The 141119-nt window shown below is 45.6% G+C and overlaps 4 protein-coding genes and 1 long non-coding RNA gene across 12 annotated transcripts in view; 4 read left to right on the forward strand and 1 right to left on the reverse strand.

Annotated features, from left to right (window-relative positions):
* Positions 1-625: 625 nt before the first annotated feature.
* On the forward strand, positions 626-2496 carry LOC310899856. 2 transcript variants are annotated; one of them, XR_014584717.1, is made up of 3 exons: positions 626-760; positions 1091-1211; positions 2342-2496. It is a non-coding gene; the product is annotated as an uncharacterized lncRNA (long non-coding RNA). The 2 variants fall into 2 exon arrangements; XR_014584718.1 differs by lacking the exon at positions 2342-2496 and adding an exon at positions 1457-2328.
* A 6416-nt stretch (positions 2497-8912) lies between these two features.
* GALNT16 (polypeptide N-acetylgalactosaminyltransferase 16) lies at positions 8913-76695 on the forward strand. 6 transcript variants are annotated; one of them, XM_083836812.1, is made up of 17 exons: positions 8913-9188; positions 41549-41724; positions 44748-44846; positions 48758-48825; positions 50769-50834; positions 51923-52044; positions 53662-53749; positions 54856-54940; positions 56305-56408; positions 60979-61105; positions 61791-61883; positions 62897-62980; positions 63899-64040; positions 65434-65550; positions 66245-66409; positions 73064-73203; positions 75496-76695. In XM_083836812.1, exons 1-16 carry the CDS (start codon positions 9018-9020, stop codon positions 73199-73201), a joined length of 1845 nt encoding a protein of 614 aa, XP_083692938.1. In that variant the 5' UTR covers positions 8913-9017; the 3' UTR covers positions 73202-73203; positions 75496-76695. The 6 variants fall into 6 exon arrangements, with proteins under 6 accessions (XP_083692938.1, XP_083692937.1, XP_083692942.1 ...); XM_083836811.1 differs by having other exon boundaries at positions 8914-9188; positions 73064-76695; XM_083836814.1 differs by lacking the exon at positions 66245-66409 and having other exon boundaries at positions 8916-9188.
* A 15538-nt stretch (positions 76696-92233) lies between these two features.
* Positions 92234-100157, reverse strand: ERH (ERH mRNA splicing and mitosis factor). Its single transcript, XM_083836824.1, has 4 exons — positions 100019-100157; positions 96400-96487; positions 95110-95230; positions 92234-92731 (listed from the first exon to the last, which is right to left on the reverse strand). The coding sequence occupies exons 1-4, from the start codon at positions 100019-100021 to the stop codon at positions 92629-92631; spliced, it is 315 nt and encodes a 104-aa protein (XP_083692950.1). The 5' UTR covers positions 100022-100157; the 3' UTR covers positions 92234-92628.
* A 130-nt stretch (positions 100158-100287) lies between these two features.
* Positions 100288-119651, forward strand: SLC39A9 (solute carrier family 39 member 9). Its single transcript, XM_083836818.1, has 7 exons — positions 100288-100584; positions 104423-104531; positions 108350-108541; positions 110886-110954; positions 112048-112133; positions 114504-114638; positions 114932-119651. The coding sequence occupies exons 1-7, from the start codon at positions 100489-100491 to the stop codon at positions 115160-115162; spliced, it is 918 nt and encodes a 305-aa protein (XP_083692944.1). The 5' UTR covers positions 100288-100488; the 3' UTR covers positions 115163-119651.
* Positions 119652-119804: 153 nt separating this feature from the next.
* The window catches only part of PLEKHD1 (pleckstrin homology and coiled-coil domain containing D1), a 32834-nt gene continuing 11519 nt past the window's right edge, over positions 119805-141119 (forward strand). For both annotated transcript variants that reach the window (XR_014584719.1, XM_083836817.1), the window contains exons 1-5: positions 119805-128382; positions 134329-134422; positions 134935-135024; positions 135523-135599; positions 138956-139047. Coding sequence is in view for 1 of the 2 variants with exons in the window: in XM_083836817.1 (XP_083692943.1) it covers positions 128234-128382; positions 134329-134422; positions 134935-135024; positions 135523-135599; positions 138956-139047 (502 nt within the window). In the remaining variant the exon portion in view is untranslated. The remainder of the gene's footprint in view (positions 128383-134328; positions 134423-134934; positions 135025-135522; positions 135600-138955; positions 139048-141119) is intronic.

Genomic DNA, 141119 nt, shown 5'->3' on the forward strand with positions numbered 1-141119 from the left:
CACAGCCAGGGGGTATGAGATGTGGCTCTTCTCCTTGGTGCCCCTGTTCAGAGCAGAGTTTAGTGAAATTAGATCTGTGCTCTTGTACTACCAACCATGCTAAATTTGAATCTTGGTTTTGCTCCAAACACCGGAAAAGAAATAAATGCCCTTGGGGGGTGACACAAAGAGAGGGACAGCTGGAAAACCCAGACTTGGGAAGTAAATTTTAAAGTTAGACTTAAAAGTTTCATTTCAGGGATGTGGTGCGAGTGGTCTCAGGTGGACCAGAGCTGAGTGGAGCCACCACCACCGAGGTCTGAGCAGCTGCCCAAATCCCCCAGCGCAATGAGGCTACTTGCACAACAGCCTTCAGAGATGAATGAGGATGTGATGTTTGGAGAGCAGAAGAGGTAAAATAAAATAAAAAATAAAGCAGATAAAATCTATTTTATCCTAGATTATGTTTGTGGGGATGCAGAAATCTCTGAGGGCTGGAAATCTGTCAAAGCAAACCCGTCCTTCAGAGCTTGGCAGAGACCGAATGGCCCTACAAGATGCAGCTGTCCTCTTTGGCCACAGCTGCCTCTCATTGAGCTCCTCCCTGCACCAAATGATAAAGGCAAGCGGAGGCTGCTTTCCCTGCTCTATGTGTTCCTTCTGCAGTGTTTCTCTTATGTTAATGGTGCAGTTCCTTAGTGCTTTGTGCTTGCTGGTCCCTGTCTAGCTGCCCTGGGGACAGGGAGTTGGGATGAGCTGCATCCCATCCATGGAGGAGTGGGTATGGGGCTCCTGCTCAGCTGGGTGGAGTCATGGGGTGTGTTTGTGGTGCTGTGTCAATGGGGTCTGAGCTTGAAGAAGGAAAGAGCTGGACTATGAAGTGTAAATATTGGTAACATGCTGATGAATGGTGGTGTGCCTCCCAGGAGGCTGAGACTGCACACAGCTCTACGTGGGGATGTAAAACCTGGGAGCAGGGGGCTATCAGTATGGTTATTTTTGTCTGCATAGACTTTACTGTGCCAAAATAACGTGTAAGTGTTCTTCAGTATTCCATCAGGGAGTATGATTGCAATTGTTGCACACAGCCTTTTTCATCCTCTCTCCACAGAGCAAAGTATGTTGCCGTGCACACATTTAGAGAGGAGCTGCATGTGCCAATGATCATATATATTTTCTGGAGATGGCACATTTCTTTAATCTTGCTGTGACCTTCAAAGAGAAATGGTCAGGTTTGTGATGGCTTTTAGCTCCTGTGGGAGAGATTTTCCTTGTCTTCAGCCAGCAGCAGAGGATGCGGTGTTTGCTGGAAGCTCAAATTAGACTTAGAAGCTAATCTGAGTGTGTGAAGCACGTGTGCACGTGTATATGTGCGTGTGATGATGTATCTCTGCATCTGAAAAAGCTGCATGGATGTGCTGAGCATCTCTGTAGACATGCGGGCTTTCAAATGAAATAGTATTGCTTCTGTTCACAGTGGCTTAAGCAGTTCCTCCCATTTCTCACTCCTTTTTCTGGCTGCTGTGCTCCTGCAGTGACAGCTCTTTATTGCCAAGCCTCGCATTCAGGTATTGGAGATAATTATGAGCAAAAATGAGGGGTCATTTTTTAAACAGTGGAATTTCTTTCTCCTTAGTTCTTGTTCCCCTCTTCTACATGAGAGTGGGGCAGGTCATTCTGTTCATCGCTTATAAAGCACTCTTCTCTTTAGGGAGAAAAACACTTGTCCTAAAATGTGAATTTCTAAAGAATGTGAATCTGACTCATGTTAATGTTACAAAGAAATTTCTATTAGATAGCCTTATTGTATCATATGGGCCATAAAAATGGCTTCCTAATGGTCAGGCACCTTGCCTTTAAAAGGGAAACAAAGTCTGAGATACCTCAGTTTGGGGAAGGGGAGGCTGGCTGAGTGGAAAAAACCATGAAGGCAGTGGTGAAGGACATGGCAAAGTGTTGGACCTTGCAGACACTACTAACAGATTCAGAAGGTTATAGACTGTAGGTCCATGAAAGGATCCTATATGGAACAGCAACACCAAATGCTACTCTTTTAGCAGTCCCTTGGGATGCTTTATAATAGGTATGCTCATGATGAGGCTGTCTCCTCAGACACCAGCGTTGGGGAGCTTCAGAGGAAATCTGTGCCCTCAGGTTTGCACCTTAAAATCTTTTTTTGCTCTGTGAGACCTTATCTGGAAATCAGGGAGCCCCATGTGCCTGCCATGGGACTTGGACAGGGCTGGTGAGTGCGGAGATACCAAATAGGGTTGATGCAGACTCACTGAGGCAAATGCCCTCCAACCCTCATCACCTTCAGCTGGGGCCAAGTGCTCTCAGAGCCTCACAGTGTCTGTCTCAGGCTGTGGCCAGGGAGGTTGTGGACCTGTGCTGAGGCCCTGCTGCCTGCAGTGAGGCAGCTGCTGCCAGTGCTCCTGACAAAATGAATGAAAAGAGTTCCCTGCACAGCTGGGTAAGGGGCTGGTGGCTGCTTCACATGCAGCCTCTGCAGTCCCACCACTGGCAGGGCCTGGAGGGGCACCAGGGCAGGGGCTGAATCCCCCAACTTGTGCTGGGCAGAGCTGTCGCTGCTGAGAGCTTCTGCAAAATGGCTGGACCTGCGTGATCCCAGCACGAGGGGTTTCTGTGCTGGAAGACTTCATAAAGTTCATGAGAGGACATCAGCTCAGCTTCTGTGAAAGCTTCAGGTTGGCAGTTTTCCTTGGCTATGGTTCCACTGAGGCTGTGATTTCAATAAATATCCCAGAAATCCCTTACTCCTGCCTTCCCGTGAGTTACGATGTTCCACTATAACATGAACAGGAAAAGGTAGAAACTGGCAAATCTTCAGTGCTGCGTTGATCTGGCTGGAGTCTCAGGGACTGAAAGTGCTGCAGATGGCAAGTGCTGTGCTGGTACTCCTTGCACTACTGCCAGCCAGAGGCAGCGGAACAAAAAGGGGCATCCTGTGACCTTGGGAGGGAGCCTTGAGCTCTGCTGAGGGTACCCCACTTGCTGCAGTGATGGTGGCTGTGTTTTGCCCTTGAACAGAGTTTGTGCTGGGGTGAGTTTGCAAGGCCCTCCTGCCTGCAAGCTCAAGAAGCTGGAAAGCACTAGCATGCTGGACTTCTGCTTCTTTTTCCCCCCAGCTTAATGTGATGGATACTTGCTCCTGATATCCTCCAGATTCCGACAATTTTTCTTGGCTTTTTTTGCCCTTCCCAGCTCCCACCTGGAGGTGGGTCTGGACCTTACCTGGCCAAGGTTGTGGATCGGGGGCATTGTGGAGCCCCTGGGACTGTCAGATCCACGGCTCCTGTTTCTGGCCTCCCCTCAGCCTGAGGTTTCTCATGCTCAGTGCCAGGGCTGGAATGTTTTGAGAAGTGTTCTGTTAATTGTCTGGGTTATTTTGAGGGATGGAGCTTCAGAAATAAGTATGTTGCTGTGACTCTTAGGAAAGTTAAGCATTTTTTCAGTGCACTTGACTTGAACCCAGCTTGCTGTGCACGATGCGAGTCACTCTTATGGGATGTGTGACAAACTGGGTAGGATATTTTTCACAGTTATTTCCCAGACTGCAGTGGTTTTTGTCTGGAATTCCTCTGTAGTGGGAGACTGGAGCTTCATCACTTTGCCAGATGAGCACTGCAAGCTGCTTCTGCTTTGCAGCTAAGAGGGCTATTATGGGCACTAACCTGGTGGCTATATTGAGCTTTAAAAGCTTAGAATTTCTATGAGGATTAAATTGCAGTTCAGGTCACATTCAGCACTGTGATGTGCTGCCAATAAAGGAGAGCAAATAGTCATCAGATTGTAATAAAAAGATTTTATTGTTAATTAATTCTGAGCACAAGAAAAGTGTTACGTGCTTTACCATAAAGGTGGGAAATAAATCCCTGTCCTAGGGAAGTTAAGATACAGCATGTAAGAGAAGCGAACGATCTGGGGCGAGAAAGGCACATAGGTTCTCATCTTCCCTTCTACCGCTTTTCGTAAGTCAGGCTCATAAAGCGGATCAAGTTGATTATAAGTGGATCTTGTAGTTTAATCATTTGCATTAATATGTAACTTATTCTACTTTAAATATTTATTTTGTTTCCACACTTTCAAAAGATCTCATGACGGGTGCATGACTCCAGAGTGAATTTTTTTGTGTGTGTGTGTTGATATCTCCTGCCTGATTCTGCCCTAACTCCATTCCTCTTTATCCTTGATGTGTTGAGTTGCTGCACAGGGGTTGCCCCAGGACTGGCTCGATTGTCTCCAGAGACCCAGCTGCAAGATGTGGCCATGCAATTCTGACTGCAGAGGCTCAGCTGCACCAGGGTGTGACTATTGAGCCTCTGCCACAGGGAAAACTGAGATCTTCATGTTGAGCTACATCCCAAGAGATGAGCGAGCTTCAGCACAGAGCTGGGACGGGAACAATTGCTTGGCCAGTTTTGGGGCGCTAATGGGAACCTTTACTTGCCACAGTACTGCTCTGAGCTAGAACCTGGATTCAAAGGGCTGCAGCAGCCCGGTCACCCTCCTGAACCCATCAGTCCCTTTACCCTTTTGACTCCCCATGCTGATCTAGGGAGCCTCACTACATGAAGGATGTTCCTCAGTGGGAGCTGGAAGAAATCCACTTCACCAAAGGAAGGGAGAAGAAACGCAGACTGGAGTAACAGTGGTGAAGGTAACACCGCTGTCTTCTCTAAGGCTGTGCCCAGTTGTGCAGCTGTACAGTTCCGGCAGCGATGGATGGGTAGGTTACCTCCCTCAGGGAGGGTTAATGGCACCTTCTCCCAGGGGTCCTGTGTCCCAGATAATCATCTCTGAAGACTTCCTTGACTCCTTCAGACTCTCAAAGGAGATTCATCTGACCATGGTTAGCCTTTTAGTGGGTGCTTCTCTCTTGAGAAACACGAGTGCATTGCAGAGCTGTTAATTATAGCTTATTGGGGATTCTTCTGTTCTCATTTTCATTAAGAAAAATCTTCATGAAGATAACCTTAAGGTTACACTGACCTTAAATACCACTTAAGAGAATGTTTAACAGTGCAATTTAATACAAAGCAATTCAAATTCCAGTTCCCGGTTAACTGTATACTCTTTGCCCTAACTTTGAGCTGGGTCATTGCCCTCCACCACCTTACTGCTTGGACGTCAGCCAGAAACCATGAACCAGAAGATATTTCTGTCCTGGTTGGCAAATATGCCATGCTAGGCAGCTCATCTTCTGTTAATTGCAGAAATAATCAGCATTCACCCCCTGTGCCTCTTCTGGCTGGGCATCAGAATAAATTAAGGATGGAGCCACTCCTGGGGGAGTAATTTCTGTCTGGCCTTTTTGTGGTGCCTGTGGAGGTGATCAGCTGGAGGCCGCCTGAATGGTACCTAGCTCTATGCCGTGTTTAAGGTGGTCTGTTAGACTTCTGGCATACCTTGTGTTTTTGTGGTGCAAGTGGCTGAGGCCAAGGGTGTGCAGGGCGATAAATGATCTGGGGCACTGCAATGTAGGTTTTCAGAAACCCAAACACCCCCGCAACCTCTGACCAGCATGAGGAAGCTCTTTGGAAATGGAAAGTATTTGGGGCAGTTTAGGAATTTGGCCAGTGTAGATGAGTAATGCAGATAACATTTTTCTTTTCCAGCTCCAGGCAGTGGAGGCTGGTGGCACACACTTTACCATGTTGGCACTGCAGCATGGGTAAACACGTCTCAAAGGCTTGCAGAGGAGTGGTTTGGAACTGGGTGAAGAGGTGAGGTGCTATGGTTAGACCATCAGATGGTTCCCCATTTGCTGTGGGGGAAGGACTCCACGGCTCTTTCTGCCCATTGGGACAAACACTTCTCTTATTCTAATTTTTTCCAAGGGTCTTCCTGAATTGAAATCAGGGCTGAGCTCAGAGTCCTTCAGTAGGTAAACTGCTTTCACCCATGCCTGGGCACTTGTTTGAGCACCTGGAAGCTGACTGACCCTTGCTTAAAGACAGCAGGAGCTTCACCAGAGAGGGTGAGCCTCCAGCCCAGGGATGGAGTGGAGGAGGAGGAAGGAGCCACTTGGTGGCAGCAAGCTCAGAGAAAAGCACCCTGAGATGTCTTGCACTCTTCTCCCAGCTACTGTGCTCTGCCCATGTAGAAAGAGCTCTCTGAGGAGAGGTTTTGTGGGAAAAGTTCCTGAGCTGGGGCTGCTCTTTACTTGAGTGACTTGGCTAGGAGCCATGACAAGCTTGTCTAAGAAAACTACCAGAGCTGTCTCAGCTGAGTGTATGGATGGGCTTTGAAGTGAGAATTAAGAGAAGGAACCCCGGTGGATGAAGAGCTCCAGGGAAGTGAGCTGTGACTGTATCCTCAGTCCTCGTGGCTTCAAGATACGTGACTTTCTGGATCTTCAGCCTGTAGTGCTTTCAGTGAGCAGGCAGGAGCCCAGCTGGGCGCGGGGTACTTCTGCATGAGGTGCAGCTCCATGCCTGGCTGGTGGGCCATGGGTGAGCAGCGCTGCATCTCCCTGAGCAAGGCCCCACATCCCTGCAGGACAACATCATGCACTCCTTTCTCCCCCTTTGCTGTTCTCCTTGCTACCCTGGCGGCTGCTGAAGGAAGCACCCAGATGGGGAAGTGTCTCCTGCCAGCCTGGAAAAGTGAAACCTCTCTGTCTGGCAAGGGTGCAGCTGCGCAGCCCAGCCTTGCGTGACCTGCTCCAGCCCCTGAACTCTAATGCTGATTTTCCTTAAACGTTATTAGCTAAACTCTGGATGACTTTGTCCAAACTGTTTCTGGAGTCTAGACAGACTTTATGTTTATGTTTCAGATGGCACTTCCGTGCCTGGAGGCCACAAAAAACAGTGGACCTGATTTATCAGATCAGAATAATGCTAATAAAAGCCTTTTTGTGTTCTCCAGATGTCCCATAGTTGAAAGCTCAGCTACATTCATCAGTAATCTGACAAACGTTCTCTGCACCACAGCTATAAAAAAGACATGTTTTACTTTTTATGAAAAGAAGTCTAGATGATGCTTTTTTTTTCTTTTTCTTTTTTTTTTTTTCCATGCAATGAAGAACCCTTTAATTCTATCTGGGCAATCTGGGATACCAGATTTGCTCTTCTAGCTGTTACCAAGGCCATCACCCAAAAATACAGAACTGATTTCTCAAGCACACTATTCAACATTCATGGCTCTAGGAGATCCCTTCCTATTGAAAATGATGCTGGGTAAGGCCTTGGTGATTATAAAGAAAATAAGGTTCTTAAACACCCCCCCCCCATAAACTTCTTCCACGTAGTTAGTCATATTCCTCCTTCCCATTACTGTATCAAGATTACTCACTGAATACTTAGGCTAACAAATCAGCCGCTTGAATTGGCAAAGGGTCCCTTATATCATTCCACTGTACAAAACTGAACTGTCTCAAAAAAGACTTAACGTCTAACATGGAAGTCCCAGCTATAGAGGGAACAAAAAAAGAACAGTTGTGGTGGTAAGACCCCACAATTCTCCTGTGACGCTTGTACAAGACTGATTTGTTTAGTTTATTATGTTTCTCAGGTCACTTCTGTTAGGCAACAGAGCTATTTATTGAATTACCTGATGCTTTTGCAAAGTCAGCAATGCAATATTGTCACAGTTAATGTTCATTGTGTGTCTGCTCTGGAGGCCACATTGAGGTCTCTGCTAGGCTGCTTCTGGTACTCTTATTTCTGATAAGGCAATAGCTGTATACAACCTTGCAGCTTACAGTATAGCCACAAATGAAGAATTTGAGTTGTCAGAGGTCCCTGTACAAACACAGAGTTCAAAATACGTCTTTTAAATGAGAGGTGAGATTTTTGGAGCAAAGCTCTGCAGTTGGAGGTTTTTTTCTTTGCAAATTCTGGCTGCAGAGCGCAGAACCTTGGTACTCATAGCTCGGGCCTAGGAGCTAATGGAGCATTTGGGCCTCGAAGATGAAATATGGCTGGGGACATGTCTTCAAAGCGTGCAGAGGCCTAGTGCTGCTGAAGTACGCGTCTCGTGGTGGCTGTGCTGAACAGGTGCTGTGTCCCCCAGCACAGCAGCTAGCACGCTGTCAGCACTCCCTCGACTGTTCGGCTCAGGTCCTGAAGCTTAGGCGACCTGAATAACAGGTCTCTGTGGATCTGGTTTATCTGTGTCTAGTGGGGTGCCTCAGGGCCGGTGCAAGCAGCTCATCTGATGGCTCTGAGGTGGGAACTGATGCTTTTGCTGCACCCCTTGCTGGGGCTGCGGGCTGGAGCTGCCAGGTGGGTCTGACTGTGTTTCTACAGGCCTCACCTGCAGGGGAATAATGCCCCGGGGCTGGCTCCTGGGGTGGCTACCAGTGACTGCCCCCAGGGAGGAGAAACCCCTTCAGCTCCAGCTTGTCACCCCTGCTCCTGGGCAGGGGTCTACCCACTTGTTTCTGACGCTTTCCGACAGGGCACCCAGTGAAAGGGGTTTGGGGCCTTCAAAGGGAAGGATTAGCTGATCTATCTTGTGGTTTCCTTACGATCAACACAGGCAGTTAGGGATGGTAGTGATTCTGTGCAGGATGCTTTCTGTCACTCCTTTCTGTACTCAGCAGGCCGAGTTACCCAGGTGGCACAAATAAACTCTGAGTTTTGGGGTTTCCTGAGCCAGGTACCACAACTAAACTCTTGAGTTTTGGGGTTTTCTGTGCCGTTTCCTAAAACGCACCACCCTGGAAACGCTCTGGAAACACCAGGACGCAGCGAGGGCGAGGAAGCAAAGCGGGCTGGGCTGTGTGGTCTGCAGGCGCGGGGGGGTTCTGCTGGGACCCTGAGGGTCCCGGGGGGGGGCGGCTCCATTAAGGGGCTGTGTCGTTGCTTTCCTCCGCTCCCCTCCTGCCGGCGTTAGGACCCGGCGGGGCGGCCCTAACCCGTCCCTCCCCAGCCCATGGAGGAGGAGGAGGAGGAGGAGGAGGAGGAGGAGGAGGAGGAGGAGGAAGGGGGGGCCCCAGGCCGCCTCCCCGCCTCCCTCCGCCGCCGCTGCCCGGCGAGGCAGCGCTCCCAGGCTCCACCGGGGCTCTCGGCATGAGGAGGCTGCGGGCCAATGCCATCGCCGTGCTGACGGTCGCCTGGATCCTGGGCACTTTCTACTACTTATGGCAGGACAGCAAGCCCCGCGCGGCGGCGGGCGGCAGCGGGCCGAGGGCGGCCGGCCGGCCGGAGCTCCGCCGGGAGGACGGGAGCCTGCCCCTGGCCGTGAGTGGGGTGGGGGGAGCCGTGCTCGGGCGAGGAGGGGGATTTGGGGTCGCTTTGGGGGGTTTTGGGTCGTTTTGTTTTGTTTTGTTTCGTTTTTTTTTTTTTGGGGGGGGGGGGGGTTGGCGTGCCCGCTCGTAACCATGGCAGCGGGAGAGCGGGGCGATGCTGCGCGGGGGGGAGGTTGGGTCCCCTTCAGCCTGGGCACAGCGGCAGCTCTCGCAACTCCAGGAATAGCTTGGTTAAAAATAATAATTAATAATAATAACGGGGCAGCCCTGGGGCAGAGGTGGCCCGGCGGTGAGGCGGTTCGGGAGCCGCTCGGCGCGGCCCCGTCGGCAGCCGGCAGGCAACGAAAGCGGCAGGGGCAGGGGCAGGGGCAGGGGCAGGGGCAGGGCTCGCCCTTCTCTGGCAGAAATACTCTGGCAGGGCTCTGTGCCTTCGGGGGGCGTTTGGCAGGGCAAAAGAGCCTTCTGCTGAGACCCTCGGCCGCTGCTTGCAGAGGGGGGCAACTCGAAAGTCAAAGCCGAGGCTCTTGGGTTTGGTGAGGCTGTTATTTGTTTCCAGCAGCCGGGGCATCTCCGAGGTCCTCTGAGGAGCGGGGCTGTGGCCATGCCTGCGGTGCCCCCGGGCTGTTCCGCACCCCTCTGCAAAATGTTCCCGTGCTGGTGAACAGCGCGAGGGTTCGGAGCACCGCTGTCTGTCGGATCCCCCCGTAGCGTGGGGAAAGCTGCCCCGAGCCCCTGATTTCTTGCGTGTGCTGAGCGTGCGGCTCCGGCAGTTTATTTCTCAGTTCCCCCCGCTTACCCTTCTGTTGTTATTGTTTTAATTGCATTTACTTCGCTCCCCCTCGCAGGCTTTGCGAGATTTCCTGGATCTGCGTGCCCTAAAATCCCTGGGAGGAGGATGCCTTGGAGGTGCCGCGCGTTGCTGTGCTGCTGCTGCTGCTGCTTGGGGGAGGCGGTGTGTGCTCGCCGCTAACCACGGCGCCTGGCTTTACAAGCTGTAGCGCCGGGCAGCCGCCGCTCCGCATCCCAGCCTGCTCGCAGGTCGCTGCGAAGCATCCCTTACCGCTGAAATCCCGTACCACGGGGAGAAATAATCGTCCCTTGCCCTCCTGTCCCTCCGTGCTGGGGTCCCATGATGTGCCATTCCCCAGGAAGGCAGTGGCTGGGATTGAGGACCTTCTCCTGACATACCTGACCACATCGTGGTGCGGCGGCAATACCACGTCCTGACCTGCAGCAATTCCCTTGCATAGAGGAGGGTGACAACGGGGTTTTGTGGCGTCTGGGCTTCCCCTCGTGCATGCTGGGGACAGCATTGTCCCTGCAGGGGTGGCATCTAGCGAGAGTCTGAGCAGGTGGTCTTGTGTGCCCGATGCAAGTATGCGGGGTTGGTTACGCGTGGCTGTGGCTGTGCAAGGTGGTCTCAGCGTTTGTCCTGCCTCCTCCTGCTGGGGCTACAGTGCTGCCTGCCATCTGCCCCCCGTCCAGCCCAGAAAACGTGCCGTTTCAACCTGAAATTGAATCAGGAGGGAGAACCCTGAGGGAGAAATGGTTATCTAGAGACATGGCTGTCCTTCAGCTGTGCAGAGCCCTCAGCCCTGAGCTCGTTCCCTGAGAAGCTGAACTACTTGAGGTAATAAATAATGGCAGTGTTGTGCAAGAGAAGGCGTGCGTATCCTCTGCGTGCTGCTTGGGTCCCCTGGCCTTCCACAGAGCCGCCAAGGCAAGCTGCCTGTTTTCAGCCAGCTTTTGGTCTGCTCTGCTCTGTGTGACTGATGATGCTGGAGTTCAGGTTTGGGTTCATCTGCAAGTAAGGGTGACTCATGTGACTTGTGGTTCTCTGGAAAAATATTTTTGCATTTTTCTGCAATTGGCTGCTTTTCTGTCTGGGGGAAAAATTGTGTCTCTTTGACGAGCAAGTCCAAGAGCTCTGCTCTTGCATCTATGCCGTGACATTTCAGATTCTGGGTGAAATACGGTGAAGCGCTTTCTGGGCTTGCAGTGAGATGTGGTTTTCTTAATTATTCTCTCCTGATGAATAAAAATAACTTCAGGTAAAAAAACATAGTTGATTCTGAGTCTCATCTTGAAGCTGGGTTCTTATTTGTTTACCTCACATTTATTAGCACAAGTTTAAACTTAAATTCTGGATGCCTGACTCTTGGAGTCAGCAAGGGAAATCTTTGGATGCTAAAGCTGGGCAGTGGGGCTGTCAGAGATCAAACAGCGTCCCAGAAATAGCTCATGCATTAATGGCAATCCTACAGATCCCTGTTTCTTATCCAAAAATCTAGCAACTTGGCCTCTATGCAACAGCCTCTACCCAAACAGGTTCTACAGATGCTTGAAATAAAAATGCAGCAATTGGGAAACTGGAGGCGTGAATCAGTGTGAGCTGTGCCCCTGGACGCTCCCTGTTCCATCCACCGTGGGCAAGTGTCAGAGTCCAGGGAATGCTCTATTTCTGTTTGTCTCCTGACCCTTGGAGGCTTCCCAGAGGCAGAACCTGTGCGATGTGTCTTCAGAGGGGCTTTGGCATCGTTTCCACAGGCTGTTAATCATTCACCACTTGCTGCTCATCTGCTTTTGTTTGGAGCTGATGGCCAGAGCCTGACTCCGTCCTCCTGCCACAAAACGCTGCCGGGTGGGAAGCTCGCCCACAGCACTCCGTCCCACCTGCAAAGCGTGTTGGTCAGAGGGATGGCTGCCAGGCATCCCTGAGGAATTTTTCTTGTTGGCTGATGGTGTGTGCTGAGGATTTATTCGCTCCCACTCCTGAGTCAAAAGCTGGATGTGAGGCTGCCCGAGGGCTTCTCCAGCTGTCTGGCTTTCCTGGGGTGGCACAAAAGCAGCATCTTTGGAAGATGGACCGTGTTAGGTGGTGCCTGGTTGCTCTTCGGAGCGGGTGTGCTGTCTGTTACCTTTGTCCTGCCAGCTTCTGTGGCCTGCGCAGCTTCTCTGTGATCCCACCAGAGACTGCTTGGCAGCCGACAGCTCCGGCACGGTCGCGCTGCCTCACGTTCCCCGGCGTCAGCTCTGGTGGCTGCCCGCTATCTCCGTGTTCAGCCACTTAAAATGAACACCAGGCAGATAAGATCGCTGTGTCCTTTTCCCTTGTAGCAAAGGATTTCTAAATGCTCTGCGAGCGGCACCGAGCTGAGCTCTGCCTGCCTGTTGTGGGGCTCTGGGCTGGGCTGACAAAGCGCTGCCTCTGGGTGCTGAGCGAGTTGGTGAGGAAGGATGCCAGTCGCCTGTCCTCCCTCTCATTTAGCCAGGTATTAGGTATTGGCTGGAGTCACCTGCTTCTCTGGGTAGCCAAACTGCTGGCTTCTTTCTGTTTGCTACCAAGGCTGCCTCGACGTGCTGTTATTTATTTAGGGAAGGGGGACAGCCCTTGGAGGCTTGTGGTGGCAGTTCCTGTTGTGGATGAGCCCCTACAACACACTGGTTCTCCGTGGGATCTCTGTTATCAGCGGCAGAGGAGAGCCCTGTGCCAGGAAAGGACCACTGCGTGCCTGTTTCTCCAAGACTAATGTTCAGGGACAGTTCGACAGCCTAATATTTTATTTACAGCGTTTATCTTAGAAATGTGGGAATGCCATTTGCCTAACTGGCAGAAAATGATTGTATTTAACTTGTCCCAGCGTCCCGTGTGAGACATTAGGAATCAATAAATAATAATAATTTTTTAAAAAGGTTCACAGTGATGTTAATTAAATCCAGTTGGCAGCGCTGGTGATGTCGATGTGTGGCACAGCAGTTCGGGTGCTGCCTTCTGCAGGGGAGCGTGGTGACCTGGGCAGCTGGGATGGTGCTTGGAGGTGGGGGGCCGAAAGCACAGCACTCCCCAAAAAGCGTCTTATAGCAGAGCCTTGCCTTTGAGTAAGTGGGTGAAGCAGCTGCAGGCTTTAGTGAGAACGCGGTGTGCTGCTGCTTCCAGAGTTAGATTTCTCCTTGTGTTTATAAAACCGCCCTAACAAACCTCCGTGATCTAAAAGCTAAAAATTGAGCAGCGTTTGCTGGGAACAGAAGCCGTTCTGTGCTGCCTTTCAGTTTCCCCAAAATCTAAAATGGAGATTTTACCTGCTTTGCAGGGCTTTCGGGAGACTTTACTTGCAAGTCGTGTAAAGCATTTCAGATGAGATACCCTTAGCAAAACATTTGATTGAGCTCACTCTTTTGTGAACATTTGAACCAGAAACTGGATTAGCAGAAATGCACGGGTCAGGAAGGATCAGCTGCAAAAGGGCGATGCTGTGGGCACAGCAGAGTTTGCTCAGTGTGCTGAGCAGCAAGGAGTGAAAAGAGGCTGTCTCCTACCTGCTGCTATTCTTCACCGCATTTTTGTGAGCATATTTTCTTGCAGCTAATAAGAGACGAAGGACAGGAGGTGGATTATTCTCATTAGACTTTCCAGCTCCAAATTGGGCTTGTGGCTGTATGTTCAATGAAGTATGTAGGAGTACGTTAAAAAATAATTTATTCTGGACCAGCCAAATCCTGAAACAGCCACAGCCAGAAAAGCGCTCTTGCCCAACAAGGTGTCTTTAGCAGGTCTCTGAAAAACTCTTCCTGCAGGACGAAGCTGGAAAACACTGATGCTTTCCATCTGCTCACGTGCAGAATGCCCTGCATGAAGGATTGTTGTGCTGTACCTCTGTGCCTTTTGGTATCAAGTGTACAGTTTACAAAAAAAAAAAAAAAAAGATTATTAAGTGAGCACTTAAGAGCTGCAAAAAGCAGGTCCTTGGGTAACTTGTGAGTTGGTTTCTGAGTCTGGGAACAGTGATACAGTGGCAATTCAAATGGTAACCATCAAATCAACTTGAAGTTTTTTTTTTTTTAAGTAAATTAATTGTAAAAATTAATAGTAAAGTATCGAAGTTAAGAAATGTAAGTCTTGGAAGTGCTCAGTGATGTGATCGTGCTCTATTTCCCAAGTGCTACAATAAGTATGTGATACCTTCGTTTTCCTTTGTACCTGGAAGACATTTTGGATCCAGTTGTGCAGTAGGAGGAATTACCAGCTACACCAGGCTGTTGGTGCAGTAGGCTGTGTGTTTCCTGACTTCCTGGGAGGTCTGTTTGCCTGAAGTGCAAACACCTCAAGTTGCACCTGAAGCTAGGGCACAATCAGCCTCCCAGTGTGATTGCTGGGTGGGTTGATAGGAGCAGCAGCAAATAGGGCATAACCTGTGGTGCTCTGCCTTGGCTTTGTGCTCGGGAACAGCAGAGCCGGCTCCTGGCAGCATTAAAAGCAGGCTGAGGGGAGCACGGTTGCGTTTCTTCCACCTCTCAGAGCTCAGCGTGGTGTTCACACCGAGCCTGGGTTGACAGCAGAAGGATGGATGCTCTGTGGTGAGGTAGCCCCTTCCAAAAAATCTCTTGGAGCAAACCTGTGCCTGTCTGCATCCGCTGTGTCTTTGGGTGGTCCAGGTCGTGCTGTGCCATGCCCTGGGATGCCCGGCTGCTGAGCCGTGCCTGCTAGCCAAACACTTCCAGTCTGTGCTGGGGAAACTGGTCTGTGCTGGCCAGGCACACCCAGAAATTTTGGGGAGGGCTGGGAAATCAGTGCTCCTTCAGAACAGCTGTGGTTGGCACAGAGGCTCCGTCAGGTCAGGAGACGAAGTGCAGCAAAGGGAGGTCTAGCCTCAGAGGGGTTGCCCCAGCATGCTTCAAAAGCTGCTTTTGGCAGCGCGTGAAAGAGATGCAAAGAAAGACCTGCTGGGTCAGGTCAGGTTCCCGAACAGGCACAACTCTCACGCTGCGATGTTGGGTGAGCTGGGAGGAGGTGGTTTGAAGTGAAAGTGAACGGTGCTGTGCTTGCAGTGCAGGACACAGAGCGAGTCACATCAAGTACCTGGGAAAATCTGCTGATGTGCTTGCATCACTTATTTTCAATAATGCTGGAAGCTAATTGCTAGTATCACTTTGCTTCCAGCGGTATTGAAAATAATTGCTGATTGTAAATTATTTCTCATTGATTTGTGGGGGCCCAAAGCCTTGCTTTCAGGACGGATGTGCTGGAGCTGAAGGGAAATGTGGTGGGAAGCTATAAATGACGGTGCTTGGCAGGGCGAATGACACAGGTTGTGCGGTATTCTCCTCTCCGCTGCTGTTCAGCCGCTGGGTTGTGCAGCTGTGCTTTGCCATTGGCACCACTCCCTCCCTTCCTGCCCCTTGCACCCAGGGAGTCAAGGAGCTTCCCGAGTGCTCCTGCAGCCCCCGTGGCTTTGGGCACACCAGTCTCAGCGTGGCAATGCCATGGCAGCAGAGCCCGCTCACCCACCGCCGTAGCAGCAGGGGCTCTCCAGCTGTTGCTTGCCATAGAAGAAATTGCAGGGACACCATCCTGCGTGCACCTCATCGGAGGCATAGGATGTGTGCGAAGCTGAGCCCTTTAAATCTTGGTGCCCTACTTAACAGGGATTTAGTCCTCCCAACCTGTCACAGCCCATCTCATTTTTCCTCTTTTTCCTTTTTATTTAGAGGATTATGACTGTTGCATTGAGCTTAAAGGGGATCAGAATGCTCTGTGTCTTTCTTCTGCTTCTCCCCAGTGTCTCCCGAGAGACACCACAACGAAGGGGCAGGAGCGGATGAACGGGCATTAGCATCACTGCGAGTGCTGAAGAAGGGCTGAGGAAAATCCTGTGCCCTCGCCTCTTGGGCTCACGTTCTTGCGGGATCTGCAGGGGATGCTCTGTCGCGCTCGTGTCCCCAGATCACGCCCGTGCAGGAGCAGGGGCTCGCAGCAGGCTGTTGACGCCTGCAGGGGGAGAGTGCAGATGGGCAGCTGTGTCTGAAGGGGTCCCCTTGCGGCTGTTCCGTGCCTCCTGTACCCCAGGAGGCATTATTCTAGCTCACAGGTGTGCAAAAGGCGCTTGGTGCTGCCTGCGTGTTGCATGGTCAGAAAACAAGGTTTGCAGACGTACCTGGTTCCTTCAGCTGCATTTCAGTGGAACCCAAAACCGTAACATCTGAATTTCAAATGAAACAAGTGTTAGCAAGCAGAAGCACAGGGTGACTGAACTCACTAATTTATATAGCAGTGAATTGGAGAAACTAGGAAATAATGCAGCACACAGCATTTATTAAATGTCCCGGAATTTGCTAAACCAAGTCTTGTGGGAGATTAATAAAAGCTAAGCAAGCTTTGGGGATCCACATTACATCATCTGTTGTTTTTTTTTTTTGTCTAGCTTTCTGCTAATGCAGTTATAATTCCACTAGAAACACACCTCCTGCTGCTATATTTAACTTGCCAGCCCTGTACGAAGCTTTAATTGTGGTTGTCACCGCTCCGTGGCAAGGCTAGTCGGGAAGCACGTTGCCAGAAGGTTACGTGAATCATGAAAGGGGGTTCTTCTCTTTCCAGATTCGAGTTGTGACTGAATGGGAAAACACTTCTGTTGAGCTCAGAATTTGCCTTATCAGCTCAATGTTTTTCTTCCCAATGTAAATTCCCATATCACTGTCAGTTGGGAACATCTGACGTGGGTAAATTTTGGTAGGTTTCAGTCACTGCCTGTCAGCTGGTTTACGTCTGAAGTTAGAGAAAGCAGCGCTGGCTGTAAGCCTGTGTGCTTAGCCTGGCTCGCTGCTGGGCCCGTGCCTCCGGGGCAGACTTTGCACATGAGGGACGTGTCTGAGGGAGCCCCTGCAGGTGGGACAGCAGGGCAGGGACTTGCGTGGAAGATCAAACCATGGGGGGCTGCTGCAGGGCTGCCCGTGGTCCGCAGCCGCCTCGCTGCCCTTCTCCAAATGGCTGCAGGTGAAGGCCGCGCGGCCTGAGGCCCACAGGCACGGCCCTCAGGCACGGCCCCTGCTGCTGGGTCCCTCGTGCTTGTGGCTGGGGGTGTGGGGATTTCCTACCCTCTCGTTTACCCCAAGTGCTGCCTCAGGTTTATTGTGCATATCTTCCTACCTGTTCGTTTGTGGGAAGAAGCAGCGTTTGAGAATAAGCTGCTGGGAGTGGGGATACAGGCGGGAGAAGCTTATAAATGGTTCCTCTGCGCGATGGTGTTAATCATTAAACCAGCTACCGCTTCACTGCATGACTTCTTGCCAGGACGAGCTGCCTCTCCAGGCTGAGTAGAAATAAATCTCGGGGTGTTTGCTGAGCTTGGAGGTGAGCGCTGGGAGCTGGGCCGCAGTCTCCCCACTGCTGACCGCAGGCTGAAGGCTCTGTCGCTGGCAGTGCAGCACGGCTCCTGCCGGCTGCTGCCTCACTTATAACTCTGGCTTTGGAGAGTTAAATCCCCGACTTCCCCCTGATAATGTGAGGTTACCCAGCTTATGTTGCTTTTAATGTAAAGTGACAGCCGTAACCCGTGGCTCAGGCCAGTAGCCTGCGTGATTCGTGCTTCCTGGGGGAAGAAATCCACTGTAGGCAGTCTGAAGATCATTCCCTCTGCAGAAAAAAGCGTGTTTGTCTGGGAATGTGCTCCTAGCATTTGTAGTATGCATTTGTTTTTTGCCTTGTTAACAATTTCTTTAAGCAGCTAGGTAACAGTAACGTCAATGCCTGCATGCTTAAACATAGGGCACAAGGTATAATGGGCGGTACTGGCTGATGGGGTACATGGCCTTTCTGCCACAAGTTATTAATAGTCAAATGCAAACACAAACTGCAGCACTGACTTTTGCAGGAGCAGAATTTTGCAAGGATAAGCTCAGCTGGTTGTACTTTCCCCCAGAACAGAAATCTGAATGTTGCACATCCACTTCTGCTACTGCACGCTCCAGCTTCGATCAAGGGGGGTCTAACTGGTGCAGGCTAGACAGTCTGGGCAAATTCTGCTGGATGACGAGAAGAAACATGAGTGAGCAGGCATTTAGCCCCATTGTACTGTCAGGTAATGCTGGATGTATGAGCTATGGTCTGTGCCAGAGCTGGGTGAGCTGCCCTGCGAGGCTCCAGAGACCACCTCCCTGATCAGAGGGGTGCAGAGGGGGTTTTTTGGGGCAGCAGCAGCGTGCCACCCCAAGGAGGCTCCTCACAGCCAACAGCAGCACCATGCCCTGAGGGAAACCTGCCCTGTCTGACACATCCTTGCTGTTTCTTCTTGAACATCTCCTTATGGCTCCGTGAGATCTGCACTTCGGAGTGGCTCTGCACTGTAAGCAAAAATGGGTTATCCAGAGTTATTTGAGGGGAAGAAAATGACCCAAATGGACTGAAAACCCTGCTGATTTAAAGAAAAGCTCACTAGCTAAATACCTTTGCCTCTTGAGAAAGGAGAGAGTGGAAAATCCCCACTGCTTGATAGGACTGTTCAGGTCCCCCATGGGCTGTGCCCCCAGAACTAGCAATTCTTCTGCCAGCTCACTACCTCCAGCGTTACCAAGGTATGTGTGAAAAGCGTCTGCCCAGGAACGTCTTTGGTGTCATTTGGAGGGCAGCTCAGCTATCTGTCCTCTGGACAGACACCGGGTCTGGCAAGGAAAAAGGCATTTATACTGTGCTTTACTAAGTGTTGACCTAAAAGAGCATGTCACCGCACATCTCTCAAACCTGTTAGCTAAAAAGTAAATCTCTCAGTTTTTAATTAAACAGATTGAGTGGATTTCTGAGAATTTGAAGGTGGACAGCCATATGCCTTTTGGTTTGCTGGAGTAGCTTGCATGAACTTGGAGGAGCTTCCCTGGTGCTCACAGTGGATGAGAAAGAAGGATGAAGTACAAGGACTTTTTTCTTCATTATATGCTGATAAAGTAGGGCTGGTGTGAAAGTATTAAAATAGCAAACATTTGAATGTTTTAAATATGAATCTTAATATTGTCCTTAACTTGTCACTTCAGCTATTTGAGTGTATTAGGAAAAAAGATATATTTTTTGTATTTTCTCTTTGCACACATGTTGCTTGCATCAATCACAGAAAGTGGAGGTGTTAAGCATTGTGTTATCCAGGCAGTCTCCCCACAGATGCAGACTGCTGTCCTGTAGTAATGCCTCATGCCATATCTTGGAGCCTCTTGATTGTTTGGAGAGGTACATAGAGGAGGAACAGCTTTTGGACAGCTTCTGTCCCATTAAAGGGATTGATAAGATAACGTGCAGGGTGTGCAATGCTGTGGTGTTAGCTGTGCATTGAGACAGATTGACTGCTCAGTGTCCGAAAGCAGAGGAAATGAGTATTTAGAGATGCTGGGACTACAGAGCAGGATTCAAGGTCAGTGGGCTGGAGCTGGCTGTTCTTGCTGTAGAGGCCACGTTCCCTCATCTGAAGATGTGGGAGGAGAGGACCGCTGTTAGAGGCCTGCCTGCTCCCCCAGAGCTGATGTAGTGGACTGCCTCCCCTTCAGGCAAGGGAAATGCGATCGCTGGAGCTCTTCCTGTTACATCAGATGGCCGACAGACCTGGCTGTGCGTCGTGGCCTGATGGTGTTATTGTAGGGAGCAGTGGGTAGAGGATGACCTTCCTCGAACCTTTTCTTTGCTGTGTGGGCAGGGGGCAGTTCCCATCTGATTCAGCTGCTGCGCAGCCACGTTTCTCTCTGCTGGTCAATGAACAGAAAGTGCTGCTTTCTGCATGGGGAGCTGGGATACTGACTGCTGGAGTCATGTCTTAGCTGCTAACGTCACAGGAATGGGGAATTAGGTATTACATCAAGCCAAGGTTCTATCTACTAAGGATATACAGACTGAAAGGGAATAAATTTTTCTAAGTTAAACAAATTTGTAGTAGCATCTGTTTTACCCAAATTTTTATTTTTTTACTGGGGTAAACAATCCAGAGACAGTAAGACTGAGACACTTCAATTGTTATTTTTGGCACTAAATATATTTTGTATTGACACATCTGTCTGGTGCACTTCACTTAACACATTTCTGAAGAGCCCTTGAGCATCTTCTTTTACAGATCAGAAACCTGAGGCTAAGAAAGGTTAAAGTCTTGATTTACACTGGTTGCTCAGGCTCTGACTTTCTCTTTGAATGTCTTTCACACCGGGCACTTGGCTGACACCCCTTTCTCTAGTGCGTGTGTGAATAGTCACGGCTCCATTGTGGGGAAGGGCGGTGGATTAAGGAGAAGGGAGGTGAATATACGCTACTGGTGTGTGGTGCCAGGATGCTTCATCCCCCGAGGATGGTGCTTCTCCTGCTGATGTGTCTTTGGATGCAGCATTGAGAGAGCTCAGGTCTGTAGGCCGGTGTGGCATCGTGCAGGGCTGCAAGGTGAAGCCCCTAGTAATGAGTGGCTCAAATGAGACAAACAGTAACGAGCTGTCCAGGGATGGCTCATTGGCTTCTGCCTCGCAGAAGGAAAAGCGTCACCCTGACTTGTGCTCACCTAGCCACGCAGCTGACTTTTATTCTTGAACCAGATTCCTAGCTAAGATAAAGTCCCTTGGGCGAGACGCTTGCCATTTGCATGGGGTTCTTAATTAGACGAATTCATCCTAAACATGGGCATCTTTCACTCGTTAATATGGCAGGGGATAGAGATTAATTACATCAGCAGAAACGTGTCTGTTGTTGTTTACCATTTATATGAAATGTGGCGGTCCTTGGTGTCTGCAGGCAGGGATGAGGTTCCGTGTGATATTGCTGTGCTGCCACTATTGTGTTTTTAATTATTTAACAAATTGCTGACTTTGAGTTGAGGTAGCTCCACAAGGCTTGCTCTCTGCTGATCAGGAGATGCCTAAAACTTGCCTATTCCAAAGCTTCTAGATCTGCAGTGATAAAGGGGGAGAATCATGCCATGTTTAAATTTTTAATGGCCCTCTCCTAAAACATCTTTGTTCTCCTCTCCTGTACTGCCACTAGTAAAGGAAGGGATAGGGTGCAGAGAGGTTTGCTATGATAATTTCAAAATCAGCAGCTTAGTTTGTGGCAGAATCAAGATTAAGCAGATCTTGTATCCTGCTTCTTTCCCCTCTGCCCCCCATCCCCTCCAGTTCAGCTGGCTAAGGGATGCCCTTTCAAGAGTATGGAGAAGAGAAAGCACAGGAAGTACTGTGCCGAGCTAAAGAATCGGAGATGAAAATTGCCCGTTGGATCCTTCTATGTGAAACCCGGCTTCTAGTGCCAAGGATTGATTGCCTACATTTAGGTTTCGAAGGGGCTGTGTCGTTCACAGAGAATAATGCAGGAACAGCTCGCTGGCTCTGAAACACGTAAGCACGATTTGCAATGCTTGCCAGTGGGGTGCAGCAGGGCTCTCCTCTGAAGCTAGTGGGAGCAATTAAATCACCGGAGAGGAGGGTTGGTGTCCCCCCCCTCCTTTTTTTTTTTTTTTTTTGCTAATAATCCCATCCATCTTTTTAGTGGAAAATTTCTTTTAGCTGCCTCAACTCCTTTCTTCCTCCCCCAATACCTGTCACGGTGTGAACATATTGCTAAGGAGAACCATGTCCTTCCCCTGCCTCAAAGCGGAGTGAAGGCATGCGAGCTGTCTCATAGAGACAAGTCTTAAGCTTCTAACCTGGCTGATTTTGAGATTTTTTGAGATTTTGCTCTCACCCCAGGAGCCTTGGGTGCCCATACAGCTACCCCAGGTCCCGCTGGGGCTCTCTCTGCATGTAAAAGCTGTGATCTTCAGCTTCTGTCCTCTATGTACAAAAACTGGGAGATCTGTGGCATTATGAGAGAGGGGACGAGTATTTGCCCATGCACTTAGTTAAGACCTGCTCTTCAGTGAGTGTTTTATTGCAGGTGTTTGCTGAACACTTCTTGCACTTTTCTTTTGGGATTAAAGTGTTAAGAAATTTTCTTCTTCCCCTTGTGCTCTGTGCTGTCTCGCCACGAGTTAGGATGAAAGTGCCTCTTCTGCCAAACAAGATCTGATGGAAGCTCGTGCCTGGAAGATTTCTTCGAGTAGGAGGTTTTTCAAGTTTAGTGGATGCTCAAAGTTTAAAGAAATATCTCAAAATGAGGGAAGGTAGAACAAGCATTTTTGCCTCTCCTTGTTCTCAAGTGTGTAGTGCAAAGAAATCAGAAGAGGAAAGACTATGGAGTTTTTAAGGTGACTGAAGATTTGCTGGTTTGCTGACCTGTGGGCTGTGGTGCCTTCTCTGCCTAGAAAAGCCCCCAGAAGAGTTTCTGTGCAGTTATCTACATGGCTAGCTTGTAGTTTGAGGCCCCAGACATATGCTTTTCCAATCTGCCACGTGTCTGAGGACAAGAGTTACAGCCTAGCACTTCAGAATGGTCAAGAACTTACTGACAGTCCCTGGCTTATTGGATTCCTCTGTGTAAAATCTTATATACAACACTGATGACTAATTGACTGAACTCTTGTCTGGAAAAGTTTCTTGTGAGATGTGAGTAATGTAAAATTGCCTTACTGGCTCCAAAAAGCGTAAATATTAGTTTAAAATGACTGTTGCCAGGCAGAGAACGCTGTTATCTGCTTTTAATTACAGGACAATATTTTCATTAAAAAGTGAATCCAAGTAATTTTTATCCTTACAGTGGATGGAAGCAGTTACTTAAACCAAACACGTTGGGTTTGAGATTTGCAAGGTCTCTCGGTTGAGGACGTATAAAACACCTGCTTCCAGGTGTGCCCGAAGCTGCTTCTGGTGTTGCAGCTCTCCCTTGGAGCTGAGGTGGAAAGGAGGTGTTAATCCCTCCTCAGGGGCTCTGCGAGACATTGATGCAGCACTGTGAACGTCACTGACTGTGTCCTCCAAGAGATCTTGCTGGGGCCATTCAGCTGGAAGAAGGGGTGGACAGCTCTGATAGCTTGCTGAGAGAAGCGAAATATTTGATTTAAAAGCCTGGGGACGCTTCTTACTGTTCCTCTTGCTCCGTGAAGGTGAGATTCTTATATTTTGTTCTTCAGATTAACATAAATTATGCCATTCCTACAAATCTTGGTAGCTGCCAGTAGAGGCTGTGCATGGGAGGTTGGGAGAAATTAGCCTTACACACTTGGGGTATGCCCTTCATCTGTCTGCACATTACTTGTGCTTCCTTGACCCTGGGTACTGCCTCTCTTTTGGGCTGTGAAGGAGGCAGAGGCTCTCCCAAAGTATTATTTAGTCTTTGACTAGTTTAGTTCTGGTGACCTGAGGAGATTCCTCTGGGTGCAGATAGCTCAGGAGATCATGGTACACCAGGAGGAGAAGTTGAGCTGGTAGCTCACTGGCTTTTCGCGGTGCTCCTGCTTGAAGCAGCAGGTATTTTCTGCTTCCCCAGCCGATGTGAGCACTGGGGTGATGACCAAAAGTGGGACCGGTCTTCTTCACGAGAAGGAAGGCGACAGACAGAGGACGCAGTCCCCAGTAGATCCAGGGGGCTGGCTTGTGTGCATGGCAAACTTGGCATCTGCAGCCTGAGCAATGCTACCTCACCCTAGAGGCCTTGCCTTGTGCTTTGAGGGAGTGGATTTAAGTCAGGGCAATGCTGCCATCAAAGGCTGCTCACGTCCTTGCTGCATCCAGAAGCCCTGCTGTGCTCACTGGCCTGACTGCATGTGCCACTAACCAGGCAGGAGTGGGTGGTATGGAGCTCCTGGTATGTCTGCCCTGTCCCTGCTGCAGAGAGAAGAGAGCGTGTGTTGGGTCTGGATGCAGTGGGAAGTGTCATGTTATGGAGGCACCAGTATCGAGGGCACCGATGCCAGCTTGTGCCATTGCTGCCACTGACAGCAGGTCACCCCGCTGTGGGATCTTTGGGGGCTGAGTGGAAAAGGAGTAGCAGGAGATGGGTTTATTTTGGACAGAGTAACCTGTGACTCATCCTCAGCTTCCTAGAACCCACTGGTCCAAAAAATGTAATAATTTTGCAAGACTTCAGTGTCATGATCTTTCTTTTTGTTGGCGGTGTCTTAGAAAAGTCATAGAGTATTGCTCACCCTACTGCTTCAGCAATAACTGCTGAAGCCACTGAAGACTTAACCTTGCAACCTCACGTCAGCAGCACTGCTCCAAATCTTCAGATGGAAAACACTGAGCACAGAGGGGGCAAAGACGATTAATTGCCTTATGGAGGTGATTCAGGGAAGCGTATGAGCACATCTCCATTTGCTGCCAGCAGGTACTACAGGCTCGCCTTTGCTGGAAATTACAGGCTTCGCCTGTAGGACTGAAAGTCAACTGCTCTGTTAACCTGTGAAATCTCTAAACTTTTTCAGCCCGTCTCCGTATGGGCACCTTGCTAACCAAGTTTGCTTCTTCAGAAATCTTATGTCTGTGCTAGAAGAATTCAGCAAGGTTGCTGGCTAGTGTTATGAAGTACAGGACTTCAATAAAACCTCCAGTGACTGTTTGCTTATGTAAATGTGATGTGAAGCTTCTCTGTTCTCCTACCCTGCCTCTGGAAAGCAGAACATGATTTACTCAGGGCATCTTCCCTCTTCTCCTCCTGTCTACACACACCTCACATTAACCTGGTCACCCATTTAAACCTGTGACTTCCTTGAGCTCTAACATTTATATAAGCCAAGTTCACTCAGCCCGTTCATCACAATCGCATCAAACTTAATATAACATCCTTGTCAATGAAGACTAAATTAATTGAACTTTTTTCTGTGTCCCCCATCCCCCCAGTATTTGGATTTTTTCTTTTCAGGACTAATCTTTTAATCTCTTTAGTGTTTGGAATTTGAGCATTTCACAACAAAGGTCACACCAACCATGCATACCTACTATGATAGAATATAACAGAGATAATAAAAACATGAGGGAGGGGCTGAGTTTAAAAAAAAAAAAAAAAAGTGGCCTCTTTGTAAAACCTCCTCCAAAAGCAGTAGCAAAGAGGGATGTACCATAGTGTCAAAGGATATTTGTTTAAAAGGAAAAAGATTGTAAAAATAAAAAAATTAAAATAATCCACGTTTGGAGTCTGGGTGACTGCAGGTGAGCTGTTAAAAATGTCTGTGCATATGCTACAAATGGCAGGCTGGCTGCCATCTTTTTCATCTGTTTCTCCTCTCATTTTTGTGTCTTTTCATGCAGAAACTACGTGCGCAGTTTATGAATGAGTCGTTTGGGAGATGTGGATGTGTAATTTACATGTGTGTATATTGGCAGGCTTGAGGTTCATATTGCAGCCCAGCTATGAGTGCATACTGTAATGATATTTTAATTGTGGCAAGTTCTGGAGACTTCTTTTCAGTGCTGAGGATTTTCATTATATTTGAAAATAAGTATTTTCCTGTTTTATTGCCAGTAGCGGTTCAGAGAGACCTCATATTTTTCTTGCTGCTCTGTGGAGCGGTACAGACAAAGTGACAAGCTGTTTGACCTCTTGAGCAGAACCACAGGAGGTCGGAGGGATGCCTCTTGGTATCTACCACAGGAGCTATCTTACCTATCTAATAACAGACTAAACCAGACCACTTTAGCTGCAATGGGAGGTTTGCTGGTGCGCTTTTGTCCTCACTGAGCAGAGGTCCATCTTGGACACCTTTTACTTTACAAGCGCCGGAGCCCTCCATCAGAAAGGGCTGGTGCCAGGTGGCTCCTGGGACCAAGCTGCCTTCACTTCTCTTTGGTATCTCCTCTCTGAGACATCCCCAGATGGGACTTGGGGATGTCCAAGAACTGAGAACAGACAAGGTTACAGTCCCCTCCCGTGTGAGGATGGGGTGGCATTGCTGATGAATTCACCGGGGCAGCATTGACTTGCAGCAGGTAGAGCCCTCTTTAATTAGAGGCGATGTGTGAGCTGGTAGCACAACCAAGTGTTGGATTTCCAATTTGTATAGCTGCTCAGAGGCAGTTTTCACTATCAGATATCTCCTGCAGGGCTGCCTTGGTAGTGCAAACTGCCCCGACTGTTTTCCCCATCTTTATCTAGAAGTCACAAGGCAGGCCAAATTTTCAGGATTTAGCCTTGCATCCCTCTCTGTCATCTTATGCATATGAGGTGTACTTAAGCTTTTGAACTTCTTGATACAAGCCTACAGGCAAATCTGAAATTGGATCAGTATTGGCAAATCCCTGAACTATTTGGTACGCTGCAGTGTTACCGAGTGGCTGTCCTGATTCAGTCTCCATAGGCCAGGGGAAACTGAGATGGAAAAGCACTTGTGGTTGAGCTGGAGGGACCAGGAGTGGGACCAGGAGTTGGAATTACAGGGTTTTACCCCTGAGCTTTGCAACTTGTAGTTGCTTAGGTCCTATTCCCCTCACAACCTGCCTGGCCCTCTGGTCCTCACCCCACTGGGGCAGGGGGGTGCCCCCACCAGCAGCCTGCCTCTGAGCAGAGGCTCCACCAGTGAAGCACTTTCAGCTCTGCAGATTAAGACTGCAATAAATGAACGTTTGCTTGTGATGGCTAAGTGAAGAGGCAGTACCCTAAGCCACGAGATTGTTAGATGTTTCAGTGTTCCCCAGTTAATGAGCTTCTTTGAGATAGGTGTCAAGAGAAAATAAATCCTATCATGTCTCAGACCTTACACAGTAGGATTTGAACTGTGTAACACTGGTTAATGCAGAGAGATAAATTGCTGTTGCATTACCCTCGCCAAGGTACCTGGTTTGTGTCAGTTGTCTCTCCGAGGCAGCCATTTCTGGAGCACTCGATCACACGCTACAATTACACTTTTAGTAAGGAACACAACTGACTTTTCTGCAAAGAGAAATGTGATTTGTTCACTAATCTGTGATTAAAGATCAATGGGCTTTTTGAAAGATGCCTTTCTACTTTCCTTTAATGTAATTATTCATTCTATTGCTCTGCGTGATTGACAGATCTGTATCAACTCCCAGCCTCTAGCATCACAGTACGAACCTTTATTGCTTGTGTTTAAGGGCTGACTGTTCATTTGCAGGAAGAGTACCAGGCAGTTATCCTCTGCAAACCAGCACACACAAGCAAGTAGTGTGCAGTTCTAGCAAAGTAGGGGGACAGGTGTTCAAAAATTGTGCCTTTTTGTGATGAATGCAGATTACAAGGACTTGATCTGCTAGTTTCTAGTGAAGAATGTGCTCCTGAGATCTGCTCCACTTCACTCGGGACATTGTTATAAAGGATCAGCTTTCCAGAATTGCCTGAATGTACCAAGAGTTTGGGTCTTTTTGAAAAAAGGATACTTCTCTTTCCCCTTCTGGAGGGGTTCTGCTTTGGGTGTCCTTTGGTCTGAACACGACCGCAGTTGGTTATACTTGGGGGAGGGCAGGGAGCCAATTTCTGGCAGTTGGCTTGTTTCATTTTTGTGGGTCCTTTGGAGCAGCCCGCAAATGACACGTTGAAAACCACGCTGGTAACCCATGTATGTTGATACGGCAATTCTGTGTTTAGGCTTCTGTAGATCGTTACCAGAGCCTTGAAGTAGGTGCTAGCAATGAAGGAAAAGCCTACTTTATTTGTGCTGGTTTTGTGAGCTGCTGTTGGCCAAGCTGTTTGGGAAGAAGCTGCAAGTGGATGCCCAAAGCAGTCTGATGATTGTCCTGAAGGAGGCTGGTCAGAAGAGAGCTCCATGAGGAGCTCTGGAGGTGCAGCAGTGTGGGTGGGCAGTGACACCATGCTGGGCTCAGGCATCAGCTGTGGCTTGGGTGAACGAAGCGGGAAGAGCCCCGCAATCGTGGTGGGGCCTGAGGCAGGAGCTGAGCGTCTCCTCCCAGCGCCCTGCTCCCAGCCAGCAGGCCCTGCTGAGTCTGCAGCGCACTGCGAGAGCTAATTCCCTTCTCACACATGGGAACTGCCTCTGTTTGCAGTGGGTGAGAACCTAGCTTTAAAAAAAACACACACACAAAGGCAACAAAACAAACTAAAAATTACTATGGTATTGCTATGGTAACAAACATCTGAAAAGCAGGCAGATCTCTGTGTCAATTGCAGGCTCAGACTTTATAGCCTGTGCCCTGGTGCTTGCATATGCAATCAGAGGCAGAAATGAAGCTGTGAGGGAAAACAGCAGCAGGCTTATGATACCTTGGGGTCTTCCCAAATGTGAGAATTACTGCTCGCCCCACCTGAGGCAGGCTAGGAGCGGCTGCAGGCTGTTGGTACAGTCTGTCGCTGCCGGTTTGCTGCCCAGCCAGGCCGTGAGGGATGAGGGGACAAATGCACTTCACGGCACTGGTACAGCTGAGCAGAAACAGGTGATCGTGGGATGGGTATTGGAATATCCTGTGTTTTGAGTTTAAGAACATCTTGGCCTCTCATAAGGTTTTTGGAGAAGGCATAGATCCAATTTGCATTCAGTTCAACGGCAGGCCTAGCATCAAGGCCTGGGATAAGGCAACAGGAGCTCAGCTTCTTCTCTGGCATGGTGTGGTTCTGGGTTTTGCTTTGTTTTCATTCTTTGCTTTCTGTTTTCACTCTGTTATTGGCAACATTGGGCCCTTTAAAATCATTGATGTAGCAGAGGAGGTACCAACAGCAGCGAGCTTTGATTCTCCGGCTGAGATGGAGCAAGTTCTTCCAAAGCACCCCTAATGCATGGGGTATGGTGGTAGCTCTTCCCTTCCACAAGGAACTCCAAAAAGTACAGCAGGACCGGGCAATAGGGCAGGAGAGAAAGAGGAGTAACTTCCACCAGGGCAATTGTGGAGGTGCATGGGAGCCGCACTATGTTTGTGGAGGCTGGTGTTAGGAGAGAGGAAAATCCACCCTGAGACAGCCTGGCTTTGAAGAGGAGGCGCTAGCCTAGCATTGGTACACCTTCAAAACACTGCTGAGGAAAAGAGCTCTCATTTCTCCCCAGCCCTCCCTGGGGGATGATCCTGAAGGGAGTACGGCACAGCGTGCATGTGGAAGGACGCCGCCTCTTGTCACGCAGTGAATTCTCTGCTTGTTGCAGCTCCCGCTCCTCAGGGACCAAGCTGCAGTCTGATTCCTCCTGAACACAATCTCTGGCTTCAAATTAGTAGAAGCTATTAAGTGTGAGATATCACTGGGGACGTGGTCTGGATGCTTCTGGCATGCTGCTCGTTTCTGGTCTACCCTGTGTGTGACTGCGGGGAGGCAGGGGAAGACACTGTGGTTAGTGAAGTCAGGGAGCTCTGTCTCGTGTCAGGGCACATGCTGGCACGTCATTATGCACAGTCACACCGCTGAATGCTTGCACTGGACATGTATGGCAGAACTAACGTTGTGCTGAGACTTGTCATTCGGGATTGCCCTTTGTGCTGAGTGCTCGACTCTACAGCTTCAAATGTCCCTTTCGCTATTGGTTTGGGGAGAGATCTCTATGAAGTACTGTAGATACTGACAGACAGTGAAGTGCCCTTCATGTATGGTAGATAAATCCTGAAGGATGGGCTCCTGTAGAAGTTCCGTACATCTCTCATCACTGACTTCAAAAAGACAGAGCAGCTCCTGTTGCTTAAGCCGCTGCTAATTAGGGAGAAAAACTGAAAAATGCTGTCCCGGCAGCTGGCTGAATCCTGAGCGGTGTCACTCGGTGACATGTGGGCTGCTACGTGTGGCTCACACGCTGCGGCTGCAGAGGTCTCCATGGCAGCTGCCTAGTGTGCTAACCAAAAATCAGATTTCACATCTCATTTGAATCACTAAACCCACTTTATTCACTTTGTTCAGTAGGAGGTGCTGCGCTGCTAAGGCTTTTTGCTCTCTGTTTGGCGTGTTGCTGTTCAGGCCATCTTCAGCGGCGGTAGGCAGGCCGCGTGAGCTGGGGTGCGTGGGTGAGGAGATGGGTTGGTGCTGTTGGTCCGTCGTCCTGCCACGTTCAGGCTTGTTACTCGGAACGCCTTTTACACCCCACCAGTTATAAGAAAGGGTTCTTGCAGACTGTAATGCACAGTTACAAGCCAATTCTTCTTTCACACTTCTCTTTTCTCATTTAGGAATACACCTTCCAACTCTTGTTCCCTCTTTAACAGTTCTTTCAAGCTTTTGGTGGATGGTTTTCTGTTTTTGTTTTTAATGTGGTATCTTTAGTGCTGTGTGTCCCCATGCTTGCAACCACAGCTCTGCTGTATGCTTTATAATTATTTTTTTTTAATCTACTTTGAACAAACCTGTCAGCGAGTTTCCTTTGTTCATGTTTGTTCATCTCCATGCTACCTTCTGGAGCCAGAAAAGCTGAAACCCAACAAGAGTGAGCCAGAACTGTGAAAAATGTCTCTACATCTTTTTCTGTTCGGGAGAAAATGAGTTGTTAGAGACTCCATGTCTCTAACAAGCTGTATTGCATTTAACCTTTAGCTCACCACCACAACCTCCAGCTAGAAATTTATACATTACTTGTCTTTTCTGTAATGAAGGCTATTTAACAACATATTAATTAGAACGTTTTCTGAACATAACCCCTTTCTAGGGCAAGCATAGCAGAAAATTGGGGCTTTGATTAGTAGAGTGTGTGTGTTTCTGTTTATATTTTCTGTTTTGGCTGAGATACTGTCCTGCTGATGTGACTGGGAATTTTGCCACCGGGTCAGGATTTCACTGGTAATTTACAACACCCTTAGCTTTTACATTGTGTTCTTCTGAATATGAACAAAGCGTTTGTGCTTCATGCTGCTCTCTGAGTAACTTTGGAGAGGAGAAAGCAGAGCTCATCCTCATGTGTAACCCTGTGATTTTCATGGAGTGGATGACAGGATTATATGTATATAGTTTTTCTTTTCCCTACGTATTTAGGAAGGCTGCTGAAGGCCCAGGCAAGATTCTCTGACCACCACAGCACTGGTGGCTTTTTGGAGCTATGCATCTCTTTGGTGAAATAAATTTGAGTGGTGAAAAATGGAGCCTGGTGCTCCAAGGCAATGGGAGGAAGCTAGACTGTCGCACTGCCCAAAGACATGAACAGAGCTCACTTGATCCTACTCTCAGCTGCCAAGATTTGGAATAAGAATTAAAAATTTAAAAAATGCACCTGATGGAGCTTAAGGAGGAGAGAAGCCATGTTTCTTGACCACATTGGTTATATTCTCACAACACTCCGCTGGGAAGCAAAAGTTTAAGGTCGCAGCTCCAGGTGTGGGAGACAAACAAGTACATTTTTCTTATGACAAATGCACAAGCTTTTAGTTTGAAAACTTGCTTGCAGTTTGGAAACCGCTGCCACTGGGCTAAGCTGGCGGATGGGCTGGGAGGCTGTCGGCACTGCAGCCGTGGCAATGTGAGGGAAGTGGCGTGTGACTGTGGGGCTCCTGCAAGCTTTCTGGAAATGTCATTTGGGCAAAAACTCCCTACTGGAGTAAAATGTTGAAGTGTCTTTTAATAAATGAACTCAAAAATAGCAGTTCTCAAAATCTGTCTGATCAGGCCTATGATTTAGCCAAGCCAAAAACCAGCTGTAGGCCAAGGTTTCTGCATAGCTGTGTTTTTGCTGACCACAAACATTCAAGCATTACAAGATTAGTGCTGTTTGTATTGTATGGGGACTGATGCAGTAATGGATTTTAAAGATCCTCACTGGTCACATTGCAATCATTGAGTTTGTTTTGCCGCAGTTTGCATCTGCAGGATGAGACGAGTGGCTGCGTGAGGGGCTGCGGGGCTCCGTGCGTGGGGGAGCTCTGGGTTTCCATGGGCAGTGGTTTTGAACATGACCTGCCCTTAGTATTTTGAGACTCAGGTGTATGCATTTTTGTTGGTGCCTGGGTCAGTGGTTCAGCTCTTCCTTATATGCCCAACTCTTCCCTGGCTGACAGTGATTAAAAAGGAGAGCAGAGAGGCTGTTGAGGAAGCTGCTATTAATAATGTGATGGAAGTCTAGAATGACAGAGGCCTGCATAGTGTAACACAGTTTTTTTCATATTTGACAGGCATATATGAGCCCATTGCATGATTTTTCATTGGTATGCACTATCCTTGATTAAATTTGCTACTGGGGAGGTGAATTTAATGTCTTTGCAAATGGAGACCCAAGGAGGAGCTGAGCATGGTTCCGAGGGTCTTGTCAGTTAAATTGATTGCTGAGCCCTGGAATTGGAGTAATGCAGTAACTGAAAAATTAATCAATTAAATTGGATTTCATTTGGCTTCTAAACAAAATGCCAATGGCCTGATACTCTCAAATCTTCACTGACAGGGGATGGGTTTTTGCATTATCAGAAGACCGTGTTGCAAGCCGCAGAGCTGGATGCATGGTGGCAAACACATCTGAGTGAACTGCCTCGTGCAGGACTAATGTTTGTAATAATTCATGGATGCATATGCACCATCCCCACCGTCCTACCCAGATGTTATTTCCTGGGAAGGAAGATGAGTTCCATGCAGTTTTCTTATTGAGCTGACGGGTGCTGACGGGCTGGGTTTGTCCCTGGTGGAGGATCCAACTGTCCCCCGGTCTTCATGTGCATTTCTGCGGAATGGGAATGTTGGCTAGTTGCAGAACTATGCTATTTCATTCTTAATCTTCTAATTCCCGTTTTAAAGCTGTGACTCTTGAGGATGAATGATTAAAGAGGTGCTTCAACTCCCCTTTTCTAGTCTTAGCAAAAAGCCCTTGCAGCATGATCTTGAAGGCAGAGAAAATGAGCCTCAAGCTTAATATAATTAAATATTTTAATGCTTTTGGTGAACAGTGCCAACTCCTTAGTGCTCGCTGACCTCTGCTTGTCTCTTAAGTAACTAGTTTGCTGCTGCCTACATTAGCAAGAAGCAGGCAGCTGCTGCCTGAGTTCAGACTAAGATGTTTCAGGGAAGCAGCGCTGTTATTTTCTTGACCATTGGAGCCTTTCTGCTTTTATTTTTTTTTAATAGCTAAATCTTTGGTTTCACTGTTGGGGAAGCTTCTTCACACAGCTTTCTTGACAAATAGTATGGAAATGTAGGCTATATTCTTAAGTTTAGTCTGTATTTTATGCTGTATTTTCTTTATGGAAAGCTGGGGATTAGTGTAGCTTCATTTCCTCTCTTGACATGAGGCATTCAGCAGGTTAAAACAAACAAACAAACAAACAAAATATCCTGATTTCATCAGGAGAGGTTATTTTTCCTTAGAAATTTCAGCTTCCTGTTCTCAGCCTCCTGTTCTCCATGCCACTTAACTTCTACTTTCTGATGGCTTGGGAATAGCACAACGCTGCCTCGCCGTCCTCAGCTTAGCAGACCTGAAGCTGCTTTCCCCTCTGCGGAAATATCTGTGGCTGCATCTGTCACTCTGGACAGTTGTGATTCACTGGGAGGAAAAGGCTGAATGTAGGTCACTTGAGTTCAAAGGGAATGGATTGGTGCATCAGCACAGGAGGCACATGCACATGTTGCATCTGTGCAGACGGCATAGGTGGGGGAGTGGGCATAGGGAAACAATTAGTGATGGATGCATTTAATGAAGACCTATCCCACCGCCATTTGCACTGTCTTATTGGCCTCATAGGTACTACCAGGTAATCAAGAGGGCATAATCTGTGTCTTGATATTGAATGAGGTGCTATAAATCTGGGCTCAGGTAGTGATTATATCTAACACTTAGAAGACAAATAAAACTGTTCCTTTTTCTTCTTTGTTTTAATGACTCAAAATTACTTGGAAACCTGGGGCATTTTTAATGTATTTAAATGTCTACAAAGACAGGAATATTTTGCTGGAAGAACAAATGTAACAGCCTACAGTGCCTGACTGAGAGACCTCGAAACCCACTTTTACAAACTGTATGTGTATAGCATTTAGCAGAGCAGTGCTCCTACATACAGTGAGTAGCCAAGATGGATTTTGCTAAGGAGGTTTTCTATGTGATACTAAACAGATGTCTGAAAGCAGACAGCTTCATATTCATGTGACCATCACTTCTTTGTTCAAAACCTTCATTCCCAGAGGTACTGTGTCTCCAGCTACCCTTTGGGATCTCTTTCTGACTATGCTGTTGTTCTGGTAAGGGTGCCAGTATCAACTGCCTAGTCCCTTAGATATTGAAAGAGCATGCTGTCATATGTCTTCTCGCTGACACTAGATGTTGTCATGGATATTTATGGATAGAAATAGGTGTGTTTGGAAAACAAGTGCTGTTTCAGGGAAGAAAAACTCACAGACCTCTCTCTCCTCTTTCATGCTGGTACTCGGTAATTTTGAAGACTTTCCCCTCACTCAGTTTTTCAGTGTTTTTTTCACATTGGTTTTCTCCTAGAGAGAAATGAAAAGCATAATAAAGGATTTCTGTCGCCAAAAATGGTGTCCTTCATGTTACAGTAAAATTTGCCAAGTAGAAAAAAATATCTCTACCCCAGGAAATGAGATGAAGATCAAATGAGCACAAAGCCAGATGTGTCTGGACATGCATGTGTTTATACAAATTCAATGTATACAAATGTCATAAATATAATAAAAGCAAAAATTGTCACAGATTTTCAGTTTTGTATAATGGACATCTGTGTGCATTAGACTTCAAACTCAGGGAAGAAATAGGCATTGGCAACTTCATCACCTCATCTGGGGTCTGGATTTCCATGCTTCTGAGCAGCTTTATTTCCTCAAAGTTGCTTATAAGGTAGTGCCCTCAGGCATCTGTCTTTGAAGCTCTTTTGGCTTCCACTGTTGCTTTGTAACACTCCTAAAAACAAAAATCTAGAAGGATGCCCCAGGGCATCATGTCCCCTCCCTCCAGTTATTGGCAATTTCTTCTTGCCTCTGGTTAGCTGGGCCAGAAAGCTCTGTGGGATGCAGCCCTTACTAACTGCTCCAAGGTCTGTTCAGGGATTATATGGCTGGATCAAAGATGGACATACTTAAAAGGTTACCTCCTATTAAATGTAGGGAAAAATCTGTCTTGGCCAGCAGTAGAGCACAATAACTGACAGTATCATGCACTTGTCTTGCGAGGTTGTAGAATAAGTTTCATCTTCTCAGGTTACCGTTCAACAATGAATATACAGCAGGGAAAATGCCTGTAGTAACATAATTGTCTTTATTTTTATCTCCCCCCACTCCTTTTGTAAATTTCTCTTGCACAGATTTCCCTCTCTTGTGTTGCCTACTTTCTTCCCCAAAACTGTCTAAAACAAGACCAGCTTGCCAAACCATGGCAAGTCTGTTTGAAAGCTAGTGGCCAAGCCTTGCCCATCAACTCACTGTTGTGACCTGTAAGTTGGCATCATCCCATTTCTAAATCCTTTACGCCACCAACCCCCAAGGTCCAGCTGCTTGTGACACACACCACAGGAGGATATGATGTTCGCTGCATCCAGGCTGTAGGCAATAACATAGAAAACACCGTGCCATCTTCTGTGTCTCTTGGAGGAAGCTCTGAGATTGGTGTCCAAAAAGTGATGGGTGTGGGGAGAAGGTTGCTGTGGAAATCAAACACAGAAAAATAGTTGCTTTGCCTTTCTTGCATCATACAGGGTTTCTACCTTTTCAGGCCACATGCTTGAGGACGCTTTCCTTGTCAACAGCTCACAGTCTGGTGAAACCGAGGGAAGGAGAGAAAAACAAAATCAGAAATGCTTGATAGGATCCTGTGGCGTCCTAGCTGTGAAGCAGGGACAGAGAGAAATGGTTTCTGAGGGATAAAACAGAAGAGTAGAGCAGAGAATGGCCTCTGCATGCACAAGTGGCAATAAAACCCAGGAAGAATAGGGGGTGAAGAGACATCTTGGGCAAGTATCAGTGTTGAAAAGCAAGCCTAGCAGACTCCCTACCTCTCCCTCCCACCGTCCCTTGGGATAGAGCACTGAGTGGCTACAGCTCCGTTTGTCACAGACCCTAGAGAAAACCTGTGAGCTGGCAACCGCAGCTTGCTGGCTGCAGCCTCTTTAAAGGGGGGCATTGAAAATAGCCTCTGCTGGGGACCCACCGCTGGTCTCTCCAGCCCCGTTTGGAACTGGCAGCAGGCCTCACGATAGCATAGAGCTGATGCCAGTAGAAAATCTCTTGTGATTGATTGCTGGTGTGGGAGCTGATCAATTCAAGTTGCTTTACTACCTCCATCGTGTTACTCCGGTTTGTGCAATATACAAACTAAACGTGAAAATCAATTTCAGAGTCCTCTGTCAGCGCCTGCACTTCTCAAAGAACAAGGGATGGTTCTATTTAATTGTGGTAACTTTTATTAACATTTCATAACAGAAGTTCTGTAAGAGCACGGTTCCCAAACCACATTTAAAAAGCTTTACACAGTTAAAGCATGAATAAAATAGGGCCTATTGCTGTCAGGCACGGCCTCTTCTCTTAAAGTATTTTGTGCAATTTAACAGAGAAGTTTATGGGTTATTCCATGAGGAGAAGGAGCTAAGTGCACACTGGGATTCCTAAACCCCCTTTGGGAATGCAATACCCCCTCTAAAACAATTGCCATTGGTAAAAGGCATTCGAGACAACATCTCACATATTCAGCCCGTTGACAGTACCATGGTCCCCAGCAAGTAGGATTTCCTGGGAATTTCTTGGGAGCTGCTGCAGCTCCCAGTCCTGCCCTGCCTGTATGCTGTGCCATTCGGAGCCCATCACTGTGTCGGTGTAGGGGCTGCAGAGCAGCATGTGTCTCCATAGCATCCCCAAGTGCTGTCGTGCCCAGCAGCTGGTTGCTGGTGGCAGTGCTGTGCTGTCCTCTCTCGAGGCTTATCTTCAGGTCACTGGGGCAGTGTGTGGAGCAAGTGGAGTAAGTCCATTCAGAAGAAAAAAAAAGAAAAAGGACCCCAGCAGTTCCACTGTGTTTTTTCAGAGGTAACTTGGCCCCAGCTTGTGCTCTGAGAAGAGAGGATCTGCTCAGCCAGCCAGATGAGCAACAAAATCCCAAGAGCTGAAGCTGACATTGAACTAGTTTAGAGGGGAACGCCTCTGATGAAGGGCTTTGGGCCTGTGGGGTTAGAGGGAGAGAGGCACTGGCAGAGTTGGGATCACTGTGGTGGTGGTATGTGGGGGCAGTGGGATAAATCCCCGTAAAGATCACCCAGTTCCAAATAACCCGCCATGGGCAGAGACACCTCCCACTAGACCAGGTTGCTTAAAGCCCCATCCAGCCTGGCCTTACAGTCTCTCTGGGCATCCTGTTGCAGTGCCTCACCACCCTTTGAGTGAAGAATTCCCTCCTAACATCTAATCTAAACCTACCCTCTGTTAGTTTAAAACCATTACCCCTTTTCCAATCACTACACTGCCTGGTAGAGTCTCTCCCCATCTTTCCTGTAGGGTCCCGTTAAATACTGGAAGGCTGCTATAATGTCTCCCTGGACCCTTCTCTTCTCTAAGCTACATAACCCCAGAAAGATATGTAAGAGCTGCAAAGTATACATCCTGTCTTAAAATTGGTGTGAGGCTAACTTCAACTGCAAAATGATTAATTATACTTACCCCCGTTGAATAGTGATTCCTTGGGGCCCCTGGAATATGGTTATTCTTTCTAAGTTTGGCCAAGCCAAAAAAAAAAACATCTTGGGACTCTACCTTCCCAAACTGCTCTGGTTTTAGTGGCTGTTTTCTCAATGTTGGAATTGGTGTGTATGTGTCTGGTGGCAGATGATGGACAGAGGTGAATGGTGCTGTATATTACAGTCTGGCTGTCTTACAAGTGATCAGGCCTAGAGCTATAGCACTGTCCTAGTTGAGAAATGAGGCCCTCACATGTTCACGGATGTGCATGGCATTAATTCCTTTCCCTTAATCCCCTGCTTATGGCATTAATTTTTCTACTTAAACAGTTGCTGGTCCCTCGAACCATGTCAAAACACACATAATGATGTGCTTTCAACATCCAGAAGAGTAGCTCAGTCCATCCTGTCACTGAAAGGTTGGAACATGTGTGCAAAAGAGAAATGGTAAAATGAGATTAGAAGGCTTACAGTATTTCCTAAAATTTTGGTGTGTGAATTGTGCTGGATGTTGCAGTAATGTTTGGGTCAAATCTTAGTTTGTGCAAACTACTTTGCTAATCCCTAGTCTAGACACTCAAATTTCCAGTGCCTATTAATCTTTTTCTGCTTTCATGTAGCATTTTTTTTGGGTCTGTCATAGCACATCAGTCAAAAGGAACTGGGTTCTTCTGCTCCTGTAACTCCCAATTGTAGTTCCAGCCTCAAGCATGGGGGTACAGAGTGTTTAGCCATATAGTTTATGGCAATGAGCTATCCTGTTGGTTTGGTAAAAACCCTAACTGAACTCAGCTGTACATAATGTGCCTTTAATGTACCTAAAGCTCATATATGCTTATATTGACTTTCTCCTCTAGTGAGAGGTGTTAATGCAAAGGGAGAGGAAGGAGGGGGTTGATGTCAGTCTGCCCAGCTCAGAGGAGTTTGTGGGGGAACTGATTACTATTTCATGGAGAATCTGTGCTGTTCCTGTTAAGTATGTTTTGAATTAACAGTGATGAATGTCCTATAGTCAAACATCTGTGCTCTAGGGAAGGAATCTGATAAAGCAAGTCAGTCCTTTAAAAAGAAGCTTTATATTCACTTTGCTAGGCTTTTATGTAGCTGTGTAGACACCACTGAGAATGGTGTTTGCTCTCCTCTGTTTATCAGGCTTCGCTTTTGTGTTGTTTGTAATGAGCTGTAATGTCTATGGCTTTTCTGAGGAACTGCTACCATGGTGTTTCTTCAGGTTTTTTTTTGTACTAGTTCAGTCCTGCTGAACTCTAGAGGTTTGAGTTCCTTTATTGAATTACAGGTATTGTTTTCAGATACTTTTTACATGCATTGAGATAATTTTGAATTCTAATCTGGCTCCCCAATGTCTCTGACACCTTTTGCTGGATTTCTTTGGGGTTTGATAAACATTCTTAGTCTCAAGATCCAAGCTATTTATGAAAATACTTAAGAGCCCTGGATCCAGCACCCCTAAAACCTGCCCTTGCCATAGCCTCTCTGCTCTGACAGTGAACGGTTGGTAATTGTGCTCTGACAGCAGCTTTCCAGTCGGTTTCAACCCATTCTCCTGCAATTTAATCTAGGCTATTATTTCTCTAGCTTACTAATGATATCTTATAAGCCTGTATCAAAAGGCTTCCCAAAGTCATGATGTGTCATATCTATTGCTTTTCCAAACCCCTAAGACTGATTACTCCATCACAGGAGAAAATTATCTTGGTCTGACATGATGTGGTCCTGTCAAATCTCAGTTGGCTGCTATTTATTACCCTCTTCTCTTCCTGGTGCACACGCATCGGCCGTTTGATTACTCGTTGCAGGGTCTTTCTGGGTGCTGAAGCTAGGCTGTCTGAGTTATCATCCCCCGAATCTTCCTTCTTCCACATTTAAAGAGAGCATGAAGAGATACCAGCCGAGTTAAAATGAGACGTGTTCTTAACTGATAACTAATTCCTAGTGCTTTTTATGTATGCATCAAATTTTAGAAGTAGTAATGTGAGAACCATGCTAGTTAGTTTAATTACCTACAGTAGTTCAAATTCAAACGTGTTGTGGCCCTGAGGACAGCGATGGGCCTGCCTGTCCCTGCCCACCCCTGGGGCTCTCACTCCCTGCCCAGACGCCATGTCAGCCCCAGGGCCGCCAGCCCCAGCCCCAGCGAGGCCGCAGCAGGACGGGGCTCCCGCTCCCCACAGCCCTGCTCGGCCATGGACCCCACAGAGCTGGGCCCATGTCCCGGGCCTTGTCTGGTCCCCAAGGAAGGTTCCGGGGGCTGAGGCTGCCCCGGGGCCCCTGTCTGCGTGCTCCTGGCTGGGGTGGTGGGATGGGGTCAGGCCCTGCCCCGCTGCCTTCGCAGTGCCCTGACAAAATGGCTCCCGCAGGCTCGCTGCTGCTTCCAGCGTTTTGCACAGTGTTCGTGGCAATATAAACCAAACCCAGCTGTTGCTTTTCCAGGGCTTGGGGAGACAGAGATGAGTAGCAAAGGGCAAGTGAGTGACCGCAAAATGTTTAAAGGCGCAGGATTAGCTGGGGTTTTGCTACACAACATTTTGTTTTCTAGGATGAGAAAGAGAAAGGAAGCTCCATTTGACATAACTTCAAATATAAATTAGAGGAGGAAAACATTTCAGCTTTTAAAGGAACCAAAGTAACTATTTTTTCCTTGTACTGAAAATACAACCTCAGGGAAAGTTTAAGAAGCAAGGGAGGCAGGGGCTAGCATCCCCACTGAGGTGCCTGCAGTGGTGGAAGAGAGGCAGGGTATCTGCCAAAGTGTGCCTGAACCTAAGCTGGGTAAATCCATGTGCAGCAGCTTGAGTATGCTGCGTTTGATAAAGTTTCTTGTACTGAAAGTAGTGTAGCTTTGTATCCCATGCCAAGACGTTTTCTCCATTCTTGTATGGTCAGAAAGGGAAATCTGAGCATCAGGCTGACCTTGGCTATAGTAGGCATAACTTTATGGGTCTTCTTCCTTTTTTCCTCCCCCTCATTTCATTCATCTTCTCTCCAAACTGAATAGTTATAACCTTTAATTTCTCTTCATCCTCCAAAAATGTATTTCCAGAAACTGGTTTGACAAAAACTGTGCTCTGGCCACGACTGCCGAGCTGTCACTGATTTTATATTACAGCATTCATCATAATTTGTTTTCTCCGTCCTGTTCTAAGTCTAGACGTTTGCTCTCAAAAGCATTTGGACGATGCTCTCAGACACATGGTCTAATTTTTTGGGTGGTCCTTTGGGGACCCAGGAGTTGGACTCAATGATTATTGTGGATCCCTTCCAACCCAGGATACTCTGTGATTCTACTTTTTGTCCTATATTCCACCTCTGCAGACCGAGTGCTGAGGTTTCATTGAGCTGTCTGTGGGGATGCTCAGATCCGTAATGCAGGTGGTCACGTTGAGTTTGCAGTCCATCAGTGTGTGTGAGTAGTTTAATTTGTTTCTTCTAATGTGCATTACCTTGCACTTGCGTACACTGAATTTCATTTGCCATCATCTTGCTCAACTGTTCAGGTCTCTTAGGGTTGTCCACACTGCAGAGCAGCCCTTCTCAGAGACAGTGACCCTACGGGATGGTCTTTGAGTTTTGGCATTGTGTTGACTCCGTGACCTGGGAAAGGAAATTAAGAAGCCTTTAGGGAGTGGAGAGGGATAGCCCTGTTGTTTTAGCTTGTGTGTGGGACTGGGGATGGTCATACGCAGTTTCCAGCTTTATCGTGGACTTCCGTGAGACTGGACAAAGCTGAGCAAGGCAAAGGGGGAAACCTGTTAAATCAACTCCATCTGCGCTCATAAGCAGTAGTGAATGATGAAAGGCTGAAAATTTTCCTCAAAGTACTGTGTTTCAGCCATATTGGCTGGAGGTTGTTCTCAAGCCCATGCTGTCTGAAAGGGTTTCCAAATGCCTGCAGTCTTGCACGTTCTGTGTAACAAGTGCTACAGAGAATTTGGCTCCGTCTCCCCTATCAGGAAAGCAGCTTTCAACTGAAGCTGAGTCGGTGAGGATAGTGAGGCCTGCAATTTTCCTCAGGGAAGGCAATTATAACATTACATCTGTGAGGGTTTCCTGCTTACCTTTCCAAGCTCTTGCCTGTCTTGCTTTCTGCCATACCCGAACTACTTGCAGATAATGTGGCAAAAAGCCTCCCTTAGTGTATGCATCCAAACATGTTACATGTGTCTAAACATGGATCAGCTGCTATCCCTGATGCTCTGATGCTTATCTCTGCTCCAGATGACAAGGGCTCCCCAAGGAGAGAAGAACAGCCGGAGGGGTTTTGATGAGAAGGCTTACTTGTCCTCAAAGCTGCTGAAGGCTGGAGAAGACCCCTACCGCCAGCATGCTTTTAATCAGCTAGAGAGCGACAAACTCAGCAGCGATCGGCCCATACGGGACACCAGGCACTACAGGTACTGTGCAGCCCTTGCTCCACACCATGGCTGCTGCTTGCTATGGGGAGTCCAGTGCCATGCTGTGTTGTTCTGCAGTGTTAACAAAGGATGCCTTTAGTTTTTCTTCGCCAGGGTCCGTTTGTTACTTCACTTTGTTTCATGGTTAATCCGCAAAGGTCTCAAATGCACAAAGACCTCTGACTAATTCAGTCCCAGCCCAGCTTGTTGCTTTTCTAGTATATCTTCTCCTAGGTCTGAGCACCATCCTGTTATTTCAGCTTTTGGGTTTCAGCATAGCCCCTCCATTGCAGCTTAAATTGCTCAACTGGCAGCTGTTTTTTTGTATAACTCCCCCCACACTCCTGGCTTCTCAGTGAGCCACTGTCCTGGCTGCAAGGTGCACAGCTGTTGCAACATTGCTTTACTTCGTTTTTTCTCACCTGCTGTGTGCCCTTGCTGTCTGAACTCATTTGCTGTGTTCTTTCTAGCCAGAGTGTTACATTTTGGATGAAAAGTGCTGAGGTGGGGATGAAAATAACATGATTTTCATCTTCATACAGTGAATATTTCATGGCTTGCAAAGTGCTGGTTGTTCTGTCCTTGTTTCACTGGGGGTGAATTTATTCTGCTGATTAAACTCATCCTTAAGTTACTAATAGTGCCCAGGTAATTATTTTGTACCTTCTTCAGTACAGAAAGATAACATTGTACCTTGAAGATGATAGGTTTGATAGCGATAGGTTAGTGCAGAACAGCCTACTTCAAAGAAGAAAAAATAGAAGCAGAGTAACCATGCCTGAGATGATGGTCTGTCTGGGCTGGAACCTAGACCCAGTGTTGCAAAGCAACACCTCTTAGCTTCTGGGGAAGGGAAACCAGGCATCCAGTTTGACTGAAACTGCGAAAGGGATGTCAGGAGAAACGGAGCTTTGTGAGTTTGCCAGCACTGACAGCCATCAGGGTGCTTTGTGAATGTAAGCGGTTGGAACCTCGGTTGTGAGATGAAAGTCTTGTGGTCCCATTCCCTGACATAGTGCTAGGGATTGGCTTGCTAGTGACTCAGAGGCAGCGGTGCATGTCCTCCCTTGCTGACAGATCTCCCTGCCATGCAGAACTGCTGTTTTCTGTTAATCTGTTGTCATGTTCTGGCCTAAAAACAGCTTCCTTCAAAGAGGAATTATTTATTTTGATCTATGATCTGTGGTATCATGCAGAGCATGCTTTTTGTGAAAAGCCCTGTCTGTGCACTTCAGTCTGCAGACAGACATATATGCTATTCCATGGAAACGTATGGCCGCTTCAGGCCCCAGCTTTGCAAACATTCCCTTAAGCAACGGGGAGTCCCTAAGCAGTGTATAATCAGGGCAGATAAACCTATTACCATGTTCCCCTTTTTTGCAGGGAGGTCAGTTTGGAAATGAGGGAGTTTTTGAGTGCCTTACATTGTAACAACATTGGAATGGTTGATGTGATGGCAACTTAGGATGAGGACTTTTTTCAGCTGATACAAGTTGGATGTGGTTTGAGAAAGCCTTTCCTTGTGTCACAAATGGCTCTAGCCTCAGGTTAAGGAGTCAAGGGGTCAGCAGGTCACTACCACATTATTTTTTCCTCAGGCACCCAGGCAGAGGTTGGGCGTACTTGAGTCCACATCCCACGAGCTGCTTCTAACCTAGCATGTAGCTGTTTCCTGATCCAAAGCAAAGGGAGACCCAGCTTTCAAGCACAAACTTTATCCTTGTCCTCTGAGATGCTGCAATAATGCTGAGATCTTAGAAGGTCTCTCTCAAGTAACACACACACCTGTCTCTTTTGTTTTTCCACTTCCTGATGACTTAATACATTTTACATTCATTACTTCATGGATCTATTTTGAAACAGTAATAAGTGCGGTATGTCTCCTGTCTGATCGCATGTTTTTCACTTTAGTCTTTTCAAAGCTTCTTTATATGTTTGAAAATTGCTGTAAGAAGTAGTCGTCCTAATAAAATATTGCAATGAAAAATAGTAGTGATTTAGAATAGTTGTAAACCAGTAGGATTGAATGTAGTGATAAAAATAGTTAACAATTTTGTAATAGCCATGAAAAAATAGTAACTAAATGTAGGAGTACAAGTAGTGGCTATAAGAAATGAATTATATTCCTTCTAGCGATGTATTCAGTCTAAGCTTGGTCTTAAGTAGTTAAGAACACCAGGCCACAGTTTCAGGGGTGGGTTCTTTGCCAGGCAGGAAATTAGTGCAGACTGACTGCTGCTTGATATTGGCTGGAAGTTAAGGTGGCAGCATTCTGGAGGAGCAGATCAGCCCAAATCTGCCATTTCTAATACCTGCCGGAATTGGATCCAGGATTCATATTTGTGAGTTGTTCTCCTCCAAGAGCCTTTGTTGTCCACAGGGTATAAGCAGCCCTGGTGCAAGCTGATTCTGAGTTAATTCTTCGTTCTGAGTATGTGAGTGAATATACATACCTAACATTACAAAGTCGGATAAGAAGATAAGAGGAATTATTTTCCCTTGCCAGCTGCAGTACTAGTGTTCAAAAGAGAAGCTGCTGAACCTCAGCAGCTCTCTGGTGCAGATCACAGTACTAGGCAGTGTTTTCCCCTCCTATAAATGAGGGGGGAAATGTCCAAATAATTCAAATTGATGTGTGGATCTACCATCTCCATGCATCCTTAGCATGTGCATGTCCCGTGCATGAAGAAACAAGAGGTTACATGAAACACAGGTGAATCCTCGGGCTGGAATCCATGTTACTGAACATTTGTTCCGTATGAAAGCCATGTGCTCTCTTCAGCATGCAGCATTATGAGTTTAGGTACCAGGGCCTCAAAACTTTGCCTTTGAACAGGCTCAGCTCTTGTTAAGCTCTTCTGACCCTGGTACAGGGGCTGCTGAGCTCCCCTTGCTGCATCTCCACTGTGCTGTTTCTGGTTTTAGCATATTATTCTCTTATCTTCTAGAAATTCTAGATGCATTGCCCCAGCAGCTGCTGGTAGATGATGTTTGGCTCACACTTCTTCTCTTTCATGTTGCAGATGCACCTCTGTACGCTATGATCCAGACCTGCCAGCTACCAGCCTCATCATCACCTTCCACAACGAGGCCCGCTCCACCCTGCTCCGTACGGTGAAGAGGTGAGTTCAGCACGGGGTGCTGTGCCCAAACCACGGTGCCTGGAAGGCCACCACTGGTGGGTGTAGACATTTGCAGTGGTTAGGCAAGCAAGGTTTGCTTGCTATTTTGTACTAGTGGCTCTTGATATCTGAGTATCAGAAGTGGCCAAATCTGACCACTTAAGTAGGTGACATAGGGCTTGGCAGCATCCCCAAGCAGATGGGACCATGCAGTTATCTGCACCACAGAGCAATGCTACAGCTGCTCCTTCCCCTCCCCATCACCCCTGCAGAACCTGGGGAGGCTCTTTTCCTTTTTATTTTTACATAAAATATGCCCTTTGCCCTCTGACTTATCAAGCATTTGCACAAATGGTCCCTGAAGCCTGCAAGCAGGTCCAGGAACAGCTTGTGAAGGCTGAAAGGAGAGTGAATTGTCCAGGTAGAAGGTTGAACTCATAGTATCACTAGCAGGAATGCATTATTCATCATCATAACTTCTCTTGTCAGGTCCTGTGGGCTTAGAGGAATGTGCTTTGTGAATAAATAACAGGCTTGTTCAAGTCAGCCTCATGGCTAGAAGGCTGGGTTTCTGTCTGCCAGGTTTGGTGCTGCTGTGTTTCCAGAGGCCTGCATATATTGCATTAACACATTCTGCCTTTTTACCTCTTACCATTTCCTTTTCTCTTGAACCATAAAATTAGTTCTGCGGAGCCACTGTTCAGAAAATGAGCAGATTTGTTTGGAACTACAGTGCTGCTAGGGCAACAGCAGATTTCTGCTGATTACATCATAGGTCAGACAATAAATGGCTAGGTGCTCAGAAGCTGTAGTAGTGTGATCCTTAAGAAAGATCTCAAGGCAGTCAATCAAATAGCCAGATGCTATGATAATTAAAATGTAGAGAGGATGACATTCAGAACAGCAGTAACCCATAAAGAGAGAAACTGATATCCAGGTCCTATGGGGGTGATATGTACTAATGAGCAGATGAACATTGCCAATGCATTAGCAGGCCAGGCTTGCTCCAAGCAGGATCAGCTTGAGTAGGTTGCTCACGTCTGTGTCCAGTCAGTTTTGAATATCTCCAAGGGCAGAGGCACTGCAACATCTCTGAGCCTTCTCTTTTCAAGGCTAAACAATCCCAGCTCTTCCAGCCCCACTTCATACATATGATGCTTCAGTCCTTAAATCACCTTACTGGTCCTTCACTAGACCTGCTTCAGCACGTCCTTGTTTTTCTTGTGCTGTGAAGCCCAGAACTGGACATAGTACTTAAGAAGTGGTCTCACCAGTCTCTCAGATGTGGTCTTCTGCAACCCAGAGCCCCCAGCAAAGGCCTTGAAAAATGGATGCCATAGAGACCAGGCCCATGCATGAATAGGCCATGCTGCTCTAAATCCCGCTGGTCCCATGTAGAGAGCCCTTCAGATGAACTTTGGTTTTCAGTGTAGAGGAAGAAAACTGTTTAAAAATATCCAGCAAGTGACTAAGAAGGTGTGTAGGGAAGAAAATGGGAAATGGGCTATCCACCAGGACCTGTGAATGTTCCATAACAAATGGCTGGCATCCTTGGTCCGGCCACTGCTGCGAGTCCATCAAGAGCTGCATGCCTGCTTGATCTCTTCCTTGGCAGGCCATAGCTGTCACTTGCAAACCAGTTACTTGCCTGGCATCCTGTTCTTCTTGGAAATAACTGTCACTCAAAAGCCATTTTGAATAATTGGTGTCTCTGCCTGATTAGTTGTTAAGTGATACCATCACGTGTGTTGCAGTGATGATTTTTGTAGAAGGGAAGATCAACTGCCCTTTCTTTCTGTTTATTTCTGATTTCAGTCTGTATTGCAGCTACTGTTTGTCTGTGTAAATGCAAAGGTGAATGGTCAGGCTTTAAGTCAAGGGGCTTGAACAACTGTTGGTGGTTCAGTGCCTATGCAGGCAGCCTGTATAAATTATGCATAAAGGATGCTGTTGCAATGCTAGAGTGTTTCGTATTGTAACTTGTTATGATGACAATTTAAATAATGGCAAAAGAGGAGACAATTTTAGAGCAAAAGAAAAAAGAGATGGTTCTCTGCTAACATCTGGAATAAACGAGTATCTGTGAACTGATGAGGGATGGACAGATCAGCAGAGAAAAAAACTATTGCCAGTTGCTGATTTGGTGTCGTAGGACAGAGTAAGGACACTGAAAGAACAACAAAGCTGTGAGGAAAGACGAAGGTGGTAAGGTATCTTTGAGATGAGGCAAAAGTCTGTGTTTCCACTGTAAAAGGCAACTGTCATTTGGATTTTGGAATCCTAATAATACACTTTGTTCCCAAGAGTAATTGATTGTCATGCCAGTCTCGGCACCTCACTGAAGGGAAATAGTAGGATTACTGTGTTTGTTGTTAAAAAACAGGCGAGATGAAGCGCAAAGAAGATAAAGTACCTTTCCCAAAGATCCACAGCAAATTATTGCAGAGCTGAGAGCAAAACTAGACATTGAACAGGAAGCTGTGAACTCTTCAAGAACGATTCCTCTACTGGGGGATCAGTGGGCAACTGAGGAAGGGAGAACAAAGTATTGGCTTTTTTGCCAGTTATGTTAACTTGGAAGACCTGAAACTTGTGGAGAAAATGTGAGCAGCGCTAGCAGTCGAGGTAGTGGGAGAAGAATTAGAATACCATTTTACAGCTGTTATGCTGCAGTATCCAGCCAGTCTGGATTGCTAATGCTTTGCATTGAGTTTGCATGGACAAGTATTTCAGGACAGGGCAACCTTGTCTGTAAAATATGCAGATAATGGCTGTGCTGGGAGAAGCTGCAGTCATAAATGCAAAGAGGAACATCTCCCACCTCCCACCTCGCTATGCAATGCTAAAGGATCCAGAGAAGTAAGAGCCAAGAACAGCAAACAAGGTTCAGCTTTGAAAAATGCAAGCTCAGGCATCCAGGGACATATAAGCTCAAAATACAAATACTCTTGAGACGTATGAAGCAGCATACATCTGAAATAGAGTGGGATGTGATACTGAACAGCAGAGCAGTCAGGATTTTGCAGTGTGAGACAGCAGAAAACTAAGGAAACTTTGGCTCTGTATGCAAAGCCATCATTGTTGCTACTTAGCAAGACAGTAACTTCTTTCTCTACGGCCTTAGTGGGCCATTCCCAGGAGTATGAGATTATGCTTGTTGTGTTTCTTGTATAGAACAACAAAAAAAGCCAAAAAAAAAAAAAGAAAAGAAAAAGAAAACCGAAAGTACTTAACCAACACTTTCCCCCAAATTACTCAAAATCAGAAGAGTAACTCCCACTGGAATGAGATGGGTTGCTAGAACCATGAGGACAGTGTTGACCTCTGATTTTTAATGTTGAAGTTTGCATAACTGTCCTCTTCACTGGGGTGCCCAAGTGTGAGGGGCTTTCAGCATATAGGCAGTCTTATTGGAGGCAGTGAGGACCTGCCTGCACATTTGCTGAAGGAGGCTCGAAGAAGGAGTATGCAGTGTGGTTGTAAAGCCAAGGGAGGGATTTGAAGAAGGTCATAAAAAATTAGTTCAAGCGTTTAAAACAAACGGAAAAGACAAAAAGTAACTCCAGAGTACTGCAGTATATCAACCTCTGTAGAGGGTGGAAGGTCTTACCACCTTTCCTTGTGTGCAAAAGCCTCAGCGTCCTGCAGACACAAACTCACTGCATTTCTGGTGGCGTTGCAAGGCACAGTGGAAGCCAGCCCAAGGAAAGGTGTGTCTCAGCAGGTGTCATGGCTGTTTTGAAAGAAAGACAAGTAACAACCGAAAGGGGTACCAGCACAGGGTTACCTCTTCCATTGGCGTTTGTTATTCCTGCTGTAATGCATGGTACAGCGGACTTGTGTCAGCCCTGCCATTGTCATTATTTTGGCGACTCACGGAGATTGTCTTTTTCCTCTCTGGATCCCTGTAGCGTCCTGAACCGCACCCCTCCCAGCCTCATCCAGGAGATCATTTTGGTAGATGACTTCAGCTCAGATCGTAAGTATGGACCCATTTCCCTTGCACTTGTTTTTTTCCCCCATGTTTCCCATATTTTTGTTTGCTCTATTTAGTCCCCCTCTCTCCCAGAGATTCCATCATGTCTGTGTGCAAGAGAAAAGCACAAGGGAGGTCGTCTTTGTATTTGGTTTAAGCACGTGCATGGCAGAGGCCAGAGCTTCCTGCTTTTTTTGTCCAGTACAGGTAGCTAGGAAAGCCTGCCTCGGCCTGCTGAGATATGGAAGCGTTGCTCTTTTGATTTTGCAGCTAAATACTAAGTAACTTTTATTTTTTTTCCTTTTTAAGTTGAATGCTGAGGTTGGGGGTTTAAGACTCCGAGAGCCTCAGTCTGATTTAGATAAGGACTGAGCAGCATCCAGCTGTTGGGGTTGGGTGTTTCTGAGCACCTCTAAACAGTCCTAAGTGTGTCACATTCAGCACCTGAAAATTCCAGCATAACCTCAGTGGCCAAAGTGTTCCAGATCAACGCCGATGGATCTCTGGCACCAGTACTGCACAGGGCTCAGCCAGAAATTCCCATTTAGGTTCCTAAGTGGAAAAAAAAAATCAAAAAGCCCCATCCTAGGACAGTTCTTATTTTTCTCGCTGGCAGACAGATATCTGTGGTCATACAGCTACTCCACTGAGGCACCTCCATAGGGACACTTTAGTACCTGTTTGATGACTCTTTGCTTTAGTATCTACCTCAGTTTCTGCAAAAATACAGAGAGTCTGCCAGTGCTGGCAACTTGTTAGAGTGATGTGCTCCACTCCTGGAGAGTGAGTGACTAGATAAAGGTTCTTGTACTTACTTGAAATGGTGACTTAGCCAAGATGAGTGATGCTTTCTGTTGTAGCAGCTGTCCAGCAAAATCTCAGTAGACTTTGAGAGCACCTGCCACTTTACTTGGATGGTGCAGCAGCTGCCAAAGTGCCCACACAAGAGCAGTATTTCAGATCGCATGTGTCCTTGAGAGTGGAAATGCTCCTGCAGGACTGTGCCAAGAGATGCACTTTGGATGACGGCTTTTGTGTTCTCCCCAGAGTGCTGAGTCTGTGGGAGGATGAAAATGGGCAAGGGGGGATGTAAGACATGAAAAGGAGTGTGAAATAAACATGGAAAGCGATGAGGGCTTGGTGAAGCAAGGGAAAAAAAGTGTGTTAGAAATTGTTATTACTGTGACTCCTGCTAGGGCAGGAGTAGAGAGAGTGCAGTTCTCAGGCAGTGTAGCCCATGGCATCCTGCAAAGCCCGTGCAGTCTTGGGAACTTGCATGACCTGGTGCTTTGCTATGGCTGGGCTGGACATGGTAGCTGCTGCTCTCCATCATGTTCCCTGGGCAGTGGAAATGAGGGATGGCACGAGATTCTGGCAAGCTGCCAGCAAAGCCCTCAGTTAGGCACCCGTGTATTAATCTAATAGCATCTCCAAGGAAGCAGGTCAGATCCCTGTGACTTACATTAAATAAAATCAAGCAGAAACTGCCTTGAGAATAAATGTTGGGAAATGCCCAGATGAGCCGCTGAAGGCAAAGAGAATGGATGAGATCACTTTATATGACAGGCCTCTCTTTTACTTGGCACTTCTGCAATTTACAGCCCAGGCTCCCTACAGCCCCTCAGTTTTATCATCTCTCAGTGCCACATTGCTAGCATATGCCCTGTCGTTCTTGTGAAATGCTGAGTTGTAGGAGGGCGACGGTCTGGCCCATTGGAATATCAGCACGCAAAGCTTCAGCTGTCTGAGGTGGACAGCAGGCAAGCAGCGCTCTTTTCTGTACCCTTTAGACAAGAGAACTAAGGCCATCAGGCTGCATAATGTGATACCAAGTGAAAACAGAAATTCCCCTCCCATGGAGATGCAGGAGAATAGTTAATTGGAGCTCTCTGTTGAAGCCAAGTAATTCATGCATGCGTGCCAAATGTTTTTTTGCTTTCCTTAAGCTGAGGACTGCCAGCTCCTTACCAAGATCCCGAAGGTCAAGTGTCTACGAAACACTCGTCGAGAAGGTGAGTGTGGAAACTTCGTAGGTGCAAAGTTTTAGTGGATTTTCCCACGTGGCCCTGTTTGCCTGTCAGCTGCATATGTGTTGTTTCTTACCATTACAGTTTTTTTGTTCTGTTTTGTTTTGTTTTTTCGATATAAGGGTTTGGTGTCCTAATGTTGTAGGTCTGTGGACAGAGAACCTGTCTTATCAACTCTAAGGCTCTCGTTTTATAGTTTAAATAATGACAAGTGGTATCCAGAGGTCCTGGCTAAAACAAGGACCACATTTTAAGATCTTTATGAGTATAGGTGCAGATGGAAGATCTGTCTTTTTAAACTCAGAGTGCAAGGTAACAAGCCATTTAGGAGATGTGGGAAAGGGAAAAACAATTATATTATCATAAATAAATACAATTAAGGAAAAAATTGTTATCTCCTTTGTGCATAAATAGTAATACTGACTTACCCAGCTGCTCTCTAGTTTGACTCAAATGTTCTGGGTGGTTTCTAAAGCTGTCAGTGCACAGCAGGCCTGGAGCAAGGGTCTGAAATGAGAGACAGGAGTCACTGTTCCATTCATGAAAGTCATCCCAGGTAGTGGGATGGTCTGTAGGAAAGTATGGAGATGTCTGAGAGCCAGACGGACACCTCTGACCACGGGGCAGAATAAAGGAGAAAAGGGAGTAGATAAGAAGGAAGAAAGGCAGCAAGAGAGTAGAGCTGGTTCCTGTTTAAGTGGTAAGAGAGGCAGCGGGGTGCTCTGAGGGGAGAGACACCGGGCAGGTGTGGCCCAGGCAGCAGCAAGGTATGTGTGGGAAGGGCTGGAGGGGAAGGGGACTGTCATCAAGGCAGGAACCAGATGAAAGTTCAGTGGCATGGACAGAAGTGGCAGATTAGGTCATTCTTTGTGTGCTGGGAGGGCTCACATTGTGGTGTGGCCCTCAGCGGATGCCCTGCTGTAGCTGCTTTCTGCTCCTGACAGAGGTGTGATAGCGGAGAATCATCTGGTCTTCTCATGCTATGGCCACACAGTTAGTTTATTTTCTGAAGGAGGCTCAGCTGTTTCCCTCCTTAACCTTCTGGCTCCTGTGCCGTCCTTTCCTCATCGCAGGGCTGATTCGCTCTCGGGTGCGAGGAGCTGAAGTGGCCACCGCCGACATCCTCACCTTCTTGGACAGTCACTGTGAAGTCAACAGCGAGTGGCTGCAGCCAATGCTTCAGAGAGTGAAAGAGGTGAGCACCATCTCCCACTCTGGGCTAGCTGGGGCTGGCCTGCCTTGTGCTGATGAATCCTGTGCCCTTGTGTGCTGTGAACAGCGTCAGCAAGGACAGAGCCTTCCCAGGTAGTCCTCTTTTCAGGCAGGCTGTTACAGAGGAAGGTACAGCCTGAGCTAGATGCGCAACAGATCCCTGATGGCCTTCATACATTCTCCTGCCGATGTGACCAGGCAGGAGGTGCTGAGTGACGGGAGCTTCCCAGCACGGAGGAGCTGCCTGTGAGTGCAGGGATGTCCTTTTGTTGGCTCACTTGGGAAAGGATTGTCATGAGTCTGGAAGAGTGAAAACGAGACAGGAATATTAGCAACTGTCACCCTGATTGCATTGCTGACTTGTATCCATGTCTGGCTTACAGTGGAAGAAGGTGAAATTTCAGGGCCAATGACTTAAAAGATTCTGCTTTTTAGTCATGCTCAATAAATCCTCCATCTTGGAAGCCCATAAATATTTACTTTACTAATTCTGTTTAAGTCAAGCTACAGCAGTATGGGGTTCCTAAGCAGCAAGAACCTTACTCTCTTCCTCAGGGAAGGATCTAAGTTGCAAGTGGTAGGGTGCGAACTCCAGCGTTATTTACTGAGCAGATTTCAAGTCAGCCTGTTGCAGACCTACTTCATACATTCCTGGTGTGGGTCCAGGTTTGGATTTCAGTTTTACCCTACCCGGTCCTAGAGCTGGCTGGTTGGAGCAGTGGCTGGAGCATCGAGCTCAGGCACTGCCTACGTACTCTCTGTGCAGCTGTCACAGCACTAAGGGGATATGCATGAACAATAGGCTCTTGCTTAGGCTGTGCCATGCTGGCCAGCCAGGCCACAGCAGGAGGAGCTATTTCAAGGCACAAAATGGAGGTTTGGTATGAAGGCTGGGGAGGTTGGCAGGTGCCCGATAACCAGATGATGTTTCTGGAGTTGCCAGCTCTCTGTTTCATCATAGATTTCAGCTATCACAAAGCTGTCTTTAATGCTCTGTCTCATGATGAAAACTTGTTATAATCTCAAGTTCCATTTACTAAAAGGATTGCAAAATAAGACTGTAAACATCTATACATCTCAAGGCCAGTAAAGTATCCCCAGTTCCTTAATATTACATTTTTTTTTCATTTGGCACTACAATTCTTAATTATGGAGCCTTGATTCATAACACTTGTTAGGGAGATGTTTTTTTTGTGGGTTGATTGTTTCTGGGCTGATGGCAATGAGTTAATTCAAGGATGGCTGAGCAGGAAGCATGCTGTCAATAGATATCAAAAATGAGCACAAAACCTTAGGGACAGTGATTCACATCCTGTGACTTGGGCAGAAAATAGCTATTTCTTAGCAGCACTTCTGGGTATCGGGGTCCCACGCTTCATTCCCCATTTCCATGGTGTACACTCGGCTAATACCCACCATCTCCTTGTTTGGATGTTGTGTACATCCATCACTTGCCCAGCTGTCAGAACTATGCTGGAGAAGCCAAACAAAAATTTGCATGTTACATGTGCAGCTTTGAGTTTTTTATGATCTCTGGCAGTTTTACCAGACCCTCAAGAAGAGCCTGACTGTTTTTTTCCCCTTTCTCTATCTCCTTCAGGATTATACCCGAGTGGTGAGTCCAATCATTGATGTTATCAGCCTGGATAATTTTGCCTACCTGGCAGCATCAGCAGATCTGCGGGGAGGTGGGTATAATGAACGGCTTGTGTAAGCTTGGCCTGAGGGATGGTGCATGAAAAATAATTGTTGTTCTCTTCAGCTTTACAAGAAAATAGTGAGGCTCTTTCCTGATGGGTTCTCTGTCCTCATTTTCCTGCAACTTGCTAAGTCAGATCTTTTGCAGAGTTGAATTAAAGCCCAAATACTGTTTTTTTCTTGAGCTTACATCAGTGTCATTGTATCTTGCAGTATCAGGGCTTAGTTAACTGGTTAACACATATCACCATATCCTCTGGCCACTTTACCTCCTGCAAGTGAACAGCAGGATTTTTAGGCTGTGGCACTCAGACTGAGCAGCCAGGCATGAAGCACTCTTCTTCTGAGCTCTGTTTTTATGTTCATAAACCAAGGAGATCACTCTTTATGGGTTCTGGTAAGGAAGGAAGGTAATAGGAAAGAAGATCGGTGAAAGCCACCCCTACAAACTCTTCACTCTTCTTGTGCTACTTGTGGTCCTTTTAGCGTCCAGGGCTGTTTCTGCATGATGCAATCTGCTCCCTGGGAGAGAGCCACTAGAGTAAGGAAGAGGAGATAAAACTCTTTATTAGCACAAGTGTCCAGGCTTTGTTCCTATGTGGCTAACCTTAACAGTGGTATAGTGCTAGTGACTGCTGTGCTCAGCTCTCCACCACAGGCCAACTGTAAATAAATGGTAGGCTCAGAGGGGAAAATGGTTAAAATGATCTGCAAGCCTTTGTTTTCACAATGCGTCGTGTTCCACCCCACAAAGTGCTTTGATTAAAGCCTCATAACTCTGGTACGCAGGGAAGTGTAAAACAAACTGGCCAAAATGCAGCAGCACTAATTAGTATATCTCACACTGACAGTACTCTCCTGAAAATGTAGAGTGGAACTGAGCAGAGACCTGTACTGCTAAGGGATGAGGACGCCAAGACAGTAAATTGTCAGCTTCCTAGCTACATTAAGATAGACTCTTACTATTTTGGGTAGACAGAAAAGGGAGGTCAGGGAAGGAAAGGAGGGTAGCTTGTGATGTAAGGGTGGAGGCTATCACTAAAGCTAGTAGAAAACCAAGAACAAAACCTATCTGGTGTGTTTCTTTTCTTCACAGGGTTTGACTGGAGCCTTCACTTTAAGTGGGAGCAGATTCCTATAGAGCAGAAGATGTCCCGGACAGACCCAACTCAGTCTATAAGGTAGCTGTCTGTGATGGACTGTGTGCAATCCTCTAAATGCCTTTATAAGCCTTCACCTTCATGACAAGCAATTCCCTTTATGGCAAACCTTCCCTTTAAGGCACAGGGATTGCCTTGCTGAGGACAAGATACCACAATGTTCACTCAATAATGACAAAATCCCAGAATCATAGAATATCCTGAGTTGAGGGGACCCACAAAGATCATCAAGTCCAACTCCTGGCTCCCCACAGGACCACCCAAAAATCAGACCATATATCAGAGAGCATTGTCTAAATGTTTCTTGAACTCTGGCATGCTTGCTGCCGTGACCACTTCCCTGGGGAGCCTGGTCCAGTGGCTGACCGCCCTCTTCGTGAAGAACCTTTTCCTAATACTCAGCCTGAACCTCCCCTGATGCAGCTCCATGCCGTTCCCTTGTCTTGCTCTCTAAAAATCATGTTAGTTCTGAAGAAATCTTGCAATGCATTGGTACACTAATCCTGAGAGTATTGTTCCATGAATATAAGAATAGTAATTATATACTGTCACAGGCTTGTAGTCTTGCCATCTCTGCAAGCTACCTATTCTTGTTCTATATGTTTGTTTTTGTGATCTCCCTCACTCAACACTCTGAATGCCTCAGAAATCCCTTTTTTTTAATTACCTCTGTCTTCCAGGTGGAATTAAGGAATTAAGGAATGAAGCAGCTAAACAGTCACCTTGGGAAGTGTAAAGCAGACCTGGGAGCTGAATCTCACCTAGTAATTTGGGCATAGAATTAACCTCCTCTCCTAAATAAGTGTGTCCATGGACAAAATAGATTGTGTTGGCTGGAGCAGTTTATTGCCAGCCTTGCTGCTGTGTACAGGGTTCTCAGGAATGTAGAGTGTGACAAATCCTGATATAAAAAGTCAGTGCTTATCTGTATAGGTAGACAGCTTGCTGTTTGTAGCATAAAAGTATCATTCAATTCCTTTGCATAATTTGTGAGCCTCTGTTTTGCACTCAGGAAGCAGCCAATTTACTGATTGCAGAGCAGTACATGCAACAAGGCCCCTCACACCTTGTCTGGCTGGTGAACACAGTCATCAGACAATACCCTTGTCATTCCTTCACACTGCACATATTTGTGTAAGTACAAAAGACAGCATTTTTCAAGTAGTCCTTGCAGCACCATCTGAAAAAGGAGGAGGAACTAGTGAGGGGCATCTCAGAAGTCTCCTGTTCATGCCCCAGCTCGACTATTTTCTTGTTTTGGATAGATAGGATTTGTTGGGTCTGAACAAATTGTCTCTTCTCTAAAATGTAGATGGTGATGATGGTGGTGTTGCATGCACTTGTACTTGTGATTATTTAGTGTGGGCTTGTGTTTTCTTTTCCAGAACCCCTGTCATAGCCGGAGGCATCTTTGTGATTGACAAGTCCTGGTTTAACCACCTGGGAAAATACGACACTCAAATGGACATATGGGGAGGAGAAAATTTTGGTAAGCTTAGGGTGTTTCAGGTGAATGATACTAACTAAGAACCACTCTGCAGTGTTCGTCACCTAGCTGAACTCTTCTTTCAAGGGACTGATCTGCATGTTGATGTAAGGCTACGGACATGGTCAGGTAATCCCCATGTTGGTCAGAATTGTATCTGTATCTTTGTGCAAAGTAAATGGAGGCTCTTTGAGGTCCGGACTATCACTGTCTTTCATGCAGATGCACTATACTATACTTATGTACTTCTATGGTACGAATAAGTAAAAAACAAAACAAAACAAAAGTCCTGATATTTAAATTGTTGCTTCCTTTTGGAGAATACTTCTCCAGTCCTCCTTCACATGACAGTCTGTGTCGACCCAACTCTGCAAGGGACAGTCACTCTGAGATTCTCTTCCTATAACTGTTCTTCCTTCCTAGAGAAGTCTGAGTTACTCTCCCAGCTTCATAGCTCTGCAGAATGTTTTTCCTAATAAAATAAGCCTCTTTGTAAGTGAAATTTGTGTATAAATACACTCAGAATGAAAACATTTAGAAGCAAACTAGAGCGTCATAAACATCTGAGGAATTCACAGGCCCAGGGTGAGCTGTCTATTCAAGGGCAGTTACCTCAGGATGTGGTGCTGAAACCCATCTCCTTGCACCTAATGGCGGCACAGCTATTCCAGGGATCTCTCTTTCTCTGCCCCATGTGAAGGAATGCTACACTGTCACTGGGGATTAGTGACAAAAGGAAGAACGACATTGAGAAGATGTTCAGGGAGACCTCAAGTATTTGGGGCATTCATTTAGAAATGATGTAGGTGGAGCAGACATGACAAAAGCTTTCCTCTGTTCTTCAGTCAAATTGACTTTTCTCTTGCTTACACTGGCAAAAAAAACCATATTCTGTTTCTACAGCTTCCATAACTATCACAGATTTGTAAATAAATCCCTTTAAAGAAGAATTTATATGGCATTTTCTAGCACCTGAAGGGCCAATTAGGAAGACTGAAATAGTAAGAAGAAACTTGTTTCTCTGAACACAGCTGGGAGAGGTGCCATTTTCTGAAATTCTGTCTGAAACCAAGAAATAATATTTTTGTCTAGTAACAGAATATCAAGGTACCAATTTTTAAAAACAAAATACTAATAATGCATGCTTATGCTCTCAGTTTGCTGAGGTCTTGCTTCAATATTGTGATATTCATGATATTAAAAAGAGTTGTTCAACTAGCAGTGCTAGTAATGTCTGATAAGTGTTGTAGGCAAAAATAACAGGGAGCATTTACCTAGGCATGAGGATCTGTTTTCCTGTGTCCCTCTGACTCCTCTGCACAGACAACCTCAGCTCCTTGCTGTCACTAGCCCTGCTCCAGCTGCAGAGTCAGCTGCTTAGCCATCATGCCAGCCTCTCAGCTGCAACTGTGTAAAAGCTGTAAACCCCAAAGATAGTGAAAGAATATTTATTTAGGCTTTTCATTGTCTGCTGCTGCCTGCCAGGGAGCCTAGCATTGTTGTTTGGTGCGTATGCTAGTAGCTGGTGCTCAGCAGAGCTCTCTGCCATAAGTGGCAGTAAATTACCTGCACACCCACAGCCCTTCGTGCCTATACAGATGACAAAAACCTCCACAGAATTGCTTCATTCTCCTCCTTCAAACTGCTCTTGTACAGCCTGACAGTGGCTGGGCCAGGCTGTGTAGAATTGGGCTAGGTGTTCGGGGCTTGCCAGTTCTGCCTTGTGCAGTTCCTGTGTACATTTGTCTCCCATCACTTGTCTCTTACCCTGCACCTTGATTCTTCTCTTCAGAAGTCAAGGCTAAATGCACAATGCTCTGTGTAATGGGGCCCGTCCCTGAGATGCCTTGCCACAGCCCCAGTGTGATGATAGCAATGGGAAAATATTTTTAAAACAAGACAGACTACTTTTCTTCTCTAAAGCTAACATTTGTTCAGCTCGTTGGCTTAATATGAGGCAATGATTCAAATCAGTGGCTTCTACATTCAGCCTGTTGCTGTTGCATAGCAGAAGGGTAGAAACCAACCTGTATTTGACAACAAAAAGTATTCATTTTCCTTCAAAAAGTATTTAGAGTGGTGAATTTATACCCTGAAAAAATGTTTTCCATACGTAATTGAAAATTAAATTCTGTGATCAAGGAAAATGTTGATAATGTTCTGAAACTTTTTACTGCGAGTTACAATTTTGAGTGGAAAGGAACTGGTTGGATAAGGTCACCATTTGTAGGAGGGGTGAGAGAGTAGCTCTGACTAATTTGGGTGGGTGAGAATGGCCACAAAGGCCATTTTTAGTGTTTCTTTTTTTTAACTTTTTTTCCACACGGAAACAGTAAGAGAATGTATTTTAAGAGCTGGACAAGCCCTGTGCACACAGCAGGTAAATAGGAGTGTTCTGGTAGTGATTACCAGCTGCCAGAGTATTCTTCCAGCTGGATGTAAGCTGGTTAAAAACTTTTTTTTTTCCACTGCATGGGGAAAAGCCACAGTGATTAAATCATTTAAAACATATATGGACTAGGCCAGGTTCTGGAAAGCATACAGCAAAAAATTCTCATATGCTTTTCATCAAAGGATGCATGAAAGTCCTTAATAAGTTACGCTTGATCTCCATTCTCTTTTCTGTGCCAAAAACCTGCATCCTTTCACCCCTTTTCTGAAGAATTCTGTCATCTGCAAACCTGGTCGTGCAAAGTCTGTCTGTGTGCCTAAGATACGAATATGGCATGAGGATACCTCTCTTGGGAAATAGACATTGCTTTAAGTTAAACCTACTAGATTGAGAATTTTGTTTTTGTTATGGGCCAGAGTGAATCAGAACCTCATTTCAGGAGAGCAAATGCCAGCTGGACACAACACCAGACAGAAACTTATGTCTTGCCCCCCCCCCCCCTTTTTTTTTTTATTGGAGCCCTTCCTCTATTTGAAGCTGGAACTCCCTGTTGAAAAGAGACTAAAAACAATAAGCTGTAGGAAAGGGTCAGGGAGAGACTAGAGTTAGTAAGAAATGCCACAAAATACAGTCCACTTATTTAGAAGCTGGATTAAATATTTCTCCCCCCTATTCACCCAACCAACCGAGTGAGAAACACACTACACAATTTAAACAACCTTTCCTAGGAGCTGGAGAGGAAAGCTGTGGAGAAAGATGAAGAGCAAAAGGGTGTTAGTGTGTGTACATGCTTTGAAACAGCCATTAGATGTGGATGCATCATTTCTTTTTTAATTTCTAAACATCAGAGCTCCATAATTCGGGCATTACTGGAGGGAGATCCCAAGTGAGTAATTTTTTGAAGTAATCGGTCTACACAATCTGAAGCCCTTTTGTAAGGACTTGATCAGAAATCCCAACCAACTACCCAGCTAATTTTCCTTTTCCCTCTTACTTCTTCTCTTCTCACCGACACATGAAACACAAGCAGAAAACCCCTCCGGTGTGGCAGTGATTAAACTTGTGAGGACAGACCCATAAGCCTGAGCGAGGTCATCTCTCTTCTGTGATGCAAATAAGTGCCTGCACATCAAAGCTCCATGTTCTTCTAATCCTTTAAGAAAATGTTGAATTTAGCTTCAGGACCAGCTGAATTTCTTCAGGAAACAGGGTTCTCTCCATATATTTATAATCACGCTATTAGACTGATTTCTGCTCTCTGTAGCTCCCCCAGCAGGGGCAACAGGTGACAAACTGCAAACCAGTCGTCCTCTTTCTATTTTATTTTTTTGACATAGCCAAGCAGAACAAGAGCAATGAAGCACCTTAAGGTGTATAACATGTTGACACAGGATATACTGCCATTGCTGGAGGCTTGGGAGAGGCCAGTGGCAAAAGTAGAGGGGCTCCTTGGCTTGTGGTACTCAGTCTGCACAGTGAGTGTTCTGGGCCCCAGGTTAGGGAAATGTGTTTGCCTGTGTGTGTACCAGTCTCCTCAGCTGTGCTATTATCACATTGCGTGATGTAGAGAGGACAACCGCAGATCATGTCCAAGCAGTGTTCAAGGTATTCTGCTTTCAGGTGGTAACTCAGGTGATGTAGCTGGAGGTATGGGGGAGAGGACTCGGCCCTAAGCATTGCCTTACTTTCTGTACTCTCATATTGTTCTCTTCTTTCTCCTTTGTCTCCCAAGTCCCTTCTCTTCCTCACGTGATTTGCTTTACACAGTGAATTCTTTTTTTCCCTCCATCCACATGTTGGGTGGGAGAGTTAGAGAAGTCCAAAACAAGATGGGCGTGGGGGTGATCTCAGTCTGTTGCCGAATGCTGTCCTGAAGGCCTGAGAGCATCCACTAGGATCTGGTTAAATGGAAAGGTATCTAATTGAATTGCTCTGGGGACCAAAGAGAGGAACGGGACTGGAGAAAGTTAAGGGAGTCTCTGAGCCACAGGGGTTGCCTCCATTTTAATGAAGGGAGGAGAGTTTTTTCACTCTCACCATGGCATCACTTTTCCTGTTTTTGCTGTTGCTGGAAATACATCTAGAGCAGAGGGGCAAGGATTTCAGGCACATTGCTGAGGTTGCTCTTGGAAATGCTGATGGCCTGGCTGCAGCTGTATAACTCTTGGGGGTTTCTTCCAGAGCTCTCTTTCCGAGTGTGGATGTGTGGTGGCAGCTTGGAGATTGTTCCCTGCAGTCGAGTGGGACACGTGTTCAGGAAGCGCCATCCCTATGACTTCCCTGAGGGCAACGCGCTGACGTACATCAAGTAGGTGCTCAGGAGTTCGTGGTAATAGACAGATCACCGTGATGTTGAGCATGTCTAAATAAGTCTGAATTCTTTGTTGTTTTTCTGCCTGATGACAGAGAACAGCTTGTGGTTGAGCATCTGTTCTCAAGGGTAGGATGAGTCTATGCACAAAACCTGTTCCCTTCTCTGTTTGTGTTCCTGCAGCTTGTTTTTCCTCACTTTGCGGTGGAGGTGGGGAGCAGTGCCCCGGGGAGAGACTGTGACCATTTGTGGATACTGCCCTAAGACATGTGCTAGACATGAAGCTAGTCCTGCTTTCTGTGGGAGGGTTGGACTAGGTGATACCTAGAGATGCTTTCCGAGCTGAATTATTCCGTAATATTATTCTAACGTGGGGAAGGGGATCAGGGTGATGGTGACAGTCGGTCCAGTTACCTCTGCAGAATGAGCGTGTTTGAAAGAAATCATGCTGAATTCTGGCTGTTAATTTCTTTTTCTTCATTTTATCTTCTGAACTGTAACATCCGTGCAAGACTTTGTAGAGTTAATACATTCAGTCTAAATCTGACCATACTGCTCGCTTTGTTTCATGTTTGGTACTGTCCCCCACTCCCTCCTGGCAGGCTGGCAACCCTGTGCTTGCTCTCCTGGAGAGCAGGCTCTCCGGCAGCACTCAGCAAAGCGTCTCCTTGTCCCCATGCAGGAACACTAAGCGCACGGCGGAAGTGTGGATGGACGAATACAAGCAGTACTACTACGAAGCCCGGCCGTCAGCCATTGGCAAGTCATTTGGAAGGTAAGCTGCTCCACAACCTCAGGAGGAGAGCTCTGGTAAGCCGCTTGCTAGCAAGAAATAGTTACGGGATCTTCTCTGGGACTTAGTGTGGGAAACAGAAATAGAGGTGTTCTGAATGGCTGGCTTGCCAGGAGGGTTGGAACTCAAGTGTCTGGCTAACGAGGTTTGCTTCTAATTCACTTTATTTTTTCCCTCAGTAACCCTGCACAAATCATTTGTTAATGGAAGGCCAAAGGGATCTATAATGAAATTAAAATGCCAGACTTTTTAAGTGGATAAGAATATTTTCTAATACAGCATGCAGCTGCTCTGGAAATGTGAGTTATGCAGTTACTAGAGCTTGATCCAGAGCTCCTGTGCGGATGCAGAACTGAGGGCCAAGCACAGAGAGCTGGCACATGGGGAAGGTTGCTACCTGGTGCACTCCTCTTTGCTGATGAGTGAGTGTTTTGCCTGGTTTATAGGTCAGGAGAGAGCATGGCCAATAGTGAGATGTTATACTCCTCTTCTTTCCCAAAAGAACAAATATGTTTTTAAGGTCTGCAGCTCAGATTCAGCCTACAGCTGCTGCCATGTCCCCTTAGCTGTAGCACACACATATATATCTGAGCATAAACACTTTCTAGGCCTTTTCAGGATAGTTGTGCAAGTTTTGTGGTATGCTTCTACAAGGGTATCCTGAGGCTGAAAAAGCTTTCTTGGTCCTACAGTAGCCTTACTGTGCTCTATTATTTAACACTGTAGGATCTGGGCTCCGACACCTTTCTGAATTGAAGTGCAAGAATTGCTCTCCAAAGGCATTTTTTTCTTCCTTTTCTCTTTCCCCCCTCTTGCCTCTCCATTTTTATTCACCTCAGGTCACTGGTAGTGCTCTGAACCCAGCAACAACTAGGTGGGAGAACGAGTGAGGGGGGAAAATTCATATAGCCTCCCTCAAACCTCCTGGTTGCTCTCTGTTGCTCGCTTTCCTCCTGTTCACTGTCTTAAATACAACAACCTGCCTGTGTTTCCAGTGTTGCAGAACGAGTGGAGCAGCGCCGCAAGCTGAACTGTAAATCCTTCCAGTGGTATCTGGAGAATGTCTATCCTGAGCTCAAGTGAGTCAGTTCTCAGCTTGTAAAAATCTCTGATCGGGGAGGTGGGTCCCAATGAGAAGCTGAGCTGTGGCAGCAGCAAGGAATAAAACAGACTTATGCTTGGAAAAGGTTTTCCTCTGGTCTTCTTTGTGGTAAGAAACCCTCAGTGATTTCCTGGCTTGTACCATTACCACTCTGCGAAAGGTTTGTTGCTTCTGCCTCTGTTCTGCCCCATACAGCTGTTTCAGGCTTGGTCTCTGCCTGTTGGATGTTCTTCCTGGAGGTAGCTGAGCCAAGTAGAGCTGGGCTGCCTCAGTGCAGAGGTGCAAGTGGTTCAGAGAATACCCTGGTGAATGCCCAACCCAGCTTGTCTGTGTCTTCTACTGCAGTGGGTCAGGCTGTGGTAGTGCTGTGGCACTGCTCTGCTGGGAGGTAGCACGGGCCACTCCAGAGCTGTGTTGTTAGCACTTGCTAGTCAACACACCTTCACATCCTAGTCAGCAAAGGCTGTAGCTAACATGCATTGAGACTAAAACATCTAGTTGTAGTCTGGCTTTGACAGATCTTTCCTGTATTGCTACCAAAGAGGCAGTGAATACTACCACTGGGGGGAAGAGTATGGAAAAGGTGGAGGCAGATGCAGGATAGACAGGTGCGGATATGGCTTTTTACTGGCAATGATCTCTTTCAGAGGAGGCATCACACTGAACTGCTTTCTGAAGAGCCTTCTGAAACAAGGGTACTGGTCCTCTGACCAAGTTTTCCCTTGACTTTTGCCTGCTCCTGACATTTTCAGCGTATAGTGTGACATCTTGCATTTTCTGTCAAATAAAGGGGGCTATGTCTCACACAGGGGCCAGTTATGCCCTTATAAATCTGTGAAAGTGCTTTGGACTTTTCTGTGTATGAAGTGCCTTACAATTGTTGTTTTGTTTCAAGGGTTCCAGAAAAGGAGTTGATTCCAGGGATAATTAGACAAGGAGGGAATTGCCTGGAGTCTTGGGCGCAGGATACCACTGGGAATATGTTGGCTGGCATGGGAAACTGTAAAGGGACAGTGAACAATCCACCTGTCACTCAGGTAAGGTGGGCTTCAGCTTGGTGCTTTGCTCCTGCCTCTGCCCTTTTAATTACCAGTGGCCCTGGTGGGTTTGTACAGAAGTGAATGAAGGAAGAATTTGGCCCTGTTAATGGTATTAGCAGTAAGCAGGAAAAGAAGCTGTGTCCATCTCAGAGCTCCATTGGCTTAACAGACGCAACAGTCAGGCACGGAGTAGGAAGGATTTCATCGCTTGGAAGCAACAGGTAACACCTGAATGCTCAGAGGTGTGACTAGTCTGTGCAGTAAACTCATGACCAGGGTTTGAATCACGTGGCTGTCACCACTCAGGCCATCGCTTGGGTGTGCTCCAGCCCATGCGGCTATGACTTTTCCATGAGAACCAGTCCAGGAGTGTACCTGGCTAGTACCCAGGCATGTGGGGGAAGAGATTTCCTCAGGGTCAGGAATGTTCCTCGGTCCACCACTTCAGCTGTAGCTGCAGATGGATTGAATTTTGCTGTTTTACAGATGTGTTTCAGTATAATGCCCAAGTACGGTTTAAAGTAGCCAAGACCTCAGCTGCAGTAATTGGGTGCAGCTTCTCTAACTGCAGTGGAGCTGTACTGGTTTATACCAGCTGAGGAGGATGTGCACTCAATCTCTTCTTTTGGTAGTCAAAGCAGCAGAGAAGCAGCTTGAGAAAGTTAAGGGTTGCAGCAGGATATTTTATGCCAGAAAATACATAATCACATCTGTTAACTCTTGGAAACCAGTTTTCAGACAGCATTCGACATGCCATTAAATCTGACTCATTGCTCCTTGTCATTACCATTTAAAGTCTCTGAAACTTACTGTGTTTTGTGTTTCTTCCTTGGGGAAAGTGTAATAATAATAGTTGATTGGGTCAATAGTTGAATGGGTCAGGCATCCGTCTAGTGAGAGGAAGGAAAAATGAAGTAGTTTGTGCTTTATGTGTACTGGTGAAATTTATTAACCCATAGATATGGTTGCATGTGTTTTGCTTCATTTGACAGTCTGTAGTCCTGGTTACCTGTTACAGAACATGTTTGTTATATAAAATATGCAGAAGCAGTTGCACATCTTGTAAATCAGGGGGTTGGTGGCCTCCCTGCTTTGTAGGCCAGACTCTGTAAAGCTGCAGAGCATGGAGTTGCAAGGGATCCAAGGTTAATCAGGCAGCTCAGAAGGTCGGGGAGTCAGCTGCAGCTTTTGAAATAGTCATGATGCACCAAGTCTGAGCATAAACTTCTGATCAAGTGAAGGCTGCTTCCATAGTTTTCCCAGGGAGTTATTGATAAATGTTGAAGAAAATATTCAGGTTTTTGAAATGTATGCTGGTAAAAACTTTCTCCCTCATCTTGTCAACGTTATGATCATAACAGAACCTTTCTTTTTCTTTCTTATGCCAAAGGAATGGGTATTCAGTGACCCTCTAATTAGACAGCAGGACAAGTGTCTTTCCATTACCTCCTTCTCTACCGGCTCTCAAATCGCACTGGAAGCCTGCAATCAAAAAGATGGCAGACAGGTAACTGTGCACCTTTATTAATCCCTTTGTTGTCACATACAGGTGTTCGTATATCAGTGCAGCTTATGGGAGTGAACACAGTACTATCAAAGTGTGTAAAAGTCCCTTCCACCTCTACATCTCCCTCTCTGATGTGTTTCATAAGCACAGATGTATGAGATTGCCTATGACCAGAGAGAGAGGGTGAGGGTCTATGCTCTGCCTGGGCCCTTGGCACTGTAGTTAGCTCCAGCCCAGTCATACCACCATCTCACTCCATGGAAACATTGATGTTCAGCAAGGTTGGTTCACGGATGAAGAACAGCATCAGAGAGGAGTAGGTAAGCAGCAAATACTTTGAGATACCTGAGAGAAGGGCAATGTATGCTGTCATTTGTTTGCTTATTTCATAGAACAGTTCGGTTAGAAGGGACCATCAAAGATCTAGTCCAACTGTCTGACCACTTCAGGGCTAACTAAAAGTTAAAACATATTATTGAGGGCTTTATCCGAATGCCTCTTGAACACTGATAGGCATGGGGCACCAACCACCTTGCTAGGAAGCCTATTCCAGTGATTGACCACCCTCACAGTAAAAGCATTTTTCCTAATTTAGAAGTGAGAACTGTGTTCTTTGTGCTGTCTTTGGACACGTTAACAGGCCTTTAAAACTGAGCGTGCGCAACTCATTTGAGAAATACTGACTGGCATAAAGCACCATATGTTCTGTCCAAGCTACTCCCTGAGGAGAAATACACAGCAGCAGTATTGGCTTTGCAATGCTCTCGACAAAATGCAGCTCTGTGACTGTCATGCAGTTTCCAAGACGTATGTCCCTGATCTGTCAGGACGCCGAAGTCATTTTGCTTTACAATACAAGGTGAGAGATAGTGTCTGAGATGGCCACAGTGCTTTTGCAGATACATGATGTGTTTTGTTTTTTTTTATCAGAACTGGTCAAAACACAACATTTGACAACACAGCAGTGGCAGACAGGGAATGCACAGGACTTATTTCATCTCTAGTTCCTGTGCTTCCCTCTACACCAAGAGAGAACCATTTTTCTGTCATCTAGGGCTATGCTGGCTCTGTTGTGTTTTCCTTTCATCTATTGTTTTGGTAGCTCAAAGACAGGAGATGGCTCAGCTTGCTACCAGTCCTGAGCATCATCCTTTTTTGTCAGTACTTTTTAATGCCATATGAATTTCTGAATTAGGTTCTTCCTGAAAGAAAGCACTGAATTCCAGTCTTGCCCATGTGTTGAATGCCTGTGTAGACTTTCCTCTGGAGGTTTGGTTAATGCAGAAATGTCTTGAAGAGTTGTCACCATGAATACATTGGGAAAACTCTTAGTTCAGCTTAGCATTGCAAAGATATCCCAGGTGGGCTGTGCTCGCCTGCTCCTTTTTCTTGTTGGTAATCACTCAGCCTCTTGCTGTGTAATTAGGTCACTTAACTTCCCCTTAGGTGCCTTGCAGCATTTTCCTCCCTGGCAGCAGAGAGGACTCTAGCAGCTGCCAAAATCAGCTCTTTCCCCACCTCCTGTGTCATGGAAGGACAAGGGTCCCCTGGAGGGGGTGGAGTACAGGCCCTATTAGCCAGAAGAGAGATTAATCCACACTAACACATGCAGGTTCATTCTGCTGCTGGAGTTGGATTTATCGAGCCTTGACGTGTTGATTATATACAGGCTCATTATAAAGACATGCATGTACACTTAAGGATGTGAGCTGTTGTTTTCCATTACCTTATGTGAACAAACTGCGCTTAAATCAAGGACTTGAGCTAACAGATGATTTGGCCAACTGACTGTAAGCAGGGATTTTGCTTAAGCACTTCAAAAAACTAGAGACTGATTTGAATCTCAGCTGCCATTCCAAACCCCCTTGTGGTGGTGGGGATGAAGTAGCAGAACTGCATTTGAATTTTTAATCTAATTTGGGTTGAAACGCTCTGAAATTTTGGGGTTGCTTTGGAAGTCCCAAACTCCCATTTCAGATTTCTGCTTAGAAAGCCAGTTCCACATGCAATGCTCAAGTTTGTTGTGTTCTTGGGGAATGTTGTTATGGTATATTCCTTCCATAAACACATTGCGTTTTAATTAGTTAGAAGTCAGTCGTCTTTGCAAACTGGCCCATTCTCTTTCCTCTGCCTCCCTTCTAGAAGGACCACATGAATCTAATGCAATGTGTTGTCTGCTCACTTTGGGAACCGACTCTTTCTTTGCCAAATCCTATCTGAAGTGAGAAGTGAAGTTAACAGCTTGCAGGGGCTCATCTGGGTTAGCAAGGCAGGGTTCTGGCAACAAAGAGACAAGCAAGAGACGGAGTCTTGTTCTTCCTGAGCAGGCAGTTTGCAAAACCCCCTGTCTAGGATGTCACCCAAGCCCAGCTCCCAGTACTTACAAAGGTGAATTTCAAGGTGACATCCACTGCTGTGGAAACTTTGACATATTGCCTCAGTTTGCCCTACAGGATGCCTCTCTCCCCATGGGTGCGAGGTGTTGGGAGGGATAGCTGCCTTTTCAAACTACACGTGGGCGTAGCCACTCCTCAGTTCAAGCAGGCTTCTCAGAGAGCCAAAGGGGCCGAGCAGGAATGGAGGAAGGGAATTGAACTACCTCAGAGAAGTGGAAGTGGCAAGCAAGAGATAAAGAGGGCAAGCCTGGCAATGTGCAACGCATGCGTTATTCTAGGAGGAGATGGTGGCATGATGAAAGTCTGGGTCTGACCATCTCTAGTGTCATTGTCATCAGAGGTCTGTGGTGGAAGGCATTTGGACTTTCCTGGATCTAGACTTCGTGTCTGTGGCTGAGTGACTCAAAAGCCAAGATTTCTGACAAAAGATAAGACAGGTGATGGGTTCATTGTTTGGTGTCACCAGAGCAGATTGGTTGGATCTTTACAACATACCATATAGCTCCTAAAGCTGCTTTCAGCTTTCAGACATACTGAGTCTGTGCTCACGCTACACAGCTGTTGTGGGTTAAGCCTGTCCACAGGGAAGAGAATTTTGTTGTTGTTTTTGAGTGCTAACAACAATCTCATGTCCATCTGACGTGTATGTAATACTCTAGCAGAGGCTTTAAAGTATTATGAACAGTGTATGTAGGGTATTACCTCAAAATAACTCTAGAACCTTGCAAGCAGGATACTAGACAATGCTCCACATGTAGATGATTTTTGACTCTGTCAGACTTCTCCCTTGGACTGAAAGAAAGCAGGAACAAAACCTATTTGGCACCATGATCCTTGTTGATCATTCAACAGCAACAGCCAGCACTGCTAGCACAAGACCAGCCAAGAGCTATTGTGCATAATCAGAACTAGATTTCAAAGCAGATGGATGTCATCCATAATGTTATTTGGAGAATAGCATTTTACTTGAATGCACAATAAATTATTGCCTTTAGCTTTTGTTTTGGCTCTGACTGATGGTGGGAGTGGCATTTTAATTTGTATTATAGTGAGGGCAAATAGGAGGCAAAGTGAGAGTCAGACACTAAAACAAGAGAATAAAAATGAGAAACATTGGCACAGTATCTCCCAAAAGAACAAGAAGCATGCTGAGAAACCTTATTAAATGGACATATTTCATTAAAATGTGCTGAAGGAACATGACCCCAGCCTGAAAATGAGGACATCAAGCTTTCTTGGGAGACAAACAGTATTTGAAGTCCTATGTTATGTGCCTTTGGACATGATTGGGAATTTTTCCCACCTGACTTCTCAGTGTCTCACATCACTTGCAATGCAGACAAATGCAACTTTGTACAGACTTTCAGAAAAGAGGACTGAAGACCTGTCTGTTCTGGAAGCACCCGACTCAGCATCTTCCTGATAGTAAGCAGGTAAAATGCTCCTTGCAATATGCCAGAGCTATAAAGCAATTTTCAGGAGACAAGAGTCTCTCTCAGTTCTGATTCTTTGTTCTACAAATTTAAAATTAAAATTTAAAATGTAAGAGTTCAAAGGGAGAGACAGTACTTGCCGGATGCTGACGTGAGCTTTTCTATCATACTGTCTCTGCTCATATGTTTAAAAATGAGTGTTTGTCATCTTCAGTGCCAGCTTTGGGTTGCCCATGGCTCTGCAAATACATTCAATTACAACTTGCAGCATCCTTGTCTATTCCAGTTATCAGTTCTCCATACATCTCTGTCTGAGGCGTCTCAGCCCTAACCAACAACATCTGCTCTTCCCAGCTGTGTTTCCTAATCTTGGCCAACTCTGCTACATTTCCAGGGTTACAAGGCTATTGTCAGGAATTTGAAATAAACCCTGGACTGATTGGATTGCTGTGGGTTAAAAGAAGACTTTTGATTATCCTGAGAAATTACAGTACTGTAAACACTTTCAGCTCTTATATATATCGGGCTGTTTCTCACTGACTGGTTAGACGAGAACTAGCTGTTTCAGACTTTTCTCTTAGTAATTTCACATGGAGTGCTTCTATCCCACCACCTCAAGGTACTTTACGATGATAGATAATAAAGATAGAGAGAGAGCTTTACTAAAAAGTGGGGAAAATTTTGATTGACATTTGGGGAAGACGTTCAAGCAGAGTGGGACAGTATTTCAAAGAAAATATTGCTTCTTTTTTCCATCCCCACTTCAAACCTGCTGTGACCAGTAAACTGTATTAGCTCCATTTTTACAAGGAAGGGAGACTAAGGAAGATTTTCAAGTCAAAATTTTTCACATCGTGGCAATGCTTAAATTTTCCAGAATCTACCCTTGGTCCAAGTACAGGCTGATCAAACTGTCTGTGAGTAAGAAAGAAGACTCCCTGTAAAGTTTGGCTGTATGCAGGAATTATCTGCTCTGTTAGTACTTTTTTTTTAATTCTTCTAAAGATGGCAATCACTGCTGCAATTTAAAAGTTAGCTGCCCAGGTTCCCCCTGTGGTCTTTGGAGGAAGCCGGGCCCTCCCAAAAAGTGTTTGTACTTTGGACTCCTCCATTAACATGTCACTAGGGGACTAGTTTAGGCTAAGATGCCCAGCTCTGAGGTGGCTGAAGGTGGGAGCATCTTATCTTCTATTTCCACCCCTTCCTACTGCCCTTCCTCCTTAAGGTCTGAGATATGGTTTGTCCTTGCAGGGTTAGCTATTGGGCTGTCCCTGGCTATTCTGTGGTCTGGCAGTCAGGCAGTGGGGTCTTGTGAAAGGTTCGGGTGAAGTCAGAGGAGCTCATCAGGTATGTCGTGGAGGACAGCAAAACACGGTTTCTGACCAGAATGAGTAGAATCCATCGTTTTGAAAATAGCACTTATGTGAAATGAGGGAGCCCTACCTTAGCTTTGGCTGTCAGTATGCTTTATAATAGCTCCATGCTTGCATAACCAGCCAACCAGCTAACTCTGTCACTTTCTCAGTATTCCTCCCAGTTCTCCCATCCTTCCTATACTGTCTGTTGAATGGAGGAACACAGAGTGACTCTGACTCTGGGCCTTCCGGTGGTGCCATTCACTGAGATTGATTTGGTGTAGTTCATTAGCAGCAGAAAATGTGCTCTGGTGAGTGTTTGCTGGTGTCTTGCTGTGTCTGTTGCTGTAGACTCTTCCTGCAGACGGCACAGCGTGTGCCTGCTCAGCATGGAGAGATCGCAGCAGCAGGTCTCTGATCTGGAGGAATAACATGCGAGAGCCTCCCGGTAGTGCCAGGTTTCTCCTGAGCAGCTGGAAGAAAGAAGAAAAAAAGTGTCTCTTGGTAAAACGACAGAGGCAGGGACAAGGGTGGAGGGCAAGGAAGAGTTTCCCACATTGAAGCTGGGAGTCAGAGAAGGGCAAGAGGCTCTTCACAGAGGTATCTGCGACCTTGGGAAACAGTGGAGGGGGGGACATTGCTCAGAGATCACACCAGATAGACGCAGTGTGCTGCCTTATGGTATTAACTTCTTCCTCAGCTCTTTGCAGGGAACCTTCTGCCAGATGAGAGCCAGATGGCTCCAGAACCCATGCAGACACTGGGATGCAGCAGCTGGTGAGGGTATTGCAGGCTCCTCTGTGTGCACAGACTGTGTTGGATCTTCCTCTGCATCATCACTACATTCCTCTTCCTGCTTGCCTGTTAAAACCAGCTTCTTCCTGCTGTTACCAACAGTTTGCCTCTGGCAGTGTCCCATCAGTCAGGGTTAGCAGCCATAGCACAGTGATTCTCCCCCTGGAGTAACGTCTTGAAGGAATATGTGATAGAGAAGTGACATTACTCCAGGCTTTGCAATTGCCCAGCCCTCCAAGAAGCATAACCAGCACACAGATTTGGAGGAGAGCTGCCAGCGGTATGTGAACATAACTGATTGTCTTAGAACACACAGCATGTGGCAGTCTAAGCTGTTTGCTGCGTTACTTAACCAAGAATTAAAATATTGGTAGGTTTTGACATTGCCTGGATATCACAGGATTTTTTTACTCCAGTTTGCATGCATTTCTGCAACAGACTTGAGGTTCATCAGTGCTGCCAAGCTGTTTCTTCTTCTCATCAGTCACATGGGTTAGCCAAAACGTCCTCCTCATATCCCTAAGCTGCTGACCGACTGAGTCATCTGTGACTGAGTGGGAAAAAACCCAGGAGCCTGGAGCACTCAGTCCAATCACCTGCTGATCCCAGCAGTGCCCCGCTGGAGGGAAATGGCACAGCCCTACCTGGGAGATCCCAAGTTCACAGACTCATTTCTCTTTTTTTTCCCTGGGCTATCAGCCCAGCAGGGATGGAAGGTACTGCCTTTTCCCAGCAGAATTTGCAATTCAAGTTTAGGAGCTACGTTTTCATACCTGAAAAGCAGCACAAACAAATAGGGCCTTCAGGAAAACTGGGTTGCATGTGGGGTCTTGTGCATATGCTTTGGTGGGAGCAGACCCAGAGGACATCACTGCAGAAAGCAGAGTGATGTGTGCTGAGCAGCTGTCAAATGTACACTTACAGACTGAAATGTTGGTAGGGCAGATGAGATTACGAAGAACCAGCTGAGGAGGATGCAGAGATATGAAGAGCTTTCACTGTAGTGCTGATAAAAGTCTTGACTTGATGAGAGGAGAGATGAGGACATGAAAGAGAGAGATACAATCTAGTCAAAAGAGCAAGAAGTGTGATTTTTGTGTTCTGTGAATGGTATGCTTTCTGTGCTGGGAGAACTTTTTGAGGATTGGAAAGAAACTGTTAGAAGGGTTTCAGGTTTTGAAAGGTATCTGGGTGCTTAGAGATACAGAGCAAATGTGATTTCCTACATTCCTACAGAACGGTAGGGAAATTCTGGATATAACATGCTTTTGAAAATCCTGCTGGTTGATGATTTTGTGTTGCTTGCCTTCTGGATACTTCTGAATATCTAACCCTATAAACCAGCTAAACTCAAATTCCAGATATCATTACCACAGGAAGCCGGTGCTTTGGAGAAGCTGCCGATACCCAGATTTTCCAGTTTCCCCAGTTGTTGAGGTTTACAATAGGTTTATGCTCAGCCTTTCTCCTCCTGTTTGAAGGCATGGTTACCCGGTGAAATGACAGTAACAGCGTGTTTCTTCTCTCCTCACAGAAGTGGAAGATGAAAGGCAGTTTCATTCAACACTTTGTCAGTGGTCTCTGTCTGGAAAACCAGGCTGGGAGAGTGGTGACCAACCCTTGCCAAGCAGATGTACCTGGCCAACAGTGGGAGCTGCTACAAGCAACATGATGGTAGCACAGAGATCTCCTCGTTTCTTTGTGCATGAGACTTTGGGAACAGAGAGGGATGGGAGGAATGGCTTTGTATGTCTGACCCTAAATGTTTTCATTGTGTCCATCAGCAAGCCACCATTTCAGCTGAACGCTTGGTGTTTTTGAGCTTTCCAGAGAAGAAGCTGCGGGTGAGAGAAGGATGAGGAGTTGTTGAAATCGGCCTGTCTGTTGTCTTAAGTTCTCCTCTGTAGCTGATGTCCATGCACAGCAGCACCCAGAGAGGGGAGAGCACCTAGCCTAATACTCGAAATGGTCAGAACTGCCTTGCAGCTCTCCCCCTCTCCATTCCTTCCTCTGCATCCAGAGTCTGTGACCTTCAGTCCAACACTTTGGACAATGCTTGTACAAACGTTGGTAGCTCTTTGTCTTCCCTGGCTTTTCACTTTAACATCATGCATCATTTATGCATGTGTGTGCTGGTGTGTCGCAGCGAGGACTGGCCAGAAGAGGAGCCATCGAGATGAGTGGAGGGGCTGGGGAGGAATGAGCAGGCCCTGGGGGCAGGTTTGTAACCTCGTTGTGGTAGACCCACATCTTCCTCTGCCTTACAGCCAAATGGGCTGAGGTTGGGAAGTAGGGTACCATGCTGATGAGATCTGGGAAAGGGCCCTGTCTGTTTTAGCAGTGTAACCTGGGATTTTTTCAGGAACTATTCCCTGCTGAATTCCTGCTTCCAGTTTTCTACAGGTGGAAGGCCAGCACCATCTCCACGAGTAATCCAGTCTGCAGGCAGCCCAGCTGCACCTGGGTTCAGGGTACGGTGCTCCTGTGGAGCTGCCCTTGATGGTCAGAAAACGGGTGCTGGTGCTCGGGGATTCCTGACAAGCCAGGGCCATTACCCGGCTGCTCTCTCTGGTGCTATCAGATGCTGCCCACTGCACCCCGTATCGAAGGCAACGTGTAGCCCCTGTGAACATGTCCCAGTGTGACAGGCCGCCCAACCCCTCTGTCCAGTCGATCTTTCCCCTCTCTCTGAAAGAGGAGGTGAAAAGGCCTGGGGCTGCTCTACTTGCGAGGCCCAGCTCTCCTCCCACGGTCACCTGGTGGGGGTTGGCTGGTGGAGCTGGAACTGCTCTGAACAGACACTGCCACAGTATAGGTCTGCCTGGGAGCTCTCCTCTGCATGCTGGAATACTGAGGACAGATGGTGTTTCTAGCTGACGTCCCCTTCTTGCTCCCAGTTACCAGTCAGCTGTGTCTGAGTTTGTGTTTTCAGACATGCCAGGGGAAGCCTACCAATTGAAACAAACAAACAGAAGTCTCCACAACATTACCTTGGAGCACGGTTTTGTAAACCAACCCTCCTCTCCAAGAGCCTGGCAGGGGAACCATATGGTGGGGCCACCTTCAGGAGGCATTTGCTCGTCTGGGTCGTTCCTAATTTGGTATAAAAGAAACAGAGGAGGATCATTTGGGTTCTGAACAATGGCAGCTTTTGATCATGTTTGTAACCCTTTTTAATTCTTTCTTCTACCTTGGTATTACTCCGATTTGTTGACAAAAGAACAGTTACTGTTCTTCATATATATGTTTGCATGTGCTCGGAAGTGCTTGTGTGAGAACTGGAGGATTTTTTTTCCTGTTCTCAGTTTTTCTTTTATTTAAAAAATTAAATATCAGTGAGGTGGCAGGAGCTCTTTTCCTGTTTCCCCCTATATTTGACATCAGCTCACCATCTTGACAGATGGTGATGAATGACCTTGCCTGCACAGTGAAGACTCAGGAGGCAGTTCCCTCTGGCCCCAAGCATGCTGCATGGTATAGCTGCACTTCTGTGTGGGAACAGAGGTACTGACTCTGCAGAGACTTCTCTTTTTCTGTAGAGGTACTTTGAGCCTGAACCACTGAGGCCACAACTCAGAGAAACAGGAAAGAGCTGAAAAGGAAAGAAAATAGCCTAGGAAAGGAAAGAGAACAGGGCAGATGGACCCATCCTGGGGAGAGACGCCATCCCACTGACAACTGCATTTTTAAACAAGAATATGTAGGAGGTGCTACTTACAGAAAAGCATTATTAGGCAGTAGGAGACATGAATGGTCAACTTCTCAGACACCTGACTTGAAAAAGTTAATGCAAAGACAATGAAAGGCCATTGAGCAGGTACTGTATGTAAGCTCTGTATACAATGAAGTGTTAAGGGATTATTTATTTTCATCAAAATGTACCTAAGTGAACCATCCGAGCTTCCCCCATTTCACTTTCCAGCATCTTACGGGTTGCAGCTAACAGCATCTTCGCTCCTCCACCAGGTACTGCTTCCTTCCTTCTTGCTCCCGCTGTGTGTGTGCAGCTTTCTTGCAGTTCCTTCTTCATAACCCCACTGGGACTAGGACCCCGCTCCTCTACAAACAATCCTCCTGACTGCTGCAGACCACAGGAACTCTGCTTGTATAGCCTCCAAGCTCTGGGCCAGCCCTGGTTCAAAGGGTTCTTGTCAGCATGCTGGCTACTGCCCTGGACTTTGTGCCTGGCTCCAATGTTTGAGGTTCCTGATGGGTCCCAGAGCAGTGGTACCTGGACTAGCTGTGCTGATTTGTGCCTCTCTTACCACTGGTCACCGCCTGGCAGAGTGTGAACTAGCAGCCATTTGGGGCTGTGAGCAGGTGAAGACAGAGCACTCTTCTTCAAGTGCTCTGGCCTGGGGGAGAAAAGGGAAAGGGTGGGCAGATGCTAGATGTCAGTAACTTAAATTGCCCCTGGAGTTAGGGGCTACCAAAACCCTAAGTATACCTGGTTTTGGACATGTTATCCTGAGGTCCCCTGCCAGCTGCTGTACTCCCCTGTCAGCCAAAGCACAGCTCACAGGGCCTCCCCCCACATCACCTTCTGGAAGTTACTGGACTTTTGCAATTGCTGAAAAGCAGATGCATCACAAAAGGCCGCTTTTAAGCGTGGGGAAAGTAATCTTCTCAGAATAAATGAAGGCTTGGCCAAACTGGCGTGCTTTCTATTTCCCTTGCACGGAAGGGAGGAGGAGGGATGTCATCTATGTTTTCTTTCCGCAAGGTCCAGCGGTGCCGTGCTTTGGAACAGGACTCCAGTGGGGTTTTTGAAAGAAAACTGACTGAGCCCTCAAATTTGGTTGATTTGTTTCTTCAACAGTCAGAATAAGCAGCTGCTCACCCTTGTTTTCCTGTTTACTTTAAACAGACCTCTAGACTGTGAAGACGAAACATTTGCATTGGTAATACCCTTTAAGAAAGCTGTTACTGTTTCAGATCATCCAGTGTAATTTCATGTGCTATGAACCAATGGGGGTTTATTTAAGAGGAACTGAAACTACTGTTGTACAGAAATCAATTTCAAAAGGTTTATTTTCCCCACTCAGTTGTGATTTGCACTTTGCCAGATGTAATTTATGTGGAACCCAGATTTGTTTTCCCTTTTCTTGAAGAAAGCATGTGCCAGAATCTCTCTAATGCCTGGAATAAAATCCACTTTGAAACAAGTGTTTCAGCCTGTTCCTGTTCCCCTTTGTTTCCCATTGGAAAAGAGCCTCCCTCCTCTTGTGCCTGGTCCCTGCCTCTGTTTCTCCCTAGGTTTGTGTCCCCCCACTTCTTTGCGTGGGTTCCTGGGTTGTTTCTAGAGGGGCACTGCAGGAGCTGGCACAGAGATTTCCAGGTTACAGTGGTGTATCAGCTGAAAATGACTGAAGAAACCCTCCTCAGCTGGCTGAGCGGGAAAGTATCCTTCCTGGCAGAAGCTAAGAGCAGTTATAGGCTGGCTTTTGCATGCTGAAAGAAATAGCCTGGTTGGGTGGGGGATGTTAGTTCTTCCCTTAACTCCATCCTGAATCTTCCCTTCAGGCTATTGGCCTGCCTGTTCCTTACTCGACTTCCCAAAGGCCTTTCTTCTGCCTCTAGCTTGAGGGCAGGGCAGCATCACCACCCACCGCTGTTTGCTAGCAGGCGTGTTGCTGAGCCTCAAGTATTGTGACTCCAAGCAGGCTGGTAAACTTCCCTAATCTCACCTGAAAAAATCATCCACATAGCATCAACAAAAAGCCTAGCCAGCAATGTGGGCTTGGAGGCTTTGGGTTTAAAATCAGGGTTTAAGTGCCTGCTAATTCACCCCGAGAGGCTTTTGCAAACCAGGATCGGCTGGGGCTGCCCCTACAGCCATCAGCCCTGCTGGAGCCTCTGCCTAGGGAAGGAGGGGGAGGCTGTGCTGGAGGTCGGTGGGGTGGGGGGAGAACACCACTTACCCACCCTGTCTACATTCGAGTGCTGTGGCAACTTGATAAAAAAAAAAATGGGTTTTTCTTTCTTAGTACTTCTGTAGCAGGACATCAGCAGAGCTGTGACCCTGGATTCCTGCTGGGTATGTCCCAAGTGATGACCGCTGTCGTGCCCTAGAAACCAGGGCGTTAATAACGGGAAACTGTCCAGGAAAATTAAACACTGACCTTCTGAAGAGCCAAATAAGGGGAGGGATGAAAGGGGGATAGGTGCCCCTCTGAGGAGAGGGGGAGTGGGCATGCAGTGCTCTAGCACATAAGTGAGGTGGAGAAGGGTTTGGAGCAGAAACAGTCGCATTGAAGGGCCTGTAGAACCAGGCGTGAGGAAAAATACAGGGCAGTCATTTCTTTGTAGGAGGTTAAAAATGTGGAAGAACCACATCCACAGTGATCACACAGTTGCGTCAAATTCAGCAAATGCTTTGTCTCAAAAGGTAAATCAAGTGTTTTTGTTTACTTTTTATTTTTTTAAACTACCCAAATAGATCATTTTAGCACACACAAAGCAGAATATAGTCTTAGAAACAGAGATGTTCTGCAAGCTGGCTTCAGTAGGAACGTGAAGGGCTAGATCTCCTGTTTCAACAGCCTGTTAAAAGGGGCGTTCTCGATACGGAGACCTTACACGAGTGTCTCTTCGTTTCCAAACCGCCTGCTGACGAGCTGCAAGATGTGCTGAGGTGGATGGCTGTCTCCCAGCCCCTCTCGTTGGACCTCTCCTGCACTGTAGAAGTGCTCACTGATTACAGAAGTGCCTGGAAACCTGCCGGCTGCTCCTCCCTCAGGCCTGACACACTTTGTGCATCCTCTCTCTTTTGGTCTTGTACTTCTGGCCAACACAGCCCAAGAGTTCCTGTATCCCTTCCTCTTAGGGCTGGGGTTTCACTCCTTTGTTGGGACTTTTAAGCATTTTAATCAGAAGGGAAGAGGCCCTGGGGAACGGCAAGTGCTGAAATCAGCTGTTCAGATCTACCTGGAACAAAACGTGTTTTCCATGTGCCTGTTCTGCTGCTGTGGCAGCAAGAAACCAGCGCTGCGCCTCCCTGTCGCAACAAAAGGAGTGTTTGCAGGGTGCTGGGAGTTTGGCTGGGCTTTCCCTGCCTGTGCATGGACAGGAGGGATCGCCCTTCACCAGCCTCCCAGCTTCAGTGCCAGCTAACGGGGCTGTCATCCACGTTCCTCGTGCTTCATCTCTGTAAGGCGTTCTGCAAACATCTGTGGCACCGTCAGGAGCTGCACGAGGAGTGTTCCTGTGCTGCAGTGTGTTGCAGGGGTGCCACTGGGCAACAGGAGGCTGGTACAGCAGGGAAGTGAACGGGCGTTCGCTTTCCTGACTGATCTGCATCTGTTTGACCACAGCTGCTTACGTCTCACCAGTGACTGAGCAGTGATTAAAGCCAGGGCAGAACAATGTAGTGCTGGGAATGGCTCTGGGAAGTGTTCGGCCCTGCCTGTCTTTGAGTCAGGGACATCCCATCGGAATGGAAACAGCGGCTTCTGCTTGACATCTCGGTGAAACTCCTGCTTACCAAATCCCTCTCATTAAAACGAATCCGGCTTCATCTGCGTTCTGCATGGTGCAAGAAGAAAAACGAGAGGAAAGATAACAAAATAATCCACTTGGGACAAAATTGTGTTTTAATATGATTTTGGTGGGAACCAGCTGCTCTGGCTCCATTTCCATGGAAACCAGCACAGCGAGGCCGCTTGCCGCTGCCTGTGCCAGGGCTGTGCCTGGCAGCAGTAGCTGTCACGGTGCTCTGGGTGATGAGCTGACCGCTGCCTGGGGGTGCTCAGATCCGTGAGCGTGAGCTGAACAAAGTGGGGGCACTGACCCCAAACGCTGCCCGTGGGCCCCTCCGCACCTACGGCTCTCCATCAGCTTTCTTTTCCCAAGGACTCTTTTGTCTGAATTTTGTAGTTAGAGCCCAGGCCTGCCTTGCCTCTTCCCTGTCTCTGTCTCAGGCTGTTGGCAGGATCCCAGCGTCACCTTCCCTGCAGCAGCCTGGGGCTTTGTGTAAGCGTGGTGACCGCTGGTTCCCCAGGCTTTGTGCCAGCACCCGCGATCCCGCCTTACCTCGGGCCATGGCATGTCATTTCACGGCCCCAGGGCCTCTCCTGACAGTTATTTAGCTTTAACCTGTGGGCCTGCTGCCATCTCCTACGGGCTTCCCTTCAGCAGCTGGGTTACCAGAATTGGCCTGCAGACAGATGTGTTTTGGAAGGGACCACAAAGGTTTCGAAGAAGAGGGACAGCTGCGTGCAAAGCAGAGAAAAGAGCTTATTGGAAAAGCTGACATCTTTTCATCTTTCGCCAGAATTTGTGTGACAATTAATTCTGAGTTTTGCCTCCTCTTGCTGTGGGACAGAGCACAAGGGACGGTTCTGCTGCCAGCCATGCCCCTCGGGGACCACAGACAAGTCACATCGCCTCCCGGTGCTCCCTTCCCGTCGCTGGGCTGGGAGCGGTTCCTCTGGCTGCCACATGAAGCAAAACATAACTCAGCCTCTTTCTCTGTGCCAAAGAGGATCCATTTTTGTTATCGGCGTTTCCTAATCAATCTTTTCCTTCAGGTTGATCAATTCTATGTGCGGTTCTTTCTTTGCTCGGGTTTGCAGCAATTGCAATGCCGTGTGAGAAAAGCACAATGAGAAGTTCTGCCTCCAGTTTAATCCGTGTCTGTTCTGCCATTGTCTCCACTTGCTTCTGGTTTTCTCCTCTCTGCTGTTTTTCCCACGTGCTCTTCCTCAGCAACAGACAGAGGCCGACAGGTAACGTAACTTTTACATCTTGAAATGGCCACAAGGAGGGAAACACAGCTAATGCCTGAAGTAGGTCTGCCTCCTGCACTGGCTCTGTTTTGGGGGTGCTCCATACCGAGCCTCGCTCTGTGTCCAGCATCACCTCCCTTCCCCTGGGAAGCACCCTTCCTATGTCACGTTGTCTGCCTGTAACACTGCCTAAAGCACACGGGCACTTGTTAAAATCAGCTTAATTGCAACTGTTGTGTAGATGAAGGCTTGACTATATGGGCTTTATATTATCATCTTTCTGCTGCTGAACATGCTGCAAGGCAGGAAGCGTGCAAACGGTGTTCCAGCAACTCTGACATGGAGAAACCTCTTTGAAGCAGAAGTCCTTTTCTCTAGGTAATTTCTCAGTTTTTGGAGGAAACGTATCAAATTGTAGCAGAGTCTTGATTCCAAATTTCTGGATTTGCTGCAGTTGGTGCATTAAGCTCACTGGTGGCTTTGTCTTTTTCTCAAGCCCTGAATAATTTTAAACCATCCCTTGGACCAGACTTGCCAGCACAGATTGGTGCGGTACAGTCCACCTGTGGGCTGAGAAACTCCTCTGGCATGGGAGAGCCCAGTCCCTTGCTCAGCAATTGGTCCTACCTCCTGCCAGAGCTGGGATTTCCACAGGAGACTTCACATCCAAGAATTTAATTTAGTCTAAATCGCCCTGTGAGGTGTGATGATACTGCAGCCATAGGTATCTGCTGATGAAAATGGGCATTCGAACGTGACAGATGTAGCTAAGTGTAAAACCATACTGCAGGATTTTATTCTTGGGGTGACATTACAGAGTGCAGGCTGGTTCTTTCATGGCTCCTCTCAAGGCTTCAGTGCAGCGTGGCTAATCTTTTGTATTTTTAACTCGTAAATTTTGTTGTGTGAGATTTGTTGTGTGCATACACATTATAATGCTGTTGACAAGGACAACCAAATGATGTCAAAGTCCTTCTAATTATCCTGAGCTGAAGTGTCACCTCTGCTTTCTGCCTCTGTGGATGAAAGCAATATTCAAGGAGTCCCACTTAATACTGGAGCATTTTTCAAGGCAATCAGCTGCTCCAAGCTCTTTTCCCCCTAAGCAATCTAAATGCTAAATAGATCTTTAAAATAATTACCATAGCTAAGATGAGGAGCCATTTTCCCCTGCAAACACCTGATGCTCATTAGCAATATTTAACCTGTCACAGATCACCTCAGTTTGCTCCAAACTTTCTTGACAGGAGTTTGTCAGGTGTCTGCAAGTGCTGAGTCTCTGCTGAAGCGCTTTGGAAAGCCTCTTGAGCACAAACCCTTTGCCCTAGGAGAGAAGGGGACAGAATTTCTGAGAAACACTGCCTATCTTCCCCTGCCCAGCTTCGTTCTGGTGTCATTTACAACACCTAGTCTCAGTGAGTGGCGCCAGCCTAAAATGGGCCCCCAAACCAGAGATGAACATGGCACTGAGCTCGTGAGGGGCAGAAAAGCTGGCTTTATCACATCCACGCAGCCAGGACAGAGCAGGACCCAGCTGGGTCACAGGTGGCTGCTTACAACATCAGAGAGCCCTTGAGAGCTGGTTTGTAGCCAGCCCTTTGCCCAGGAACGTGTTCAGCACACTTGGAAATGTGAGCGCCATGGGCCTGCTGCAGGGCCTCGCCATGGCTTCCCTGCTGCAAGCGCGGCCTCCTGCTGGGGACATCCCCAGGAGCCTGCTCCCTGCCCCTCATGTGGGTTTTGGGAATGAATCAGTCCCACCCCCCTACCAAGGCAATGTATTAATAAAGAAGAGGCCCTCTGGGAAATTGGACTTGCTAAAGGTCTGCCTGCTGAAGCTGTTCTTTACGCCTCACGTGGTAATAAAGCTTGTTTTGGACATGGGATGTGTATTTCTGGCCTAGTGGCTCAAGAGCTTTCAGTCTCTGGAGCAGGGCCTGGAGCCCAAGGTTGCTTCAGGAATTACTTAGCATTTTTGATCTGTACCGGTTTAATTTCAAGTTCACAGCCTTTTGGAGCCATGCCTGGAATCCAGGGCCTTTCCGCCATTCTAATGCCCCAGCTGCTGCTAGAAACCTGTAATTACTTTCCCTCTGGTGCAGGTCATCCTCAGGTATTTCATGCAAAGTATTTCAAAAGAGCCTCAGACGAAGGCATTCAGTGTTTTGCCCTCTAATGCCTCCCGCCAGCCCCAGAAGAGCCTATATAACTTGGCGAAACAAGGCAGTCTCTGGGGAGGAGAGGTCTCTTTCTCATGGCAAAAGAACTGAGCCTGCTTCACCACATCGACTGCGATCCCGCAGCACGTGGTAAGGTCGGAGGGGACCAGCTGTCAGCAGTGGCGATGCTTTAACATGCGCTGAAGCAGAGCCTGAGCTGTGAGAACTGAGATGTGTGCAGCGAAGGTGAATCCACCTTTGGACGACAGCTGCGTGGAGGCTTTGCGGGTTCCCCATGTGAGCTGTAAGCGTTCAGATGTCACCCACGTCCTTTGGATCTGGGCTTCTGAACACCACGCCTCATCCACACATCATCCTGCCTGCAACAGTCTGAAGCCATCCACCTTTGAGCCCCGTTTTTAGGATGGGATGCCATACCTTCCTCATATATCTTAATGCACACTTCTTGAAAATCTTGATCAAATGTCTCATTTGAATAATGTGTGCTTCATTACCACAGGGGCTCTTTAGCCTGTAATATACTACAAATAAGGCTGAAGGTGTTGAGTTAGTGAGACCCTTTCGTGGGTGTGCTGTGCATGGTAATGCTATCATCTGTGACTTCTTTGCAGCCCAGAACCTCCAGACAACATTGTCCCGTTAATAAAATGGATTAGACACTCTCAAAGGTTTTTGAGATTGCTCAGAGGAGAAGCAAATGCTGCTGTAAAAATTTCCTCTGAATTAGGCAGTAATAAAACCCATCCCAGAGGGTGGTGAGCATGTGTGAGAAGGGTTATTTGGGGGTGCTCCCTCATAGCCCGGAGCCCACACCAGCTATCTGTTCAATCACATCTTAATTTAACCATAATCCCAGCAAGCTAATGAAAGGGAAATAGCAGGAAAGGCTCACTGCCTGCTGTAGCAATGAGTGACCAAGCAGATTCTGAAAGCTGGGAAATCTCTAAAAGGTTTTAAGTGGATCAATATTCTCTGTGCTCTCATTTCTAATTGGGCTTTATTGCAGGGCTCTGATTCATGTAGTTCATTAAATGGCCTCAGATGGAGTTTCTACAACTGAGTTTATACTCCTAGGGCATAGAAGTAAAATAGCAGCAGCGAGCAATTGCCAAGGCCCCTAGAACTCATCTAGAGAAGTAATTGCCAGAGTGCTGAAGTATTAGGCCTCAATGAGACATGGATGTGGCTAAATCACTGTTATTAATTGCATTTTAGTTTACAAAAAAAGTTATCTGCCATGTTAACAGTCACTTTAAAAACCACTCAGTGCCATGAAGTGGATAGTTCAACTTATTTGTAGTACCACCTGCATTCTGGGGGAAGTGTTTCCCAGGTCTTCATGAAGCCCCCGAGCAAACAGCTCTTAACCAGTAACTCCACCAGCCAGAGCTACGTCGTCTCCTGTTCTCTCAGTCTCAGGATAGCCTGCACAAACCACCAAGAAGTGGAAGCAAGGAGGAAGACACTACCTATGGAAACTCCTCATTTACCTTAAATCTGCATACACGCTTTAATCTTCCCTGTAAAACATCTGTGAAAAAGATTAGTTAAGTTAAAAAAAAAAAAAAAGTGGTTTTGTGTCCACCTAGTCCCTTAGCCTATTTCTGTCAGTGACCAAAACCAAGTGTCTAGGGGAAAAAATAGGAAGAGGGCAATTGAATGGCGCTAGTCTGCCAAAACACTCTCAGGGCCCTTAATATCTTCTGCTTTATTGACAGCCTGAGCCAGGGAGAGCATCCTTGAATTTAACAACCACTAATGGATTTCTCTTTACTGGGCTCGCCTAAGTAAATAGGAAGAAGGGTGTATTTCAGTCCTCATGGGATCTTCTGCTTAAATTAGCAATAGTTATTCCTAGTTACGGTGAGTCAGTGTTTGGTGGAAACTAGGGCAGGAAATATCAGCTCGGTCAATAAACGTGTGAGTGAGGGAAATGGGGGAAACTGTGTGAAGCTGGCTCGGCTGTTGGGCTGGGACCTGGATTTTATTTTTACATTACTCCAGTAGCTGGAAGAGAGATTGGACAAATCACAAAGGTAGATTTTTTTCAGTCTGAATTGTATGTCAAGTACCTTTGAGGCTGGACCTTCGTTCTCTCTGCAACTAGACTTAAGTAATGTCTGACTTCTAATGACAGCATGCCTAGAGGTAGTCATGAATTTTGTACTGAAACAGTTTAAATGGAGAACTAGGAGTTGTGGAGCTTAACGTGTTTTATTTGAGGTCTGTTGTGTGGGTGTGGGTGTGGGGGGGTCTTAAATAAAATTTCTGCTGGCTGCTGTTCCACCCCAGGAGAAATCCAGGGCACCAAATGAGTAGCCTAGGCTTCCTGGCCTTGGGGGGGAATGGGGTATGAGGAATAAGATAGACAGAAGCCACCATGCTGAGTAGAGAGCTGCCCAGGTTATGCAATGTGCTAACGAGATGATTGGTTCATTAATTAGAAGACAGAGGGAGGTGCTTCTTTTCCTGGGGACTTGCAGATGGGAAATACTTCCTGGAGCTATGGCTGACCTGATTTGAGTGCTTTTCTCCCAAGGCACAGCAATGCAGTTTTAGGATTAACACAGTCCCTGTTCTACCCATTTCAGAGAGGCCTCGAGTCCTCTGGAACATCCCAGGTGAGTGTCCTAATTAAGGCTAATTACTTGGTTATTCTTGCATGGCTCTTTCTTGGTCTTTCTAGCTGAAGTTTCATTTTGTATAAATAACAAGTGCTTGGAGATCACAGGGCAAAGAGATAGAGGGTGTACTGAGTTATCAAGAACAATCAGAAGTGTTGCAGACATTAAAACAGCACATGTATTGTTTGGAGGCATTAAATGATTCATTCTTGGTTAAGATTAGGGAGGTATCATTAACAGAGTATGAAAGATTGGTAAACTTCATTTAGAGTGGTAGGTGCCCAGAATGGTGACTGTGTTCAGCTGAAGATAAACGGGTAAAGAAGCAGAGAACCACCCATCACAAGCTGCTCGTTTAGCAACACTGAGATGGGGAACAATTACTTTTCATAGGAGATGAGGGGAGAAGTACTTGGAGAAAGAATATAAAATGTTGTTACTGGCACACCGTCAGTAGAAATTGATCATAAACTCACCTGGGCCAGAATCTAGAAGGTTCTGGAGCTGCAAAGATTTCTCATTCTAGAGTTGGAATGGGCTGCAGAAGGTGTTCTGCAGTAGCCTTATGAGCTGGCAGGGAAAGCTGCATTGATTCGGCCCTGGCTGAACTTCTGGAGATGGTTGGGATGGAATAGAAACAATTCTGGTTTGAGAAACGCACTCCTTCAAAGAGGATTGGATGCTTGACTCTGCTTGCTGCATGTTGCTGATGTCTTGCTGGTTCTGCTGCATTCCAGTGTTACAGTGGAATAGGTGTAGAAGATCAAAAAAAATCCCTCAGAAATCATGTTAATATATATATTTTTTCATTTTATTTTAAAATAAATTTATTTTCTGCTCAGATCCTGAAGGTAGCCATAGCGAAAAGCAAAACGTGGCACAAGGCTTGTTTCTAGTCCTAGCGGGGTTGACTTTCTTCTTCCCCAGCATGTACCTCACTGGGTACTGCGTTAGGATGCCTCCGCCTCCTAGTGAGGCTGGCAGGGAGCATTGAGCTTCTCCTATCAAAACATCACAAATTTTTTAGGCCTTTTATACGGAAATATTTACATTTGTTGACAGCTGGAAATGTGTGTGGGTGTGTGTTTGGGGTCAGGGTGTGTCTGGGTGGAAGGTCTGATGGCCCCCCAGGACTACACCCATCTAACAAGGCATTTTACTCAGTGTCACGTGTGAACCTTCATTCCTGCACAGAAAACATTGGAACAAGATCAAATCTGACCTGTCCATACCCTATCTTTTTCGCTGGGTAGCAGTTACATACAGTACTTGCTGTAGCCCAGTGAGTGTGTCATGCAGTTGTGTCATGCAAACCCCTTTAGGAGTACTTGGTATGCTGCCACTTGCAGCAATATCCTAGGAAGGCTGGGGAATACTGAGTTCAGATGCTTCTGTGGAATCAGTCACAATAGGGATTCAGGGCTCGCGTTTCCCACTTTTCAAGATATGGGATGTCGCAGTAATGAGTCCCATGGAATGACAGGTAACTTAGGATGGAAGAAAGCTCCAGAAGTCCTCTATTCACATCCCGCTTAGAGCAGGTCTAACCAGACCAGGTTGCCCAGGGCTGTGTCCTGTCGGGTCTCGAACATCTCCAAGGACAGCTGCTCCCCAGGCTCCCTGGGCATCAGGCATGTGTTGGAGCGTGCGAAATCACGTCCCCCAGGTAACCAGCAAGGCAGTAGCTTAAACTCAGGAGCCTGTTTCCCACGCAGTCCCACGCAATTAGACACTAGGTTGAAGCACTGATGCATTAGAGATCTGGGCCATGCCAGTATCTCGTTTAGCCAGTAGCTATGCCCAGAAACACAGACCTTAAGCGCACAGGCTCGTTTTCCTCCAGGTCTCATTGACTTATGTGGCACAAGCAGAAGGCATGCAGCTGCTACGTGCAGTGACAGAAGCTGTGTGCGTGTCACCGAGTGCTGATGCAAAGACAATGGTGCAAAGTAACAGTTTATTTGGAAACACTAAGAAGTTTGATACTGCAGGGGTTGTAGGAGAAAATTGACTGTTTTGTGTACAAAAATATTAGCAAAAATCTTGCCAATGCTTCACAAGCAGTGGAACTGAGTGGGGATAAGTTTTGCTTGTGTGTCACTTGCAAGCTAAGCACAGAGTGGAAAGAAAAGCTATACATTGGAACTGAGCCTGAAAGTCACGCAGATAAACTGTTCGTACAGATCCATAGCTCAGATTGCAGTAATGAGAAAACATCGCCAGGATCCAATGTTTCTTCGTGACGAATCCAATCAGGGCTTGCTTTAACTTGGATGGTTTTCAGAAGAAGACGAAACATTTATTCATGGGTCAGAACAGAGAACTGTCTTGTACTGTGCAAAATCAAACCTCTCCATTCAGTGCATTTCAGTGGCAATTCATTCCCCTGCTACTGCAGTGAATGGCACATTATATTCAGCCAGCACTAAGTAACATTATAACAGACAACACTCAGTGCAGGAAAAACTCAAGAGGACTGGCTAATATAGCAGAGCTTTAAAATAATTTTCTATTTTAAACAGATTTACAGTTTTGATATGTAACTTCTGCTAGCTTAGGATAATTGAGATAAATCTGAAGCAAATGGTTCCAAGCTTCAGGCACAAGCAGTCCAGATACTCAGTGACACTGACACTCTTGGGCTCAGTTACTAGCCGCAGCCACAACCTGCCTCATGCTGGAGAGCTGCTGAAGGAAGCTCCCTGACCCCTCAAGATACTTTCCTTCCCTCCCCCACAACAAACTTACATTAATGGTAAGAGATTTAATGCATTTAATACACTCCAGAGTCAACAGACAGACAATACGAGGTTCTAGCAGACAATTAAGTTTCACAGGGGTTGAAAAGCAAGAGCTTGAAATTACTTTATACTTGTAATCCAGTGACTGTTGACTTTCACTGTTTATTATCTTTATTGATGGACTGCTTAAGTGAATTTCTTCCAACAAAGCTCTCTTTAAATACAATCGCTAAATCAATACAATTTGCAATTCAGCGGGATTGGCAAATGTATCTGTTTATGTACTCTAAAGCAGAGTAGCTGGAGCATTCCCTTCCCTCTGAGAGTAACTCCTCTTAATAAGTTTCCATGTGTTTTCAATGCATCATGAACTAGCTCACTGCTTGGTGTAGGGTAAGGAGATCACAATCAACAACTCTGTAACTTTACCTCTTTTTAATGGCAGTGAAGAAACTGGTAGTTCTTCTAACCTAAAAAATACCAGGAACGGTCAAGTGCCCTCTCGTTGTAAACATTTTTTTCTCAAGCACGTATATTAGTTACTAACAAAGGTAACAAGGTGGTCTTTGCTTCTACTCTTTTCCCACTGTGACAAAGGTGTTAAGCAGAACAAACTGATGTGACGATGGGGATGCCACTTGCCTGCTGTGCTTATGGTGTGTTGTCACAGATGTCATGATTTCAGTCTAGCTTTTAAAAGAATGTGATGAGGAAAGAAACTGTAGATGAAGACAAGTATTTTAATCACTTATTTCACACTCAAAAAAGGAATAAAAACTCGATTTTGCTGCACAAGCCCCCTCTAAAAGTCTTCAGAATTCTGAAAGATGGCTGCAGAGTGGGATTCTTGTAAGAGAGTGATCCTGTTACTGTTGTTATGTGAAATGTGATCAAAATTTTAATCCAAGTGGGGTTACATCAGACCTAGGTCCTTAAACTGGCTGTGAAGTTTTGGTCTGTATCCCCAAACCACACAATATAATCGTGTCAGGCATCCTCTCCCTCCATCCCAGTCCATCACAAACTGTCAGGAACATGCAATGGCAGATAAACTGGTCCTTTATGTATACAGCCGTTCAGCTACCATTTTCTGAAACAGCATTTACTTGCTTGATCTTGCTGTCAAAGCCCCAAATGAGATTTTAAGTTACCAGCTGCTCTGCTTATGGCTGCTGAGCGGCAGCCCCTGTTCTGCCTTTCTCCCACGACTCCCAGTGTCTCTCCTGTACCAGCTGTAATAACTACAAGTGTAGAAACTACACAGTGTGGAGCAGCATCGTGCCCTTACAATAGCAACGAACTGTTAGATCAACTCCGTCATCTCCTGAAACTTCACCTTATTATTTGCTTGGTGAACAGCCATGCCATGAAATGGGTTGTACTGCTCTGGTTTTGCCTCACTTGGGATCAGTAGCAGGCAGTTCAGAGTCTGCATGACGACTCGGTTAGATGAGATATAGCATGCTTCATGGCTCCATAAGCCAGGCAGCTCAGTTGCTTCACACTCCCGGCAATGGATGAGGGCTCATCTATCTCACTGAAGCGAGGCTAGGCTTGCTTGATGGACTTTTTAAAAATAAAAAAATAAAAAAAAATCAAGTACTTAGAAATACTAGGTCTCTAAATTCCATTCTTTCTCCCTTTTTTAGAAGACTTTACCATTGCCCTGCAGAAACAGCCAGTATGATTTACCTTTATCATTTACTCCCACACTGTAGCTGCTATGATCAACACTGCCGCTTACGAATGTCCTTCATGTGGGAAGTATCAGGCTGCCACAGGGCAAAGCATGCACAGGATGACGGATGACGGACTCTTTTCAGACATACCTTCTGTAATCACGTGACCTATTCACCGATTACTAGCAAAACACTGCTAACAAACCTTAATTGTAAAGCAGCTGAACTCAGGCAAATAAATGTTTGATATTGGTTAGTGGAACCGCTGTCATATGCCTTTAGGGACGGGTGCAAGTGGAGAAGGTCCTAAGAACACTGCTATCGCCCCTTAATGGAAAGGAGCTAGTGAAGAGACACCGTAAGACTCCTGGTGTCCCTGGATCCAGGAACAGTCTTTCACTCTAGGCCCAACCCTCCTGTAGCTGTGGCTTTGACCATAGGGACCACTCCAATACTTCAAGCTTGGCTAAGGGAGCGTTAGAGCACCGTCAGTGGTGCATCTTCTGGGTACAGAGTCGTACAGTCTGGCGTTTCTTTCACCTGTTTCAGACACATGCTGTAAGGTTCGGGCAGAGTTAGATGATAAAAATGTGAGCTTGAAGGGGCGCAAAACTAATGAAATACCACTGATTTTTTTCCTGCCAAGCAGCAAATTGAAAAGTAATTTTTCACTTGGCCTCCTACAGCAGACTACATTACTAGAGTGCCAACAGAATGTCTACTGGCATGTTATGTTTCCAAATGCTCACAACCCTCTTCTTTACTATATTTCTGAAAGCAAGTTAGATGGATTTCAGATTAGTTTCACGTTCTCCTTTCTCATCTGTTACACGTCAGGCAGATGCTGCAGCATCTTTTTTTTTCCTTCAAGTGTTTTTGCACTCAGTTGCCCAGTTAAGCAATTGTTCTGTTGTCTCATGAATAGTTAAACAAGTAAAAGGCAAACCCAAGGTAATGTGGAGAATGGCAACTCAGGAACTAACTAGGGAATTTTAACCAGTAGCTTATTTCAGGAGGAAAGAAAAAGCAGCACCCCCCCCCCCCTCCCCCCCCCAAAAAAAAAAACACAAACAAAAACAGCAGACAGCTGTAGTTAGGTACCAAAGGGAAACGAGATGTTTAAGTGCCTTCTCCTAAAGTGGTCTACAGGCCCTACCTTTTGTATCAGCAGAAGGCTGAGTCTGGCTCCACAGGTATAAAAGGAACTTATACTTACATTTTCCAGTTCCTTGTACTTTTCACAATCAGGAAAGTGCCCACATGCCTTTTTTTTTTTCTTAAAGTAAAAACAAGCTCACAAAATGAGAAAAACACTTAATCATTGTTTTTTAGTGTGCAGAAAGCGAGAAGGGATTTTTATTTGACTTCACTTAAAAGACTGCAGAATTGCATCCTGCTTAGCACCTTAAAGGAATATGCACTGGATTGGTTCACTGTGAGAATAGTGGAGTTTTAATGAAGAAATATTTACCAGTAATAAAACCTAAATATTTTGGGAAAGAACATGCTATTTTAGTACTTGCTAAACAGGAGGATAAACTATACAAGATGCTTGAATAACATTGCTTATATTAATTTGAGTGTCGCTATACGGGGCAACAGTTAGTGGGTTATTTTTGTTTTAAGTTGCATTGGGATAGAAAAGCAAGCTTCTACACAGAAATATTTCCAGATTTAAGTAACCATGTGTTGATACGCTTCAGACCTGTCCTGCTTTGAAAAATCTGTTTTACAGGAAGCATGTTTTGAAGTTAGCAGATTGAATCGATACCTTATCGCTACAATCAAAGAACTAGTAGCTTTAACCTCCAATTTGTACTCATGTTGGAAAATGTTCTAACATTCCCCGTGGGTATGTCTAAGAATTTTTTCTCCCCAGTAATTTGACTCAAAGTCTTCAGCAGCACTTACTTATCGCTTAAGTGAAGCTATTTTCATTAAAGCTTTACTATACACAGTCCATTTGAACTCATTCTTTTAAGCCAATGCATTTGCTGTAAAGTCTATCAAACTATTAATGTGTTTCAGGGAGTTAAGCACACTGGAGACAGCTACATTCTTCCATTAACCCTAGAACTGCTCCTGGCTGGGCATACCTGGAGAGCCTGATCCCAATCTGTACCCACAGTGGAGGGACTCTAGGCTAACACAAAGGCACAAAGTACCAGTTTAGCCTTGCTCTTCTACCTGCTATTTATTTGGTCTAATATATCCTCCAGCACTATTTTTTTCAGTACAGCCAGATTACAAACACAGCAGCATCTGTATTAGGCAGGGGGGAGGGTATCGTTCTACAGAGCATGCAAGCAGATAGGTCCTTATCCCTTGTAAAGAGGGAATACAGTTTGGGCAAGATCCACGTCAGAATAATTCACTTTGCCCGTTCCTTTCTCAGGGGAAGCTTGGAAGTAGAATTATTCATGGGGTCTGTGATGCGATACATCAGCCTGCTCTTAGCCATCATCTGTCCTAGCAAGCAGACGCTTACCTGAATATAAATGCCTTCTAAGAAAGATCAAGTTTAGAGTGCAAGAACAAAGGGGTTGCAATGCTTCCCCAAGATCCCCAGGGAAGACAGCCAAGTATAGGCCAGAGAAATTAATTTGTAAGGCCAGACTTTGAGCCATCCTGTAATACAGCAAATGACCACGGTGTTCAGTCCACACATGCTTTCAAACCCCATTCTTCAGCAAATGGACAAGGAAGATTTAGTTCACGGTATAGCAGGAAAAAACACAAAATTCAGCACTCGAATTTAACTAAAGGGTAGTTTTTTTATTCCCCATTAAGACCGTCTCAAGGACAAAACTAAATGTTGGAAACCCCACAGAAGGGCACATACAGTGGATGTGGTGAAGTACAATGTGAACAGCCCCAGGGGTTCAAATAAGGTAGGACCATTAGCTAACCAGCAGGAAAAAAAAAAATAACTCTGCTGAAGATGTTGCAGTTTCTTCCCCATTTACACTGAAAAAAAAAAAAGGTCAATCCAACAAAATCCTTGCATCTCTAACAATACATTCAGTCCCGACTAAAGAGTTTAACAAGATGGCAACAGGATGACTATAATACAAAACTTTCACTACTACACTCTGTACACACCTGTTGTCCAAGCCCTCCCCCAGCCCCACGTAAGGATGGTGAACCCATTATTTGCTTGCTTGCTGGGCCTGCCTGCGGAGGAGGACGTAGATCTTCTCCTTTATCCAGTCTTTATTGTACGGCTGGTACGTCTGAGTGTCAGCACGGTAACTAGAAAAAAAGAAAAGAACTCATGTAATATTGGTCTGTTCCACGGAACACTTACTACAAAGATTTCACAGACAATTAAGTGTCCTCAAGTGTACGAGGCAGAAAGTTGTATACAGAACATCAGTAATATCAGAAGTGAATGGGAATTGCCATTTATCAAAGATTTGTTCTGTTTCCTAAAAAAAAAAAAACCTCACAAGTTACCCAGCAAGATCAGTAAGAACCTGAAACGACTAGATTCTCCAAAGACTATTAAGAGACTGCATTTTGCATTTAAATTCATGAATGTAATTACTTATGGGAGAAAGAAAACAGAGCACCTTAATATTCTGGAGCTTAGAATTAAGAAGAATAGTTCCACCAGGAAACTATACTTAATTTGTCTTAATGAGCCAAACACTCAGTTTAACTTCAAGCAAGTGTTCATGTAATTTTTCAAGTGTTCCACTTCTGCCTGAATTTTTTTTTTAATAAAATGAATAAAAGCACAATTTTCCAGGAATAAAGGCAGGCTAATAGATGGATGACAAATGATTCTTGCCAGCTGGCAGCAAGGGCAAGCTTGCATCTAATAAACAAGGACACTTCATAATAAGCAAACTGAAAACAAGAGCCTACAGGTTAATTTTCTTTACTACTCAGTGACAGGTGATAAGAGTAGACCACTAGCAAGATTTCTTGCCAGGGCTAAAGAACTTGGTTACTCAAGACACTGTTGAACTGAAGCAGAATTAGACTGAAAAATAAAAGCAAAGCATATAAAGTTAACTGTGAAGATTCATGCCCTCCTTCCCCCTTTAGTCCTTAAAGGTGATTTTTTTTTTTTTTTGGATAAAGATGGTATTTTCAGTGAATGTCCCAGCCAGTCCCTCAATTTCACTACAGGTATTTCTCATCAGGTAAGAACAGTAAGGCGGTCACTGGTAAGCAGTAAAGTATAAATCCAGATGTTTAACTCAATTCAGAATAATTTGCAGTTCTTACTTTAAAAAACAGAACAAAAAAAATACTGAACATACTGTTTTTAAGAAAACCTTATTTTAAACCCAGCATGAGTAATTCAAGGCCAAAGAGAGTTTTAGTGTGTATCAATATATTAATGATTTCATTACAGTATAAGAAATGTTAGTTTTGGGAATTGTTTGATTTATTCCCCTCCCTCCCACCCTATCCATTCATAACGCTACACTGCAAGACCAGATAGCAAGTTCTTCACAAATCTCCACAAGCACAAGGCATGTCTGGTATGTTATGTGCTGTGTGTGCCATCTGGTGGAAAACGCTAAGCTGAAGTAGCATGACACTAAATTTACAAGCCTTATTAAGAAATATTAAAGACTGTACAAGAAATCAGTCACTGCTTCTTAAAGCAAATAGTCTTCAGTCTGTTAAATATGCTAAAACAAAGCATGTCTTTCAAACCACATCAGCCTAGTACGATGGCAGCAGGAGATCTAACATGGCAGAACAAGGTAACCACAGAAATTGTCATAGTAATTTATTTATTCTACTGAAATCTTTGGTGAATGCCATTTGTAGCAAGTCACTATCAGTAATGTAATCTGTTTCCGTATGTACATCTAGATGCAAAGGAAAGCAATACAATTTTTTTTCTTTTTTTTTTAAACTGTATTAATTGGCAAGGATTGCTTACTGTGCAGCTGCACAGAACTTGCATTGGGATTTAAGACAGAGCAGTACAGCTGCAGGAATGTCCACACTAGATACTCAGTGGCTTAAAAAGAGATCCTAGAATTTTGAGCTGAGCAAACTGAAGTGGTTTTGGTTATTTGAATGTGCTATTTGTATCCATATTCCTACAGAATTTCTGTGAAATTCAATGCCACTGTCATCTCAAACTATTGCTCTGAAATGTATGGCGCAGAAATTAGCCAGGATCTACCTGATTCAGTCACAATGTTAGCTACATTCTAAATACTGAAACTTAACACTTGATTTCAGTCCAGCCAGAATGGAAAGCACACAAGACCACCTTTGCTTGCCCACAACTTTAACACACAGATGAGAATCAGAGATTATGTATTCACAAGGGCACTCAAACCACTAGCCAGGGGGATCAACAGGATTAATAGGTTCCTCGATCACTTAACTAGGATTTACAGAAGCTTCCACCTTGCTGTATCTCAATCAAAGTAAACAGTTGCAAGTGACTTCTATAGACTACCACCAAAATGATATTAAAGCCTGAATAGAGCTGAATACAATTCATTAATCATTCTGCCTCCTTAAGAATCTGACCAATTGCATAAAGGCAGATCCAGCCCCAATTTAAACAGACTAGCCAGTCTAAAACATGTAGGAGTTTATACAGAAGAGTTCTGTGAGTCACTGAAACATATTTGTACAACTGAACTTACACAAGACAGCTGAGGTCTGCCAAGTCATCAATGAAGTCAAACAACTGGCTGATATCATATGTAATGGATGGACTGTTGGGATTCATTCTCTTCAGATGCTCTTCATACATTTTACAGACTCCTACAGAGGGGAAAAAAAAGATTGATAATGCAATAATGTCAGCACTGGAGAAAAGCAAAAAAAAAAAATCTGTATTTGCTGCACTTTTTTTCAGATATTGAACCAGATGCCAAGAAAGTTTAGATGTGAGTACCACGAAAACAGACATGAACTTACTCAGATTTTGTTGCTGAAATGCTTTTTGTTTTAGCTATTTGCATTGAACACAATACTATAAAACTAGGTAAGATGCATGACGAGCATCATCATCTAAAGGAAAACCATTTAGTTCTGTCGTAGATTTAATGTTCTATGCAGTAAGCTCCAAGTGAAGTCTGGAACTCTGTCTAGTAACTTTTAAACAGCAATTGCAACATATATTTCTACTGTACAAGCACCTGAGAAAGACTAAGTACTGTTAAATACAGCTGGTCAAGTCTCAGAAGAGATCATTCTTCACGAAAGAGTCAAACACAGTGACTGAGATAAGAGTGCCAGAGCAAGTCTGTACATTTACATAAGTTATACTTAATCTATCCCATAAATAATTCGGATACATTTGAAAAGAATGTAATATTAAAGTGAGCATGGGGGTTTCACATTATCTCTCCTATGCTTTTGTTTGTCTTGCAAAGCTTTCTGGAATTAGATTTTAATGCTAAGAGAACTTTTACATTTAAATTATACAGCTGTAGTATTTCAATCTTTTCTCCAACTCGCTGTCTCTCTCAAAGTCACACAGAACTTTTTTTTTTCTGGCACAGAAGCCACCAGGTTGCAAACTACATTTCAATTACAAGCATGCTTTTATTTTATATATTATTTCCAGTAGCAATCTCTCCTTTACATGGTTAGCACCAAGATTTGTGAGAATTGGAATCTGATTGTGCAGTGAAATATGTTCAGACCAGTCTGTTGCATGGCCCCATGCCTACTTTCATGAACGGAACATGGTTCAATCTAGTTAAGCCAAAAGGAGACATTTACTGTCACAAGGAAGTTTTACAAAGAAAGGATAACTAAATAGTTCGCTAAAACATTAGTAAGTTAAAAACATGACACTTTTGCTTTTTTTTCCCCGAATTATCCTGGGAAAACGTCAACAGCAGCTTATTCTCTTACCAAGAAAGTATGAGAATGTCAAAACCAGGATTTTAACAATAGTTTTAGACTACAATGACTGCACCCACCTTCCATGCACTCATTCACCGATTCATAATCAGCATATGTTCTGCCTTCTGGCCTCTTGGTAGGCTGAACAAGTAGAATTGTGTGAGACTGAAAAACAAAACAAGAAAACAACATTTTTTTCAAAATCTTTTTTTTTTTTTAAATTCGAAGTTATTTATCTGAATGAAAAATAAGCTGTAATTTTATTTTTGGCCACCAGATCGTTACACAAACTGGGAAGCATACCACAGCTGTTCCCAGTGTTACTTTGTGATGCTTCTACACATCTTTGGCACGTAAAGGTTAATTATGAGGACTAAGACAGCACAGTCTTCTCAAAACTAACCAGGCTAAATAACGCAAAAATTTAGTACAGTATTAAACACTGAACTACCAATCAAGGTCACGGACATTTTCCAAATAATACTTCTCATATAAGCTGTGTTATATTTTTGCTTCCAATCAGTCCTATCAATTCTCACAAACTTTTACAAATGTGTAATGTAAAATCATCAGTAAAGCAGCTATTGTGTTGAAGAAATCAAACACGAAAATTGTAGTTTCTGCTTAAACAGAAAAGCAAGGCGATGCAGTCAACGTACAGAAGCTATCCCATTGTGCATTTACTTATTGTATTCCAGAGGCAAGCTGTTAGTATGAATTAAGTACCCCAGCTAGAAAGCAAAGATGGAGTCCAAATTAGCATCCCTGTCAGTCTCACCTTAAAGATTCAAACACAAAGAGCTATTTTGAGTTATTCAGCTTCAAGGTAACAAAAATTCTTTAACAAATCTGCACTTGGTATTCAAGATTATTTCCTGCAAATCAGATGTGCTGATTATTTTTTTAACACTTCAGCAAGCCTACTGAAAGGGTAATTATGGCACAGATAACTGTTCCAAATGTCAGCCTGTAAACTTGCTCTTCTGCAGGGAAGGCTTTGATGATTGTACGGTCTGTGGCTTGCATTATTTCTGTAATATTTTTCACTTGGATGCAGCAAGTAATTTAAACAAACAAGATTTTAAGTGTACACAGCCTGTGACCTAATTAACAGGTTACACATCATAGGAAGCTTGCAAGCACCCTAGAAAACAGCATTTCCCGTGCTGCTAATTTAACCCAGCACTTTCAGTGCTAATATATAAAGTGAGCACTCAACTTGTATAACTCATGCAGGGAACTGCAGAGTAAGACACACTGGAAACAAATACCAAAATGCATTATCAGGCTTCATTTAGGTAGCTGCTGATAACCCACGCTTTGGACAGAACAGTTAAAAGGTACCACTTCAGTGCTCAAATGCGGTGATAGAAAAATGGCAAAGAATTTATAAGAAAATGGTCCAAATTTTTATACCACGATCGACCTGGAATACGGTTTCAGCTTTTTAAATTCATAACGTGGTAGAAGGAGATTTGGAGGAGCTCAGAAGAAAAGTTCCATAAAGAAGCAGTAGCAGTAAGACTTTTCCCCTCCCAGAAATGAAGGAGGAGAACGCAGAGCTTTGTGCTATAATGAAAATCATACAAAGGAGACCACATCTGCTAAGACTGCTTCCCTGCACACCGGAGGACGCTAGATGTGAACGGGACGCCCCCAGGGCCGCTGGTATCCAGCTGCTCCTAAGTGTGCTGCACTGTCCCAGGCACGCCTCGCCAGGGAGTCAAAGGGCTGCCAAATCCATTCACAACTACTTCCAGCAGTACCCTTTGTATTTGGTTGTGACCAGGCTCGCTTCCAGGACTTGGAACTCTGATCTCCCAGGAGCATCCGAGTAAGAATCCCTTCTTAAAAAAAATGGGGTCTGTCAGCCAGTTCAGTGTGTTCTATAAAAGCTTGCGTGTTTTAGCAGCAGAACGCCCTGCAAACTGCAATTGTGGTCTTTGTACTTTCAAACTCAACTTTAACGTTAGAAGAAAAAAGTTGGGTTTATTTGGCAAAACCTAAGAAAGTATAGATAAAACTGTACTGCCTAGGAGATGAGCAACTTTATCATAGTTAAGTGAATTCTGTATCCAGTCTTTCAGTGTCCTGGTGGGGAAGAACTTTAAGCTTTCCAGCCTCAAAATACCCCTCCCAGTCTTTGACTGTTAAATCAACATATTTAGTCTGACACTATCCCAATACTCAGACTACAGGAAAAAAGTATCAGTGAGCCAGACATACAAGCCAGTTCTTTCAGAACTTCAGGTTAGAATTTATTTGAGCTTCTGACTAGAAACCATTTTTCTCTTTGCAAACTTTTCAATATCCATATCAGCCTGGAAATTATTCATTCCCTTGTACAAAAAAAGGGCATAATTCAGCTTTTCTAAAAGCAACACCAATAGATCGTGAGCCTCTAACAATAATTACTACAATAACATCAAAAAACAAGTCCAAATTGTTGCTAGTATTTCTTTTGATCCTGTTACTGCCACTTAAATTTCTCCTTCTAACAAGTATTAATGTCTCAGCTTCTGCTAAAAGCTCTGAAGTAAAGCAAACAATAAAAGAATCAATTCCTTCGTGTTTATATTGTACAAATTAGCTTTTAAGATCTTTGTCCACCTTAGCTGGTCTACCAAAATTACTGCCATTGGGATCAATTGTACTGCAGTATCAATGCATTACATCTTAAGTGTTTCTTTAAGAACTTTCTGTTATTTTACCTTACGACAAAAAAAAAAACCTAAAAAAACTAATTTAGCTTGATTTGGTAAAATTGCTCCTCCTCTCCCACCACAGATGTGACAAGTTCATAAACCTGAGAGGTTTTTTCAAACTTTTACCTGCCCCCTCCCGAATATGTGCCTAGGGACAAAGATCAGTGTAAATAAAAACTGTTTGGTTTTTCCATGAGTATAAATCTCAGTGTTAGAAAACCAAAACAGAGGAAGATACTGAAAATGTCATGCCATAGGAATAGGTAATGTGGAAGAGTGCAGTACGGGCTCTTTATTGTGTTGCATTGTTTCGTGTTCTTGTGTTTTCTTTTAGCGGGCAGTTGTACTGGCTGTTGTTAAATAAGACCCCAAACTGGTTTATATTACTCCAATTTTCAACTGCCAGAGCGCCCTTTAGAAAACTCTCCAAGTACAAAATTGCAGACATAACCCCGTAAAAGCGGTTGAGGCAGCACTGGCACCCCAACGAGCAGGAGCCAGGCAGCATCTGCCCGAAGAGCATTTTGCCAATTGCGAAGCCTAGACGAAAACAAACTGGGGGGAAGGAAAAAAGAGAGAAGAAGGAGGTACGGGGAGAGCAGCAAGACGCCTGGCGAAGCGAGGCAGCGCACCGCACGCTTAGGGGCCTTCCAGCTCCTCAAGCTAGGCAGGAGGAGTTGATTTCGGCGACTTTTTCCCCTCCTTCGGGCAGCAGAAGCCCAACTCCTGACCGCAGCCAGGCCGAGGCGGGCCTCTCCCCCCAGCCCCGGGGCACCGAGGGGCTCCGGCGCACCCCCCTCACGGAGGCGACCCCCGGGCCCGCACCCCCGGACCAGGCCCGAGCCCCCGCTCGCGGCCTCCCCCCGCCACGTGCTGCCGGGCCGGGTCCCCCCGCGGCCTTGCCGTCCCCCCCTGCCTCCCCCCGCCCCCCCCGGTGCCGGTGCGTCCAGGCCGAGTCCCCCCCCCGGAGCCCCCCGCGCCCCCCGCTCACCATCACGGCTCCCGCTCCTCAGCTCCGCCGCCTCCGACCGCCAGGCGCCCGCCGATCCCCCACAACCCCCCGCGGCCGACCAGCGAGAGGAAGGGCTAGAGCGCCCCCCCGCGCACGCGCGCCCTCTGAAGCCGAAGCGCTGAGGGCGGCGGGTGGAAGCCGAGCGGGACGCGTTGGAGGAGCGGGGGGGGGGGAGGGAAGCGGGCTGCGTCGCCATCTTTGATAAGGGAGCCGCGCTTTCCCGCCTCCGGGTGGCGGGCGGCCGCCATCTTGGAGCCGGGAAGGCCCGGAAGGGGAAGCGCCGCGGTGCCGCTCGGTGAGGGGGCGGCTGAGGGGGAGCCGCTGAGGGGGCAGCCATGGGCCGGGGCCGCGCCTGGGCCCTGGGCGTCCGCACGGGCTGAGGTGAGGTGAGGCGAGGTGAGGCGAGGCTGGGGCGGGCAGCTCGCCGCCGGACCTCGCCGCCAGGCGCCATGGATGACTTCCCTGCCATCTGCCTGCTGTCCCTCGCCATGCTGGTGGCCTGCTATGTGGCGGGCATCATCCCCCTGGCCGTCAACTTCTCCGAGGTGAGGGGGCAGCGCGAGGCGCGGTCCGCTTGTGCTCGTTGGAAACCCGCACGGAGGCCGGGTGAGGGAGCCGAAGCCCGTCGGAGCGCTCCGGCCCCAGGCGGAGCAGAGGCTGAGGCGCGTAGCGGGCAGGCGCGGCGGGAGCCGGGCTTGGTGCTCCTTGCGAGTTTCTGTCAGAAATGCCTGGAGTCCCGGCTTAACTTCTACTGCGCGCCTCAAAGGAGGGCGGCTGTGCGCAGTTCTGCTGCCTCCGGCTGTGTTTCGTGTTGTTCGGAGGTGGTGTTCTTGCCCGGTGTTTGTGTAGGTTATACCCGTTTGTATGGTTGGATCAGGCAGTCCCTGCCTGTTTTGGGACTCCCGGCAGCTGCCGGAATACAGGTCGGTGGGAATCCAGAAACGTGGCACTCGGCATCAACAGCAGTCACGCACTTGCCAGCCTTCTGCGTAGGCAGTGCTTTACCAGCAGCACACACGTGTACAAACGAGTTTATCGTGGGCTCATCAACTCTCGGAAATCCTCGATTCGATTTTACACTTGCTGTAAACTTGCTGTTTTAAGGATCTGTCTGCTTTGCTGGTTTAACAACAGAACTGTGTCTGTGGAAATGATTTATGTGCGAACACCGGTCCTGGAAGTGTCTGATGAGAAGTTACAATCGCTTTATTTAAAACGGTTGCTTAGGCCCCCTGCTACACTGGCAATTTAAAATCGAAATGGCTGTTTGGGCTGTGCGTTATGTGGTTTGCAAAAAGCTTCATAGGTGGTAATAGAGAAAAATGCCTCCTCCCCCTGGGTACTTATCATGGTTAAGTAGAAAGCAAATTAATGCTGTACATAATAAATCCAGATGATGGAGAACAATAAAATTATTTGTTAATTAATACATTTCTTCAGATGGGTTTAATTGTGGACCTGATTGTTTGTGTTTTGATTTCTTATTTGTTTCTATTCTTTTAATTACACTTGAATATTCTTGAAAGTCTGAAGCTCCAATAAAGCCTGGTATAGCTAAACATTAGTGGTGAAAAGGTACAGATGAACAGCTCTTTGCTTTATTTCTGCAGGCAGATGCACATTTTCAGTTTAATCCCGATTTACATGAAGTACTCTAGAAGACTGACCTTGGGCCAGAAACCACACTCTACCAGTACTTGAGGCTCTCTGAAGTTGTAGCCTAAATGCTCAAAACAAAAAAAAAGTTGTTCAGGTAGTTTGAATCTTCCCTTGGGTAATAAAGACTCGCAGTATTGACTGGAATGGGACTGTTTACTTTTTGCTAGGTCCAAGTAAGAGCTTCAATGACATGAAGATTTAAACGAAGAAATAACTGAGCTGTGGAACAGCTTGGTGTTTTGAGGAATTTAGGTTTTTCCCTGTACATTTTTTAACAGCATTTACTCTGTTGCTGCTCTTAAGAAGAGACATGAGTGGGTTTTGGAACCGAAATAGTTTGATTTCCTGGATGCCTGTCTGGATAAGCTGCAGTTATTAGGTAGCTGTATTCACCGTTTTGAAGTATTTCATATTGAAAAAGAAATGCAGACTTCTCTTGAAATAGTAACTTGTTAGTGTTTATTATTTTCATGCATTTTTAAAATTCACAGATATCCAAATTCAAGCAGTACTCTGTATTTGCAGTAGTACTTGAGATGTTTTTTGGCAAACACACACACACAGCGTAAGAGAGAATATAGTGCTGCAGTGTAAAACCATTTTGTTTTCATTCTGAAACATCATATTTTGGCAAAGCTACTTTGGGAACAGTGGGTGTGGAAGATAATCTTTTCATCTAGATTGCCACTGTTTAATGATTTATCAACTGTAATTGTCATACATGCAACCGTACCATGCATGTTGATGGAAACTTTACATCTCTTGCATATTAGTACTCACGTTTTCCCTGATGCTGTAATTGTTTCCCTATGGTCCCACTTGGCTTGCTTTCAGAAAGCCCGTTGTGCTGTCGAGAGCCTCCTGTTTCTTCTATGCCAACGTCACCTGTGCAGGCGAGATAAGCGGTGCCTGTCCTTGCGGCGTGTGAGAGGGCAGGTGGCACGACGTGTCTGTGCTACGAGTGGTTTCACAATGTTTGAGCACAGACCTTTGTCTCCAGGGCTCTGGTAGCTAACGTTGCTATTTGGTGGCACGCGGTCCTCTTGTGCATGGAAGGTGATGGCTCTGCCACAAAACAGGTGATACCCAGTTGTTACGAGGATCCAGTTTTGCGTGGTTACTATATGCACTGTGTTACAGGCTAGTTCAGGAGTGACCTCTGCAAGTTGTCATGTTTTGAAGTCTAGCAGATGACACCTATATAGTTGCATTTTCAGCATGTGACTTTGACTGTAGCCTGTCAGTGTTGTGGTCACAGGGAAGCAAAAAGTATAATGAACTGTTCTTATATTGGTAAAATAGAATTTAGTCAAACAGTACTGCAGTTGAGAGAGGGGCAGCATCCCTGGCTTTTTGGTTTTGTTTGGTACAAAATTAGAATATAACTAGGAAAACAGTCGTTACTTATGGTGTCAAATGTCTACCTACCCATTGTGGTATTTTTTAAGCATGTAGAAACTTTTCCTGGAGTATAAACTAAACTACTTTTGTTTACTGTACTTTAAAAGCATTAAGTTTATGTAATTTTCGTTAAGATTTAATTACAAATTTGCAAAACCAACCAACTGGCGTGTATTTTAAAAGCTCTCTTTGCAGGGGGGACAAGGGATGGCTGTGGTTTGTAATTCTGTGTTATACTTGCTGCATAAAACTTCATTTGACGCCTTTTTGAATACATAGAACACATCATCAGATCTTTCAAATACACAAAAGTACACTTCTCTTTAACTATTTTTTATTCACAACTGTGTTTTTTTTTAAATAAACTCTCTTCTTCAGTGATACCCTATTAAATACAATGCCATTAAAATATGTCAGTTTTAGGACAGACTTTTGTGCAAGGGTTGTTTTAGAGACTGAAACGTAGTTCATCTCCTATAACAATCTTATAACAGCTTAACTTGGTTTGTTGTGTCTCTCTAAACTTGTAGGTGAAGGTAGAGCTTTTTTGCTCTAAAATCTTCCTTTTATTTTTTCTGCGGTCCTAAAACTTTTCTTAGCCTTTTTCTGTTATATAAATATAGCTGACTTTGTGGTTTGTACTCTTATTTGACCAACGTATTTGCATTTGTAGAGGCGTTTATATTTTTGTCTCTCTCATTTTTCTTTCTTTTATCTGGCAATTTACTTTATTTATATATCTTCCTTTGTTACTTAGCCTGACTTTTTCAGGAACGGGTGATTTATCCTGTGTTGTGCTGTACCTAGGAGAGGCTTTAGGGAACTTGCAGGTTTAAGTAGGTTTCTAGTGGGAAGGGTATTTGATAGCAAACCCAGAGTAGAGATAAAACGTAGAATTGTGAACATGCTCCAATTCAGACATAGTCTCCGTGATCCTTGGTCTCTGCAGGCTTTGCAATTTGAGGTCTTGGGTGCAAATTAGCCCCCAAAAAACATTAGTGTCAATTATGACAATCCTTGCTGTTCTCAAGTATGCACCACTTCACTTCTCTGATGTTGCTAGTCTAATGGGTTGTCTCCAACTTTCATTTCCTATTTCAGTTGTTTGTATTGGACACTGAGTACATTCACATTTCAGCAAGTTAGAAATATAGGACTATGCAACCAGGTCTCCTGAGTATAAATCAGCAAGAGGTTTCGTGGGTCGTTCTCTCTCCTCCACTCCACTTCTTCCCCATCCCCCATTTAACCTCTGTTAATGAGGGAGAGTAAGGGAAGCATTTTCCTTCGTAAAGGTGATACTTGTTTTGTGCTTGCTTGCAGGAGAGATTAAAGTTGGTGACTGTTCTGGGCGCCGGGCTGCTGTGCGGAACTGCCTTGGCCGTCATTGTGCCTGAAGGAGTACATGCACTTTATGAAGACATTTTGGAGGGTAAGAACCAAAAACTATGTAGATAGCCATGTTCAAGATAACCTAGGCCGTGATTTATTATTTAGTGGGGCCTGTTTGTAGGGCTTTTAAGGTAAGATTGGCAGGGGCTTTCACAGTATGACACAAAGCCCGCGTACAAATACAGAACTGCCGTAGATAAGATACTGCACGTTTCTGGTGGTTTGGGAGAGGAGTGTGATCAGGCTGCGGATCAGGTGATTCTTGCCGAGCGATCCGGTCGCTTGCGGGTCCAGTGTAACAGACTGCTCATGGAGCCATAGCCCGTTATGCTGGGTCATGTGTAATGTTTCTTATTGTGGGGAGAGTTAAAGTTTAACTTTCACTGGAACCTCTGATGAGGTGTAGGGATGTCTTTGGGTGAGAATGGACTCATCGACTATTTGCTGTTGCATTTCGTAATGTAGATCACTTCTCGTTTCAGCAATTGCTGGAAGTGCTTTATGTGTACGTGTTATGCTATGTGTACTTGCCATGTAAGAGTTTTCTCTTTTGAAACTGAAGAACTTACAGAAGTATGGATAGGTTCTCACAAGTGTGGAGAAAGAACGCTGGATGGCAGCTGCTGTTCCTGCCCGCAGCAAGCTGGGGGGCTGTTCCAAGCCAGTTAAAATGGTCTGAAGCTGGAACCAAGATACCTTAAGGCACCTGACTGAAAATCGTGGTTACGTGGGGCTAATTTGCAGAGTAGGAGACATTTCTGTCTTGGGTGGTATAAGCACATCTTGTACCCAGAAGTCTTGGAAAATCCTCAGTTTGAGGTTATGACCTTATTTTGAATAGTTGGGGCCCGTTACCTTTGTCTGGAGTGCCCTTTGAATCTTGCTTTAGTTTGGCGTGACGTGCTGTCATGTTACCTTCTGACAACTTTCTGATTCTGAGCACGCTGGGAAGTATCATACAGACAGTGGTAAACAGCAACAACTTAACAGTCACAGGAGTAAGGCCTATGAAGTTGAAACTAGAAAAATCAGCAATTGTCTGATGTCCCATTGTTCCTAATCTGTAATCGACAGATAATTGTAATACTCTGGTTTCTGTGTGCTATTGCATTTTTCTTATTTCAACAACCTTTTACATTTCTTTTTAGGAGTATGCTTTCATCTATTGTGCTTTAGTTTCCACTAAATTTATGTTGTTTCACTTATTATCTTCTGTTTACTTCAAATCTATAAAATCATCCATTATCAAGAAGTAAAAGAACCTCTGATTATGCTTTTATACTGTACTGTAATTTGTGCACTCTAATGTAGGATGTCTCTAATGAGCTGTAGTTGTGGGTTTGCTCTGCATTCCACTTTAATTCAAAGTAGAATAAATTTTCTTCTAATGATATGGATAGCAGTAAATACAATTACTGTGAATATTTGCATGTTTTTCACTAAATGTGGTGTACTGTTCACGAATAATATCTACATCCAGATGTTTAGAGCTGTTAATCTATATTTTTTATATTATATTATCAGGGGAAATGTCAGAAGTATTTACCTAGTAAAAAAGATTTTTTTTTCCTGTGAATGACTTCAGGCTCAATTCCGAGCTCACAGTATTATTAGTGAAGTGATTCTGTCTGTAAGGAAATGTGTAAGTGACACTAAGAGAATGATCTCTTCCAGATAATTCTGCTTTCTGTAGTCTTCTTTGTAGTTTAATTTTGCCCAACACATTGCACTTGCTAATCAAATCCTAAGTCATTGTTTTCATTTCTTGTAGGTGCAAGAGAGAATGAGATTTTATTTATTTTTATATTGCAGAGAGGCAAAAATCACAGATGTTACGGCTTTAACTACAAAAATACTTGTGATACCTTTCTTAGAGAAGTAGGATATTCAAAGTTAAGCTTAAGATTCTTAGAACTTATCGGCTTTCAGTACAGCTCTTGCAACTGCACCCATTTACGTCACTAAGTCTAGAAAGGTGCTGAAGGGAACGCCGAGGCTTAAGGCTGTATATGGTTTACACACACATGTATGTATGTATATGGGCTGTGTTTGCCCAGTTCCAAGTGTAATTTAACTCTGGTTGCCTGTTATCAGAACAAGAGTTTGCCATTGTTACAAAAGTCACTTACCGCTCTGTATTTTCCCCCAGGCTGCAGAATAAATAACTGCTCATTTTTTGACCTTTTAGGCTGCAGTGAGAGCAAACAGCATGCCATGATTCAGATTAGTATTTGCTCCTAAACCTATTTATGCACGTATGTACGTAGTGAAACCAAGTATTACCAATACATAAAATTCCTTGGTGACTGTGGTCCTTTGCTTTAACTGGTGAAACTGCCTGACTGTGGTTGCTGTGAATTACCCACAACGTCTAGCATCTTGAAATAATCTGAAGCAATGTTATCTTTTTTATAGAGATGGCAACAATATTGTTTGGTCCAAATTGATTTATTGGTTGATCTTGTGCAGCAAAGTGAGGTGTGTGAAGTCTTTCAATCAGCCAGCCTATTCTAATGCTCTTTGTCCGTAGTAATGGCGTGGTGCCAACATCTTGTGCAGGAGGGTGGTACGACTGAGGCAAATCCAAGAACGTGTGAATACTCCAGCATAAAGACGAGTTGAATCAGTCACGTTTTTACTGTTGGTGTCTGAAACTTCAGAAGTTGCCAACCAAAAACCTCTCAAAAATGACAGTTTTGCTTTTGTCGCTTATACCGCAGATGTTAGAAAAGGAGTAATGTGCTGTGCTCCATTTTGTTTGTTGCCGTTTTTTTTTTTAAAAGGGTGATTGATATTATACTATTTTTTTAGGTAGCAGCATATCTAGAGTAAACCTTAAAAATGCAGACAGATTTTGCATTGAAGTGTAGTGATTATTCTTGTCTAAATTTGTTACATCCTTACCTTGATTCAGGCACAACAAATTGGCTCTTCGGAAGTCAGAAAGCTTTCCAGAGCTGAATGATAATTCCTTCCAAGCCTGTGCCTGTTCTCATACTGAGAAAACATTGGTTGCTTTTAGACTAGTGAAACAATCTAGTTAATATTCTACTTTCTTAAGTACTGTATGCTAATCCTGTTAGTCCTTTTTACCCTTAAATGAGATTAAAATTAAACTAAAATCAGTAACATTTTTTAAGGTGAAGACTTCAGAATTTCTGATGGAAACTGATGGAAATTTCTGATGCAAGTGAGAATTTCTGATGGAAACTTGCTTAATCAGTGCTGTTTCTTATTCCTGATCTTTGCTTGTACCTTTCTAACAGTGTATTTCTTTATGTCTAGGCCTTCCTTCTGCCAACAGCAAATTTTTCACTTAAGATTCTTCTGATAAGATTCTTCACTTATTAGCTGGAAACTGGTTTAACTTTGTTAAACCAGACAAATGTCTGGGGCCTACAAGAAAGCAGGAGAGGAACTCTTATCAGGGGTGTAGTGATAGGACAAGGAATAATGATTTTAAACTAAAAGAGGGTAGATACAGATTGGGTATTTGAAAGAGATTCTTTGCTAGGAGGGCAGTGAGGCACTGGAGCAGGCTGCTCAGAGAAGCTGTGGATGCCCCATCCCTGGAGGTGTTCAAGGCCAGGCTGGATGGGGCTTGGAGCAACGTGGGCTGGTGGGAGGTGTCCCTGCCCATGGCAGGGGGTTGGAATTAGGTGATCTTTAAGGTCCCTTTCAACCCAAAGCATTGTATGATTCTATGAAATGTGTGCTATCCTAGGAAACGGGGCTAAGTAAAAACTTTAAACAATGATTTCTGTGTGTTGTCTAAGAATGTATGAGGAATGTTTTGAGAAAAGTGACCACGCCATGTTTCGTCCACTGTCTCGTAATCTGTTTGTTTGGCTGCCGCAGGGAAGCATCACCCGGTGAGCGAGATGCAGCACGTGGTGGAGTCTGAGAAGGTCGCAGAAATCCCGGTTGTACATGAGTATGGCCACGACCATTCCAGGTTGCACGCCTACATTGGTGTTTCTCTTGTCCTTGGCTTTGTCTTCATGCTTCTGGTTGACCAGATAGGCAGCTCTCATGTGCACTCTACAGATGGTAAGTAAAGAGACATTCAGTTAGTCTTGCTAATTAGTTCTAATTAGCAAGGTGTGACTTTTTTCAATGCTATCGGGATTTAATTTGACCAGTCACGTCCAGAATTTCAGTAGGTGCTGTACAAACATAAAGCAGGATCTGTGTGAAATGTTTGTGCTGGAAACCTGTCTTGGAATCCAGCATAATTTGAGAGCTTGCTTCATTAATGTGAAATAACTGCAGGCACGTGTAGTGTGGTGGTGGAGGGTGACTTGACACTTGAGTTATTGTCTGGTTTACAGTATCGCCTATAGGGGGTTTCTTTGGCTTTCCCCAAAACGTCAGGTTAGTCTTACCATCATTATTTTTCCTACTTAATTGTCATACATGTAGCTAAAATTTGCAAAAACCAAAAAATTATCACAAGTAAGACTGCAGAAAGAACTACGTTTAAGCTCTGGTCCTTACTGTAACTGCACGGCTGAGCTCCTGTATTAGTCTACAGCCTCACTTGAAAATGCTTCCTGCGAAGTCCAAAGATTTCTCAACTTGTTGCAAGATTCTCAAAATGCCCACAGTTGCCCTTGTTTCTTGCTGCAGCTTCACATCCAGACTCTAGCTTAAAATGCACCAAAGGTATTTTGTCATTGAGAAAGGCATTTATTGCCTCGGGCTGCTCATTTTTTCCCCACGTAGTCTCTTCTGTTAGTAGAATTTGCCCCTCCAAAATTAAGGAACACACACACCACAGCAAAGAAGGAGCTGGGGGGGAAATGTTTTGTTTGCATCCTTAGCAGTTCATGGTGCAGCTGCACAAATGCTTGTATGGGGTCAGTGTGATGGGACAGTTATGAGGCAAGTTCAGGGGCTGTGTGTCATTTCACGCCGTTTCAGAAGCATAAGTGGAGCCACAGGCATGGTAGCTCACTTCCTTGGATTTTCAAGGAAAACCTTGCTAGTAAGGATGACAAAGGGACGTGGGTGAGCCACTGCCAGGAAAATCAGTGGCTTGTACAGATTATGACCCTTTTCCATGTCTCTGTTTAGAACAAATAGGACAAAATTGGCTGTGGTCTGTGTTAAGAGATGCACAGTATGAAATCGGTTATTAAGGAAAGCTTTGTCTTGTTTTTACCCCTATCACAGGAGATGTAGTAATGTTTTTGTAGTGTTTCCTAAAGCTACTGAAGAAAAATATTTCTCATTTGAACCAGTGCCTGGTAGTTTTTCCTTTTCCATGTAACTAGATTTTACTTTCTCTAAACTAGAAAAATTCTGTAGGCTGGAAGGAGGTACGAACTTAAATGCGACCGTCCCTTTGAATTCTAGTTCTGATCAATCAATGCAGTTGAAGAACTTGAGAAAACGTGTTTTGTGACTGATCTCCTGTTCTGACATGAGTATACCAGCACAGTCATCCCGTGCAATTGCTCACATAGGTTCTCCTTGATTCAGAAGACCAATCTGTTGGAAGAGAGTACGTTAATTTATTTAGCCAGCTCACTTCCGTGATGTGAGACTGCAGGAAGGGGACAGGCAGGAGAAAAGGAACACTATTTTTCTCTTCTGGCAGCAGTGCAGACTTGTTAAAGTAGCTGTGTAAGCATGTTTGCGGTATAATTAAATAACTCCTGTTGAACTATTCTGGAATTAAACAGTTGAATAATATGCTCCTATATTTGCATAGGACTTATCACTGTGATAACCAATGCAGCTTCCTCGTATCACTTTCACTGCTGCTTGCAATAACAGTGGATATATGGGCTGGTCTGTATAATTATTTAACATGAAAGCATCCTCAGAGTAGTTGTCAAACAGCTGCAGTCAAAACACTGGGTCAGGAAAACTACTGAAATCTTTGCAACTGCCCCCACAAGAAGTAGAATTTATTGCTTACTGGGAATTCCCAGAGAATCAGTGCAACAGGGACTGTCGCAGATCTTTCACCTGAAGGAAAACTGGGCTGGGGGGTGGGGAGGGGGAAGCATCCTGACCGTTGGTGTAACTCGAGTTCGGGATCTGAAAGCTAGATTTTCTTCCCCTTGGTAGCAAAGAACTTCAAGGTTTGGTTTCAGGAGCTGAAGAAAAACAGCCAGCACTGCCTGTATCAGTGATCCTGTAAGTTGCAAAGAATAGTCTATGATTCTGTTACTTGTTGATGAAACTTAGGGTGATTTGAAGGTGTTAAGTGTCAAACTATTTTATAATAAATTTAATGCAGAAATACAAGAGCTGTTAGTTTTGAGTATAGCTGCCTGAACCGCTTATCACAGGTAAGTGATGTGCAGTGATACTTACAATTTTTCTTCCAGCGTAATTTGTGTATTTGTTCTCATTATGTTTGCCTGCCTTATGACCATTTCAGATCCAGAAGCTGCTAGATCGGGCAACTCCAAGATCACCACAACACTGGGATTAGTGGTCCATGCTGCAGGTAATGAGGGACCTCTTGTTAGAACTTGAGGGCTTCTGTTGCTCTGTTGCGTGTCCCTAGGTGCGATAGAAACACTTGCATTTTGGTTTTGAAGGTGGCTTTTTTATAAACAAAAAAAGAGGGGAAAGAACTAAGGCTTTTTACCAAAAGTGGCTAAGAAAACATACTGCAGTACTCAGAATGTTTCAGAGAATTTTGAGTGCTGTGTTTTCCCTTCTTTGTTTTTCCAATCTAAAAATTGTGTGACGCTTTCTGCCTGTCCTTTGCTGGCTGCTGTAGCTGCAGAATTTTGATACATGCTTACACATTTGATACATAGTATGAAACACCTTTGGGTTTCTTGTCAGTACAGATGTGTTTTTAAAAAATGAAAAATAATATCATGTGGAAAAAGGAAATTATAGGGTGGAGCTTAAAGGTTTGACTGAAACATTTATGTTGACTTGCAGGGATTGAAAAAATGAAGCATGTATTGCAGTCAGCCCATGTTCATGTTGTAATCCTTTATTATATATCCATAGTGTAAATATGATGCCTTTTAATCTCTTCTGCTGACAGCTACTGTGTAAATGTCTTAATTTTGATCAAAAGGTATTTCACTAAACAAAGTGTCTATATAGTACAGATTAATACGGTATCTATTTCCTATTTCATTTAGACAATAAAATTGTTAAATGGTACTAAAATTATTTAAACAGTCGTTTAAAGAGTAGTAATTAAAGTTCTTTTAATGTTAAGAATCTAAAGCAGCTTTTTAAAAATTTATACAGACAGCATTTCTACAACAGAAAACTAAAATTAGTAATCTTGTTACATGATTATAATTTGTCAGACATTGTCAGTGCTGTATACATTCTCATTATAATTTTTATGGTCTTGGGGAAAGTGATACAGCTCCTGTTGTGGGTTGTCTGAAATCCTCAAATTGTTTTACCTGAAGAAACAAAGGGGAATGAATTATGTGTTGGGTTGGTTTATTTAATAGTATTTTGAGTAACAGGACTTCTCGAATGTTTTGTGATCCCAGCCATTATGGGGGGGCAGCTGAAATTTATGTGGAGGAATAATCCAGGAACTTTTACTTCTCTTTCAGCCGATGGTGTTGCGTTGGGTGCAGCAGCTTCTACTTCTCAAACTAGTGTCCAGTTGATAGTGTTTGTTGCAATTATGTTGCACAAGGTAAGTCAACAACTGAAAATCTGTTCTTTATTCATTAAAAGACTGTTAAAGCATACAGACATTACTAAAGATCTTAAATTTCCTTGATGGTGAAATCTGGAAGTGTTATCCCATTGAAATGAACAGGTTAGCAGGGACCAAAAAGCACTGGTATGATGTATGACAGAATAGTAAATGATGGATGTAAGTCTGAATGAGGTGCAAATGAGAAGAAATTCAGACTTCTTACTGCCTAATTTATCTGCAGTCGTTGGGAGGAGTCTCCCAAATGCAGGAACAGAAGAACAGCTCATTAAGAAATATAGCAGCTTCACCTTACTTTTTATGAAACAAGGTGTTTTGGTGTTCTTTTAGCTAGTATTTTTGGTGGGGAGGGATGGGTTTTTCTTTTTCTTTTTTTTTTAAGGAATCTTGTTGTTATAAAAGGTGTTTTCAAACAAGTTCTGCATGGTGGACTACAGGATTATATGTTAGTATTTTCAAGGACACAAACTTTTATGCTGTTACACAGCTTTTTTTTACACTGTTCACATCTTTTTTACCTCTGTTCTCAAAAAAATAGGAAGGATATTCATGTTATGAAGGGTTTCACAGTGTGTGGGGTTAGTCTTTCAAAACTACATAGTATTGGAGGGCTAAAAAATAACTTCTGATTACTTGTGTTATTGTAGTAGCTTCAACATCAATCATGACACTTCTGTAGGAAAAACTTTGAAACGTTTTGTTAATGATAACAGGCAAGCAGTGAAGATGGAAAGATCTTTTTTCCTTAATGTTTATGCAAAGATTGGCTATATAAGTGTGCTGATGCACATGACTTATGGCAGTGCATACGTATATTACAATAGTTAGTCATACGTTTATGCAGGCACGATTTTGTATTATTGTATGTCCCAAATGTTAGGAAATTCAGGTTTAGTACATCTGTTCAATGTTCATGCAATAAACCATTCTTTATGTAAACCTCTTTAAAGGTGGTGATAACAGTGTCACATGTTGCTGTGAAGCTTATTTCACAGCTAATGCCAAACATAACTTTTCATTTTTTATTTGTAATGTTCAAATTAACTGACTTCTTAAATTTTGCAGTTGCACAATTTTAAAAGAAAATTTCTCTCCAAAAGATTATCAAGAAATATGTGATATTGAAAGAATATATCTTTTGTGGTCATTTTTTTGGATTCTTTTCTTTTGATCCAGATTGATGCTCGTCTTTCTCACTTTTTCCCCTCATTTTCTTTCTTTAAGTTTTTTTTTTTTTAAAGGAGAGACTGCACATAAAACCAGCTCTAATACATTTTAGTTTGTCTTGAGTAGTACTGTCAGGGTGGAGTTGTATTGTCTTTATGTGAGTAAAAATACAGTAAACTCTATGAGCAGGACAGCTGCACCTTGTGAATAAGAAACTGGATGTTAGTGGGGGGGATAGAAAAGTATTTGCTTCACAGTGGGAATAGAAATATAACTGAATGATGAACAAACCAAAGGAGCTGTTCAGTCTCTGTTCATTTGCTCTCTCTCTTTGGGAATCTTTTCCCTTCCATGTTAAATTGTAGAATTTTTCTGCTTCAGCTTTATTTAAAAAAAAAGAATAATCTAAGAATGCATAATATCAGGATGGAAAAAAAAAGAAATTACAGAAGTTAATGGAAATTTAGGGTTTATAGCAACCGCTCAAGTCAGAATGAACACCTGAGCATTTATGACTACACAAATATCTTTACTTCTGGTACCTTTCCCAGCATTGCACTAATAGAATAGCATTGCGCATCTATAACTGCAGTCCTCGTTCTAGAATCAGCATGAGAACAGTCTCAACTCTTGTTTCTATCCCTTCTTTTTGCAAAGAAATAATTGACGATATGAGTAGAGCAATCCATATCTGTGAGTCTGCAGTTGGAGATCATTCCATTAATTTCTTCTTTAGAAACTTTTAAAATGTGTTGCTACCCCAAAAAAGATGGGTCATAAAACAGGGCTAGGACTGCAGTTTGCTGAGATGGACAGGATTTTCTTAATTCACAGTTTTCTTAATTCACATTTCTTCTTCTCTGGAGACCTTCAAATATTTTTCTGTGTCTTTATTGCAACACAAATAAATAAAATAGTTTGTAGGCTGATGAAAATACGAAATGTCATTTACTTGAATGATAGGCACAACATGGCTTCCCATTAGGTAGTGTTCTTAAGGCAGAGTATTGTATAGGATTCTGTTTATCTGGGTTAACTGAAACATATAAGTGCCTTCCCTGAATTTCTTTGAAATCTGTGCATTCCAGTGAAGTAAGTCATATTTCAACTTAATCTTTATCGCGTATTTCAGGTAATTTTAGAAGGAATTGTATTACCAGTAAATATTGTTTTTTGCAGGCACCAGCTGCCTTTGGCCTGGTTTCCTTCCTGATGCATGCTGGGCTGGAACGGAATCGAATTAGAAAACACTTGCTGGTCTTTGCGTTGGCAGCACCTGTTATGTCCATGGTGACATACCTGGGGCTAAGCAAGGTAGGTCTGAGATGTTTGTCCTGCCCAAAACATAGCTTAGCGGTGGAGTTAAGGGAAATGAATATCATACAAGGTTCATAATTCTTTCTGTCTCCCATCAGCTTTATAATGTCACTATCCCCATGTGAGGTGGAAGACATTAAGCAACATACTAAACTATTGTCACTGTGAGAGAACGAGAGTTGATAGAAGTCTTACTTTGTCTGGACCTTTATAGAATTGTTTTATTATTGATTGAAGAACTTCTGCTCATCTTCAATTTTTGCTCTTTGTGCTTTTTTCCTATTTCACAGAGTAGCAAAGAAGCCCTTTCAGAAGTCAATGCCACCGGAGTTGCTATGCTTTTTTCTGCTGGGACTTTTCTTTACGTTGCCACAGTTCACGTCCTCCCAGAAGTAGGAGGAATTGCTCATAGCCACAAACCTGAATCAACTGGAGGAAAAGGACTCAGCCGTCTGGAGGTGGCAGCCCTAGTCTTAGGATGCCTTATTCCTCTAGTTTTGTCCATTGGACACCATCACTAAAAGCGCGAATTTCACCGTTCTCCTCCTTGATCTGACATGAGCAGTAAATGTCGGCTGCTCCCTTTATCACTGTCTGTCTTATCCATCATCCATCCCACCTACTTTATGGAGTTCAGAGGGAACCTTGATTGCAAAATGAGGAATACTGGGAAAATTTTTAGTGTAGCAAAATGTACTTTGGCAGCCGGACATAAATTCTGTGTAACTTTTCTGAAGACATTTGCTATTTTAATTGTTACTTCTGGCCCTATTCTCAGGGAAGATGGAATTTGGAGTTTGAGAAAGGTGAGTGGGGAAGAACATAGCGACTCATCATGAAATTGCAATCACCAAAGTATCCTGCAGTTCAGCTTTCAAAGCTGAGAGCAAAAACAAAGGATGGCTGCCTTTTGAGAGGTTGAAGTCTTCTTACTAATGAAGAAGGGGGCTCTCCCCCATTGGTTCCATGTTGTCTTGGCAACGTGAACGGTTCTTGTAATGTTTGTCATTAATTGTATTGCGAACGCGGGCTGCTCAGAATTCTGGACAACAGTGCTGTTGTGACAGAGGTGTCATTGATAGGAAGGAAATGCTATAGAGAAAGCGTAGGATTAGAGTAGGAAATCAGCTGGTTAAGAGTGCGCAAATGAATTTTGCAGTGTATTCCATTATTTAAGGGATAGAAGCAAGGAGAGTATCGTTTTGATTATTTATGCAATTGTTAATAAGTTTTAAACAGGCAGTATTTACTGGGAGATGGTCTTCCACCAAGTAAAGCATAGGCACCAAAAATGTTAGCGGGAATTAGGTATTTGTAACTGTGATTACACTACTGCTACTCCTGAGAGAGATCTGTGTTGTCCTTTGAAATCAACGTGTTCTGGGCTCTGAGGAGTAAAAATCTGATGGAAGCACCTGTTGAGGGACCAGAGAACTTTACTAGCTCATTTTCAAGAGTCTGAACCACTGAAATCAGTGGTGTGTGTGTTTCTCATTAAATAAAATGTATTAAGGCTAACATAACAAGATCTATAGATAAATATTTATGTTACAGGTAGAGTACAAAGTGTTTCTAAAGCAGTTCTAAACAAACAAACAAAAGAACAAGCAAGCAAGAAAAACCTGGTGGGTTTCCAGTGGACCTGTTAGGCGTTTCGCCTTTCCTTTGGGAATCCTGCTTTCACCTTTTACTGATAGTCATTAGATTCGGTGAATCTACTTGAAGACTTATGGCCAACTGCTGACGCCTCTCACTGCAGATGGGTGATAAAAGATCCATCCCTTTCCAAGCCACAGCATTTTCTTGTCAGGCACCTTTTCTCTTATGCAAATTATATTACACTTTAATAACTGTAGTGCATTGAAAAGTCAGGAATGCTTGATGTGCACAGACTCAACATAAAATTCTTTCTTTAGGGGAAAATTTTTAATGCTGTACCCTTTTTGAGCTATACTTTTTCTGCAGTTTTTAAAGCTAACATTGCCAAATAAATTTTTGTTTTTTTTTTAATGGATTTTCAAAGCCTGAAATATCTTTCCTGAAGTGCTTATTGTTTCAGTTTGAATGAGCGTGTCTTTCTTCATGCCATTTATTGCTTATACTACGCAGGCCGTTGTGCCTTTTAACTTCTTTGCATTTTTGTCACCATCCTGTTTGTCTAATAGCCCAGTAATGGGCATGGCCTGGCTCTCGGCCTAGTGATGCTCCGTCTGTTGGCTTTGTAACAGTGCAGGCGTATCCCAGGAGCGTACCTAGTATTGATCCCCAGGAGTGCTCGTTCATTTGTGTATTTTACAATATAATAGGTGAACTTGAAAAGTTCATTGAAAGCATTGAAAAATGACTAGAAATGATCTTCTCCCACAAGATACTATTTTCAGATAGAACTTCAGGCCTAAACAAGCATCTTTGGCATTAGAGCTTCAAAAGTTAATCCTGTTTTGAACAGCCACTGCAAAATTAGTGATGCAGATGAGATCCTCTGCTGCACGTCCTTAATCTGTTTTTACAACATACATATGCAACAAGTAACTTACTAGTTGTTACCTGTTAAAAGGTTCAGTGAACAGGTTACTGACGCGTGCAAGTGATATATAGGGGTATTTACACCAGAGCTCCCGGTGTTCTTCCTGATTTCCCTTTAATTACCTTCTTCCTTCGTAATGTCACTATTTTACCTTGATTTAACCCTTCCTTTTGTTTCCAGAATCTGAAGAGTTTGTGAGATCTGTAAAAAAAAAAAAAAAAAAAAAAAAAAAAAAAAAAAAGGCAGGAAATAACTTAGAGCAGCAACAGATGCTTACATTTTGTAGAACAGCAGTTTTGAAAGTGGAGGCTATCTGCCTAAGTATGCAAGGTGAGTCCTTCTCCCACCAGACCTGAAACAGTTTTCATATTGAGGGGTGAGGTCTGATTCTTGAAAACTGATCCAAAGAGCAAACCTTAATAAGCCTGATGAATGTACGTGAGTGCTGATTCATGATGGATGATGCTGGCATGCCGCAGGCTGTAGGGAAGCTGTTCTAACTTGCAGTGTTCTGGGAGAAACTTGAGTTTCTCAAATACTGGTCCAGCAGCCCGTATGTGGAAAACATTTGGACTGGAGTCCCAGTGGCAGAAAAGTACTATGCCCTTTTATTTTTTTATTTATCTAGAGCCACATTTTATCATCTGCCATTTGCACAGGAACCCTGACTCCGCTAGTTACACTTGTATCCTGACACTGTTCCTCTTCAGCCTTCCTTATTTTGTACACAACAGTTGCAGCAGTTTGGGGGTGCAGATAGTACTTTTTTATATGGATGAGTGTTTACTTCACTGCTGGTGTAACCTCTAGCATATTAATCATAACAGGTGCTACTGGTGAGAAGTCTTGTCATCTTTGGTTTTTCCCCATCCCTTAGGCCGTGTTTCTTTTGATGGGGCAGCTACCAGGAATGGTAATACTCAATCATTCATGAACTATAGAGGCCAAGTTAGAGCAGCAGGTGAGGGATATATAAAGTCAAAACATTGACAATTTGAAATTGGTGCAAAAAAAAGCCTGATAACACGTAGCTTTCGCTTTGGCACTCAATTATGTGATATAAGACTTCTGTGAAAGTTCTTCTTATCTATTTGGAAGTAGTGTTTCCTTTTCGCTGCCTCTGTTATCTCTGTGTTGAACTGTTATTTTCAGTTACGTAGCTGAAATTGCAATGACTAAGGAAGATTCTGGATATGTCATAGGGAGGATACAAAATCTTAAATGACCAAACCTTTTCAAATCATTAGGTCCACGTGGAGGATTATTCTCTAGAAGCAGAGTATTTTAATGAGGTAAATAAAATATCACGTTTTATCATATCCCTTTTCTTACCTATCTCCCATCTGTCACAATAAATCCAAGCACTGCGTGTAGTCAAGGCCATCTGGTGTAATTTTCTGCTCCTCAGGGGACCTTGCTGCAAGCAAATTCCTCTTTACTCTCCCTGTAATAGCCATCTCTGCCCGTGTTTCTGCTGTGAGGTAGGTGGCAGTAGGAATAGCAGGTAGCACTTCGACGAAGTGCCAGGCATTTCCTTTCTTTCTTCTGTAAATCCCTCTAGGAAACCTATAATCTTCTCATCACTTTTTTTTCCCCAGTTAATGACTTCTTAATTGGCAGTAGGAATTGGACTAAAGCTGTGTTTCTCTTCGTCCCAGTGTGTTCAGGTACTTTCCCTACTGCTCTAATTCTTCTATTATTCCTTGTGTTTAAAAAAAAAAAATCTTTTTGTTTTCAGCACCTGGTGGCAGATGCAGAAGCTGCTCTGGCATTAACTTGTGTGAGGAAGGTAGATCTGCCACACCGAGACAGGAGGTTTCGATAATTGTTCCCTGTAATTTCAGATGGGCAGGTGTTAAACACAAAAACCCGCTGCTGACTTCTGGTTTCAGAGAGCCATCTCTAGGTGGATTGTGTAAAAGTATGGCATCCAGGAGACCCAGGAATACTGTTTATTTGGGAAAAGTTCAGAGCCTTCAAGGAGCTTTTGAGAGTAGCAGATGTGTCTGTGCGGTACCAGCTCTTGGCAGAGTAACAGAGAGATGCTGTGGAATAAAGGCTGCTGCTGCTCCTGTCCTGTTCTGTGCCGCTTTATGTGGGACTTGGGAGGGAGAGGAGGAAGTGTGTTCTTTTGGGGTGGGAGGAGGAGGAGTGGTGTGGTGGGGAAGTTTGAGTTTCAGATTTCTGTTCACCTCAAATTTAAAAAACAACAAAACAAACAAAAAACCCTTTTATTTCTGATTTTCTTTTTATTAAATCTCTTAGCAGCCTTGGCTTTCCAGGGAAGAACATTGCGTGGTCATTGCTGTTTACCTGACTCCTTGTATGGAACTGTAATTTTAATGTCTCTTTTTTCAAACCATTTGTACACAAAATCATTCCATGAATGGCTGCCTTATAATTTTTCCACTTTAATTGTGAATGGTTAAAATAATGTTGCAGTTTTCAATTTGTTTTATTATATTAAATTTTTACTAGGTGCAGAGCTTCAGAGTTGGCTTTTCATTTACTGCATGGGGTTTTGTGACAGCTCGAACAAAGAGAAATGACAGTCTTAAATGGGATGCAAGCACTGCAGACAGTACATCTTATTTTTGTATGATTGTGCTTGCAGCTTCCCTTCATAATGTCTGAGCACTTGGAAACGTGAAGCATGAAACTGACTGCACGTTGGGAGGCAGTCTAGCGTGTTGATTTGGACATGGCAAGAATGATTTTAGAGGTATAAATACAGACGGGATTTGACAGCTCCGCTTAAGAGGGGCGTTTGACAACTTCTGTCTCCCGCCGAGTGCTTAGGAGCTGGCGTTGCTCTGAAGCTCCGCCACCCTCTGGAAAATCTCGGATGCTTACAAGGCAGAGATGTCTGGAGGGTCGTGAAGAGATGGCTGGCTCAAGATTGCTGATGAGGACCTGCTAGGTCTAAAGAAAACTGAGAGCGCAGGTTGGAATGAAAGTCTCGCCAGCCCCCAAACCAAAATGCCAACACTCACCAGAAGAACGCAGCACGAGGTACTTTGTAACAGAGCAGCCTCCCTTATTGATGTGCCTGTGTGTGGTGTGGGTGACAAGTCAACTTTAAATACTTATGCAAAAATATGAGTTCCCCTACTTTGGAGGAAACCCTGGCCTCCTTTTGCTTTTTGTGTTATGGGGGAAAACGATTTATGAAATCTTGCCCTTGTTGTGTCTTTCCTCCCCTCTTGCTGTTCTCGGGCACCTTCTCACAGCTCAGCTTTCCACGTGTCTGCCACAGGATCCTGCTGCTTACCTGTTCACAGCTCTTCGTATTGTTGTCAGTCTTCACTGTTGTCACGTTTTTTCTTGAAGGCAGCCTACCTGCTTCCTGCCACATACAATGAACTGAAAGGCAGTGTTAAACCACAGCGATGTAAGCTTTCCCTTTAGTCCCAGTGGTTGTAGTCATTGTAACTGAGAGCAGATTTTGTTCTTGCTGTGAAGGAAAATTGTCCTCTTAGGCTCCTGAATTTCTCTGGAAGGGTTTTATTTGCTTCTGACATAATTTTGAGTTTCAAAGAATAGTTGCAATTTAAATTTTAAGTGGTTTTTTTTTTTAAGTGATGGGTAGGCAGGGGATATGAGGAGAGCTTTGAAAATAGATTTTGTTAGCCTCTGAGCAAAAACATGCAGGATGTGTGGTTTTTTTTCCTGTTTTCTCGCTACTGGACGCTTTAGGACATATTTTTAGGGTTTGCAGGCTTTCTTAAAAGATTTGCAGAAATCCAGGCAGCTGTGCGTTGTGTGCTGTGACTTTTTGGAAGATGGGTGCTATGGCTACTGCCAGGATTTAGTGCAAGGCTGAGAAGCAGAGTTGGGATCTTTGAAGTAAGAAAGAAACAAATAGGGATTTGGCTGCAGGTCACGAGACAGTTCATTAGGAAACACCTGCACAGGCATTTCACAGCTGTGTATAGGTCCAGGGAGGAGCAGTTTTGCAAGTAAGTGGTCTGAAAATGTCATTTGACCTCTGGTGATAAAACACCAGGAAACCATCAGCTGGGGCAATTCAGGAAACGTTAACTGCTTAGAGCAGTCTAGGGAGTGGGGCAACCCCTTAAGGAGCTCATGGATAGGTAACGAAGGAATCGACTTCGCCTCCCTCACGTTGTGGCTGGCAGTGCCAGGTTGGTCAGCACGTGGTGGGAAGGCGCTAACTGGATGTCGTCGAGGGCGCTGAGCAGAGTGGTGAGGCTGGCAGGGCCCCTGGAGCCCACCTGGTCCGAGCCCTGCTCAGGCAGGGCCACCCAGAGCAGGGTGCCCAGGGCCACGTCCAGGTGGCTTTTGGAGAGCTCCAAGGGACTCCAGCACCTCTCTGGGCAGCCTGTGCCAGCACCTCCTCTGCGTGTTGGTGCTTGTTGCCTCTTGTCCTGCCGCAAGGCTCCACTGAGAAGAGCCTGGCTCCGCCTTCTTTACGTCCTCCCTTCAGGTATTTACATACACGGATGAGATCCCCCTGAGCTCCCTCTTCTCCAGGCTGAACAGTCCCGGCCCTCTCCTCGCAAGGAGAGGTGCTCACTTCCTTCTCCTTCTAGGTGGTTCTTTGTTGGATGCTCTCAAGTATGCCCATCTCATACTGGGGATAGCTCTCTTGTGAGAGCCTTTAAAAATAAGGGTAAGATGTCGGCTTGACTTGGTTTATTGATATTCTTGCTCTCCATGCCGTCCACCTGCCCTGTAAGCAGGGTTGGCTGTCAGGCATAGCCTTTCAGAGGAAGGGGAATGTTGCCGTTAGGGAATGAGGAAGGTATTCGTTCCCAAAGCAAACGATCTTCAGGCATCCCTTCAAGCAATCGCCTCGGAGTTGATTTTAGAAGTAATTCAGTAGAAAAAAATGATTTTTTTCTTTCTCCTGTGGTTGCTATCTATAAGCTTATCTAAGGTCCTGTAACCTTAACAGCTGGAATGCTTTAGCTCTTTTACTCAAGCAACAAGCAGTCTTCTGAGTTGTTTTTTCTGATAGCTCATAGGAGTTGTGGTTAGGAAGGTGTCATCTCTTTATGCTGCCTTAATTACGGGAGAACATGATTAACGTGAAGTCAGTGAGAGAACTGAAACAAATGGCAGTGTTGCTGTTGTAGCTGGCACAGGCAGATGAGAAGCCAGCACTTAGTCAAATAGGCTCTTGTTTTTTTCTGCAAATAAAGCTCAGTTTTAATGCTGAAACATTATGCAGTATATTAGCATACTTTTAATGTGTTTAATAAAAATGTTTTCTGGCTATCTGGAGACTTAACTGCAGCGGTCTGGTGTCCATCCTTGTGAAGCTGTGGGGAAGGAGGAGGTGTTTTAGGTGTGTTTATGTTACAAGAGTTACCCCTGCAAGCTTAAATATGGAGGAACCGTGGTGTTGCAGGCGTTCTGATGATGGCTGTACAGTGTTCCATCATTTAAGGAAAAAAAATGTTTTTTCATAAGCATTTTTATCAGACTCATTAGGGATGAGCACTGCAGCAAGAAGATGAGCTGTCATCTATTGTTCCAGCTTACAAATTAAACCATTCTTCTACTGATATGTGCAAACCTCATCCAAATGTCCCTCCAGGCAGCATTGCAGAGCGTTCACCCTTTTTACCATAGCAATTTTTCTCTTGTCTAAAATGTCTGGAGACTAACAAGCCATTGCAGTGGATCTTGGATTAAGAAAAATGCCTCAATCAGAAAACATGTAGAGCTAATGAAAAGTAAGCTGCATTATGGCTGACACCAAACCATATACAGCATCAAGAAAATCTGAAATCCAAGGGAAAATTATAAAGGGAAAAGTGCTTGTTCTGTATTTGTGTGCCCATCCTGTGCCTGCAGTAATTACTTATGTTATATGGTTGTAGTTTGCATTGGAGTCTGTGGATGTTAATGGTCTTTTGGACCAGACAGTACAAAGCGGGTGGAAGTCAGCAGACTGCAATCAATTTCTAATTTTCTTGCAGTTGAAAAACACCTCGTAGGAAGTAGGCCTGCACCATTGTACCCAAGCTACCACGGGTGTGTGTGTGTGCTTGTGGTGGTCTGGATGTTGGTACCGGTGTCGCAGGTGAGGCGCTGTGAGAGAAATGAGGTTACGTGCTTCGGTCAGGGAGATCCTGCCAGGGCTGGGAACTGAGCCCAGGTGTACCGAGCCCTGCTTCAGTGCCCACATCACAAGCACAGTGCTTGTTCCGTGCTCGAAATTAACAGGACCGAATAAGCAATTGCCCCTTTGAAGTGCTGTGCCCAGAACAGCTGCTCCAAATACCCGTCTTGTCTCTGGTCTGTGAGATATCTGAGTGTCCAGGCACCACGGGCTGCAAGGGGCATGGGAGTCTTAAAATTCGTGTGTTTCAGTAGCCCGTGCTACTGCTGTGGCATGTGTATGAATGTTGTGTGCAGTCCCTAGCATGGCTTGCATGTTTCCTATGCAGAAAGCTTCCCATAGAGCTCACCAAGCAATTGCTGCTGAGCTGTGTAACCTCCTGAGATATTTCCTCTGCAACTTCCTACCCCTGCTGCTGCAGGGTTTGGGGTTGGGTTCAGTGCTCTTAAAGGAGCTTTTTTTTTTTTTGACTGATGTTGAACCAGGTGTGGGTTGGAAGCTCTTTAACTGGTTCAGTGCTAAGCATTTGCTGTTTATGCAGGCCACGTGAACGTTTCAGGAAGACTCTGGGCTGTCTTCTAGAAGGAGCTTTGTCAGAGGCACCTTACGGCTCCGATGTGTTACTCCGAAGGCCCTGGGAGTGTCTGCTTAGCAGAAACATTTCATTTAATAAACACCAGAGTGAATGAGTCTTCTCCCAGAAGAGATCTTCGAGTAGGATTAAAACAAAAACAAGCAAACAAAACCCACCACCAACAAAGCAGTCTCCTTTTAGATGATGAGAGAAATGGCCATTGACTTTGGTGTCAGTCCCTGGGCAAACTACCCCCAAAAAAGCCAGGCTGTGCATGCTTGCCATTCGCAAAGCTGTTGGACGAGCTGCTTGCTATCAAACCCCTTCACTCTTCAATAAACAGTAAACTGGCATCTTACTTTCTGTCTTCCTGTAAGCCTCCTGAAGTGGTGCTTATATCCCCAGCTAATGATTTGATTAATAAGACTCAGGGGTCACTGAAAATGGATCTGGGAGGGTTTGAATGGCAGGGGCTCATGGAGGGCTTTGTCTGGACCACACTACTGAGGCCATGGGGCCACGTCAGATGGGGTTATAAATCTACAAAGGCTCTTTGCTTTAATGCCCATTTGCTTTGAGCTCTGCAGGACAGCTCCGAGTTCCCATCTGACGTTAAAAATTTAATCATGTGCAAAAGAAAATCTATCAGTGGATCACGTGAAAGAGATGGATTGGTGCTGGTTGCTTCTGCTGTGTTTAAAGCTGCCCCTGCACACAGCTGTGTATCTGGGGAGCTGGAGCATCATTTTGATAGGTAAATGTGGCATTTTACCTTAGCAGGAATGTTACATCGGAAATGAAACCTGAGCTGGATTTTTTTTTTTAAATGTCTCCTCATTGCTCCAGATGCCCGCTAATACCTCCCATAACTGCTAATGGGCCTTTGGGTGAAAACAGCCATCAAAAGCTGTAAGAGGAAAACGAATCCAAACTGGAGAGCCAGAGCTGAACCCTTCCGACTGCAGCAGCTCTTGTCCAAATCTCAATTTTCTAGCCTCAACCCGAGGACTGGTGTGTTCTTTTCTGTGTAAAGTGCTGCTGTAAGGCTGCCCAGGACATAAAGGAATAACTTCTTACCTTCCAGAAATGCAGGTCTGTTCCCTGGCTGGGGTTATCCAGCGTGTGCTTCCTTAAACTGGAAGGGGGCACCGCTAGCCGGAGGGTGGCCTGTGGCGATGGAGCATTGCTTCCCTGCTAGCTCGTGCTGCTGTATGTCTCTGAGTTGTTTAAGCAAAATTGTATTGGCTTGATGCGTAGGAAAGCTAGGGACAGCAGCAGGGAAATAATTTGCTTGTCAGTACAACCTGTCTCCCCGCAGGAAGGTTTTCTGAGCAAAGCTCCGGTGCTTTCTCCACAGGCCGTGCAGCTGTGTTTTCCCTAGGAGCCATCGAGAATATAACATCCATGGAAAATCTTTAAACTATTACTCTGCAACAAAAATGTTTTGGAGGAAGAGGGTAGGCCTAATCCGTACCCCTGGAAGGCACGGCCGCCTCAGGTAGCTGTGCTTGTAGCATCCAGCCGAGCGATGGCTCTTCACCTCTGCTCCTCTCATCCTGTGCCCGAGCACCTCAGGCCCCCCGCCTGTGGTGGGTGCGCGTCTGCTGCTTATTCACGGCCAATTCCAGCTCGCTGGCTTTATTGCAGGCATCGACCTCTGCTAATACGTTAAGAGGGGAAAGAGCTCTTGAAACTTGAGAGCAGTCAATTTTTCCCCTTAGCTCTCACTTAAACAAGTGAAGTGCTTCCAGTCTCCTGTCATGGGTTAGCTCTACCTGCGATCATCCCTCAGGTCCTCTTCTGCATCGCTTCAGGGCCGGGGAATCCGTGTGGTCACAGCAGTGCGGAAGGGACCTGTGGGCCTGGGGTCTTCCCTTACCTCCAGTGCAGACCGTGGCCACACTTTGATTTTTGCACTTGTTGTATGATTATCCTGCTAAAGCCCAGTATGCTTGGGTTTTCCTCCTCGTATAAACGATGAGCTCCCAGGTTAAACCCAAACTGGTCATATAAATGTCTGTGTGCTTTGGGGCTGTTATTTTTCACCAAGATCTCACAGCAAAAAATAATCTTCTTGTTCGGTTGTGCTTCCTTGAGGATTTTTGTCTCCTGGGATTTGGAGAGGACACTTCTGCAGGACCTGGCTCTCCCTGCTTGCCTTGTGGTGGACCCTTTTTCCCTACCAGGTTTTGTGAGACTGTTCTTTTGATGTCTAATTCCTGGCCGGTGGAAGTAAGTTTGGCTCCTGGCAGAAGTAATGCCGAAGAACCTGTAGGCTGGCCCTTAGGCCCTTACCTTCTGTTTGTGAGAGAAACGTCGCTTGCCTTACTTGCAACCTGTTGGGTTGCTTTCCTACTGTTTCCTTCAAGCAGGCCCCCAATGTAACTGGATTAGCGCATGCATACTGGAAATGCTGTGTGCCAGTTTTTACAAATTGCTTTGTCCCAGGTATCAGTGCTTACAGAATTCACCCGGCTGCTAATTCCTACCCTAGCATTGCTAGCTCCTGCCCGTTTCTAGCTCTTTTGGAGACGATGTAAGCAAGTTGCTTTTCCCCTCCCCTGGAGCTGCCTCCTGTGATAAAGTGTGCTGTGACTGCCCTGTGCCTTGCTTGGCCCGGAGGCCTAGGGGAGACGGTATCTGCGTTTCCAGCACTGTGAGCCACAGACGTCCTTTCTCTCTTAATCTCTAAATTAAAAAGAAGGAAAGCCTGTTTTTCCTCGCTGCAGGTCACTGCTATAAATCATTGTGTCGGTGCTGGTGTCCAGGGTCAGAGACATCTTTATGCAGGGGCTCTGTGGCTTTTCCCAGTGCATTTATAAGTTAAGATGGTGTTGCTGGGCCCAGAATACTATCATTTTTTTATTTGTGCAATATAATTCCAGGGAAACTTTCCCCTCTCCTGAAGCTCTGGTTATGAGGAATGTTTTCTTTATAGTGCAGTGGGTGGGATGGTCACCACAGCGTTAATGCTGCTTGCCTGTGACACAGCGAGGTATTCCTGAGTTGGGGCTCAGGTGAGATGAGGCAGTAAATGCTGCTGCCCCCTGCTCTCCACCCTGTCCCTCAATGCCACTTTGAGCTGTTACGCCACCTGACACATCCTGTATGGCCCAAAAAGCCAGGGTAAGTAACAAAGCACTGGGGTTGCTGGCTCTCATCAGGCCATTGACGGCGATATTTATCAGGGACCTGCATCTGTAACTTCTCCCATACCAGCTGCAGCCCGTGCGCAGCAGGCAGGCTGTGTTTCCTCAGCTTCAGATGTGCTCTCCAAGCTCCTGCTTTCTGTCACCAGGCAAAGGTGAGCGGGCCCCTGTTCGGTGCTGTGATGTGGCACAACCCTCGCTCCTAAACTGCAAGGCTGTGGGGTGCTGCTTCTGAACAACGGCACTGCTGGTGTGTTGGCAATTACAGCATCAACGTCAGTACAAATGGGACGGTACAGGCCAAAATGGGAGTGGTGGTCTCACAGCATGTATACATCCGTATTGATTGTGTGATACCCCAAAATGGGGTCTTTAGGAACCAGGAGCAAAATCTCGTCGTGTGAGTGCTGACTGAGAGATGAGTGGAGGCTCACCCGAGCCCTGTGCCGTATTCCTCCATCTCTGCTGTGGCTGAGGAGCAGCTGGAACCCAGGAGGCAGGGCAGGGGCTGTGCCTGCCACATGCGGACCCCGAAACGCAGGGGGAGGCATCTTTCTGATCTCTGACCTCCCAGCAGGAGCAGCCCTTTAAGGACGAGGCAGGCAGGCAGCCTGGACGCTGCCCAGCTCAGACCCAGCAGCCACGTCAATGTCCCAGGGTGGGCTGTGCCAGCCTGGCACAGAAAAATCCTCCCCAGGGCAGAGAGAAGCTGATTGAGCTCGCTGGCTCCTGCTCTGATCCCCTTTTCTGGAGGAAAAATAAGAAGCAGCTGCCTCCAAGCGTGAGATTTTGGGGTGTGCGTCAGAGTAAGGGATGCTTGACAGCAAAACGTCTCGCCCTGGTTCCTGCCTGGGGAGCTGCAATGTCAAGTGAAATAACCTTCCAGGCTGCCTTTGGTGCAGAGGTCCTTTGGCTTATGGTATTGCTCTCTGTCTGGTGAGCTGTCTGCCTCCTGTATGCCTGATCTCAGGCTTTCTTTGCTCCTTTTATTTTTTTTTTTCTCCTCGGGCTGGGATGTGCTCTGCCTTTAATGCATCGGGAAGCCATACGCAATGAGGAAACTCATCATCTGTGCATCAGGGCGAATTACTGACTGAGTGCTGAGCAGTCACGGTATTGATTCAGACCGTAGCCCAGTCTCTCCGCCTGCCGCTCGGCGTGGCTGGGTGCATCCTTCTGGTTCGCCGCATATAATCGGCTTCCCGGAGCCGCCAAGCAGAGGGGGGAGAGTTGGAACCAAACCCATCTACAATGTTTGCTTCAAAATCCAGCTCTGTGTCCCCTTCTCCGTCCATGGACCAGGCAGATTCGGATGCTCTGGACATCAGCACCAAAGTGCAGCTGTACGGCGTGCTCTGGAAGAGACCCTTTGGGAGGCAGTCGGCCAAGTGGTCCAGGAGGTAAGCCACGGGTGTCGAGGGGTGCTGGGGTGAGTTGGCTGCGTGCTCAGACTCTTTTCAAGTGCAGCCAGCCAGGCAGGGATGAGGGGTGAAGCTTCGGCAGAGCTTCCCTGCTGTCCTGTGTCTGCTTCAGAGATTCGGACCCCAGTGTGCTCTCCTCCGTCTGCCCACGGGGCATCCAGAAAGGGGTCTGAAAGGTTTGCTAGCACATTGCCAAGGGCAGACGTATGACCTATCGCACCGAAGTGATGGGTCAGCCTGAGGTGCAAAGCTGGCACAATTTCTGTATGGTGAAGCACTGAGCCTCTCGGGAGAGCAGCTATCAAATGATGAGGCAGCGTTGGTCGCGGATGGGTACGCGCACAGGAGCACGGCACGGCTCGCTCTTGTTGCTCGCTGGGGGTACACGATCCTATGGATTAAGCCGTCCGGCATTCCTGGGAGGCAGACTCATGTCACTGGCAAGCCGCTCAGTTACAAGGCCAGCAGCAGAGAAACTTGTGTTTTCACCTTGCTGCTGTCAGAGATTTTGTGACCCAGGAGCTGTTGTTGTGAACTTTAGAAGGAGAATAATAGTACTGGCCCTCCTTTGGCAGTTTGGTAGTACTACCTCCTCTGGTAGATATCAGCAGAGGAAACTGTGCCAGAAATGCAAATAATACTGTTTTCCTTTTTTCCCCCCATTTCCCTTGGGAAAAGGCAGAAATGAGTTGCTAACAAAAGGCAGCCCAGGAAGCCCAAGCTACTCCTGGGGCTGAAAAGCAGCACGGCCTTTTGCTGAAGTGTAGACACAAGGAATCAAAGCGTTACTTCGGTAGTGGTTTTGCGCTTGTGGCTGCCTGGGACTCATGCAGGTTTTATTCTGTGCTCTTTTTTCTGAACGCGTGGCCTGTTTTCACCAAGGACAGAATTTGTGTCGGTGTTCCCTGCTCAGCTCACAAGCACTGCTATTTAAATGAATGGTGTCTGGAAGCTGACGTGACTGTGCTGCTGAGAAATGGACAAAATAGCATAGGGGGAAGGTAATTTGCTATGGAGGACGCATTCTTAAAAGATTTTCTTCCTAATCAAAATTTCTTACAGGCAAATGGCCCAGCTCTGCTCTCTCTGTCATTATTTATTTAGTGCTGTTCTATTCCTAGAAGTCATCCCCATCTTCAGTGAGTTGTAAATATTTTAGTGATGGCGAGTGGGAGGAGGCGGGGAGGCAGGCGTGGGGCAGCGTGGAAGGCTGGCTGCGAGCACGGCCACTGAGGGTCCCGGGGGAACAGGGACAGGAAGGTGTTTGGTAAATGGGAGATGACTCCTGGGCATTTGTAGGGCTGGGAAGGAGCGGCTTCCAGAGCAAAAAGCCTGTGGGACTGGAGGATCAATGGGAGAGCTGGTCCAAGAATGGGCTGATCCTGGCAGCAGAGCATAAGGAGGCATCGGCACAGGGCAGGGGGAGCACACAGGAGTGGTGTGATGGTGCCCTCCTGCCTCGGGGTCGGAGGGGCCAGAGAAGGCACAGGTTTGCCTGGGGGAGCCCCAGCACATCGGGCTCTTCTGCAGCCTGGCTTTTGCTCTATTGAGCCCAGTGGGGTGGCTCCCGGGCCCTGGCAGTCCGTGGATGTATGCAGCTGGGTGAGGGCTGCAGGGCGCTGGTCCTGTGCGAGGAACCCAGAGCTTCTGGCACAGCGTATCTGGGGCCGTGCCGTGCCACAAGCTCTAAGAGTTTGCTGAAATTCCTCTGAAAGCAGAGAGAGTTCTTGGCACAGAACAGGTTCGCTCTAAACTCAAAAATCTTGCGTGTCATTATCCATCAGCCATTATGGGGGGGATGAGGAGCAGTCTCATGAATTTCCCACCCCCCATGCCCAGCAAGGCACAGCTGCTTAAGTGCATTATTATGTGAAACGAAGAAGAGATGTTTCCCTTTCTGGTTAAATTAAGTGGAAAACAAACAAACAAAACCCTACTGCTAGATACAGTTGGGGATCTGATCTCTGAGGAATGCAGATTTTGTCCTGAAATATTGGATTTTATCTATTTTGTCTCATTTTATCTATTTAGTATTTACAGGCCATGCCTTAGCTGTGGAATAATTTTGCACTAGACAGAGGTAGTAGTCCCTGTCCTGAGGAAAGCCTTTCCAAGCGAAGGGAGATAAAGCAGGAAGATCGATCACGTCAGGCCATCAGTCATGCAACTCACTCTGTGTGGCTTTTAAGAGCTGCACTATGTTTACTGGCTCGATCCCATTCATTTAGCTGTAGCAACAGTGCTGCAGGAGATGCTGAGAAGAAAAGCAGGTGTTTATAGGAAGGATGGAGACTGATGGATTACAAATCAGTGGGAAAAAAATCCAGGAAGAGTGTCCAGAGCTTTGGTGACTTAGTGATAGAAATCCCTGATTTGGAGACTTCATTAGCAGCATCCTATCTCTGAGTAGTGCTCTCTGGCTTTGGAAAGCCATAGTCCCTTTCCTCCTCTTCCCACAAAGCTGCACTCGCTTTTCCTTCCAACCAACGGCACGCAGTTTAGGCTGTTCCCGGGTACACAAGTTGTACCGGCAGCAGCGTCAGCGGAGTCTGGAATGAAAGCCCGAGGTGTGTCCCTGCGCTGGCGCTGGTGGAGCACCGCAGCCCTCGGGGCTGGAAGTGACACATCCTCCTCTACCACGAGTAACCCCAGCCCCACACAGAAGTGTCAGTCTCTAAGCTGTCTGTCACCATTCGGCTGTGACCCTTTAAGGCTAAGGGGGACAGCTCAGGGGGCATCGGCTGAGCGGCTGTCCACAGCAAGGAGGAACACAGGGAACTGAAAAAGAGTAGAGAACAAAAGGCAAAGTGTGCTGATACCCATTGGAGGTGCCAGGCTGCTGCTGGAAGGAGGGACAAACAGCACTTGTGTCCTTTTCCCGTAGTTTTCTCGATCTGTCCCTAAGGAGAGGGAGCGGGCCTGGGATTTGCTGTGTGTGTTCCTGGGCTGGTGCCCAGAGACCCAGAGCCAGCATGCTGCAGTGTGGTAATGTAAGTACTTAGCTTGGGCCACTGCCGCTTCAAAAACTTTCTCAAAGATTAGCTAATTAATCTCGTTAGCCCTCTGCGATACAAAGACAGCCCTCTATCCCCAGAGATCAGTATCTCTGCCTGCCATATGTGTCCGGTAGGCCTAATCCTGGCAGATCGCATCTCTGCCTTCGCACCAAGTCACTGCTTGTTGCTGTCCCTCCTCTATCCCGGTTTAATTACACTGCCATTTCGGTGGTTTCCCTCATCTTTCCACTCCCTCTTCTTTCCCTGTCACACCTGTGCCGAACTCAGACACATGCCCAGCGTCCCCAGCCCCGCAGGCCCACTCCTTGGGGTGTCTCTCCCATTCCCCCTTGGTCATCTTTGGCCTTCCTGCTCACCTGGGTGCTGCTGCAGCCATCTGCCTCTGCAGTCCTGCAACTTCCCTTCTCCCAGTTATTATTAATTATTAATTATTATTATTAATTATCCCTGCATCTTTGTACAGAGAGTTTGTCCTGAAAGTCAAAGCTGAAGTGGTAGTCTCGAGTTTTTAGGTGTTGCCTTTCAGGTAAAGATAGAAAAGAGAATATAAACAAATGCAGCAGTCCGCCAGCTAACTGGATTTCCAGTGTTCTTCCTTACTTGTTTGGTTATTTTTTCCTGCTATTTCCTGTATTTTTAAAACTCTTATTTTGTCCGTTTTCGTTCCAAATCCCCATGGATTCTTTCTGCATCCGTGAGGTCAGGGATCTGAAAGTTCATCAATCCGCCAGAGGCACATCAATTCTGGGAGATCAGTGCTGTGCTTTGCTCTTGTTTTTGCTTTGGCTTGTTTTTCCACTGGAGCATAACCTATAATACGGGGATTAACAGGAACACTGAGCATCCAGAAAAGTATGTAACAAAATAGGCATTAGAGATACGGTGACGATGCACCACTCACATGAAGACTTTCCCAGAGAGTTAATGAGAAGAGGTGGGAGGGAAAATGAAACAAGAAGGCACAAGGCTGCTGCTGGCAGAAATGGCATGGGCAGGAGGAACAAGCCCTGGCTGCTCTGTGGGGACCTTTCTGGTGCCTGCCTTGGACGGGGCTCCAGGGCTACCATCAGTGGGCAGACAGTGACTCCCATGGGGCCATCTCCAATCCTGATGCAGGAATCACGGCTGCCTTTTCTGTTAACGCAAATGTACCAGAAAATACCAATCCTTGTTTCACACAGAGGTGGAGCCTGGGTGAATCCACGCCATCAGGCATGTCTCCTAGTGCCGAATCTGCCAAATGGCCTGTATTTGCCTGTGTCTCAGAGCTGTGTGAGTGGCTTACCCCTCCTCTGGGATGCTCCTCCGTGTCCCTGCCTGCTGTCATGAGAGAACTGTTCTGCGGTGCTGGATAGAGATCCCGTACTAGGGCGAGTGGTACTCATTCCTCCTCAGGGACCTTGCTGGACTGGCTGCATGGGGCACAAGCACCGTTTTGGTCCTCTACTAACTAACTAAGCTCAGCACAGAAGAGTGCTTTTTGCACTGAGTCACGCTGTGCTGTCTAGAGAGGTTTTGCAAGGCTGTGGTTGGGAACAAGCGGTGAAGGTAGGCAGTCAACCGTGATGTTCCTGGAGCATCAGGCAAGAAGACAGTGTCCTGCTGAGGCAGCAAGCTGGCTGCTTCTTCCCACCTCCAATGTCCACACAAATGGATACAAATGAGTGGGCAAGGAGAAAGAAAAAAACTGAGGGCACCTGAATTCCTGCTGGTCTTTGTGCATTGTGAATGTTCCTGGGTGTAAATGTGCTCAATGTGTTCAATGACTGCCACTCTGAAACATCTTGAAGCAGGCCTGCAGCCAGAGTTTGCTGCAGGTCCTTCTACAGAACAGTGCAAAACATTTTCTTTGTCATTTACTTGTCTGAAAGCTCCCTACTAAACCATTCTCTGTCCTTCCAGCTGCTTTTCAGCATGTTTGAGTGCTGCAGATATTTAGGCTGAATTTAAGTGAAGTCAGATCTCTCTTCCCTATGCCATTGCCTGCAGGGTAAATGCAACATCAATTTTCTAAGAGAAGAGGCACTCTCCTAGGGGCATTTTGAACATCCAAATAGGCTAAAAGCAGAACTCCTTTAATTACAATTTTAGGACATGCTCCAGTAAATTAGAGGCTTGATTTACAGGTGCTGTGATGTTTTGTGGCTACCGTGCAGTGCTTGTCAGAACATACCTAAGGCTAATTGTGCATAACAAGGCACATCTTAATGTGATGCATATGAGAAGAAAATTCAATTTCCTTTCTATTTACAAAGGCCAGTGTTAGGAGACTTTGCCAACATCTCTGCTTAAAAATATCTCTAAAATTTATTTCTGCTTCTGAGTGCTCTCATGACGAATACATGGCCTTGAGAGTCGCTTGAGGATGCTCCCCTGTGGCTCTCCCTGCCATATGACTCAGTGTTACAGTGGGAACACTTCCCTCTTGGCTTACATTGGCAAGGGACAATGAGAGGACAAAGGGCAGCAGGGAGGTGATTGCAAAAGTAAGCTTTTAGTTGCTTTTAGCCCACGTGAGAGCCTTTTAAAGAATGGAGCAGCTCTCTTCCAATAGGTTGAAGCCACCATGTAGGCTAGACAGAATACACACAGGTCAAGACATCAAAACACTTTGGCTGGGATCCTGTCTTGGATGCAGACTGCTGTCCCATTCCCCTGCCAGTAAATGATGCCATAGTTTGTTTTCAACACCAGCGTGTGCAGTATGGAAGCACAAGGCACTTGAATGTAGCGCTTACTGCTTAAGCACTAGCACTTGCCTTTGGATGGAAGTTGAGGCACCCCGCGTGAAGGTTGAGTGGGACTGGTCAACTTCTCTGCTCAGAAAGCAGCTATAGGTGGGCATTTTCTTGTGCTGTGAACGAAGAGCTCTGTTCTAGCAGAATTTTGTTTCTTTTCTGTCTTACAGGTTCTTCATCATTAAGGAGAGTTTCCTGCTCTACTATGCTGAGAGTGAGAAGAAGAACTTTGAAAGCAATAAATACTTCAATATCCACCCCAAGGTGAGCAGTGCTAGCAAGGGAGAAAGGGTTATTCTGTTCCTAGCTTCTCTTTTTCATTAGACTATCAAGTTAAGAAGAGGTAAGGCACAAGCTTACAGATCTGGGGAAGCGTCCAAAAAAAAGTGAGAGTTGTGTCAGTCCGCGGCATTGACCTACTGACAAGGGTAATGGATGCACAACCTTTATGTGCTATCTTACCACTCTGCAGCGTCTGCCCCTGTCAAGAGATCACATTCTCCTTGACAAAACACCTTCCCACCTCCGTGCTTTAGCCAGCAACCTCCCCTCCAAGCTGAATGCATGTTTATGTCCTTTCAGATACCACTTGGAGGTCTCCTGGTGGTGGTGGTGGGAGTCCCTCTGCTTTTCAGGAGCTGTGTATATCACCCCCCCCCCAGGATGTCCAAGGCAGGGCATAGGCACAAGAGTGACCAAGGGTGGTGGTTCAGCTGATTAATTGTTAAGGGTGATACTTGACTTTGACTGATTGGAGTGCTCTGGTTCATCCCCAGGGTGTCATACCCCTGGGGGGCTGCATCGTGGAACCCAAAGAAGAGCCCAGCATGCCTTATGCCATAAGGATCTCTCATGAAGACTTCCATGTAAGTAGATTTCTTTTCCTTCTCAAGAAAAACAAAACCCAAAAGCACTTATTGCTCGTGAGCAGAGCTGGATTTCCCACTCTACCAATGTCTGTGTACCCTCTCTGGGCAAACTATTCTGGGAGAGAGAGGGTGGCTTAGCATACAAAGTCCCCTCAAGGCTTTGCTACTGCCCCTGCTTTGACAGCCAACAAGGAAATTTCCTCCTTTTGACAGTGGGTTTAGTATACTAGCAAACCAGTAGATGGAAATCTGGGAGCCCAAGAGCTCATTTCCCCTTATTCCCTCCCTATCCCTTCATTCTTTCTATGAGCTCTTGCTGTGTGCATCTCCTTCCAAGCAAGAATGTGTGGTAGGCCTGGGCCGTATTCGCTCCGGCGTGATGCCTCCTGCAGAGGTGAGCCTCCTCCTGCCATAGCTGTGTGCAGCTCGTGCCCTGAGCGTAAGGCATCAGCCTCTCTAATCTGGGTTTCTTTCCCCTCCCCTTCCCTCTTCCAGGGTAACATTGTTCTAGCAGCCGAGTCAGAGTTTGAGCAGGCTCAGTGGCTGGAGATGCTGCAGGAGTCTGGAAAAGTGTAAGCTGCTTTCTGTTCCTTCTTCTCTTTGATCTGCTCTGTAGATGTATAAAGGATAATGAGGAAAAAGCCTGACTAGAAGGACTGTGGGGAGGCAGAGAAGCTCCCCAAGACCAGTGAGACCCTCACTTGACTCCTGGGTCCACCCTTTCCTAAAATACAAACTCTGTAAAACTGACAGAAAGCTTCCTGTGTTGGTGTGCAGTGCAGTGACCCTTGGCTAACAAATCTGGGCTGTCATCTGGGGCCTGCTGTCCCTTTCCCTGGTCTCAGAGATGTGGGACCTGGGGCTTAGCAGAAGCTCTGAGTCTCAGCAGGTGCGGGAAGAGGTAGCACTTAAAAAGGGATGTGAATTTCCCTGGGCAGGTAGGAACTTGCAGAGCTAGAAACTTGTAGGGCAGAGCCTACCATTCAGATAGGCAGTAATTTGGGGGCCAAATTCGTCTCCCAAGTGCATGTGGGAGGGAAGGGGTGTATATGGGGCTCTCACAAGCAACCCCTGCCCGGCTGCTTGTTTCAGAGCCACCCTCCTCTGCAGGCCTTGCCCCAATATTCCAGCACTGGAGCTTAAAACAGGCAACGGGGTGGTGGCTTCCCCTCTATGCTTCTGCAACCTGCAGTGGAGAAAGATGCAGCCCCTGTGTTGCTTGGTTAGTGCCAATGATGGCCTTTGTGTGACAAAAAGCAGTGATTGCACAATCTATGTTAGTGTGTATATGTTTCCATGAAAGCACCAAGGTGGGAATACAAAAGCCCTCCGTGCCTGCAGTGGCAGTCCCTGCACAGCCTACCAGGAGACTTGGTGGGCAATGGGAAAGAAATCACCAGCTCTTTTGTGCGGAGAAAGGCACGAGCTGGGATGCGGCCTGCTGAGGATAAGATCAAGAGCTTCCTCTGAGCAATGTGCCAACTGTTGCCATACCACATGAGAGCACGTGATGTGCTGCTGAAGCCATTTTGCATTGTGATTGGCATAAAAAAAAAAAAGACCTGGCATTTGAGAAAGGAGGAAAAAATTGGATTGTCCTGTTTCTCCCTCATTTTCTGGAAGACATTTGTGGCTACTTCAGGGTAAGAGCCAATTCAAACTCAGGTACCTCTACTGCTGACTTGATGTGTGTGAAATCCCTCATGATGCCATTTCTTACTTGCTTCCTATTGTCTCCTAAGCAAAGGTCCATTCCCTATTTCTGTTCATCTAAGCCAGACAAACTACACTCTTGACCCTCATGCCACCTACTGGGGCAGCTCTGCCTTCATATAGTCCGTCTCCCTGTGGGGCCATACCTTGTGTCCCTGTCTCCTCATCCCCATATACAGATGATGATCCAGCCAGGGGTGTTAGGTAAAGGGAGCATGGTCCACGTATCCTTTGGACCACGAAGTACTAAGTGCCTCCAGAAATTGGTTGTAGATGCTCCCAGGAAAGGTAAAATGCAGGCACAAGTGCAGAGGTGTCCCCACCTCAAAAGGACTTGGAGTATGGACACCCACCTGCAAAAGGAGCATCAGCCTTTCTGATGCTGTGCTTTCCAGCACTTCAAGCAATGTGGCTTTTTCTAACAAAAGCTCACGTGGTAAGAAGAACAAAATAACAAAGCACTAGTTTGCTCCCCCCTCAGCCATAGTGAGCACCTGCACCTCCCTACAGGTGCGGTTGCACTCAGGCACTGGTTCCAGCAGATAAAAGGAATAAAAGCCTAAATACTACACAGTGCTATGGATATATCTGGCAAGTTACACAGCAGTGGGTGTTGCTACCTTTGAGCTACAGACAGGGAAACTTGTCAGGCTGGGGAGGAAGCACTGAAAAAGTGAATCTAATGAATAGACCCCTTAAAAGCCGCAGCCATTTTAAAACCCTCCATGTAATTATATGATAAACTCTACCTCCCCTGCTTGAGTTGTTTGCTGTTGGGTTCTCTGGGATCACATTCTTCCTCCATCAGAGCACATTAGTGGAAAAACACACATTCACACCCACATATTCTCACTCAGGTTGAAGATGTCTACCTGTGGGCAAAACATCACCTTTTTAATTAGCATTCTAATTTCCTCTCCACTTTGGAAATATCCTGGATGCTCGTTAGCTGAACAGAAACCCAGCCGCCTGCAAAGAGCACAAGGCAGTGCCTGGGCTGTTAGAAGTGTGAGTTGCCTGGTCCCTGGGGTAACGCGTGTTTAACGTATTTGTCTGGCTTTTGCAAGAGACAAAGTACAGGTTGCCTTGAAATTGTTTTGTAAGAGGTTGCCAACTTACGGTTTCCAAAAAGCTACAGTCTCAAATGGCTCACAAAGAGGCCTGATGCAGGAAGGCTTACAGGTATTTAATATTCATAGGCTCCCTTACGATTTAACAAAGATGAGAAAACTTCTGGGCAGCAGTTGCTGTTCCTGTATGTGCACCTATATATAAATAGATTGGAATTGATTTTACATATGCATTTCATGTATTTTATGTGTGTAGGTGCTGTTTGCTAATGGAACGTGGATAGAAGTGAACAGCAAACTGGTTCTGTTTTGATTTGTACGTCTGTGTCCGTGGTTACTTAGTCTCTGTATTGAAGCCTACTCTGTCTGTCAACTCAGTCACTAATGGGCATCTGCTCCGCAGGCCTTTTAGGCAGCTTAGTTTCATAATGTTTTCAAGAGACCTTGAGATCCTCTGGCCAGTGGTGCTGCAATAATGCAAGGTACTCTTTGAATATGCCTGCTACCTTTAACTCTCTGTACTTGCCAGTTTCTCATTTGGCTTTTTTTATCTCTGGTTCCTCAATGCTTTTACAGGGAGAGGCAATTACCTCAATGTAGGGCCAGGCACCAAATTCTAGTGGCGTACAAACCGAGTGGAGGAGGGATTGATTGGTTCCAGGATGGATACCAGAAAGGCTGGAGATACAAGGCTGTGGGAAGGGGACAATAAGTAGTTAATGTTTGAAGTGGAAAAGTAGCTAAACCAGCAAAATATTGGAAAAGCAGAAGACAATGCCACTGGTCTATGAGAAGTTAGGATTCACTTAATGTGTTCCAGGTACATCCTGTTGCAGCTGGAGGCTGTGCATGTGCTGGGTTGGTCTGGAGAGCGCTCAAGACTAGGCTTAGTATAGAAATCTCCAAAGCACTGGAGAAACAATTGAGTAGCTGTGTGGTATTGATGTACAGCTCCTGTAAACTTCCTTTTACTGAACATCAGGAAAACTTCTCCAAGTCACTTGCAGAGAAAAATCTAGAGAATCACGATCACCACTGAGAGATTGTGTTTAAATTCCTTGGTAGATTGCTAGGCTGAGCCCCTTTGCCTCTCTCTGTGGGACCCTTAACTCTCTTTTACTGTCTGCTTTGGCTGCTCTCTCTAGTACCTGGAAGAATGCCCAGCTAGGAGAAGCCATGATCGAGAGCCTGGAAGCCCAGGGACTGCAGCTGGCCAAGGAGAAACAGGAATATTTAGGTAGGAGACTCTTACCTCTAAATGCTGTAAAACCCAAAATAGCCATTTGGCTAGAAGAAACCTCTGGAGGTTACGTAGTCCAATTCCCTACTCAGAAACCAACCTCTGGATAGCAATACTTTGGGTGCTCTGACTGCCCTGAGAGGTGCAGCCGTCACTCCCCGCATTGCCTATGGCAAGAGCCAAAGGAGAGCAGCCTCTTTAACCCAGATGGCTCCTAAGTTAGGTGGAGTATTCCTCAAGAGAGGTGCAATAGCCTTTCTGGCCTGGTGGCTCCACACCTTACACAGCGATCACAGAGATAATAGGAAGTGCTGAGAGGAGGACCTGGAGAGACAGGTGGAAAGTTAGAAAATTTTGTCAAAATGTTGTTTTGCAAACACCAGAGCAGAACAAAGAGCTTAAGGCTGAAGAGGACCACAGTATGATAAAAGACAAGGTGATGGAGGAACAGAGGAAAAAGCACTCTGTGGCAAACCAAAGACACGTGGAATGTAAAATACATATTTCACTGGGTTTTTTTGGTCCTTGACAAGATTATCCTCAGCTGGTGAATTTTCACAGTTGGTTACTTTCTTTTGACAGCAATTCTATATTTATTCCTATTTAACTGATGAGGTTTCTGCCTCATTAACCTCATTGTCAGTGATCTGTGTCCATCCTGTAGTTAAGTTTCGATGTCAGGCATTCCTACTGGCACCAGGTCAAGGATCTTTGGAGAACAGAAACACTGCCCTTCATTTCTGCTCTAGGGAATTCCCTGCGTCCCCACGGGGTTACCTTCCATCTCCCCTCCTCGCCGAGCTGGGATCCAGGTTTCCCAGGGGACTGATTTCTCCAGGCTGTGCAACTATAATCTATTTGCAGTTAGGTTTGTTTAAATATATTAAGATCATCCTTCTTCATAATCGCACACAAAGCTATCCTAGATATTTATGTCCGTATGGTAAAACAAAACAAAGAAACGTAACAACAAAACCCAGCTATCAATCTTCATGACTAAACCCAATGTCAGTTCTAAAAACAAGCAAGCCTCTACTCAAGGCGTGTGTAATGGGCGCACGACGAACAAGAGGCTTTAAGACGTCACTGCGGGGAATAGCTCCAAAGAGTTATTTAACACCTCTTTTTAGTCTCAAGCCATCTAACATCCACGTAGATTCATTCATATGATTTAGGATCACCAGAATAAACCATCAGTGCTGTTTTCTGTTGACTTAACTCCCCTTACACTCGTATCACAGAACAATTGATTATACTTTTCTCTCTATTTAACATTGCACATACACATGGTCAGGACAACTTAAACCTCCCCAGAACAATTTTTTTTCCTATTGGTTCAAAGCCTATTGTAACTCTAACAGACCACAGTGCTTTTTACCTTACAACTTAATAATAAACCTAAATACCTTCCTTATCCAAGGTAAACCGAGTAGACAGACGTGTCTACTTCATGTTTCATCATGGGCCCTGTAGGCCTTTGACTTCAGGGCAAAGTTTTTCTCTTACTGAATTAAGTAAAGTAAGATCTAGTAAATCTAGTGAGGCTTAGTACAATGAGAGGTTTGTTTGTATGGGCAGCAGCTCCCCGTGCATTCAGCAGAGTTTATTTGGAGTATGCCTTGAAGGCCCCTCTAGACTTGAGGGAGGGTGGGAGACCTCTTCTCCTAGTTTAACCTAGAGGGGTTAAAGGAGAGGGTGATGTGCTGGGAGGGTAAGGGCAGGGCACTGAGACATATGAGGAGAACAGACTGCTGCCGTGCTGTGAGTGACCCCGCGTGCCCACTTAGCCCTTCTGTACCTCCTCTCCCTTATGTGTGAAGCAGAGCTGAGGATGTTTTCCTAGCTCAGCTAGAGGGTGGCGAAGGTTAGTTTGTTAATGCACTTGGGAGGAACCCTTAGAAGGAGTACACATTAATATGATTGCTTAGTTTAAGTTATTTGGCAGGAGGGAAATTACCAAGCATCCCATTAGTGTCATCTCAGCCTTTGGAGCCTCTCAAACAGATATGCATGGAGCAATAGAAAACGCTGCGCTTACAAGCTCCCGTCAGTGCTTCATGCTTATAAAC

This window comes from Anser anser (genome assembly GCF_964211835.1).
Source record: "Anser anser genome assembly, chromosome: 5".
In the NCBI taxonomy this organism is placed as follows: Eukaryota; Metazoa; Chordata; class Aves; order Anseriformes; family Anatidae; genus Anser; species Anser anser.

What these genes read in the sequence shown, in the direction of transcription:
- GALNT16 (XM_083836812.1), top strand. Translation starts at nt 9,018, where the DNA reads ATGAGGAGGCTGCGGGCCAATGCCATCGCCGTGCTGACGGTCGCCTGG. An exon ending in ATGGGGAGGAGAAAATTTTG is followed by an intron (nt 56,409 to 60,978) that starts GTAAGCTTAGGG and finishes GGTTTCTTCCAG; the next exon opens with AGCTCTCTTTCCGAGTGTGG. An exon ending in ACAATCCACCTGTCACTCAG is followed by an intron (nt 64,041 to 65,433) that starts GTAAGGTGGGCT and finishes CTTATGCCAAAG; the next exon opens with GAATGGGTATTCAGTGACCC.
- ERH (XM_083836824.1), bottom strand. An exon ending in GGTGAATGAGTGCATGGAAG is followed by an intron (nt 95,231 to 96,399) that starts GTGGGTGCAGTC and finishes TCCCCTCTGTAG; the next exon opens with GAGTCTGTAAAATGTATGAA. An exon ending in GCAGACCTCAGCTGTCTTGT is followed by an intron (nt 92,732 to 95,109) that starts GTAAGTTCAGTT and finishes CTTTTTTTCTAG; the next exon opens with TTACCGTGCTGACACTCAGA.
- SLC39A9 (XM_083836818.1), top strand. Translation starts at nt 100,489, where the DNA reads ATGGATGACTTCCCTGCCATCTGCCTGCTGTCCCTCGCCATGCTGGTG. An exon ending in TGGCCGTCAACTTCTCCGAG is followed by an intron (nt 100,585 to 104,422) that starts GTGAGGGGGCAG and finishes GCTTGCTTGCAG; the next exon opens with GAGAGATTAAAGTTGGTGAC. An exon ending in CATACCTGGGGCTAAGCAAG is followed by an intron (nt 114,639 to 114,931) that starts GTAGGTCTGAGA and finishes CCTATTTCACAG; the next exon opens with AGTAGCAAAGAAGCCCTTTC.